Here is a 101534-nt window from a genome sequence, read left to right on the forward strand (position 1 = left end):
TAAAAATGTAAGTTTGACTCTATTAATGGGTCTATAGATTAGATATTAATATATAATAGCTAGATCTTCTGTCTTCAATCCTAGACAAGTATTTGTTCACTGATCATCTCATTTGATAAGTTCAGAGGAAAAGAATTGTGTCAACTCATCACTGAATGCAATTCCTGTGAAGCGTCCTTATGCCTAAGAGCAAGTGAGGTAGGCAATCTTTGTTTATTGAACAGATTGATGGAGTAACATTTTGGAAAAATTATAGGAGTAAGCAGATGGGAAATGGGCAAAAAGCCACACGGGTAAGAAAAATCACGAGTTTTCATCATGTAACTGTGAAATACAAAGGAAAATTCTTTGGGGAACCCCATGGGTCACTTGATTCAACAACAGTGATTTATTTTCTATTGAGCAAGGGTTCTAAATTTTGGGAGTACGGGGAGTTTTATGACATATGGCTCTCAGCACCAGCTGTGACAGAAAAAAAGGCAGGGTGGGGGGAGGCTGTTGATAGAATAATTCTGACCAAGATAATGAGATCCTTAGCTGGCTGCCTCTAATAGCCTCACAGGAAATTTTAGAATGGAAGTCAGCCAACGAGCCCATCTTCATTTGCCCTTTCCTTTGAGCTGGCACAAACAGTAGACACTTATTTATTTCTCTGAAAAATTAATTCCTTTAAAAAAAATTTAATGGAGTCCTTTCCCATGATAGTCCAGCCTATATTTCAAACTAGATAAAAGCTTCAAAATAATGTTCCATCTTGCTGGCTTATTCCATCTCATCCTTGGCCCCATTGTGTCATCCTGTTATGTCATGACTACTGAAGGTGGAGAGACCGATCATACGAGAGCCACTGGAGATGGGAGTGCAGGAGGGAAAACAGCCCCCGGGGAGCTCTGTCTCCATATAGAGAAGGGTCTCATACAGCAGGCGAAGGGTAAGCAATACAAGCTACAGATGCTTCCCAACTAGGAGTGCTATAGACTGAATCTTTGTGTGCCCCCCCACCAAATTTCATAGGTTAAAATCCTAACCCCCAGCATAATGATATCAGAAGGCAGCTGGCACATTTGGGAAATGAATAGGTCATGTGGTCCAGATCCTCAAGAATGGGATTAGTGCCCTTATAAAAGAGGCCAAGAAAACTCCCTCACCCCTTCTGCCATATACAATTATGGGGAAAAGATAGTCTTCAGTGAGAAATCAGGCTCTCTCCAGGCACTCAATCTGCCTATGATCTTGAACTTCCAGCCTCCAGAACTTTGAGAACTAAATGTTTGTTGCTGGGCTGCCTGGGTGGCTTAGTGGGTTAAAGCCTCTGCCTTCAGCTCTAGTCATGATCCCAGGGTCCTGGAATCGAGTCCCGCATTGGGTTCTCTGCTCAGCGGGGAACCTACTTCCCCCCCTTCTCTCTCTGCCTGCCTCTCTGCCTACTTGTGATCTCTGTCAAATAAATAAATTGAAAATCTTTAAATGTTTGTTGTTTATAAGCCATCCAGTTTATAGTATTCTGTGACAGCAGCCCAGTGGACTGGTGTCCAAAGGAATATGGTGTAACCAGATCTGTGCTTCAAAAAATCACTCAGGTGACAACATGGAGGACAGATTAGAAGAGAAAGACTATGGACTTTGTTATATCACTTGGAAAATTCTCTAAAAGGGCTGAGGGGAGAAATGCTGAGAACCTGAACTAAGTGGCTCTGGGGATAGAGAGGAAAAAACAGATCAGCACACTTAGTCATCAGGTCCTGTTCATTTTCTCTCTGAAATCTCTCCACCAAACTAATCAAATATCCCAGTAATGTCCTTTAGAGCATTTTGTTTTCCTGCAGTAGGAGACGCGGTTCAGGATCACGAATGGTGTTTGGTTGTTATGTCTCTTTAGTCACTTTTAATCTGGAACAGCTCATCAGCTTTTCATTATCTTTCATGACACTGACATTTTTTTTTAAGTACAGGTCAGTTCTTTTATAGACTGTTTCTTAACTTGGGTTTGTCTGATGTTTTCTCGTGATTAGATTCAGGTTATGCATTTCCAGCTGGAATACCACATAAGCAATGTCATGTCCTTCACGGGGTCACATCTGGAGGCCACATGAGGTCTGGCTGCTCCTCATTGGTTATGTTGATCTTGATCACCCGGTCTGGTTTCTCCACTGTGTAGTTACTATTTCCCCCTTTGTGGCCAATAAGCAATGTGGGGAGATATGGTAAAACCATACAAGTGTTCTGCTCTTCAGCAAACTTTCCTCCCCAGACTGAACATTCTCTGATGATCCTTGTCCAAATCAATATTTACTAGGATGACTACAAAGTGGTGATTCTTCCAGCCTCCATTTTTAGCTGGACGTATTACTGTCAGAAATGAGGGCCCCCTATCCAGTCTAGTTGTTGTGATTTTGTGACTAAATTCTCCTTGTAGCAGTCTGTGGGATTTCCAAGAAGTGTCCTTAAAGGTGAGGTGGGGTGGGCAGGTGTTCATCTTCACCCCGCTTCCTGCACCTCTAGGTTGAAGGTCCATCTGCCAGGTTAGACCACTTTGGACCTTGCAAATGAAATCTTCAGTTAAAGGATACCAGAGCAGAAATCTTGTGTCCCTGTTGACACCATGAAGCTTCTACACCAGCATTAGGCGGTCTACATTCAGACTTGCACCTTGTTGAAGCCAGTGTTTTGGGGTTCTCTGTTATAGATGAACAAAAATTTCTGGCTATATACATACATAGTAGTTGAATCCTTGAGAAAGCATGGGCAGTTTTTTTAAGAAGAACATGGTGTAAGAAGAGAGAAGACTCTAGGGGCACTTGGGTGGCTTAGCTAAGTGTTTGACTCTTGATCTCAGCTTGGATCTTGATCCCAAGATCCTGAGTTCAGGCCCCATGTGGAACTTACAAGAAGAAGGAGGAGGAGGAGGAGGGGAAGGGGAGGGGGAGGGGGAGGAAGAAGAGGGCCCTGGGGAACACTGCAAATTACTGGGTAGAAGAGTAGCAGCTGTGAATCTGTGAAAAATCACGCACCAGGACAGAGTAGTGCCTCCAAAATCAAGGAAAGAAAGAGTTTGTAGGGAGAATGGAATGAGCAGTTCAAATATCGTAAGAACGCCAAAGTAAGTGAAGAGCCTCCATTGAATTGGCCATAAGAAATCTTTGGTCAGGGGCACCGGGGTGGCTCAGTGGGTTAAAGCCTCTGCCTTCAGCTCAGGTCATGATCCCAGGGTCCTGGGATTGAGCCCCACATCAGGCTCTCTGCTCAGCAGGGAACCTGCTTCCCTACCTCTCTCTCTCTCTCTCTCTCTCTCTGCCTGCTTGTGATCTCTGTCTTTCAAATAAATAAATAAAAATCTTAAAAAAAAAAAGTCTTTGGTCACCCACCAAAAGGAATTTTACTGAAATGGAGGGGGAAAACCTAGACTGTACGAAGATGAAATATGGGCATTACAATCATTTAGTTGACTCTTCTGTAAAGCTTCCCAGAAAAGAAAAGGAATAGGATCAGGCTGTAACAAACCCTCAAACTAATATACTGAAGACAGAGATAAATTGTCTTGATTACCCTGGTCTCCAGCAATTCATGCACACTTGGCACATTATAAGCAGTAAATAAATACTAGCTGAATGCAAACTACACAGAAAAAGTCTCTTCCTTTAGAGACCTTTGAGAGTAGGATGCATGGTGGAGGGTTCTTTTTTTTTTTTTAAGGATATATATTTTTTCAGGTTTGTTATATTAGGCATACAGCTCTGTGAGTTTTGACAAACATACACTGTCAGTCACATATTAACCACAACGAATTTCAAAAGTTCCCTTATGTCCCCTTTCTCTTACTGCCAGTTTTTGGCAACCACTGATCTAATTTCTATCTCCATAAACTGACTTTTTAAGAATATCGTGTAAGGGAATCCAATAGGAGCTTTTGCGTCTGGATTATTTCATTTAGTATAATGCTTTTGAGATTCATCTATGTTTTTGCATGTACTAGTGGTTTATTCCCCACATTCTTACCAACACTTGTTATCTCTTATCTCTTTGATGATATCCTAACTAACAGGTATGAGATAACATACTGTGGTTTTGATTTGCCTTTCCCAGATGGATAGTAAAGTTGAGCACCTTTTCATGTACCCACTGGCCATTTGTGCACCCTCTTTGGAAAATCTACTATTTGGTTCCTCTGCCAGGAACCAGATTTTTAAATTTTTAAGTTTGATTGTTCGGTTTGTTTATTATTTTGGTTTGGTTGTTGTTGTACTTATTGTTTATGTTGTTTGTTATTGAGTTGTATGAGTTCTTTATGTATACTTGTGATGTTAACCCCTTATAAGATATATGATTTGAAAATAGTTTTCCCATTCAGTAGGTTGCCTTTTCATTTTGTTAATTATTTCTTTTGTCATGCAGAAGGTTTTTAGTTTGATGTAGTCTCATTTGTTAATTTTTGCTTTTGTTGCTTGTGCAAATTTTTGTGTCCTATCCAAAAAATTGTTGCCAAGACCAACATTAAGGAGCTGGCCCCACATGTTTTCTTCTAGAAGTTTTATGGTTTCAGGTTTTGTGTTTTAGTCTTTAATCCATTCTGAGTTAATTTTTGCGTGTTGTGTAAGATAGGGGGTCCTATTTCATTCCTCTGAATGTGATTATTCAGTTTTCCCAACACCATTTATTGAAAAGACTATCCTTTCCCCATTGAGTATTTTTGACTCCCTTGTCAAGGGGACAAGCTGACTGAATATGCACAAGTTTATTTCTAGGCTCTCGGTTCTGTTCCACTGACCTATGAGGCTATTTTTCTGCCAGTACTGTTTTCATTACCACAGGTTTATAATACACTTAGAATCAGGAGGTATAATGTCTTTATACTTTATTCTTATTATTTAGCTTTATTCTTCTTTCTTGAGATCGCCTTAGCATTCAGGGTATTTTGTGGTTTCATACAAATTTTGGGATTGTTTCTAATATTTCTGTGGAAAATACCATTTGAATTTTGATAGGGATTGCATTGAATCAGCAGATGGTTTTGGGTAGTATGGACATTTTAACAATATTAATTCTTCACACCCATGGACATGAGATAATTTTCCATTTATTTGTGGCTTCTTCCATTTCTGTCATCAAAGTCTTATAGTTTTCAGTGTATGTATCTCCTACCTCTGTGGTTAAATTTATCTCCAAATGTTTCATTGTTTGATGCAATTGTAAATGGGATTGTTTTCTTTATTTCTTTTTCAGATATTTCATTGTTAGTATAGAAGAAGTGCAACTAATTTCTGTATGTCCCTTTTGTATCCTACAACTTTACTGAATTCATTGATTAGTTATAACAATTTTTGGGTGGAGTCTTTAGGATTTTCTACATATAAGATACCATCTACAAACAAGACGGTTGTACTTTTTCCTTTCTAAATTGGATACCTTTTATTTCTTTTGCTTGCCTTATTGCTCTGGTTAATACTATGTTAAATAGGAATTGTGACAAGAGTGGGCACCCTTGTCTTGTTGCTGATCTTAAAGGAAAATCCTCCCAATCTTTCACTGTTGAGTATGATGCTAACTGTGGGCTTGTCATATATGGCCTTTATTATGTTGAGGTATGTTCCTTCCATACCCAATCTGTTGAGAGTTTTCATTATGAAAGGTTGTTGTATTTTGTCAAATGTTTTATCTGGAACTGCTGGGATGGTCATAATTTTTTCTTTCATTCTCTTGATGTGGCGGTATATCATATTTAGTGACTTGCATATGTTGAACCATTCTGGCAGTGTCTGTCCTATTCGTGCTTCTAGAAAAGTACCTTAATAGGACAAAAACCTACAATCATGAAAAGGACCTCAGATATAGTTCCTACCCCTTAGGAAAGGCTGTACCTTAATTGTTTACCAAGTGCATAACTTCAGTCATCTTTCAATGGTTTCCAGGAGGAAGATTTTTCAAAAATGAATAAGAAAATTGCCTGTTTTAAAGGAGCTTACAGTCTAGAAAGGAAACAAATTCATTATCACAATATATAGCATATTATAGGACTCAAAGTTATATATAGGAACAGTGAAGAAAGCAACTGATTCCAGCTTGACATACTGCTCATCAGAAGATACAGGGTTTGGGGCACCTGGGTGGCTCAGTGGGTTGAGCCGCTGCCTTCGGCTCAGGTCGTGATCTCGGGGTCCTGGGATCGAGCCCCGCATCGGGCTCTCTGCTTGGCGGGGAGCCTGCTTCCCCCTCTCTCTCTGTCTGCCTCTCTGCCTCTTGTGATCTCTCTGTCAAATAAATAAAATCTTAAAAAAAAAAAAGAAGAAGAAGAAGAAGATACAGGGTTTAAGTTGACCCTTGGCAGATGATTGGAATCTCAACCAGGAAAAGGACATTCTAGACTAAGAAAACAGAAAGCAAAAAAGTCAAGATTCAGAAGTTCTAAAGTACAAGATTTATTCTTGAAACATTTCTTGTTTCATGTGGCAGTGGGATAGGGTTTTAGAGATAAGGGTGTGAGGCAATAGGGCTGCCGAGGTGGGTTGGGGGGGGCCTTCTTGTGGAAAGCAGAATAAGACAGCAAGCAAGATGGATTTTTTTCTGTACACACTGGGAAGCTACTGCAGGTTCTGAAGAAGCAAGTAAATAATAAGTCAGTTTTGAAAGGATTTGACTAGAGGCCAAGGGTAGAGGGAAGAGTTTAGAGACAGGGATGGGTTAGACGATTTTGCCATGTGATACCTAAAGAGTCTGTATGGGCTGTGGTTCTAGGAAGGGAAAGAGGAGGATGAACGCAAGAGCCATTTCACAGGGCAATGAAGGGAAAGTGTCCTGAAAATGTGATTACCATAAGATTCCTCTCTTTGCAAAATATTACCATAAACCAGCCTTTGCAGACATAAGCCACAGAGTAACTCCTACTGCTATTGGTATGACTTTTCCCCAATGCCAATCAGAGTAGCATTCTGCTAACTATGGTCACAGCAGTCCATGATCATCAAAAGTCACTAATCCTTAAAATATCCAACTAATAGCTACCATTTATTAAGTGCCTACTATGTGTCAGTCACTGCACGAGTGTTTCATGTATTTTCCTGCAAATATTTATGTCAACCCAATAAGGAATAATTTTCTCATTTGTCAGATATGGAAAATGAAGCCCGTTGAAGGGAAGTAAATTGCCAGGCGTGTCTCAAGACTTCCCATGTCCAAGGCGCTTAGCCCATGGAGATTAAGATAAAAATGCTGCAAATCCTTTGAACCTTTACTAAAACATCTGCCTTTTTCAGAATAGCTAAATTTCTACTATCTTTTTTTTTTAATTAAAAAATATCCTCCTTCTACCTAAGCTCTTGGGTTTTTTTTTTAATTAATAGACATCCAAATACATTGCAAATACTCCTAAAGAAATAATTTTCAGCATTAGATCTTTCACTTGATCTCCTGACTTCATTCCACAGTCATATATTAGATGATACCCCTTAATTGCCTCTACCTGCCAAAACTGGATCCTTTGCATCTCAGATTCATTGTTTTAAATGATTATTTGCCGTCAATGGGGGGAGCTGGCTAGTAGACAACAGGTCAGTTTCAAAACATACTGCCATTTTTCTCTGCCTCACGGTGTTCAGAAAATTATTTTTTTTCCAATTTATTTATTTTCAGAAAAACAGTATTCATTATTTTTTCACCACACCCAGTGCTCCATGCAAGCCGTGCCCTCTATAATACCCACCACCTGGTACCCCAACCTCCCCCCCGCCCCCGCCACTTCAAACCCCTCAGATTGTTTTTCAGAGTCCATAGTCTCTCATGGTTCACCTCCCCTTCCAATTTACCCAAAAGCACATACCCTCCCCAATGTCCATAACCTTACCCCCCTTCTCCCAACCCCCCTCCCCCCAGCAACCCACAGTTTGTTTCGTGAGATTAAGAGTCACTTATGGTTTGTCTCCCCAGAAAATTATTTGAATCATTTATTGCACTTTGTCTTTATTTTATTGTAATAGTGTAAAATATAAAATAACAGTGTTACTAATAGGAATGAGAAGCATTGGTCTTACAAACTTAAGACAACCGTGACTGTCAGAAAGAACCAAACTTCAAGTTCCCTAAATGCTTTCTAAACTTTAACTGGTTAATTTCTATTCAGTTGTGATGGAAAAATACAAAATCAAGAATACGAGTAAAATGCTAGAACCACATTATGAAAGATTATATCTAAGAAGTTCTACATATAACTATGAATATAAATTGTATGTCTCTCTATAGATAGACACATGGATATAGTTATAGATGTAGATACACACAATTTATATTTATACTCTGGGATAAAAATCCTTCCTTCAAACATGTATTTCTATTGTTTAGCTTTTACATATTTAATTTTAATTCACATTTCCACAAACGCATGTGCGAAAAGGAGACTTATTCGCCTCTCTACATTCAGAGTTTTCCAACGTAGAGGTCTTATTTAAATAACCTCTTACTTCTTCCCAAAATCTACCTTAATGAATCCTTTGGGTCTAAACAGAAAGCTAATGCTGCTGTCCTTCTATATTTATCTCTCACTGTCCTTCTACGTTATCTCTCACTTTTCTTCTCTGTTCTGTACTACAGCCCTCGGCCCCTCAGCTCTTTTCTCTCCATAATCCCAGCCTCGCTCTCTCTTAAAATGTTACCTAAGTATCTAGATTATTTTTCTTCCTCAAATGAACCTAAATGCCTCCAAGCAAAGAGATTAGGAATATAGTCACACAAAGAAGGACTGATTTGAAATAAAAATAACTCATGTGTTGGCAGGTGCCCCTCTGTTTCTCAGTATTTTATTACATGTGGGTTATTTCTTGCTCATACTCTGTAAACCATAAGAACTATTAAAATTCCTTTGCTTGGCATGGTTCTGAGAATCCTGTTATAAGCACCAAATGTGATCTTGCCGAACAAAATTTAATGAATCGTGAACGCAGAGGACCTAAATTCCAATCTCATGGTTGCCCTTTGTACAATAATAAACATAGCAAATAGCAAATCTTGCTCATTTTGGAGATGAACAATAGAGAGGAAAGCAAATCTAAATTCACAAAAAGTTAAAGAGCTGCTTTGCTATACTACCTTTGTATACCAAGAATAATTTGAACGCCAAGGCTAAGGAAGGTTTTCTAAGTTAGAAGCCCTATCTTTTTCAATATTTTATTTATTTATTTGACAGAGAGAGAGATCACAAGTAGGCAGAGAGAGAGAGAGGAGGAAGGAGGCTCCCTGCGGAGCAGAAAATGGGATGTGGGGCTCCATCCCAGGACCCTGAAATCATGACCTAAGCCAAAGGCAGAGGCTTAACCCACTGAGCCAGCCAGGCACCCATTTACCTACTTCAGAGATAACAAACCTTTGGGTAGTTAACAGGATCTATTTACATATAAATAGCAAATGCACTTATCTCCTTAAAAAACATTTCTTCTTTTAAGTAGACTAACGTAGTAACCCCCCCAAACACAGAACCACAATCTCATCTAGGGGATTGATTTGCTCCCTTTAGATAGCACGGACAGTTACTCCTTCCAAGAATGGTTTCATTAGAGATTTACATTTTATTTTAATCTCCATAATTAGGGCTATATCCCTGACAAAGTTAGAGTTAGAAAAAGATACACTGGTATTACAGTTAAAATAGCCTATGAGAGGGTGCCTGGGTGGCTCATTCTGTTAAGCGTCTTCCTTTCTGCTAAGATCCTGATCTCAGGGTCCTCGGAAGGAGCCCCGTATCTAGCTCCTTGCTCAGCAAGGAGCCTGCTTTTCCCTCTCACCAGTGCTCCCGTTCTCTCTCGCTCTTTCTCTCTCTCTCTCTCTCTCTCGCTCTCAAATAAATAAGTAAAATAATAAGATCTTAAAAAAAAACAAAAAAAAATAAAATAAAATAGTATGTGTGATTTCAACTGTGAGGGACCACTCTAACATTGTTTTAGGCTGTGGCAACCTCAATTCATCACTCTTAGTTTAGTACAAAAAATGAAGTTGTAGTTTGTTTCTATCATAAAGTGTATGGGTTTTGGAGGTAAAGAAACCATTTGAGATTATATAGAGGAGTTTATATTAAGAATTTGTGGATTTTGAAATAGTTCACTGGTACCGCCTCCCCAAAAAACCATTAGGTATAAAGTAAAGGAAAAACAAAATGTGATGCAAACCCCACAAGATTTAGAGTATAAAAACCTTAGTGTTTATCTGGCATATATATGACTTTGGACACATCCTGTAACCTCTCTGGGGCTGTTTTCCAGCTACAGAATAATACTACAGTACTAACCTCAGCATATTATTTTGAGTATTAAATTCGATCACATGTGAGAAAAATGTTTTGTAAACTATTCAATGCTTGATTAAAAATGGAAAAACACTTAATTTGCATTTTATTGCTTTTGAAATAGAACTGTTCCTGTCTTGGCCTGAGAGAAAATTTTCCTCTAACACTTGGCATCTTTTGAAAAGCTAATAATAAACTCTTCTACCAGTAGTTGACTCGTAATTATTTCATACATTTGTGAAAGGAAGGAAACATGATACAAAGTAGTGACTTTAGATAAACTGTCAAAACATCCTTACAACAGTGACAAGTTTTTGGTCAGGAAAACATTCCCGTGTAGATGCAACGTGGAGTTTAAAGCGGTTTTTGTTTTTGTTTTTTATTTTTTAAGATTTTCTTTATTTATTTGACAGAGAGACAGCAAAAGAGAGCACAAGCATGGGAAGTGGGAGAGGGAGAACCAGGCTCCTTGCAGAGCAGGGAGCCCAATGCGGGGCTGGATCCCAGGACCCTGGGATCATGACCTGAGCCGAAGGCAGACACTTAAGGACTGAGCCCCCTGGGCGCCCCTTAAAGTGGTTTTTCTTTTCTTTTCTTTTCTTTTAAGATTATTTATTTATTTATTTGACAGAGAGAGAGATTACAAGTAGGCAGAGAGGCAGGCAGAGAGAGAGAGGAGGAAGCAGGCTCCCTGCTGAGCAGAGAGCCCAATGCGGGACTCGATCTCAGGACCCTGAGATCATGACCTGAGCCGAAGGCAGCGGCTTAACCCACTGAGCCACCCAGGCGCCCTAAAGTGGTTTTTCACTACAACATCAACAACAGCTCATAACTATATTGTTAAAAATGAGATATGCATTGTACTTAGTTGAATATGAACTAAAGTTTTACAAAGCTAGTGGAGTAGTAGCATCCTGAGATGTGATAAGAAAGAACTGAAGAGGGGACGCAAGGGAGGCTCAATGGGTTAAGCGTCTGCCATCAGCTCAGGTCATGATTCCAGGTCCTGGGATGGAGCCCCGCAGGGGGTCCGCAATCATCATGGCAACATCAGGGCTTCCTTGCTCAGTGGGGAGCTTCCTTTCCTCTCTGCCCCTCCCCCCTGCTTAGGCTCACACTCTCTCTCCCTCTCTCTCTCTCTAGCAAAAATAAATAAATAAAACCTTAAAAAAAAAAAAGAACTGAAGAGAATTGTCTCGTCGTCCTCAATATTTTTCACATTTGTACATGAATGAAAATGAAAATAAGTGACTATTGACTGATTCCAGATGGTGATAGGTAGTACCACCAACAATTGGTTATTGTTAGCCCGACTCTAAGCACTGAACGGTGAAAAACAAGGAAGAGGAAAAGGAAATATGTAATAACAAAATAGGGCTCAGAAATTCAGAAATTTCACCCAGGTGGAAATGCCAATCATTTCTTCCCTGTCAAAATCTCTTCAGGTAGCCTGCTGCCTGTAGCCTGTGAGGGTGTTCTTTCGGGAATAAGGACCCTGCGCTACTAACTAGCTCTCCCACCAGCTAGCTGGTCCAGGAGCAAAGACACCAGGCTCAAACTGGGTCCATTCTCGAAGACATGGAGGCAGAATTGGATGTTCTTGGCAAAGAAGAAGCAAGGTCATGAAGAGTCATTGCCAAAACTGGCAATATGGCAACCCAAAGTCATGCACTAGCCAGTGTGAGGAGGGCAGAGAAACTAAAATCCTTACAGAGAAGCAGAATAACCAGTCGGCAGAGAGAAAAATGGATCAGATGTGAAACAAGGACAAGGAGAGATTAAGAAACCAAGCAGCCAGTAGGAGAGAGGGAAAGAAAGAGAATGAGAGAGAATCTGTCTGACCATGCATACTTTCTTCAGCTGGGTTCTGTATAATGTCTTAAAATAAATCTCCTTTCCTGTACTTGTGCTGGCTTCAGTGTGTTTGGTTCCTCAGAACCGGGGGATATTTTGGTAAGACATTCACTGATTGGACTAGAGCCAAAAGTATAAAAGTAAACAAGAAAGACATCTGAACAAACTGCATTTCCAAAACGTATACTAAAGCTCATGTGAAACTAAAAGTCTTCATGCTTATTTAATTTTGTGTAACAGCTTTATTGAGATGTAATTGACATCTCTGATACTATAACATTCACCCTTCTCTAAATGACCGTTTACTTAGAGTTTTTTTCAATTCCGTCAGGCTTCCAGATCGAGTGTCCAAGCCTACAAGTAGCCTTAATAACAAAGACAGAAAGACGAGTACATGCAGACACACTCTGGCAATGAAATGTGACAGTTGACAGCCTAGCAGCAAAGGAGAAACAGAAAAACTATAAATAGGAGAACAATAATTCCAAGGGGGAAAGAGAGAGCAATCTGGGGCCGTGTAGAGTGTTTTCCTTAGGCTCTTTTAGTTCCGAGGAACAGCTCAAGTTACATCTAATATTGGGGGAAGGAGTTATAAGGAATGAAGAAAACAGGGATCTCAGCCCCACAGGGCCTCGTGGGAACCACTGAGGGCCAGATCACCAAGCCTCTGGAAGAGTAGGCTCTGTCACCGAGCCAAACCTTGGGAAGACTGAAACCAAGACACCACGAAGAATCCAAGGTTACCCCAGGACTTCAGCATCAGGAGCCTGCACATCATCACCTCGGTGATTGGTTATTTATGTGACTCAGCTGTCCCCACGGGCTGTGGCCGTCCATATCTAACTGGCTTCCTCATCCTCTCTCTGGAATGTGTAAATGGCCAGTTCTTGACCTGTTTCAACCTGCAGACACATTTTGTTTGGCCGGCATGATGCCTCCACATTGTTGAGAATTCCAGTCTTTGGGTGGGACATGAACTTGGAAGTCTTCAGAATCTTGACTAGGCCCCATTACCTTCGCCACACCCTCTTTTCTCAGCCACGGAGCCTGCTGGACTGCTGAAGGTACCTGAGTTTGTGACTCCTGCTCGCTCTCTCTTTTCCACCGCCCAGCATCCTCGTACCATTGTGTCTGGTTCCTCATAACTTTTGCTTTTTCTCCCCCATCAGCTTTCTCTAATATATATGCCTTCAGCTCCCACTGCTAACTAGCAGTTCCCAGTTCAAATTCCCTACAGGGAGAATCTGGATCACGTTGCCCATTCTTGGCTACCTTCTCCCACTGGTTCATATTGTAGAATTCTGGCCAGACTGGAGCATGTTTCCTTTAAGACAGGTGTCCGTTCTGTCAGCAGCTGGGGCTGGGGGAGCTCCAAGGCCTGCACCGAACAGAGCACAGCTGTCTGGGGCCAACGGCTCAATCGGGTCCATGAGCTGCGTAGCTAGTTACCTTGAGAAGGGACCGAGGGCAAGGTGGCTACCACACTTGTCTAGTGCAGTGGGTCAAAATGACATGACTCTGCAAGTTTAAAAACAAAACAAAACAAAAACAAAAACTGAGAGAATCAGCCTCCCTCTAGCCTCCCCCAAGTAAGTACAGTCCATGATGCTAGCACGGAGTCTTCAAGAAAGGGTTAAATCATGTTCGCTTTCCTCTATTTAAAAAGCAGCGACATGAACAGTATACTTTGGAAGAATTTTCGTTGAAAACTAGAAAAGAAAAATAGTGGAAGTTATTTAATACATACTCGGATATTTGAGAAACTTTGGATATCTAAAAAAAAATCTCATTTTCCTTTGAAATAGGAATTAATTAGTCTTAGAAAGTTGTTAAGAACAGAAGCCCTGGAAGTTTTCTAATCCTGACTCTGATACTTCCCAGCTAGCAAATCCTTGAGCAATTCAGTGCCTCCATTTCTTCATCTATAAAATGAGGGTAATAATAATACCTATCTCACAGGGTTGTCAGATTAATGAAACAATCAAAACAAAACAAAATAAAACCTTAGAACATGTACTTGGTGCATAGAGAGGGCTAAAAAGTATTATTGTTGCTTTTGTTATTATATAAATAAGCAGTCTGTGTTATGATGTCATGAGTCCAATTTTTATAATAGTTGAGAATGGCTGAGGTTTTCTTCTTTGTACGTATATATTCTCTTCTCTGTGATATTTAATTCTAGCTCCGTCACACAAATTATGTATCACACGTCCATATGAAACAAATTGCTTTGATCGGATCAGATTGCTGTACCATTAGCAATAGTGTTTTGTTTGGGGAGATCTGAGCTTATTTTAATGCTAGTGCTGGCTTGTCTGTTCATTCGCTTCCCTTCGCCTAGACTGAAAGGCAGCCCATACACGGCAATCTTCAGAGCAGGCTCCAATACAGACAGTTGTCTATTTGAAAGTAAACACCTTTGAAACACAACAAAGGCTATAGCTGATGCCAGAGCATTTATCCAAAGACAGTCTCTTTGGAGTCTCTGGCCAGGGCTAGGATGACTTCCTGCCTGGAAACAGGACAGGAAAGTGCTGGAAGGGGTGCATGCCAGAAGGGCTGGGGCCTGAAAGCATTAGGGCTCCCTTAGTGAAGCCATTAAAGGCAGATAGGGAGCTTTAGAAAACAGATCAGTGCTGTCCCGCCTTTGACCCATTAAATTCTAAACCTCTGAGCAGGGCGGGGGAAGGAAGAGAGCAAACAGTTACATTTTTTAAAGCTCCCCCAATGTTTATAATAGGTAGCCAGGGTTGAGAACCCTACCATTCGCAGGCTGTGCTCTGTTCGGTGCAGGCCTTGGAGCTCCCCCAGCCCCAGCTGCTGACAGAACGGACACCTGTCTTAAAGGAAACATGCTCCAGTCTGGCCAGAATTCTACAATATGAACCAGTGGGAGAAGGTAGCCAAGAATGGGCAACGTGATCCAGATTCTCCCTGTAGGGAATTTGAACTGGGAACTGCTAGTTAGCAGTGGGAGCTGAAGGCATATATATTAGAGAAAGCTGATGGGGGAGAAAAAGCAAAAGTTATGAGGAACCAGACACAATGGTACGCGGGCTTTCTCTAATTTGCTTCTGCCACTGGCGGGGCCTCCTCGGAAGAGAGGCTTCCGGGAAAGATCCGGGTTGGGGGGGTTGATGAAGAAGAGAGGACATTGCCCACCAAGCTCTCCTCCTAGCAGCCGCCTCAGGACTTGGCCAGGGCTTTGCCTCTGCTCAGCACTTTGCAGAAACCAAGTGGGAAGAGAAAAGAAGATTATGATTAGCGCTGCCTGCCCTCACAGAGCTCTCAAAACAGTTGGGGATTCCCTATTAGCCCATGAGAAATGGCGGCAGAACCGTGAGGAATTACCCTGCAGCCAGGATTGAAAGGACACACTCCGAGAGTTCCACCAAGGGGGGATGGGGAAGGTGGACATGGAGGAGACGGGGCCTGCTAAGGATGTGAGAGAGAGGGGCACAAACGGAGCGTGATGAAGGCGGTTGAGAGAGCAGTGAACCGAATGAGCAGGGTCACAGCAAAGGCCTGGGGTGTCCCAGTGACATATACATATATGTATGTTCTCCACCCCCATACCTTTACAGAGAGTCTTTGCACCCTACTTTTTTACTCAACAATGTATCTTGGAGAAACGCCATATCAGTACCTACAAAGGCCCATTGTTCTCTTTAATGGATGGGCAATACTCAACCGCATAGAGACACCCTACATTACTTAAATGATCTATTGATGTACCTTACGTTGTTTCCAATATTATGCTCCTACCAACAAATTTGCATTGATTATCTGAGTCCTAGATTATTTCATACGTATTGTGAATTATCCATAGGATAAAGTCCTAAAAGTAGAATCGTTGGGTCAAAGAATATGACTAATTTTCTGTATTGATATCTATTGTCCACTTCTCCCCCAAAGTGATCACATAAATTAATAGTCTGTCAACAATGGATGAATGTCTGTTTTCCAGCATCCTCTTTTTTTTTTTAATATTTTATTTATTTATTTGCCAGACAGAGATCACAAGTAGGCAGAGAGAGAGGAAGGGAAGAAGACTCCCTGCTGAGCAGAGCGCCCGATGCGGGGCTCGATCCCAGAACCCTGGGATCATGACCTGAGAGAAGGCAGAGGCTTTAACCCACTGAGCCACCCAGGCACCCCTCCAGCATCCTCTTTGACAAAGTCTATTTTTAAACATTTTGGTCTTTGTAAATCTGCAAGTGAAAAATGCTATCTCGTTTTCATTTTAACCTTACATATTTTATTATGAGGTTGAGTATCTGCTTATGTTTAATACTCACTTGTCTTTCCTTCCCTAGAACTATTTGTTCATATTTGTTGCCGTTTTTCTATTAGATTGTTAACCTATTGATTGGTATATACATTTTACATTTTATGGAAACTAGCTTCTTTTCTTCCATATGTATTTGCAACTTTTTTCTAGATTGCTATTTAACCTTTCATTTCATTTATGTGTTTCTTTTTTTGCTTTCGTGTTTATTTTTGCCAAGAACATGACAACTTTGAGTCTTCTTTTTTAATCCTCTGTATATTGCTAAGTCTTAAAGTTTGTTCCTTTTTACTATTCCGTGATGGGAGAAAAATGAGCAGACCATTTATAAGCAAGGAAGTACAAGTGGCTAATAATAAGCACATAAAAATTTCATCCTCATAAACAACAAAAAAATACAAATTGGTTTCATTTTTTACTCAAGCAAATTAGCAAAGATAATTAGAGTGAAACCAGCATTGCTATACTGTGTTGGCAGGAGTGCAAATTAGTTCAGTACTTTTGGAAAGCAAATTCTCAGTAAGTAGCAAGAACTTTAAATTTTTGAAAACTCTTTATTCAGTAATGGCACACCTAGAAATTTATCCTATGGCTGTACCATCAAGATAGACAAAGATTCATGTTTGAGATGTACTTCTACCCCACACTATTTTAGCAGGGGAAGAATGGAAAGCAATTCATAAGTTGTTGTCCTGCAAGTAAATCACAGTGCAGCTATACCAACGAAGGCCACACAGCTACCAAATTAAAGCTCAAAGCTATTAATGATGCAGGAAAATTCTCATACTCTTATACTAAAGATGGGATACAAGTTTGCTTAGACTGTGAGATAACAACTCCGTTACAATAAATGAAAAATCAAAGAGAAATGTCAAAGCAGTGGTTACTTGTGTTTAGAGAAATTATGCATGAAAATTTTCTCCTTTTTACTCTTCTGTGATTTCTCAAATTTTATGTGCATGTATCATATAGTATGATAAAAATCAAAATCAAAATAAGCACACATCAAAGGAATGTAAACCTATTTCTAGGATTTTTTCTTTCTCCTTGTGCTTCCACAGTGGCCACACAGGCCTTTATTTATTTATTGGTCTTTCACATTGGGATTATTGTATTACCCCATCTTGCTGCCTCTGGTCTCCCCCAATACTCTGTTAGGTTGCTGGAAACCACTGTCATTACTCAAGACCCCGCAACGTCTTCTTACTCCCTACCACGTGATGTTATATCACTCATAGTGCATCAGCCTTCCATAATCTGGCCCCACTCTGCTTAAATCATCCAAGTGGATTTCCTGCTGCTCTCCAGGGACATCCTGCACCCTAGAGGGGTCTTGTCACTGGGACACGCCAGGCCTTTTCCGTGACTCTGCTCACTCTGTACACTGTTCTCATAACCACCTTCGTCGTGCTCCCTTTGTGCCCCTCTCTCGCACATCCTGATGTGAGATCTCCATCTCCTCCATGTCCATCTTCACGCCCCACCCTTGGTGGAACTCTCAGAGTATGTATATATATGTATATATATGTCCAGACTCGTTTTGGATTGATATGTAAGGTACTAATAATAGTTGCCTGGGGGGAGGGTGCTGGAGAGGTGGGACAGAGGTTTTTACCTCTAGAAAACGTTCACTCTATCCTTTTGTTCCTCTTGAATTTTGTATCGTACATCTGCAATGGGAAAATGTAACTCTTAAGTGTGTGATGACGGCTTTCCTACACTGTGTGAAATCAAGGTTCAAAAGGGCAGCTGCTTGGATTCTCTCCCAGTTATGATCTGGATACAGCTGCATCAGTCAGCGTTCTCCCCTGGACTGTCAACCCAAGATGACAGGGCCTGTGTAGGTTGACCTCCCCCATTGAATCACCAGCATCTAGCCCAGATGGGAGGGGCTTAATAAATACATCTCAGATAACTACCAGGGTTTTAACTTAATAGAAAAATGGGAGGAGCCACAGGGAGAAACAGATTAATGTGAAAGGAAGACTCAGAGACAAAAGCATGTAGGAGCGAAAAGAAGGTTCCTTGCAAAAATGTTGCAAGGAAATCAGACTTCAGGACTGGCCCGGAGCCAGGCTGCTCCTTCCGCATCAGCACTGAGCAGTGTTAGAGCCGGCTGGGGGAGATGCAGCTGGAGAGGCGGGCTGGGCAAGTTGCCATGGGCCCAGGACACCACGTAAAGAAATGAGAAGAGCAGTTAGAAAGAAATGGAGAGCCCAAACATGCTGTTCAGACTATTTTGGCTTCAAGAGACAGAGATCTAAACCAAAGAGGGAGTTTATTGGCTGGAGTAACTGGAAAGTCCAGAGATTCAACAATATCATCAGGATATTCTTTCTCTTTCCCCACCTCCACACCCACTTTTCTGTGCTGGCTTCTCTCTCTTGCAGACTCTTTCCACATGCTGGTTTTCTGGCAACTCCAGCTTTACAACGAACAAACAAGTGGTCCCAGCAGTTCCTAATAATTCCAGCAAAAACCTTAGAATGGATTCTCACTGGACAGCTTAGGTCACATGCCCATCCCCAAATTAGTCACTGTCTGAAACATTAGTAGGCCAGGCAAAAGTCATATGATCACCCCTAGGAGTGGTGGTGGTGAATACCACTCTAATCTTATAACCCAAGATCGAGGGGAGTAGTCAGGATGCCATTTTCAGATACAAAGATGCTGAACAGGTAAAAGCAATAATAGCACCCCACTCTAACCAAAAACAAAAGATCAGGGGTGCCTGGGTGGCTCAGTGGGTTAAAGCCTCTGTCTTCAGCTCAGGTCATGATCCCAGGGTCCTGGGATCGAGCCCCACATTGGGTTCTCTGCTCAGCGGGGAACCTGCTTCCCCCCTTCTCTCTCTGCCTGCCTCTCTGACTACTTGTGATCTCTGTCAAATAAATAAATAAAACCTTTAAAAAAAAAGATCAATTGAAGATTGTTCCTTTCTTTAAAAATAAAAATTGGAAAGGATTTTTGGAAGGAGAAAATGTTAAGATACTAGGCAAAGCGGGGGCGGTCATGGAAGCAAACTCTGGAGAAATGGGAAGGGTTGGCATTCAGATGGAAAGACTGATGGTGGAAAGTAACTGTGAATTAGTAGAGCTAATCCAGCCCCCTCACTCCTCTTATGTGGGCCTCCTCTGCCCAAGCCACATACATAAAATTGGGACCTCTTATAGGACCATTCAAATTCAACCTGAACATATTCAATAACAGATAGTTTATGATTTCAGAAATTAGTTTTATCATCTGGGTTTGCTTCTCTAAAATGTCTGTGTGTCAGTGAGCTGGACCCCAGTTCTCAGGTGGTCTTCTGGATTAACAAACCTTCAGGCTACTCCTCTCATCAGATGATCCTTGACGTGTTGGATAACATATTCCTGCCCCAGTAGTCTCTCTTTTGGCCAAGCACAACCAGTTCAGGTGACATGGTTTCCAGATTTTTCTAGAGCCTAATTATCTTTCTCTGGATTCATGCTGGTTTATATGCATCTGTCTTTAAAATATGCTTAGATGTAAGCCAGCAGATGAGGCCTTACCACTGCTGAGTTCAGTAGGGCCATTGCCTCCCTTTATCTGGACACTATGTTTTGCTAATGCAATTGAAGATTTCATTGGCTTTTTTTTTTTTTTTTTTTTTTTAACAACCATATCACAACTCAGTCCTGTTGAGCTTGTTACCAACAAAATCCCCAGGTCTTTTTTTCTTATGAACGGCTGCCAAGTCAGGCTTTTTGTAATTATGCGAGTAGTACTTTTCTGAGCCAACAGAATGGAACTTCCTAGTTTTTTTTTCTTTTAAATCTTTCTTTATTGTTTCTTTCAAGCTCCATCCTGTTACTTGCTCTGCCAAAGGCTCTTTCTGAGCCTTTAGAACCAGGTGGTATAAGGCCTGTAGACCTTGCTGCAAAAGAAGGAAACCCTCTGGTATTCTATTTACCCAACTGGTTTTTGGTTTATGCATGGGCCAGGACTCATGCCTATTCCTGAATAATCTGGTTTCTGTTCCTTGCTAATGCCTTGGTCGTATGTTACACCACGAATAATTGGGCAGCCTTGCTAGCCTACAGTGGCTGGGCATGTGCCTACACATGTGTATCAGATGATAAGCTTTGACCCGTGGTTTCTTTTCAGGTCAGTTACTGCCAAACTTTGTCCCCACTTTAGTTTCATGCCTGCTGTTCCAGATGAGCAGACACTGGTGCCAGTAAAGCCATTCCACCGCTCTCCCATGACCAATGAAAAGATATCAGCCAGGATAGGTCCAGAGGCATTTGGAATTGGTCACATCTGGCCTGTGCTTTACACCAGAGTTGTCGGAACTCTAACTCATCATCACGTAGCCGAACAGTCTGATGAGCCTTTGACCCAAGTCCCAGATTCTAGATGTCCCCCACCCCACATCCTGACTGGAACTAAAGGCCTCCGTACTTCAGCTGTGTCACCTAGGATCTTGACTCCCTGAGGATTCCCTCTTCTGGTTCACAGAAGACCCTTTTCATGGGGTTATGCATATGCTTTCAGAACTCAGAAGGGCCTCTCTGATCTAAGATTTGCATACCCCATTACTGCTTTAAGATGCTCGTCCCCAGAAACTTCTCCTACACATTGCCCTAGTCCCTTGGACTAGACCCTTGGCATACAGACACACTACAAAGTGAACTAAAATTCACCTTGTCGTTCTGATTCAATGATTTTAACTGCTGACCTCTCCCTGATTGGATCTGGCTCCTTTGCTTCAGTTCGTCTCTGCTGTTTTTCTCGGCCCCCATGCTGCTCTCCTATTAGCTTGAGCCTGCTTCTGTACCAAGAGGTCCTAGGCGGTTGAGGCTCTGGGAAAGTGCCAATCATGATCATTAAAGAAAATGTGCATCTGGGACACTGAGGTTGTGGTCAAAAGTGGAGACTCTTCCCTGACCCAGAGAAGGAAGGTAGGTTATGCCAGGTGTAGGCCGTTATGCTAACAATCCTTGCATCCTGTCTCCCGTAATACATGCATTGAAGGCACCTGGAAAGAAGGACCAAGGTCTGAGACTCTCACTAGATAGTAGGACCCATATCTCAAATATTTGAAAGGTCTACCTGTTTGACAGGATTTATTTCTCAGTTTTTTCCCACAAATCTCTACAATAGCTCACTGTCAGATTGTGTCAACAGCAATAAAAATATAATATATTAGCCCTTCTTCCTCCCATATTCTGTGTCCCAGAAGAAGAAATGCTGTCTTGAAGAGCAAGGCTGAAATAAAACCATCAGCGGTGTTCTCTTCACCTTTCCAAACTCGATTCGTGAGATGCCCTTTAGAAGCAGTATTTTAAAAAGAGGAACCAGATGTTTTCCTAAGGGGAAATTTCTGACACCCTCTCTAAAAAAATAAGGCGCTGGAATTGAAAGATCATACACTCAGGATTTTCCAGGTTATGATCATAGTAAAGTAACGGGTGACATCACTTACAGGAGAGAGTTTTCATGAATGGATGCAGTAAACTGTGTATGAGAAGTAATTACTAAATCTAACAGGAAATTTCTATAAGAATTCCTAGATACTGAAGTACTCTTCCTTGCCAATCCAAAATTAGGAGATCAGAAAGAGAAAACAATTTTTCTTGTTATTTGTTAGCCAATCTAAGATTGAAAAACCAAGCCTGTATGTGTGGGAATATTTTTATAGCAAAATAGAAAGTACCTGGAAGGCAATCCAAATAAAATCATCTAAAAAGAAGGATCCTGACATATCTGCTAAGGAACTATTCATTAGAATGTTTAGACCAGATCCAAGAATGTTAATCCACTGGCTCCTGTGTTGATTATTTTGGGACAGAACACAGATTTCAAAAAGAAGAAAACATAAGATAGCATTCAAAGAAACTGCCAGTTCTATAATTTGAAGATATTAACAAACGTACTCAGCATTTCTTTCATCAAAGAAAATAAAAAAACTTTGTATTTAATACAGACCGTCTAAAGTGCTTAAGACATTATCATTTATTTTAGAATAAAAAGTATGAAGAACCATAAGGGGTAAGGTATTGGAAGAGGGAAGAAAGGAATGAATTCAAGAGCTCCTATGGGAAAGTAAGTAAGATTGGCTCTTCCTCTGAGACAGGAGGAAAGGTAGAGACAAAGAAGCAGAGAGAGATGACATAGGGAAAGGGAAGATGAAGAGGCTGTTGCTTGCAAAAGGCCTGATTGTTTCCAGCAAAGCAGAATGGGTGGGAAGCTTTTTTGTTTCCCTCACTAGACCATAAGATCTGTCAGGGCGGGGATTGAGTCTGTATTGTTTACTGGGAATGCCCATCGCCTAGTGTAGCAGGTGGTATATTATTGATTCTCAATTAGTATTTGTTGAATCAAATGAATGAAAGAATTGTGGACATTAGGAATTTAGAAGAACAGGAAATGCTGGGAATGGCTACGTTAGAAATCAGTAAGAAATGAATAATGGGGTTATAAATTTGAGGTTAGCTGGTATGCAATGTTCAGAAGCAAGAATGGAAAAGCAGGCAGATTGGAAATTGGTGTGACTGAGAAAGTGGGATGGAAAAGGAGTAAGAGGGTTCAGTATACAAGCAAAGATGATGGAAAACAGGCTGGAAATGAGGCTCAAAGACGAAAACCTATTGGAAGCAGCAATAGACTGTCAAGGTCATGTGATTAGAAGTACTTCTGAGGGTGTTAGGCAATGAGCCCCTTTAAAAACACCAGGGTAGCATGTAACTTTGTCACAGGCTAAGCAAGCTTCCAACTCAAATTTTTACTCTCAATTCTGTGACTGTTCAGACGTGGACTATGTCTGATTTGTTATCTCTTGTCACCTGATATGTTTTGTTTTATTTTTTTTTAAGATTTTTATTTATTTATTTGACAGAGAGAGATCACAAGTAGGCAGAGAGGCAGGCAGAGAGAGAGAGAGGAGGAAGCAGGCTCCCTGCTGAGCGGAGAGCCCGATGTGGGGCTCCATCCCAGGACCCTGGGATCATGACCTAAGCCGAAGGCAGAGGCTTTAACCCACTGAGCCACCCAGGCGCCCCCGATATGTTTTTTTTTTTAATTTAAATTCAATTTAAGTAACATATGGTGTATTACTAGTTTCAGAGATAGAATTTAGAGATTTATCAGTTGCATAGAACACCAAGTGCTCATTCCATTAAGTGCCCTCCTTAATGTCTATCCCCTGGGCACCTCATCCCCCCACCCACCTCCTCTCAGTTATCCTCAGTTAGTTTCCTAGAGTTAAGAGTCTCTTGTGGTTTTTTTCCCTCTCCATCTTGTTTTATTTTTCCTTCCCATTCCCTATGTTCATCAGTTTTGTTTCTTAAATTCCACATGAAGGAAATCAATGTCTCTCTCTGACTTATTTCACTTAGCATAATCCACCCTAGTCCCATCCATGTATCATTGCAAATGGCAAAATTTCATTCTTTTGGATGGCCAAGGAATATCCCATTGTATATAAATGCCACATCATCTTTAGCCATTCAGTTGTCAATGGACATTGGTCACCTGATATGTTAATCAAATGAACAAAAAAAGGAGGAAAGAAGAAAGGAAATCAAAGACATGATTTACATGTCGTGTCTGTTAAAATTATGAGCTATTCTAGTCCTTTCTGGGGTGGCAGGGAGAGCAGAGAGAAGGCCCTGAAGGTCTGGGTCACACTTCAAGAGTACAAGGTGATGGGGAGCTGCCTGCCCACCCTGAAGGTCGCACTCTGCCCCTCTACTGGGTGTGAATCTTTGCACCTAATCATGTGGTCACCGAGTTCTGCTTCTGGAACTTTTCATCTCAGCTAAAGAAGATGAAGTCTTCAGGGGAAATTGTTGACTGTGGACAGGTGTTGGAGAAATCTCCCTTGTGGGTAAAGAGTGTTGGCATCCGGCTGTGCTATGACTCCCACAGGGTCTCCCACATCACTGGCCAGGAGCTGATCATGGCAGGCACTGTCATCCTTTGCTGTGAGTTGTGGGCACTGGCACGGCACCAGGCCCACTCTATCCAGATCACAAAGATGAAGGAGACTGCAGCCAGCAAGTACCGCCGACTGGCCATCAGATAGTTCCAGGACTCCAAGATCAAGATCCTGCTGCTTTGCTGGGTCCTGCATGACCAGCACAAGCCACGCTTCACCACCAAGAGACCCAACACTTTCTTTTGGATGCAGAGCCTCCCTGTCCCCAGGTCGGCCCAAATAAACCCTGTGGGAAAACCAGGGTAGTAGAAAAAAATAAAATAAAATAAAATATTTTTTAAATTATAAGCTATCCTAATTTTTTTCTGTGTGTCAAAGTGTATAAACATTTGGATATGCATGTATAATACTCACAAATTCACCATTATAAACATCTGCAGATATTTCTGCAGTATTGGGGTTGATAACAAAGATTGGATAATCCAACGGTTAGTTATGTTCTAACTTCTGTGCTATAGGATTGAGCCGAGATCTGGTAAATACCGGGCTTGGGGATGCAGGAGACAGGCTAGAGATTTGAAGCTGCTGAGGGCAGAAAAGTAGAACCAAATTCCTGGGTACAAGCATCTTGTCCAGAGGGTAGTTACTGAAAAGAAAGGGCATAGAGGTGACACGGTTTGACCAGAATCAGAGACCATGGAACTGGTCAGGTCAAACAGGGACAAATTAGCAGATGCTATATAGGAAGTCAGAATCAAGAATGACTGTGTGTTTTTCTTCTTTGGAAAACCCCAAAATCAAACCCTTTGCTTAGACTCTTTAGTTTGAAGTTTTCTGTCTTTGATAGCAAACATACTTTCTTTTTTAGGATTTTCTATTTAAAAGATGAAGCTTTTTTTTTTCCCAAAGATTTTATTTATTTATTTGAGAGAGAGACAGTGAGAGAGAGCATGAAAGAGGAGAAGGTCAGAGAGAGAAGCAGACTCCCCGTGGAGCTGGGAACCCGATGCGGGACTTGATCCCGGGACTTCAGGATCATGACCTGAGCCGAAGGCAGTCGTCCAACCAACTGAGCCACCCAGGCGTCCCTAAAAGATGAAGCTTTTGAGTTAATTTTCTTATCACTTCTTACTGAAATGTCATTTTATAAGGTTCTTTCTATTTCATTTGTTTTAAAATTTTTATGACATTATGAAAATACATATAGTCATATATTCTGTTTCTCAGGCTGGAAATTCTTCACTTGTGAAAAATCAGTGCAAAGGTATATTAGAAGCCAAATTAAAACAGTGCTCATTGTTAGATCAGAGTGAGATGGGCGTGGGCTTTGGAAGGAGAAGAGAAGGAAAGGAACTTTCTCCTCCAGACTTCCTACATAAGTCTTCCAAATGTAGTATTTCAGGAGAATCCATTGTTCATTTTAAAGAAGAAAAAAAACCTCTATACTTTCTTTTCTATTGGGTCTAGAAATCAGTAAAATACTAAGGTGGAAACAAAAGAAATACCTCTTGGTGATTGACCATCTACTTGAGTCACCCGTCCTTGAATTTGATGGTGCTGCAGATCTGTACGTCTGAAAATAGAATGTCTCAAGTATTATTGCTAAGTCCTCGAATGCTTGCTCCCAAATTATTTCTCTTCTATTCAACTGAAATGCAGAGATCGTTTAAAAGAGCTCCTGTGATGTACGGAACCAGCATTGTACAAAATCTGAATTGGGCACCCTCCTCTTCTCGGTAAAAATAAATTGTAATACAATTTTAGCATGTCGGAATCTTTATTTAAACAAAACCATCTCAAAATGACAGCCCTGTAGTAATTATTCAGTTTTCCCTTCATGTCCTTGAGATACATTGTTTGAAAGTTTTGATTTTATCACAGGATATAAAACCCCTAGAAACAAATTGAAATTGAATACATAACACTAACCCTGAGACTTCAGATGTATTTCTCCCTTGCTTACTTACTCAACTATTTTAAAATCTTACTCTCTTTGATCACTGATAGGAATGTTGGCCTGGCACAGTCATTTTAGCTCCAAAGTTGTGATGGTTTTTTGTTTTTTTTTTTGTTTGTTTGTTTTAAAACTCCCGAGTATGAATTTCAGCAAGGTAACAAATTCTTCCCTCAAGCCCCAAATATCAGTTGATGTATTCAAGGTACTACATGTCATCTCTTGTCCACTTTTTTACATCACACAGACTTATAATTAGTCATTTTGGATTCTGACCACATTTGCCAGGAAATAACTGTTTAAGTGTGTTTTCTAACACATTTCTGATGGGATTCCCCTGGCAAAGGTAGATGGGATTTTTAAAATTGGAACCATACTAGACACAGAATTGGTTTTTTTGGTAATTGCTGATGAGTTTCCTGGCTAGCATACATGGGACTAAAGTGACAGTACTATTGAACAGAATGGATGGCCAAAAAAGGGCGGTGGAGTTGGGGGGGGGAGAGGATGGCACCTGCAAAAACAGACTGTCCACTGCCAGCAGGGGTTAATTTGTGCTTAGTTGTCTTTCCTACTATTTTCTCTCTGCTTAAATGTTTTGTATCTTCTTACTGCTTCAGTGCTAGACTGCCAAAAATATTAAACACAATTTGAAACACTTAAATACCACTGAATCCAATATCCACTCATCTTAAAATAACACTATTGATAATAGCTCATTTTTACTGAGCGGTTACTAAGTGCCATGTGCAAAATATTTTTATATTACTTCATCTAATTTTCACAGAAACTCTAAAGAGTTACTTTCAGGGGCACCTGGGTGGCTCAGTGGGTTAAAGCCTCTGCCTTCAGCTCAGTTCATGATCCCAGGGTCCTGGGATCGAGCCCCGCATCAGGCTCTCTGTTCAGCGGGGAACCTTCTTCCTCCTCTCTCTCTGCCTGCCTCTCTGCCTACTTGTGATCTCTGTCTGGCAAATAAATAAACAAAATCTTTAAAAAAAAAAGTTATTTTCATTATCTTCATTTTTATAAAGGTGAGGAAACAGGCATATAGGGACCTTGATTTATGAACATTCATCTCCTTGTATTAATAATTTTAGACTTTCTACTGGAATAGCTCTGAGAATCCAAATACACACACGTATTTTTTTTTTTACCCACTGAATATTAACACTTACAGGTATAATCAGAATAAAGGACAGTCATAAGACAGGTTCTAGTATTTTTCAAGTTTTAAGAGTACTTCAGTAATTCTGCTTCTAGGTATATACTCCAGAGAAATTCTCCCATATGTGCAAAAAGACACATATAAGGGGCACCTGGGTGGCCCCAGTGGGTTAAGCCTCTGCTTTCGGCTCAGGTCATGATCCCAGGGTCCTGGGATCGAACCCCGCATCGGGCTCTCTGCTCAACAGGGAGCCTGCTTCCCTCTCTCTCTCTCTGCCTGCCTCTCTGCCTACTTGTGATTTCTCTCTGTCAAATAAATAAATAAAATCTTTTTTAAAAAAGACACATATAAGAAAACTCATTTATATGGAAGTTTAAGTAAATAAACTAGATTTCCATGTATCAACATGGGTAGATCACAAAACAATGTTAAGTAGGAAAAAAGAAGGGAGGCTGCTGTAGAATGACATATTTGATACAATATCATTTATGTAAGAATGTTATTTAGTAAAAACTGTGTTTAGAACATAAAACAACAGAATATGTTATTGGGGAATATGCACTTAATGTCATAAAAGGATGTGAACCAGAAAGGTAAAACTTTTAGGATAGCAGTTACTTGGGGAGGAGAGAAATGGGACTGGGGCTGGGGGAGGTCCAAAGGAGGTTTCAACTCTATAATGTTTCGTTTCTTTTGCTTAAAAAAATACTACAAGTAAGAAAAATGTTAATATTTGTTCTTTCAGGTGCTACATGGGTTTGTTCCCTCACTCTCTGAAAGTTTGTATTTTAAGAAATATAAATGGGTCTATTCACACTGATAAGGGGCAGAAATCACTATATTCAGTATAATCTCCATAAATTTGGGGTGCGAATGTTTTGAAGCGGATTTAACTAGATGCCCAATTTATCCATTAAATAACATAGAATGTCTGGCATCGAGTCTTGTAAATTCAGTGCAATCTCCAAAATAAACTAGTTGTAAAATGTATTTCTCAGTAATTTAATTTAAGTGAATTTCTTTATGTGGTTTTATGTTATCTACAAACCACAGTCAGCCAGGCTCCCCCTCCCCCGACTCTAGCAATATTATCAAGGCCAACAGTAAAAAGAATTGTCTGGAGACTGTTACAGGCCACATACTTCTAGCCAAAGACTCCTTTTCATGGGTCATCATTATTATCTGGACTGCACGTACTCAAATCTGATTCCCTGACCTGCCCCCCTCCTCTCCCTTTCTTCGTGTCCAACAGTACAGGATTTCATTATGAAGGTAAACACTCCTGCACACTACCTAATTAGGCTATGCAGTTTCTCCCATCCAAGTACTAACCAGGCCCGACCCTGCTTAGCTTCCGAGATCAGACGAGATCGGGCGCGTTCAGGGTGGTATGGCCGTAGACGGCTATGCAGTTTCTGTAGTGAGTGCTCCTCATTGCATTATTTGGCATAAGTTTCGGGGTCATATCTAAAAATATTGCAGCTTGAAAATTAATCTAACCTTTTGTTCATTTCCTTTTGTTTGAATCTTTCCACTTTCTAGATAATGAGGTAATTTAAGAATGCTAAATCCAGCATTACTTAAAATGTTACTCATTTTGTTAATACTACATTTTGAAGTGAGGAAATAATTCGTTGTGTACATTTTAAAATAATCCCTTTCAGCTATGTAATCAGGACCAGTTTGTTTGTGGGCCTGTGTTCAGACACATTTTGCTTATACCTGCCTTGTTTCAAAAAGAATGACATGAGTTACAGATACATACAACATAGTACCAGAGAAATAAATCTGAAAGTGAAGAAATGGAAATAATCACTCTTGATTTAAGTAAAGTACATTTTGTTCAGTCTTACATAGAGGCCAGAAGGAGGCCACATGATACAGCTCTAAACTTCCTCATACCAAGAGAAATACTGTCAGTTCCACAATTAGGTATCCAGAAGACAAAACAAATTGGGATAATAAACAAGGGGAAAAGGGAAACACAACTATACCAGGTGCTAAAATCAAAGAAAAATATTTTCCAGATACAGTCAGAGAGAATAAATATAGCAACAATCTTCACGGACCTTTCTTATAAATCCCTTATTTACTTATAACACCAAAGTAAATTCATTAAGGAAATCTGAGAGGAGGGAGTCATGGCATGAGACTGGAGACTAGGAGGATAGGTAGGGGGTGGGCTAGACACAATCCAAGGGCTAAAGGGCTGCAACTCTTGGTTTTGACATGAGACTCATTACCAGGCTGATGATTTAATGTGTCTAACCCCGCACCCTTGGAGAGTGAAAGGGGTACCATCAATATTTAAGCCTCCACAACATGTATGAGCCAGGATTTTTCTGAGCAAACTGGGACATATGGTCATTAAGTCCTTGCTCATCACCCACTGACATCCTGCTTCCAGGGCAACCCACTACTGTGGACCTAGTCAGCCAAACTCACCCTGTCCAACCAGCAGTAAGTCTAACCAGCTCTAGTTTTAGGGGGCTCTGGGGATTTCTAGCGCAGGTGACCAACTCAGGGTAGGTTACCTCCCGAAACAAATAGGAAATGTAATTAAGAAAGACTGGAATAAGCGAAGGGTAATGGTGACTTGAGGACCCAGTCTCCACCAAGAGAAGGTTAAAGGAGATATCACTTCTGATAATGGGTGGGAGGGAGAATGAACTAGAGTATAGGTAACTGAATGGGTCCCATGAAGAGGAATGAGATACCCTCCTTCCAAAGGAGCCCGATGAGAGATCCTGTGGAAGAAAACTGCTTGAAGTTGGGATACTATCATAACGGCTGGGGCACTTAAGCTGTAGTTCTTAAATGTGTAATATGAACTACCCGGAGAGTTTGTTTAAAATTAGATTCCAGGACCCCAACCTCACAGATGATGCTTCTGGAAATGGAACCCAAGAATCTATTCTAGGAGGTGTTCCAGGTGATGCTGACAATGATGGTTCTAGCCTGTACTGAGAAATACCACTCTAAAGGTTGATTAATAGCCCTTTGGGGAGTCTAATCTTCCCACAAGAAAACGTACCTTGGGCTGACTTGGGGGAGGATATGGTGCCATTTCCCCTGTGGAAGGTGGTGAGTGAGAGATGGAGCAGGGAGAAGAGAGGCATCAGAGCAACTCCGCTTTCAGCCACGTGAAGGAATTTTCCATTGAGGAGCCTAGATTTCTCAGTTTGGAAGGGAAAGGTCCTTTCCTTTCCGGATCCCCTAAATGGTCCTAATCATTATGATCCCCTCTATGCTCAGATCCCTGAGCAGGGATGCAGATGACCCCATTTAAAAAATCCTAGCTGGATTAACTCCCACTCTAGCCAGCTTCCCTTTACATAGTAATAACCACTGATATTTACTGATGGTTTACTACATGCCAAGCTTGAGAACTGTATCTTCTTTTATTTATTGAATCCTGAGAACACCCCAGTGGGGTAGGTACTATTTTTCCTTCCTATTTTATGACGGGTTATGTTGAGGAGGGCCACTGTGTCCACAAGGCACTGTGCACAGTGTGATCTATGTCTTTGATATCCCTTATGGTCACACAGGGCAAAACCCTCATGTCTTACACACTGGGCCCAACACTGTGGGGCACAGGGGCTCTCAATAATTTTCCCAAGGTCCCACAGCTAGAACCCAAGCTCTGAGAACTCATACATGAGAAAAATGAGGGACTTGTATAAAAAGAAATGTCTATACCTGCCGGGTAGGGAACTGAACCAACTTGAGATCAGTACACTTATTCACACAGTGACAGGTCAAAGTGAAAATCAGGAAGTGGCACATTCCAGTGAATCAACTGTGACAACTGAAGATATCCCAAATCTTCCTGGATGAGGTCCCAAGATTGCCTCCCCAAGCCATATTAAATGATGGAGGAGAACAAAGCCCCCAAGCTCCCATTTCCGCTTGCATTTTTTTTCCCCCAGTGAAACAACCTTTAGGCCAAGCTTCTTGCCTCCGATGTCCTGTCTTACAACATTTTGTTTCTATGACCCTTTTGGCCTTTGTATTAGAATGGTTTTCTATGAGTCTGTTTCCCTGTCAAGTTTACAAGCTTCTTGAAGGCAATAACAATGCTTTACCACATTTGCCTCTCTTAATGCCCAAGGAAGACCCCTTTGCTCTCTCCCTTATGTATTTGGCTTTAAGCTAGCCACCTTCAAAATCTAGTGGGAAAGACCTACAAACAATAACGATGCACTTTACATAGAAAATTTTGGAGGTATGCACAGAGAAGATGATTTTAACCTAGCCCACAAGGATCAGCAAAGGTCATTAGATTGAGCCAGGCAGAGAAGGAGAGAGGGAATTCTAGGCAGAGGAAGCAGCATGTACAAAGAAAAGTAAATGCTCATGTGTAAGAGAGAGGGAGGAGAGAAAGGGAAAAAGAAAAAAAGATTTGCAGTATTGTAAGTAGTTTAATGAGGCTGAAAATTTCACTTTGTGACACCAGTGGAGGGGGCTTATGGTTGGGGTAGAGAAAGAGTATGAACTGTAGAGCCAGACTACCTTGCCTGTGTGGTCCAAATCCCAGCTATGCCACTTACCAACTATTTAACTTTGGGCAAATTACTTACCCTCTCAAGCCTTGGATCCTAATTTGTTAATGGGATAAAAATAGTACCGATCTTGGGGTGCTTGGGTGGCTCAGTCAGTTAAGCATCTGCCTTTAGCTCAGGTCATAATCCCAGGGTCCTGACTCCCTGCTCAGCAGGGAGTCTGCTTCTCACTCTCCCACTTCCTCCGTTTGTGTGCTCTCTCTCTCTCTCGCTCTCTCTCTGTCAAATAACTAGGTAATCTTTTTTTTAAAAAATAGTACCTATCTTTTGGGACTCCTACAATAATTAAATGGCTTAATACTTATAAAGCACTTAGAACAGTGCCTGCCAGGTAACATGTATTCAGTAAAGAGTAGCTGCATTTTTAGTCCATTTCCTGCCTTTATTCTAAGCAAGTCTTACCAATTCTGCCTCCAACACAAATACCAAAACCATTCTTTTCTGTCTCTGCCTTAGTCTGAAGAACTATGATTTCTTTCCTGGATTCTTGAAGTAGCCTCAAAACTAATCCCCTTCTTCCACTCTTGTTCTGCCACAATCTGATCCCCAGAGCAACCAGAGTGATCCTTTCCAGAGATAAATAAGGTGTCACTCCACTTAAAAATTTGTTATCTAGCCACACATCATACCAATCATTTAGAATTCTCTTTATCATGATCTCAGAATGTCTTAAATAATCTGGCTTCCTCATACCTCTGTAACTCCATGTGGTATATTCCCTCTTACTATGCTTCAGCCTCTAGCTAACTTGAACTTGGGAAGTTTGTCTTGCAAGGGCATTTGCTGTTCCCTCTACCTTCCCCACCCCTTAACTTGTTTGCCTTCTTCTTGTCTTGTAGAACCCAGCTCAAATGTCAGAGGAGGTAGACTTTAGTTTGAGACTTTTAGTTTGAGGTAGATTTTAGTTTGAGACCTTAGTATAAACTAAGGTAATGTTCTCCCAGGTTTCTGTATGTCATGAAGGTAAATTTACTTCATTTGTTGTTTTTTTCTGCCTTTTCCAACTGTGCCACCCCACTCCCCCACACCATAAGCGCTATGAGACTGGATACAAGGGCTGTCTTTTTCATTGTTGTATTCCCAGTTTCTGGGAAACTCTAACCCCTTCCTCCTCATACACACACACACACATACTAAGGCATTCAATTAATATTTATTGAATTGATTCTGAATGAATTAGAAGAGAGTAGGAAAAGAAAGGAGAATGCTGCCAAAAATCAAGGCACCTGGGGCCAATTATGATCTTCCAGTAATCTGGTGAGAAATGATGAGGCCCTAGCAGTGGTTTTCAACCGTGGCTATGCATTAGAATCACGAGAGGGTGTTTTTGTTTTCTGTTGGTTTTTTGTTGTTGTTTGTTTGCTTTAAATCTTGAATCCTCAGATTCTGACTTAATTGATGGAGGCATCCCAGGCATCAGGATTTTTTTCAAAGCTCCTCAGGGGATCCTGATGTGCAAAGTGGAAATCACTGCCCTAAAGGCAGGAGGACGGGGATATAGAAGAGAGAGTACAGGGATATTTAACAGAACTTAAGGTTGATTATGAATTGAAGTGACTGAACCAGGGGTACTTGGGAAGAATCCTAGATTTCTGGCTTGGGCCTGGGTGAATGACAGACACAAGTTTTGAGGGAAAGAGAAATTGTGTCTTGGGCAGGCTGAGTTTGATGTACCTGTGGGAATCCAAGTGGAGATGTTCAACAGATATTTGCTGTTGTTGTTTTTAATAGATCTATGTTGCCTCAGTGAAGAGTAGGAAATCCCTCTAGTTTTCAAGAGGACAGCAGGAAAAGGAATCTCTGGAAAAGATGACAATTGTACAGAGTACAAGACCCGTTTCCACTTTGCATAGCCTCTTTCCTCAAAACCTCCTTCCAAGCCAATGTCCCATCTGTTCTGCAATGTTCAACATGTTGAAATATTCTTAAGGATTATATTATGTATGAACAAGTTCCATAAATCCATTTAACTTATACTATTTTTGTACTATTGGTACAAAGTACCCCATTTATTAAATTGTAGGCAGCTTTCAAATAGGATTTTTTTTTTTTAAGATTTTAATTTGACAGAGAGATCACAAGTAGGCAGAGAGGCAGGCAGAGAGAGAGGAGGAGGAAGCAGGCTCCCCGCTGAGCAGAGAGCCCGAAGTGGGGCTTGATCCCAGGACCCTGGGATCATGAACTGAGAGAAGGCAGAGGCTTTAACCCACTGAGCCACCGAGGTGCCCCTCAAGTAGGATTTAAAGGAGTGCATAGCAGCTTTAACATTTCCAATAAATGAAAATAAACATACCCATAATGATTTCCTTTAAGATTTGTGGACAAAAAAGCAAAAAACAAAAACAAAAACAAAACAACTTGGACCTAAACTGCTTAGCTTGTTTAGTTTTCTAATTGGTAAACATTTACTGGGTTACCAAAGATACCAAGTACTGTCTTCCAGACCATGGCTCCTTGGTTTGTTTCTAATTTAAATTAGACAGACGCTCTAAAACAAGGATTGATAGGATGATATATTTAGTTAAGTAACAGATGGCAAATGGACATTCTGTCCAGCATCCATCACATTCCGTTTCTCAGTATTCCAGGGAAGAGTGACTCTAAATCTTGAAATCAACTATGAAGGAATTAACCCAGTCTGCACTGAATGTTTATTCCACTGAAAAGAACTGATACTAAACCAGACGCAGGTTAAAAAATTCAAAGGGGAGGTATGACTGGCTTAAAGGATAAGAGGGGCTGGAACACATAAAGCTGGATTCAAGTAATTCAGAATGTATCAGTAAGTACTAAAGTATGAATTCTGAATACTTAAGCGACTTTGTGAAAGTAAGCGATGCGGGGGAAGAGAAGAGGCGAGGGGCAGATACTCTCTGCACGCACACACAGGGTGTTAAACGTTGGTGAAGCGCTGCTGCTAGCAGCCCCTGCAGAAGAATGGGGTCTCTTAAAACTAAGAACGAAAGGGTGGGAGCGCCGTCACCCTGGGGGAAGACAATTCCACGCGGAGAGGAGAAGAATTCGCAGCAACATCCCGGCTTTGCCCTTCCTGGGGTTGCCACCCTAACAGGTGAACCGTGAGAACACAAAGAAACGAGTCATAAATGGTGTGCGGGATGCCAAGAGCCAGAGTCCTCAAGTCCAGCATCTACCACCACGTCCGGAGCAGCTCCGGCCACCCCACCCATCCTCGGAGGCTACACCTGCTCCACAGCCCCGCCCGCTCGGGGCGAAGTGCTGCTTGCCGAGGGGCAGAAAGGGCGGCTGACTTGACCGCGTAAGTGACGAGCGGGGCGCCGTCCGCCCAGCCACCCGATCGCGGGCGGGACACACCAGGACCCGCCAGGCCGAACGTGCGCGAGCGAACGACGGCGTCCCAGAGCCGCCCGCGGCGGCCCCGCTGGGCGTGACGCCATGACGCACGGCACGCGGGCGGCGCGCCGGGGCGGGGCGGGGCGGGGTGGGCCGGGGGCGGGAGGAAGGAGTGGGAGGAGGAGGCGGAGACAGCGGGGGCTGAAGGAGGGGGAGAATGGCAGTTGGGGCGCTGGTTCCCGGGAACAGCCGTCAAGACAGAACTGCGGAGGAGGAGTTCGGGAAAGCGGCGGTCGGGACCCCTCCTCTGCGTTCCCCCCGCCCCAGCTGAGAGGCGTCTCGGCGGGTCTGAGGAGCCCTCCTCCGTACTTCCTTCGGCTTCTGCCGCCGCCGCTGAGAGATGGGCCTCCTCACCCGCACTCCGGCACCCGCCGCCGCTCTGAGGAGTTGAAGGTACGGTCGGCGCGGGTGGAGGTTGCGCCTGGGTGCGGGAGGACAGGGGCGGCTCCCGTTTCCGACTCGAGGCGCTCCGGCACGGCCGCTGCCCCTCGCGCCCCTCCCCGGGACGGAAATGGATTCAGAAATCCCACGGGAAAGGCGCCCCCTCTCGGGCCGGGCCCCGGGGTAGGGGCCGGGGCGGGGGTCGGTCCTGGTCCTGGGGGTCAGGCCGCTGGCTGGTCCACAGCCGGACCCGGCGCTGGCGCCCTCCTGGGCCGCGCAGGCTGAGCCTGAGCGTGGGATCCGCCCCGAGCTCTGCCCTCCCGGCCGGGGCAGTCTGTGGAGTCGGCGGCCAACCCAGCAGTGTTGTGACGGGCCGAGGCGGCGCTCCCCGGCAGCACTTCCCGGGCCGCCGAAGCAGCCGACACCGAGGGCGGCCGCCGCGCGGAGGCGGCGGGGGTGGAGCGCATTCCTGATGGGTGAAATCGGTTCTAACGGGACCGATTCCTGGGCCTCGCTGCAAATTCAGACCTGGGGCGAGAGCCCCCAACCCCTGCTGCAGGGGGCTCTGGGGAATGGGTGGCATGCACCCGGGAAGATTCTTCGGGGAGAACTGCCATCCCCTTCAAAAGCAGAAATTAAACAGACGAAAAATGGTGTTGCTTTAGTTAAAGGGTGCTTTAATAGGGGTCTACCCAGGATCGTCTCTCTTGCTAACCCCTCAGGGTGTTCCTAGCCTTCACCCAGCAAGAAATGCCACGATTTTTAATTTCGTTTTCCCTGTCATTTGGGTTTCCCTCTCTCGTTGCTCTTCCTCCCCATTGCCATTAATGGGAAAAAGAAAAAGAAGTTTAGGGTTCATTAGCCCCGCGACAAGGGCAATAAATAAAAGAGGGGAGAGAGGGGCGCCAAGGCTATATATGGGAGAAAAAAAGGTCTTAATTTTTTCCCATTGGTCCTTAAAGGTGGAAATACGCGAACGATGCTTTATTCTGGTTAATGTTTACTATTCAGAACGTTGCAGAATGTTCTGTTGGGTTTACGTTGGAAAAGACAATGTTTCCGTGCTGCTATTTTCAAACCCAGGTGTTGACTAGAAATGCTAGTTTTAAATGTTAGTAAACAGTGGAGGCGTAAAGCAATCTTTCCCCATGGTTGCCTTAAAATGTTTGTGATCTTTTCGTTCCGTTCTACTTTTTTTTCTTTTTGTAAGAACATGGCTGTCTTATTCATTTTTTATTATTTTAACCTAGATTCCTTGACTCTTGGTTACACGAAGTATGACGGTATGCCTTGTTTTCATTTTCAGTTTTGCCATTAACCATCTTAATAGGCAGCCTTCCAGGTCTGTTTATAATTCAAGCCATTACCGTATTTGCCTTTTTATGCTTCCTTAACACCCAACTGACTGGACTGAATTAAAATGTAAATACTTCTCTCTGTGTCGAAAATGGCGATGATCTATTGTTAACTCTTATTTTCAAATGTTCTTTTCTTGCTATTTGGAATTCCATGGTAAAGATTTGGAATTAAGTCTTGGGACTTAATTACATTATGCAACAACAACAACAGCAAAAAGCCCTTTTTCTTTGCTTAGTATTCTTTTTTATTGTATACAATATACCAAGTTTAAATTTCATGCCTCCATGGAAACTATTTTAATGTCACCACAAGGTGTCTTTCTGAGGGGGAAAAAATTACACTTGGCAACTAATGTTAAAATATTTTTTCAAGATTGTTGACTTCCAGGAGGAGTCCAGTAAGATTAACTTTTTAAAAACTGCCGTGTGTTTTAAGAGTTGAAACACAACCCAAGTCTCCAGATAGCGGCTACTTAAAATATTGTTGTTTCACTTTGGGGAGGGCCTCAGTTGATCATTAGCTTAAATAAAGAACAGTCCATTTTACTATCTAACCAGTGTTGAAATTTCTTTTTAAAATTTTCATGGCGGGGCGCCTGGGTGGCTCAGTGGGTTGGGCCGCTGCCTTCGGCTCAGGTCATGATCTCAGGGTCCTGGGATCGAGTCCCGCATCGGGCTCTCTGCCCGGCAGGGAGCCTGCTTCCTCCTCTCTCTCTCTGCCTGCCTCTCTGCCTACTTGTGATCTCTCTCTGTCAAATAAATAAATAAAATCTTTAAAAAAAAAAATAAAATAAATAAAATTTTCATGGTGATTTGTAGAATTTGGGGTGCCTTTTTACTTGACTAAATGAAACCATATTTTTTTCTACCTAATGTATGGAAGGTACTAGGTTCGTATCTGTTTTTAAAGATACCTCAGTATCTTAGTTGCAAATAAACGTATTTCATAAATTTGAAGTAGGGAAGGCCATAAAGTAATATTTTTCCAGTTGTGAATGTAAGACCCTTGGAGCCCCCTTTCTTTAGTGAGATCAGATTGAAAGATACTATTTGTTCTCATAGGGTTATTAGATAGAATTAAATATAGGTAATTTGAAGCAAACTTTTTTAGCATGTGAAAGACTCTCTTGTGTATTATGGCAGGTTCTGATTTTAGCCTTAAACATTTAGGTTTATCACAGAAATGCTTTGGTTTGTAATCATCTCCCACTCTCCCAGCTTTGTTTTGCTTTTTTAATCTGAAGGGCACTGAGGATTGAAAAATGTAGTTTTCTGAATTTATCAAGGAGGGAGGGGGGAGGACAAATAGTTGAGATAACATGTAAAAAGACCCTGGTCTAGTGCTGAGCACAGAGTAAGGGGGGGAGCAGATAAATTTTGTTATGTTTACATCTGAATTGTCTCCTTATATTCTCTCTTCAGGTTATGAAGGAAATTTTAGGGAATTGTTATTTGTTTTCCTGATGCTACTAACAAGTGACAATCGATTGTCAAATGCAGACTGATTTTGCACTAAGCTTTATGCTCTTTTGTTTGAGGCCCATATGAAAAATAGGCCATTTGGGGTTGAAGACCAAAGAAAAGTTGAATTTGTCAACTTATATTTAATTGCATTGTATTTGGTATGTTAGCACTAGTAGTTTAGTGATTGAAAGGACCCATGATCCTGTATGAATTACTTTCATTTAAAGATTTTTGATTTGACTCCTTTTTAGCAAAATGCTGATTTGATTATTTATGGAAAATAGCTCTATTTTCCTTAGGCATTTTTTCCCCCAATGAGTAATTATTATTTTCTTTAGCTTTTAAAAAAAAAATGTCATAATAGTTTTTTGTTTGCTCGTAGAAGATGCATAACGTTGAAACAACTATGTATGTAACCACACCTGCACAGCAATAGACCGAGGGATAATAATTCCTTTGCTCACCACATCTGTATTTCAGATGGTGGTAGACTTAAACCAAAAAAGGCAGGGAGATCACTTTGGGTGTTTGAAACTTGGGTACTTCATTTGTTTCTCAATAGCTATCATATGTCAGTAATACTTTCTCTATTAAAGTGGGAAAAATTACCACCTTTTGATAAAGTAGGTTTGTTTTTCTTGCTTTCTTTGTAGCTGTCAATAAACTTGAGCATTTAGTTTATCGGTAATAGTTTCTTGAAAGCAATGTCATTAGCCTTAAAAACATACATATTCTTGACCTATTGATGTTACCTAGTATTTTATTTTGAAAATCATTTGCTAGATAAAATACCACTAGTTAATTCATTTTAGAAGTCCTATTTGGAAAAGTTTTCTTATGTGAACGCCTCAGTGGGACAAAACTAATGAGTTGTTTTAGCTCTCAAGTAAATTTGTGCTTTTAATTATGAAGTAAAATCCTACAGAAATCACCCAAGTTTTAAACCCAAAAGAAACTTCAAATCTCAGTCTTGGGTCCAAAAAACAGGAGTTGGCTGCCTAAAATTATGTACACTTTACATTTTCAACCTCTTTCCTTCTTTGTAGACCCCTGAAAGTATAAATAACCCTGCTGTAATATGATTAGCAGGCAGGTTGCCAGTTGAAGAGACAGTCTGGGAGAGGTGAGCCATAAAGAGGGAGCAAACTAGTTAGAGGGAGGCATCAAGAAACTGGAAGAAGCTGTTGGAATGTGATAGTATTAGGCTTCCAGATAAACATTATATAGCATGTATTACAAAAATAGACAGCCATTAGTGTGAGTCTTTATGCTTTATATTCTGTCATTTCTAAGTCAAGTATTGGCATTTGCTCCCCCATATGGTGAAGTATTCTAAAATTAAATTATCCTTATGCATTGTCACAAATGTGATAATATATGTGAAATGTGCATTAGAAGTGTAGGAGATAATTTAAAAATTATGGCAGGGACCATTCTCTTTGTTCACTGTTAAGGTCTCAGCATTTAGCATAAAGCTTAACAATAATAGATGTTGAATAAATATGTGCTAACTGAGTATGTGTAATGTAAGGTATCTATTTCATAACTCTCTACAGCAGGGCTGTCATTATTAATGAAGTCTAATGTGAGTCATAAGTAATTAAAGATTTTTCTATTAGCTAAATTAAAAGTAAAAAGAAGCAGATGAAACTAATTTTCGTAATATATTTTATTTAACCTAGTGTATCCAAAATATTACCATTTCAGCATATATTGAGTGACTTTACATTCTTTTATTCATACTAAGTTTTTGATCCAGTACATATTTATACTGAACAGCATACATCTAGGGGCATTTTGCATGAAATGTTTGTTCCTTTCCACAGAAGTTCTATTAAATTAGATTCATTAGATATTTAACCATAGACTCCTAGGAAATATCAACCAAAAGACCAATTTGAAAAATCACTAATCAGGAGACAGAGGGCATCTCTTAAATTAATTACAGAGATACAAAGAGTGAAATGACAAGGTTACAAACCTGGAATTGCTCTAGTTATGTTCAGGTGCATCTACTCGAATACTCATTTACTTTTTTCTTGGAATGTGGCACCAACTTGATTTGGCTGTGGAACTTACCCTAGTGACACTAGTGTTCTAATTTAACCTCTCTATTTTATAAGTGAGAGAACTATAGTGTAGAGCTACTCAGTCCAATGTATCATCACTAGACACATGAGGCTATTTAAGTTTAAATTAGTTAACATTTAAAAAATTTTAAAATCCAGTTCCTCAGTTGTACCAGTTATGTTTCAGATACTCTGTAGCCATATGCGACTACTGGCTACCATATTGGACAGTGCAGGTCTAGAATATTTCTGTCATTTCAGGAAGTGCTGTTGGATTGTGCTGGTCTAAAGATTTATCCACAAAGCTAATGTGGTAGAGCCAAAGTTTCAAACCACTTTCTCTTATCTTCCCAAACTGAAATTTCATTAATCACCTGGTTTCTGAATGATCACATAAGTCTTTTTGTTTACAAATCTTCATTTGCTTCTCACAGATAAATTTCAAATTTTCATGGCATTCAAAACTTTCCACAAGCTAACCTTATTCTCTCACCATTGGGGCGGGGGGAGGACCTCAACATTGAAGCCAGTTGATCTTTTGGTAAATATGTTAATAAAACATCCTTAGTTTCACCCCCGTGACTTTTCATAGGCCTTTTATCTCTGCCTGGAATAACCTTTTCCATTTTCCCTACTTATCTAAGGTCCTCTTCTTTCAAGGTCTGACTCCTATCTTATCTCCACAAATCATTCCAGGTTGGTGATTCTAAGTTAACTACTAAAAATTTTTCTGAGATATTATTAACAGGTTCCAGACATGAATGGGAACATAACTTTTGAAGACCACCAATCTACTACGTGGTGCCACAAGTTTTTGCTAAGGACATTAGTAAAGTATATTATGTTTATGTAAAAAGCCAAAGGATAGTCATTCGTAATAAAAATTTTGTTTTGTTTTGTTTTTTTAAATGGTATTGCTTGCCATAAGGAGACATCTGTTTGATTTGGCTATGTGTAACTGCTTACCAGGTAACCTGATTTGGATGAAAGAATTAGTCGTTGTGCTATACATAATCTATCTTGTGATGATAGGCTTTTCTAAATGGTTGTTTTATTTCCCCCTTTCACACCCACTGATCAGTCCCTAGCTCTCTTTCTGAAGGACTTTATTTCACTATTTTAAGAATGCCTATTTAAGAAGTGTTGGTTATTCATATAAACAAAAACTGCAGGATAGATTAGTTTAGGCAGTATTTATGTAGATCAGAGATTTAAAATCTGGTGCTGCAGTGGACCTACTCACCTTTCCAGATTCTTCCTATTACAGTAGCATTTTGTATTGATTTATTCATTGTAACTGATTCCGGTGTGGGCAGTAACAGGACCTTCATATGCAGTAGTCTCATGGGAACTTCTTTCTTTTGTTTTTATACTTAGATTTGCTATGACAAGTTACCAATGGGAAAAAAAAATCTCTTGTCTGAGTTCAGGATTCAAAATACACTTTCAAAAATATACTTTAATACTAATCCAGTGAAATAGATGATAGCACATTTTCCCTTATTTGATAGGGAAAAAGAGTGAAGCACAGTCATTCTGGGAGAGTTGTAAAGCCAAGAAAAGGCTTATATCCTGACTTTCAGTTCAACTTAGTAATTCTGGATCAGTCACATATGTGCTTCCGTATTTGGTCTCAGAAGACGACTACCAAAAAGGCAAAGATTATACTCATTCCACTGGATTTACAAAAGAGTATACTAACATTTTAGAGAATTTGGAGATTTTTTAAAACAAAATTATCTCAGAAAAATCTAAATTATCCACTTTTAACTCTAAAGTATGCTGTATATTAAAACTGTGCATTTGTAATTGGAATTTTAGTCTTTTTTTTAAAAAAAGATTTTATTTATTTATTAGAGAATGAGAGCAAGTAAGCATGAAGGGGAAGGTCAGAGGGAGAAGCAGACCCCCTGCTCAGCAGGAAGCCTCAGGACTCATCCAGGGACTCAAAGTTTATGAACTGAGCTGAAGGCAGTCGCTCAACCAACAGAGCCAGCCAGACACCCTGAATTTTAGTCTTTTAGAATTAAGGGACCTTTGACATCATCTGGTTCAGTCATTTCAACTTGTAAATAAGGAAACTGAAATTCAAAAAAGTAGATAGATGTGGCTAAGATTTCAGATGAGGTTAGTATTACCCTTTTGTTAATCTGTAGCAATAAATATTTTAACCAGTTCAAAAAATTTTTGGCAACTAGATCTCTTTTTTAAAACCTATTTAAAAACCTTTGAATGTCTCTAGGCATTCCATCATGTGTGGCATTTTGAACGTTTCTGAGTACTCTGTCATGCCCAGGATTTTGTTTTATGCTTTCCTATTTACCTGTTGGTTTGTCCTTCTGAACAAAGAGGGCCTGGCATGAGGCAGCCAAAATGTTTCTAATCTTTCTCTTTTTGGAAAAATGGAATGAATAATGCTTTTGCTTTCTGCATCAGCTTTCTTTTTGTAATAGATTAAGTAAATAGTAGTTTTAATGAGTATTATTAAAACCACAAAGTACCATTCTGCTCTACATCCCAATCAAGATAGGCTTCAGGAGGTGAATGTGGCAGGTATATGTTTGTGAAGCTGTTTAACAACCCTCTTTGGAGAGGGTTATGGAGGTTGGAGAGGTTATGGAATATGGGTATGCTCTGAACTTTGTTTCTTTTTCTGTGGAATTGTAGAAACTATTTAAAGGACAGAGCTCAAAATAGTATATTTGAATCATTCTTAAAAACTTGCTGGGTAGGGCGCCTGGGTGGCTCAGTGGGTTAAGCCTCTGCCTTCGACCCAGGTCATGATCTCAGGGTCCTGGGATCGAGTCCCACATCGGGCTCTCTGCTTGGCAGGGAGTCTGCTTCCTCCTCTCTCTCTCTCTCTCTCTCTCTCTGCCTGCCTCTCTGCCTGCTTGGTCTCTCTCTGTCAAGTAAATAAATAAAATCTTTAAAAAATAAAAACTTGCTGGAAACTGTACTTGCCTATGCTAATGATCTGTTTGAATTACCCTCACCTCATACAGTTATACGTAGTTGAATCAAAATTTTTAATCCATTTTTTAAAAGATTTTATTTATTTATTTAACAGAGAGAGAGAGAGATCACAAGTAGAGAGGCAGGCAGAGAGAGAGAGGAAAGCAGGCTCTCCGCTGAGCAGAGAGCCTGATGCGGGGGCTTGATCCCAGGATCCTGGGATCATGACCTGAGCCAAAGGGAGAGGCTTTAACCCACTGAGGCACCCAAGCACCCCTAATCCATTTGTAATATTGGAAAGACCACGGGACGCTTGGGTGGCTCAGTCAGTTAAGTGTCTGCCTTTGGCTCAGGTCATGATCCGAGTCCTAGGATAGATCCCGCATTGGGCTCCCTGCATGGGCTGCTTGCTTAGCAGGGTATTTGCTTCTCCAGCTGCCTGGTGGGCTTGTGCATGTGCGCGTGTGCTCTCTTTCTCTCTCTCTCTGACAAATAAATAAAATCTTTAAAATATATGCAAGACCACTTGAGGTAGGTTTGTAGCTGTATAAACATAAGACTAAAAACATTTATATTTGCCTTAGAGAAATTAATGTACTATAATGATGTATTCCAAACTTCCACATGACTAATTTTTCTGATTCCATTAGAAAAGCCCTCTCAGAACCAGCAGTTTGTTTTATTACTACCCTTAAATATGATAATCTTTCCAACAGTTTTATCCAGTAGGTGGTTTAGTTAGATTTGTGCCATCTTCTTAAATATTTTTAATAGTTTGGCTAGTATTTGTAAAGTAGTTAAAAGTGCCATACCCTATTCTGCATTCTTTGTATATTTTATTTCGCTTAATCCTAATAATAATCTGGTGGGCTGGAGGTATTATTATTATTACTCCTATTTTGTAGTTGAAAAAACTGTATTAGTAATTTAACTCAGTGTCCCATAGCATAGTAAGTGTCAGAGGCTGAGCTTGAACCCAGACTTGTGAATCCAAAGTCCATGCCTTAGTTTCTGGATAAAAAGTTCTTGTCATTACCCCACATATGTATAGTATTTAAAAATCCCTGCCCCCCCACCCCCAAGCTACTCTAAATTTTTTACGTCATTTTATTTCCCCCCACTAAGGTAGGTTAAGATAATTGTATCTGAAACAGAGAACCCCAAAATCTCACGGTAGAGCACAGTAAAACTTGATTTCTCACACAGAGAACCATGTAGATGAATCCAGTATCCACATTCCTTCCATCTTATGACTCAGTTGCCCCTGTGGCCTGCTTGGAGGAGTCACCACTAGAATTACTACATTCAACAAGCCAGTGATGGAAGAGTGAGAGCTCAAAGGATATGTGAAAGGATGATTTAGGGACCAGTCCTGGAAGGAGCATACATCATTGCATTGGTCAGGACTAGATCCGTGGCTGCATGTAGCAGCAAGTGGAATGGAAAATGTGGTCCTCCTATGTGCTAGGGAGAAAAATGAAACAGGTGAGTACATAACCTCATTACTGCTACAGTTGTGTATTCCCTGTTTTACAGATGGTACAGAGAGGTGGTTACTGAACCAAAGCCACAAAACCACTTGGTAGCAATAAATAGAATCCAGATTTCCTTAGAGCTGCATATAATATGCTCATGTTTCTGAGGAGACGTTCAAATAATTGAAAGGCATTTAGAAATAATGAATAATGTTTTTCTGAAAATAAATAAATTGAAAAAAAAATAAACCCTATTCACCTAATAAACTGAAATATTTTCAAGTTTAAAAAAAATAAAATAAGGGGCGCCTGGGTGGCTCAGTGGGTTAAGCCACTGCCTTCGGCTCAGGTCATAATCTCAGGGTCCTGGGATCGAGTCCTGCGTCGGGCTCTCTGCTCAGCAGGGAGCCTGCTTCCCTCTCTCTCTCTCTGCCTGCCTCTCCATCTACTTGTGATTTCTCTCTGTCAAATAAATAAATAAAATCTTAAAAAAAAAAATAAAATATGTATATTTTATTTATGTAAATTATACTTCAATAAAGTTGATTTAAAAAAAAAAAAAAGAAAGGCATTTAGATTGTATTTCTAGCACCACTGCTGATTCTTTCTTATTGGACAGCAAATATTTTACCTCTGTGTCCATTACATTTTAAAAAGAGATACTGTCATTGATTTACTTTATGAGGAATGATAAAAACACATTTTCCAGTGGTAATTGCCATTTTAAGTGAAGAAGATACAGTAGCATTATAATACCTTTATATACATATTAATAATCAGTTGCCCTTTTAGTTTACAATATTAATTTAGTTTACAATATTAATTCATTATTTGTATAATTTTATATAAAACATGGGATAGATTATTTTAGGCCATATACATGCCTTGTGTTTATTCTTTCATTATGAACCTGAGACATTTCTTTTAGGGATGAGAGTTGTTTTTTAACCTTCCCCAAAACTTTTTTTTTTTTTTTTTAGTGTTCTAAGATTCATTGTTTATGTACCACACCCAGTGCTCCATGCAATATGTGCTCTCCTTAGTACCCAGATCACCTAAGCCCCCACCCCCTCCCTTCCAAAACCCTCAGCGTGTTTTTCAGTGTTCACAGTCTCTCACGATTTGTTTCCCGTTTCCCCCAACTCACTCCTCCTCTCCTCTCCCAAGGTCCTCTGTGTTATTCCTTATGCTCCACAAGTAAGTGAAACCATAATAATTGACTCTCTCTGCTTGACTCATGTTACTCAGCATAATCTCCTCTAGTCCCATCTAAACTGATGCAAAAGTCGGGTATTCATCCTTTCTGATGCCTGAGTAATATTCCATTGTATTCATGGACCACATATTCTTTACCCACTCGTCTGTTGAAGGGCATCTTGGCTTTTTCCACAGTTTGGCTATTGTGGACATTGCTGCTATGAACACTGGGGTCACATGACCCTTCTTTTCACTACATCTGTATCTTTGGGATAAATACCCAGTAGTGCAATTGCCGGGTCATAGGGTAGTTCTATTTTTAATTTCCTAAGGAATATCCACACTGTTTTCCAAAGTGACTGCACCAACTTGCATTCCCACCAACAGTGTAAGAGGGTTCCCCTTTCTCCACATCTTCTCCAATACTTGTTTATTGTCTTGTTGTCCACAATGTCTTGTTGATTTTGGCCATTCTAACTGGTGTAAGGTGGTATCTCAACATGGTCTTGATTTGAAGCTCCCTGATGGCTAATGATGGAGAACATTTTTTCATGTGTTCACTAGCCATTTGTGTGTCTTCTTTAGAGAAGTGTCTATTCATGTCTTCCGCCCATTTTTTGACGTGATTATCTGTTTTGTATGCATTGAGTTTGAGGAGTTCTTTATAGATCCTGGATATCAGCCCTTTGTCTGTAGTGTCATTTGTGAATATTTTCTCCCATTCCGTGGGTTGCCTCCTTGTTTTGTTGACTATTTCCTTTGCTGTGCAGAAGCTTTTAATCTTGATGAAGTCCCAAAAGTTCATTTTCGCTTGTTTCCTTTGCCTTTGGAGACATGTCTTGAAAGAAGTTGCTATTAACCTTCTCCAAAACTTAACTCTTTTGGAAAGAACTGCAGCTTCAAACCTTAACGGGATACAAGTGCATTCTAACTGAGTTAACAATTAGTGTAGATAAGAATATCATTCTGATATGAATTGCCGAGAGCAGAAAATTTACAGAAACTGATGTTAACATCTACTGGCAAATTAAATTCCAATAACTCAGCGGTAGCTGTTAACCTTTTGTTTAGACTCCTTGGAGAATCTCTTGAAAGTTATGGATTCTGTCCATAGAATGTACAGTTATGCACTATTTAGTATACCATTTTAGAGATTTCATGGATTTTTTTTGAAGCTTATCCATGTATTAGCTGTTATTTTTAAGCATTTTTATTCTTCTCCAAAAATGTATTGTGGTGCCTATTACATTTTTACTTTAACACACATAGTGTGAAGAGATGTTTAATATTTCAGAGTTTTTATAAGAGTGTGCCTCAGTATTATTTGGGCAGCAAGAACTAGGCCCAGAACCTGCACTGCTCTGATAGCTGAATTTGGCAGCTATATATTGGGGATAGATTTATTAGAGGAAAATATGGCATTTTCAAATTTGACGTTGGCAAAATGAATGCCATAACTTAAAAAAAAAAAACTTTAGACATTTAAATAATCTTTTTGAGTAACAGCAAACATTGTTATAATGAACTTTAGAAGTTTACCTTTGTTAAGAGAAAGCCATATATGAAAATCCAAGAAAATTAAATGCCTCAGACTTCTCTCTTAATGAGATGTTTCAGATTTACAAAAGCACCATTTACTTTGGGCCAAAATCAGCTTATGTATGGACACATTATTATTATTATTATTATTATTATTTTTAGAGATTTTATTCATTTATTTGACAGAGATCACAAGTAGGCGGAGAAATCAGGCAGAGAGAGAGGAAGAAGCAGGCTCCCCGCTGAGCAGAGAGCCAGATGCAGGACTTGATCCCAGGACCCTGGGACCATGACCTGCGCCGAAGGCAGAGGCTTTAACCCACTCAGCCACCCAGGCACCCTGGACACATTATTTTTAATACATCACTTCCAGTTGTGGTTCGATCAAAAGATGGCTTATGGTAATTCTGGTTTTTTGTTTTATTGGGTTTTTTTTTTAAAATTCTGGTTTTTGGTAGTCAGTTACTACATTACAATGTACCTAGCCATGTTTAAATTTGATAGGTTGTTATTTGCAGCTCTCCCTGTAGGAGATCGTATGGAAAGATAGATAGTTCTTTTCTCACTGCCTTAGGAGCCTTTATTTAACACTAGAGGAAGGGTAGAACCAAAGATATAAGTCAGGTTTTGAAGATTTTCCCCACTATTTATTTACCAGTATGGGTTCCTGAAATTATGCACAGTGATCTAAATGAATGTTCTCTATGCTATGTTGTATGGTCAAATAACCAGTGATTCCTTTTTGTATAACTTAAATTGGGTGCCTGGGTGGCTCAGTGGGTTAAGCCGCTGCCTTCGGCTCAGGTCATGATCTCAGGGTCCTGGGATCGAGTCCCGCATCGGGCTCTCTGCTCAGCAGGGAGCTTGCTTCCTCCTCTCTCTCTCTCTGCCTACTTGTGATCTCTCTCTGTCAAATAAATAAATAAAATATTAAAAAAAAATTGTCAGCTGTTTATGGTGTCAGAAAATCATTGTTACAATGAAAAGCAGAGTTGCTGTCAGGGTATATGTAGTTTTTTAAAAGAAAGCTTTAAAATGGATTTTGATAAGTATTTATTTACTTTATGGGACTACCATAATGTCCAAATGTAAAATCAATTTTTCTTTCAAAATTATGCATATGATAAAAGGGCATCACTTTATTATAATGTAGATCCTGGCAAAATCACCCATATTATTGTTTGGGGAAGACATAGTCTGAAATGTCTTTGTTCAGTTTTTTAGATGCACTGGAATGAAAATTCCACAGAACAGAGGCCTTGCCTATTTCTATCTTGGTATTGTATATATACCACCTAGGAGAATGTCTGGCACACAATAGACATTGGACATATTTATTGAAAGACTAAATGAATTAATGCTTACACAGGTTACTTACAGTAAAAAGTCAAAAAGTTTAATAAATTCAGGTATTCCTTGAATCCATTGCAGTTGCAAGTATTATAAATACAAGAACACCTTTTAAAGATCAGTTTTTAAAAGCTGTACAGTATGCATTTATATTTTAGAGATAATGTATACTTAATGTTAGGCTAAGATTTCTTATGACAACATCATATACGGGTTGAACAATACTGTATCTCAGAACCTAGTTGAAGATATACTTTGGAAAACTGCCAGATGTTTTAAAAATAAAAAAAGTTTATACAGCTTTACTCTTGAGCAAAAGACCATGCAGCACAGGGCAGCTGGAAATCAGGTAGAAAGTCAGAGTCTTACTGATTTAAGGTGTCAAGGAATGAAGTTTGAGAGTGCCAGAATTGCTGGAAATTGACGAATTCCAGAAAGGAGGGAGTTATAGTAGGATAGCCTTAAAATCTATGACTAACCCCCCCACCCCAAGACTTAGGTGACCCCTGAATTGTGAATGGAAGATATTGCTGAGCTCAATGGAAAACAACAGCTGTAAGACTGAAAATGCTGACTAGAGATATTGCAGCTATCCTCAGCAGGGAGACAGAATTTGGTTTTTGATTCCCACTAAATTAAAGGGTCTTGGTAAACATGTTCTTAAGACCCATGCTAAAAAAAGTGTAAACCAAGCATCCACAAGTCCAACTTGATTAGCCATTGGTTTAACTGCCAGGTATAATACAAATCCTCATTCTTCAGGAGATCATAAGAGACTCCTAAAGTCTCTACAACATATCTTCCACAATATCCAGTTTATAATACACAGTTACTAGAATCAGGAAAATATGACTTTATGCCAACATCATCTACCCCAAATGGTAGCAGACGCTAATATTAGCAGGATTAGCAGACTTTAAAAAAGCAACTGTAGTATTTTCAATGACTTAAAGGGAGAAGCATGATAATGACTGAACAGATGGGTAATGTCAGTGGAGAAGTGGAAACTATAAAAAGGAATAGACATTCTAGGACTAGAAAGTCCAATGTCTGAGATGAAAATTTCACTGAATGGATTTAACAACAGATTGGGGATGCCAGAGGTAGAATTGGTGAACTTGAAGATAAGTAAAAATTTGTCAATCTAAGGAATGCAGAAGCATTACAAAAAATGAACAGAGCCTCGATGGCCAATGGGACAGTATTAAACTGTCTAACATATGAATGGCAGAAGGAGAGATGAAACAGATCGGATAAAGGGGCGCCTGGGCTCTGTGGGTTAAGCTTCTGCCTTCAGCTCAGGTCATGATCTCAGGGTCCTGGGATCTAGCTCTGCATTGGGCTCTCTGCTCTTCAGGGAGCCTGCTTCACCCTCTCCCTCTGCCTGCCTCTCTGCCTACTTGTGATCTCTCTCTCTCTTGCTCTGTCAAATAACTAAAAATAAAAAACTTTAAAAAAAAAATTGGAAGAAGTAATTGCCATCACTTACTCAGATTAAAACCAATTTCAAATCCAAGAAGTTAAGTGAATCCCAAGCAGGATAAACACAGGGAAAACCACATCTAGGCACATCTTAAACTACTGAATATCACAGGTTGAAAGAAAATATGGAATGTAGCCAAAGGGTAGAGGGCGAGGAGACACATTAGGAACATAGGAATTAAAATATCAAAAAAGAATGACTTAACCAGGAATGATGAAGGTTAGAAGACAATGGAATGACCTGTTTAAAGTTCTAAAAGGATAAAGCTGTCAACCTGGAATTCTGAATTCAGCAAAAATATCCATAAAACATGAAGGTGAAATAGGGACATTTTTCAGATAAACAAAAGTTGAGAGAATTCGTTGCAGGGAGGCCTGCATACCAAGAAATGCTATAGGATGCTCTTCAGACTGAAAGGAAATAACCTCAGGTGAAACTTGAATCCTCAAGAAGGAATGATTACCAAAAAAATGGTAGTTGTATTGGTAAATAGATTCCATCCTCTGAGAAGATTTTGTAAGCATATGAAACAAAGAATTTACAAAGAAACAAAGAAGAACTTGATAGATGTGACTAAATAAAAATTTTAAACACCTTCAAAGTGTTCCACAATTAAAGGGCAAATGTTAGGAAGTAAATATTGTATGTTTAAAATCAAAGAGCATTAAGGTTCCAGTGTAAAAATGGAAAAAAAAAAATCATGGTCCATTTGAACCAATAAACCATTGAAGAAATAAAGAAGATTGTTGAATTTGTTTAATAATCAAATAAATGGAAATTGAAGTGCTTTTTTGTCACTCTGAAAATGCTATTTAAAAAACATGGGATATTAGTAAGAATTCAGGATCTAAGCACCTTTCTGACTGGTGGGAGTACAGATTGGAACAAAACAGTTTGGTAGTTTATTTCAAGAGCTTATTTTAGAAGTCCATACCATCTAGATAGCAAAAATTCATACTAAGATGTAGCTTATTAAATAGGTGGGAGTTGTGGATGAGAAAGGTAACTGGCTAGCCATTTAGAAAACATCAAATTTTGATCTCACTTATTCCTAACATTTAAAATGAATTGAAATGAATGAAAGATTTAAGCCAGAAGATAAGCTGTAGAAGTACCAAAAGAAGCATGAGAGCATTTTAAAAATACACTCTTGGAATAAGCCAAGACTTGTCCGAGACAGGTATAGAAGCCAAAAGTCATAAAGAGAAAGATATGTGAATTTGAAATACCTGCATTGGAAAATTGCCATAAAATCAAGTATAATTTTTAAAAAAAATTTTTGACAGATAAAAGCAAGTGTTTTTTAATATAAATAAGTTTTACACTTTAGTAAGGAAAAGTCCAATATTGGGATATGAGCATATGGTTAGGCCATACATAGCAAGTGAAATACAAATGACTTGTAAACACGTGAGAAATACTGTAGATATCTTGCCCACCAAAGCAAATGTCTCTCTTTGTCTGCCGGTCTCACATATAATAGCAAATACATAGCCACTGAAATGAATAAGTATTTTATTCCTCATCTTCTCCCAACTTCACAACATAAGTGTATATTGCTGAAGTTTAATAGCCTATTACACTTTTTAATACAGAATACAACATCAAAAATAGAAAGTCTTGTTTATCTTCTTTCTTGATTCTTTCACTTGATTATAAGATAGCTCAGGCTTCACTAGTAACCAAAATCAGCTATAGAAACTCTGGTGGGGATCTCTGTGCCTATTTCCTCCTCACTTGTAGTGAGTATACACCTTTAATAAATGAATGTAATAAATAAATGAATAAAGAAATAAGTAACATGTAGTTTCCAACCAAATGAAAACATTCATAGCAAATAAACAAGCATAGCAAATAAGCCTAGACCAATGTGTGTATAGTGATAAGACTAATGCGTGTGCAGTGATAAAGATTAACGTAGAGCAACAAGTTGTAAATATTTTGAGTCATGCAGAATATTGCAAAAACATGTTTACGACGTGCGTGTGTGTTTTGATGTATAAGCATGAGAAAAAAACAAGGGATGTAATGTGTTTATGAAGGAGACTTAGCACAGTACATAAAGAGGCATCAGGTTGGATGTTACCAACGCCCCGATAGTCTCGTTGCCGACCACTCGCTGGTTCTCAGTCACAACTTCTGTGGTGACCTCTATGTCTAGATTGTGAGGCGACGTCTCCTTCATCGTGACAACTTGATGAGCTGCCAAACCACGACGGTGCGGACCTCGTCCCAATAAAGATCAAGTGAGTTATATCTTAAAAATCTCTCTTCATTCTTATAAGCCACGACCTCCTGGCTGGACGCAGGGGCTTGCTCATGATATCACTTAAAAACAAGAAAATGACTTTATACTTAGCTGTTCTCTTCAACAGTGCTAATAAATGTTGTTCCATGCTAATAAATGTTATTCCTTCTTTACATGCAGGTTTTTAGAGGTGTAGAACATCTGGGTGTCAGACATCTAAAAAAATTGAAATTAGAAGTTGTAGGTACTTTTTATTCTTATACTTAGTATTTAGACCATCAACACAAAATTTTTGGATTTTCTCTGTGTTTTAACTTTTTCGAGAAGTAACAGAAAAACCTAATTTTAGCTGAATAACAAGCAAAAACAGATCAAGAGTATAAAGGAATTTTCTCTCGGGAAGTGATTTATTGTCTGTAAACATTTTTGCACAGCCCTCTACTTTCCAGAATACCTTCTCATTAGTTTAAATAATTTGGCATGTGGGTAGCTATTAGATGCTATTGAAGTGTTTATGATTAGGAGATGTTTTTTAGGAGAAATCCTAAATCTTTTTTTTTTTTTAAAGATTTTATTTATTTATTTGACAGACAGATCACAAGTAGGCAGAAAGGCAGGCAGAGAGAGAAGAGGAAGCCAGCTCCCCACTGAGCAGAGAGTGAGATGCGGGGCTTGATCCCAGGACCCTGAGATCACAATCTGAGCCAAAGGCAGAGGCCCTAACCCATTGAGCCACTCAGGCGCCCCCTAAATCTATAATTCTTGAAGTGACATAGTGTCAAGATACTTAACATGTTTTATTTCTCCTGAAGCACTCTTGGGATAAAGTCTCTTATTTTTTCACAATGTAAAAAGCTGGATATAGTAAGATTGTATCCCTTGATAAGGATGGTACATTGATAGCAAACTAGAAGTAAAGATATGGATAGAATCCTCAGTTCCTCATTTCCACTTATGTATATTTTGCATCATAATTTATTTAGCCAAAATTTATTAGGCATCTGCTGTAAGTTACACATTGTGTTAGGCACTAGGGATACAAAGCTTGTGTTAATTTCATTTCAGCTAACATTTAGTATAATGCCAGATTCTGTTAGGTACTTCCAGCACTGGTCAACCTCACTTTATTTGCCTCACATCTGTTTGAAGTGAGTGGCATCATTCATATTTTGTAGTGGAGATCACAGACACGGTATTATACTTTATATATGGATTATATAACTAAAAGTAGCTAAACCAGGTCTTGACTCCCAAATTCTCTTTTATACATCCAGTACTGGATTTTTTTTTTTTTTTAATTTGCCCCTCCAGATCCACTCTTAACCCATTTGTGCCTTGCTCTGTGTCCCAGAGGGAGTTGACTTCTAAGAGCTGCCTCATTTGGGCTCATTTGTTGGATTTAGCCAGTGTGAGGCATGGGCTGGATATTGGAGAGCCACAGAGAGAAGCTGGGTATTACTCTTCCAATTACTCTAGCACAGCTTCTCTTCAGTAATTGTTCCTCCTGCCTCTTCATTCCAAAGGGTGGCAGTGGGTTCCTGAGTGCTTTGCCATTCCTGTTTGGTTCCTTTAACCCTGCCCACACTTTCTTCAATGTGCCCTTCAGTTATCTCTTTGAGAGTGCTTTGTGTTTTGCTAGGACCCTGACTGATACATACAGCTTTTCTTAAACAATGGGCTACTATTTGTATGGATTTGAACCTTTTTCCTATTCTTGTCTATCCTGTGTTTATAAATTGAGTATTTAAAATCTGGTACGTATTTTCATTTAAAAGAATATTTTAGGGGCGCGTGGGTGGCTCAGTGGGTTAAGCCTCTGCCGTTGGCTCAGGTTGTGATCTCAGGGTCCTGGGATCCAGCCTGGCATCAGGCTCTCTGCTCAGCAGGGAGCTTGCTTCCCCCTCTCTCTGCCTGCTGCTCTGCCTACTTGTGATCTCTCTCTCTCTCAAATAAATAAAAATCTCTCAAATAAAAATCTTTTAAAAAACGATATTTTAATTGTTGATTAGATGCTTCAGGTGGAATGCTCAATTTCTGTAATGTTTACAAATATAAAAAATAGTGTGGTTTCAAATTAGATGTATTTTACAAGTCAGTACAAAGTTATCAGCACTTTTACTAAATCTTAATTCTACAGAGTTTTGACACATGTTGGTAGAAATACCTTTGTTTTTGAATATTCCTATTTCATAATCCCTCACGTATTCTCAAGAGGTAGAAAAAAAAGTAGGGGCGCCTGTGGGGGGCTCAGTCAGTTAAGCATCTGATGATTTTGGCTCAGGTCATGATCTCAGGGTTTTGAGACTGAGTCCGCATGTTGGGCTCTGCATTGGGCTTTTGAAGGCTGCTTTTTTTTTTTTTTTCCAATTTATTTATTTTCAGAAAAACATTATTCATTATTTTTTTACCGCACCCAGTGCTCCATGCAAGCCGTGCCCTCTATAATACCCACCACCTGGTACCCCAACCTCCCACCCCCCCGCCACTTCAAACCTTTAAGATTCTTTCTCTCCTCTCCCTCTGCTCCTCCCCAGCCCCCCCACAAAAAGTAGAAAAAGGTAAGAATCAAGAGACCTTGACTTTAAAGGGGTATGGACCCTGAACTAGAGAAGGTTAGATGAGGAGGTATGGATCTCTGTCCTTCTCCATACCAGTCTTAGGTTCTGTTCTTCAGCTGAAAACCATTAAAAAAAAAAAAAAAGATCAAAAGTGGGGCCCCTCTGCCAGCAATAAAACTAATTCCCCAACCATTCTTTTTAAACATTTTATTTATTTGTGAGAGAGAAAGAGCAAGCACAGGTACAAGCAGGGGGAGCAGCAGGCAGAGGGAGAAGCAGGCTCTCTGCTGAGCAAGGAGCCCAATGCAGGATTCAATCCCAGGACCCTGGGATCATGACCTGAGCTGAAGGCAGATGCTTAACCGACTGAGCCACTGAGGTGTCTGTCTCCAGCCATTTTCTTTAGGAGCATGAGTGTGTAGCAGCAATTGGTAGTCTTGGTTACTTGTTGGAGTTATGCTATAGTGAGAACAAGGGAAAGGAGAGACCTTTCTCACAGTTTAATTAACAGGTGACTAGAATTCCTTGTGACATTGGTGTAACAATAATTATGATTGTAGATACTTAGTTGAAAATGCATACTTTAGGATCTATTTCTGTTTTATTATTCTTTTCTGTTTCAGTAACTAAACTCTTCTAGTGTCTTTAATTAAAGATCCCTGCTTTTATTTTGGGTATTCCACTAAGCCAATAACCATATGGAGCCCAACTTGAGTTATCTTTTCCCCCTCACTATTTTATGTTATCAGTGCGTTACAGCCTGACAAATCCTTGTGCTAGTACATCAATTTAAAGAGCTTCCAAGATTGGGGATTTTTAGGAGTTGGGGGTATTTCAGATTATGTTATTAGTACATTTACTGCCTTTCATCATCTGCTCCTGCTCTGAAGTTGTGTGAACTATTCTATTACACCATGCAAATGTTTGATTTTATATATAATCTATTCTGTATTTAATACAGTAGACCTGATATTTCTCTTTGTAGACCTAGTATGAACTAACTGGACTATTAAAAAAAAAAAATAGAACAGGGGTGCCTGGGTGACTCAGTGGGTTAAAGCCTCTGCCTTCAGCTCAGGTCAGGATCCCAGGGTCCTGAGATCAAGCCCTGCATTGGGCTCTCTGCTCAGCGGGGAGCCTCCTTCCCTTCCTCTCTCTCTGCCCACTTGTGATCTCTGTCAAATAAATAAATAAATAAAATCTTAAAAAAAGAAAAAAAAGAACACATATGTGCTTAGGAAGTATGACAGTGAACGAACAGACTGATATTTTCTTCTGGTTATGGAATAGTATCATCACTTCAATGACATTGTGTCACTTTAAGAAATACTCATTTGGCTTGCATGGAGCACTGGGTGTGGTGAAAAAATAATGAATACTGTTTTTCTGAAAATAAATAAATTGGAAAAAAAAAGAAATACTCATTTGGCATTTGTTCATGATGTTTCTGTTTATGACACCATCTTGGCTCTGTTAAAGAAATCGCAAATATTCAAGTTCTACCTTAACCTTATTAAAAATTTAAAGATAATCAGAAAAAAGGGGACAAAATGAAGCCATCGGAATTTTAAAAGTTGTGTACGGGGTGCCTGGGTGGCTCAGTGGGTAAGCCTCTGCCTTCGGCTGAGGTCATGATCTCAGGGTCCTGGGATTGAGCCCCACAGCAAGCTCTCTGCTCAGCAGGGAGCCTGCTTCCCCCACTCTCTGCCTGCCTCTCTGCCTACTTGTGATACTCTCTATCAAATAAAATCTTTAAAAAAAAAAGTTGAGTACAGTTTGGTTAGGAGGAGAGAAAGAACGTGACATTTCAGACAGGAGGAATGGTTTGAGTGAGACATGGAGTTTAAGGATAGTTAAGATGAGCCCCAGATGATGTATAAGATGTAATTGTCTTTTATTTTCTGAGGTAATTTTTGATGTCTTGATAGTGACTAGAGAAGTTTTCATGAAGACAGCTGCAAGCAGATAATGGTACTGAGGCCGAGGTATCAGAACACCTTAATTTCCCTTAACCCTATCCTTTACTTACCTTGCAGTATTTACTCTCTGAACTTCAGTTTTCCTGTCAAATAAGTTTAATAAAACTTTTCTTTCGAGCAGTGAGGCTTGGATTAAGACACAGATAAAAAGGACTTTTAAACTCTATAATGGTATTATTATATACAACATAATTTCCCTTCTTTTTCCAACCTGCAAACCAGCCATTTGTTTTAGAACTCAAGTAATATTTTTGTCTTAATGGTGTGTACATTTGAGAGGCAGAACATAATGCAGAATCATATAGTTGATAGTTACTTCAAAAAAAATTGAGTTCAAAAAGAATAGTACTATATTAAATGATGCAAATAATAGGTTTTTATTTTTCACTGGATAATGAAGTCAGCTTTTTCTAAAAATAAGTTCCTGAATCACTGAAGTTTTTTTTTAAATTTCACACATTTTGTTATCTTTACAAATTGGCAGAAGTTCTGTAGTACTTTTTTATTTTCCTTAGTGGTTTAGGGTGTAGTCTTAAAAATCCCAAGTTAGCCAAAGTTCCCTTGATTGAGGCATTCCCAGTATTCAGTTACATGCTTATAGACACTTCTATGGATTATTTCTGCAGAAAAATAGTCATTAAAGTATGTGGATCTTTAAATAAGTCTCATCATCTCTATGCCATAGGTTAAGGGGTACTTCACCATAATCCTTTTGACTGATGATGACTAATAAACTGAGTTGTTTGTTGTTGTTGTTGTTTGATTATTTATTTATGTATTTATTTGACAGAGCAAGTGTGCAAGCAGGGGGAGCTGCAGAGGAGAGGGAGAAGCTGGGGCTGGATCCAAGGGGCTGGATTCCAGTACCTTGGGATCACAGCCTGAACTGAAGGCACACCCTTAACTGACTGAGCCATGCAGGTGCCCCTTGAGTTGTCGTTTTGTTTTTGTTTTGGTTTGGTTTTTTTTGAGTTGTTGTTTTTAATAGAACTTTTATTTTTTGTACCTGACGTAATGAAAAACAAGGAACTTTGTTTCAGAGGCAAAGCCCATGGAGTTTTGTTTTTTAAGTGAGTGTTTTAAGTCTCCTTAGTTTAGTGGTTCTTAATCAGAGTGTGCCACTAAATTATTGACCTAAATATAAAACACACAAACTCTGGACCCCATCCTTATTATTATTGGTTAGCTTTAGGGAAAAATAATTGTTACTGCTTGTGGGGTTCAGTTAGTTGTTTTTTTTGTTTTTTGTTTTTTTTTAACTCTGCAGGAGGCAGAAAGTCAGTATTAGATTGCACTAAACCACAGTGAGATAACCTCATCACATCAGTCAGAATGGCTAAAATTAACCAGTCAGGAAACAACAGGTGTGGGCGAGGATGCAGAGAAAGGGGAACCCTACTACATTGTTTTTGCGAATGCAAGCTGATGCAGCCACTCTGGAAAATGGTTTGGGGGTTCCTTAAAAAGTTGAAAATAGAGCTACCCTATGACCCAGCAATTGCACTGCTGGGTATTTACCCTAAAGATACAAACGTAGTGTCTGAAGGGGCATGTGCATCTGAGTGTTATAGCAGCAATGTTTGTAATAGCTGGACTGTGGAAAGAGCATACATGTCCATCAAAAGCTGAGTGGATAAAGAAGATGTGGTGTGTGTATATACACAATGGAATACTATGCACCCATCAAAAAATAAAATCTTGCCATTTGCAACAACATGGATGGAACTAGAGGGTATTATGCTAAGCAAAATAAGTCAATCAGAGAAAGGCAATTATCATATCATCTTTCTGATACAAGGAATTTGAGAGGCAGGGCAGGAGGTCTGAGGGGAAGGGAGGGCAAAATGAAACAAAATGGGACCGGGGAGGGGAACGAACCATGAGAGACTCTTAACCTCAGGAAACAAACTGAGGGTTGCTGAAGAGGAGGAGGAGGGAGGCATAGGGTGGCTGGGTGATGGACATTGGGGAGGGTATGTGCTTTGTTGAGTGCTGAGAATTGTGTTAAGACTGGTGATTCATAGACCTGTAGCCCTGAAACAAATAATACTTCTATATTAATTTAAAAAAATACTAGATTGTACTTCCCTTAGTAACTATTGTCAGTGATTTCTTAATGTTTTTCCAAAAATTGTGTAAGTATATGTAAGTCTGTGTGGATATATTTTTTCCACAAATGCATTGCTCATATTATATACACTATTTTGAAGTTATTTACTTAGCATTATGTAGAGAGTGCTTTCCATATCATTGCACATAAATCATGGCTGGTTCATTTATTTTTATCAATCCCCTGTTAGATACATAAGTTATTTTCAGGTTTTGTGTGTGGTTTTTTTTGGTTTTTGGTTTTTTTTGTGGGGGGGTCTTGTTTTGTTTGTTTCTATCAACTAGGCTACGGTGAATTTCCTTGCACATTATCTTTGCACACCTGTGTCCTTCCATTTTCTGAAGGATAAGTTTTACATGTGGGATTGCTGGTCAAAGAATACTTCCATTTTGACGTTTCATAATAAGGCTAAATTGGTTTCCCCAAATTGTGCTGATTTGCACTCCTCCCAACAGTATATGAGTTTGTTTTTGTTTTTGTTTTTTTTTAAGATTTTATTATTTATTTGACAGACAGTGAGAAAGGGAACACAAGCAGGGGGAATGGGAGAGGGAGAAGCAGGCTTCCCACTGAGCAGGGAGCCCCATGTGGGGTTTGATCCAAGGACCCTGGGATCATGACCTGAGCTGAAGGCTGACACTTAACAACTAAGCCACCCAGGTGCCCCAGTATATGAGACGTTAACAGTACACGCTTACCAACTTTTTACAACCTTTGTCAATCTAATGTGCACAAAGAGGATATCTAATGTTTGAATTTTTGCTTCTTTAGTTTTGGTTATTATTAAAAACTGTGTTCAATCTTTCTAATTTTTATAATTCTTCAGACATCCTCCTTGTGTCTTTGTTATCAGGTTGTACATCTTTTTCTCATTAATGGTAAAAGCTGTTTGTATGGTAGGGAAATTTTTTCATTGTTATACACATTTTTCTAATTTATCACTGTCTTTCTGCATTATAATATTTTTTACCATGTAGAAATATTCAAGTTTTAGTATTCAGATTTGTTTATTTTTCCTTTGAGCCATATTTGTGTATTTGCGTAATGTTTTAAGGATTTCCTAAATAGGATGAACACATGTTCTAATTTGCTCACTATCCTAGTTTAAATATTAAGAGTACTTCTAACAGCACCTGAATGGCTCAGTTGGTTGAACATCCAACTCTTTTATTGGCTCAGGTCATGATCTGAGGGTTGTGGGATCAAGCCCCATGTCTGGCTCTGGCTCTCCCTGTTACCCACCACCTCTGTACATTTCTCCCCCTGCCTCGCCCCAGCTCAAACTAATAAATCTTAAAAACAAAAAACAAACAAAAAAACCCTACAGGGTTCTCTTTTGGGGGAAAAAAATTACATGTCTGTCAAGTGTCTTAAAATGTATATATATTTTTAAATATTTTATTTATTTATTTGATAGAGAGAGATCACAAGTAGGCAGAGAGGCAGGCAGGCAGAGAGAGAGGGAAGCAGGCTCCCCGCTGAGCAGAGAGCCCGATTCGGGACTCGATCCCAGGACCCTGAGATCATGACCTGAGCCGAAAGCAGCGGCTTAACCCACTGAGCCACCCAGGTGCCCCTTAAAATGTATATTTTGAAAAATTTCCCAGGTGGATACTGATAAGTACCATTGGTTTACTATTTTAAGTGACAGATTCTGATGATAAGTTCCCCAAAGTTGATTACCTCTGTAGTTCTCTTCTGTGAGAAATATATTTCACTGTGGAGTACAGAAGACATTTTGAAATGCAAATTAAAATAAAAACATGGAAGAAAATAACGCAGAAAATTTTAGTAAAACCTACCATTACACCCCATATTTTCCGCAGAATTTGCAGAGAATGCTGCATATAATGAGAAAATATAAACTGATGGACAAGAATAATGTTTGCCTGAGTGAAATGTTTTTCTAGATTTTGTGTTGGGAAATCAATATGACTTTCAAAGGATATGTGTAGATACCAGCTCAGGAAGCTTTTTTTTTTTTAACTCTATGATATAACAATCATTCAGTAAAGTGTATAAACATGAGTTTGTAGGTCATTGTAGTAGTTACTACTACATATGTCAGACTACTACATATGTCAAAGTTCCCTTTGTGCCTCCGCACAAAAGGTATCTATACTCCTGATTTCAGTCATCGTAGATTAGTTCTACCTGGTTTTAAGCTTTCTTTAAATAGAATTATACATACAGTATGCCATCTTTTGTGTGAGACACATTCTTATTTTGTGTAAAGCAGTATTTTGTTCATTTTCATTCATTTCTAATATGCTAGAAAGTGAATATAATTCTATAGTTGGAAGAAGTGTGGGTTGCATCTAGTATTTTGGCTTGTTAATATGCTGCTATTAATATGCTGCTATTAATATTGTTATGTATCTCTTGATGCATGTAGGCATTCATTTCCCTTGTGCAGTTATTTCTGGTAGTGTAATTGGGTAATAAAGTGTCTATATGTTCAAGTTTGGTAGATACCATTAAACAGTTATCCAAAGTAGTTACGCCATTTTACACTCCCACCAGCAATCCACATCTTCGGTAATACTTGGAAATGTCAGTCTGAATTTAAGCCATTCTGCTAGATGTGTATCTCATTGTGGCTTTAATCTGTATCTCCCTGATGACAGATGTTGTTGAGCACTTTTTCATATCCTTTTGTTAAATGCCTGTTAAATCCCTTGCCCATTTTCTTTTTGTCTGTTTTGTCTTAATATGTAAGTGTTATCCACACTCTGGGTACTTGGTCCTTTATTAGTTATAAGTGGCAACTGTCTTGTCCCACTCTCTTGAATACCATCTCTTGAGTTTATTGTATTCCAATTTGTCAGTCTTTTCTTTTATGGTTAGTACTTTTGTATGTTTAAGAAGTCTTTTCACAGAAATATTCTCTGTTGACTTCTAGAAGCTTTATGATTTTACTTTTCATACTTAGATCTGCGAACCAAATGGAATTGATTTTTATGCACCTGGTGAGCTATAGGTTAAGTTCCTCTTCTCAGATGGTAACCAGTAAAACAATAGTATGTTTTGTTTTTGAAAAGGCTATTGTTGCCTTTGACGTAACTCTAGTATCCACATATACTTGGGACCTTTTCTGGACTGTGTTGTGCTCCATTGGTCTTTGTATCCAGCATTGTGATGTACCACAATGTTGTCTTAATTCCTGCAACTTTCTAAGTTTCTAATTTTCTGCATTTGGCAGGGTAAGAGCACACACACACTTCACTTTTCTTCAAGATTGTATAAGCTATACTTAGTAATCCTTTGTGTCTACATGTATATTTTATAGTCAGTTAAACTCTGAAAAGCAGTGGGGAATCATTGAAGTCTCAGTGAAAATGGTCAAAGATTTTTATGAGATTTTAATAATGGTAAGGTCAGCTCAAATCTAGTTTTTTTATTAAGATTAAAGAATATACTTGTTTTAGTGCTAACTATATATTCTTACATTCTCATGTAGACTACTCAGTAAATTAAATTGGTGTTATTGAAAAAACCCTAATGACTAAAGAACATACTACTGGTTTGAAGTTTCGTAGTAAGGTTGTAAGTTTATTTAAAAATCATGCACACTAAGAATATAAATAAAATTTTCTTGGTGTTATGTTTTGTTTTTCAGACCATCTATGATAACAGTCTTCTGTAAGTCAAGCTTTTTCAAGAATTCGCTGAAGGAACCAAGTAGGATTCTCTTACATCATGACTTAATCTGAATGCAAGAACAAGAAATAGGTTTCATTTCTAAATATAATGAAGGGCTGTGTGTAAACACAGACCCTGAGTCAATTCTAATGAACATTTTAGACATGAGTTTACATCGGCAAATGGGTTCAGATCGTGATCTTCAGTCTTCTGCTTCATCTGTGAGCTTGCCTTCAGTGAAAAAGGCACCCAAAAAAAGAAGAATTTCAATAGGCTCTCTGTTTCGGAGAAAAAAGGATAACAAACGTAAATCCAGGGAGCTAAATGGCGGGGTGGATGGAATTGCAAGCATTGAAAGTATACATTCTGAAATGTGTACTGATAAGAACTCCATTTTCTCTACAAATACCTCCTCTGACAATGGATTAACTTCTATCAGCAAACAAATTGGAGACTTTATAGAGTGCCCTTTGTGCCTTCTGCGGCATTCTAAGGACAGATTTCCTGAGATCATGACTTGTCATCATAGATCTTGTGTGGATTGCTTACGACAATATCTAAGGATAGAAATTTCTGAAAGTAGAGTTAATATCAGTTGCCCAGAATGTACTGAACGGTTTAATCCCCATGATATTCGCTTGATATTAAGTGATGATGTCTTGATGGAAAAATATGAAGAATTTATGCTTAGACGGTGGCTTGTTGCAGATCCTGATTGTAGGTGGTGTCCAGCTCCAGACTGTGGGTAAGATTTTGTTTGGTTTTTCTTGAGTTAGTATTTTTTTCTGTGGATAAAATAAGAGTTAGCTGTTCCTCAAAAGAGAAATCTTAACACGTCAGGTGTGATTCGTTATTCAGTAGACAAATGTACATAGAGGGCATACCATGTGCCAGGCTCAATGTTAGATGCAAATAGCAGGAATATTATCTTACTCATTTTTATATTGTGTCTCATCGCATACTCATTTGAACATTTCTGGAAGAAAGGGATAAGTTGGTAGAGTACAGGGTCTGGGTTGTGTGCAAAATTGATTATCCCTCTAATTTGGAAAATTGTTATTTTAGTGTAGCAGATGAAATGATCGGGGGTTTTGTTTGGTTTTGGTTGTATAAACTCAAATGACCCTTTCAGAAGACACCTTAATGTGTGCACAATGTCATGTGTTCATGTTGGTATGACGTAAGTATTGCTAATATAAAGATTTAAAATATTTTTTCTTATACATTTGATTATGTTAACAGTATCTTCTGTTTATAGAGCATTTCCTATGTAGGGTTGTCAGAACTATGAATAAATAGTCTTATGCTTTTCAAGAATAACAAAGGCTGTAAACATTGGATGTTATCATTAGTAAACTAGAGATTATGTATAAGTAAGAGTTGGGGGAAAACCCAGAGCTTTCAATATTATCTGGGTATAATCAGAAATAAGGGTAGAATGTGAGTTCAGTTTCTCAGATGAAGTTTCAGTATTCATCATCTGAATCAAATCTATTATTAAAAGCTTGTTGCGTAGCAACTTTTCAGATTGCATCTAGCCTATATCTCATTCCAAATGAGAAAATTAATAGTATGTTACCAGCCTTTGCAAATCCCAACCAGTTTTCCCAGGTATAACTAAACTTTTTAACTGTCTACCAGGGATTTCAGTGGAAATAACATATTAAAAATATTACTGATTATTTGACATTTTATGAATTCATTAGTTGTGTGAAGTACTTAGAAATATAATTCATTATCACATTTGAACGGTGCTCTCCTCTAATGCAGGGAGCTTGTACTAGAATATAAATAATAAAATAATATTATAAAGATACTTTCTAAACTGAGCCAAGGTTGACTGTGCTTACAGGTGTATGATAGAAGCAAACTCTGGGAGCCCTGAAGAGATAAACTCTCAAGAAAAAGATTGGAAGAAATCTTGATAATGAACAGTACCTTTAAAAATAACTTGAGCAGGAGACAGTATCCGGTCAAAAGAACAGCTTGCATACAGTTGTATCACTCTTGGTCCCGTGGACCTCTGCACAACATTGTCACTGGTGCAAGCGTGCATTCATTAGATTTCAACTTGGACAACAAATTTTATGTTAACACACTTTTTGCAAATCATTATAGCAAATACTCCTTCAAGAGTTCAAATAGTGAGGAATATACCTATATGCTGTGTTTTGTCTGGAGAAAGAGTGTGGTTTTCTGTCTCTCATGGAACTCCAGGGTAAAAAGTACTTCCCAAGTTCTTCAAGCATTTAATGGTTTGGTTGCCTTTTTTTTTTTTTTTAAAGATTCATTTATTTATTTGTCAGAGAGAGAGCGTGCACACAAGCAGGGGGACAGTAGGCAGAGGGAGAAGCAGGCTCCCCACTGATCAAGGATCCCGATATGGGACTCAATTCCAGGTTCCTGGAATCATGATGTGAGCCAAAGGCAGATGCCTAACTAACTGAGCTACCCAAGCATCCCCATTTAATAGTTTTAAAAGAAAAAGTTTGAAAATGATGGCATGAATTAAAAGGCTTAAGTGTCAGAAGCTATGGCCCCAAGAGATTGAGGCAGTAAATCCTGGGCACAAATTTTTTGGCCACTAAATAGATATATTCTCTTGAGCTGAGTTGATTGATCATGTGTTCCTAATGGATATCAATTGTATTAACTTAATAGAACACAATAGATACAGCTGACACAGATTCTTATTTAGATAAGAATTTGATTTTAGGGGAAACATGCTAAACCAACTGAGAAAGGATTGATTTTTTTCAACATACAGAATTGTGAAAGTAGCTGTTTGAGGGGGGGAAAATACGATTATCTCCACACATAACACACCAAAGCAAAATCAAAACAGATTATAAAGGAAAGTTTTATAAATAAAAGGGAAAATTTTAAATTAAAAGAAAATATAAGTGGAAGATTAGCTCACCAGCTGCCATGTTATTATTAAAATTGAATACACATTTACCCTGTAACTTAGAAGATTCACTCCTAGTGAAATACCTTGAAGAAATTCTTGTATGCCAGGAGACATCTAGTTAGGAGACATGTTTAAGAATGTTCATTAAAAAAGGGAACTGTTTTCAAAAAAAAAAAAAAAAAAAAGAATGTTCATAATAGGCACACCTAGGTGGTACATCGCAACTCTTGGTTTCAGCTCAGGTAGTGATCTCAAGGTGGTAAGATCAGGGCCTGCCTCCACTCTGCACTTAGCAGGGAGTCTGCTTGAGATTCTCCCTCTGCCCCTCCGCCTCATGCACTTTCTAAAATAAATAAATCTTAAAAAAAAAAAAAGAATGTTCATGATAGCAAACAAGAAAAAAAGTGTTCGTTAACAGTAAAATGGATGAATATATTTAGTTTCATGGTTACCTATTAAGAGGAGGTTGTGAACTTGAAGGAGCAATCAAGAGGCTTCTAAAGCCACTGATAAATGTGGTAAAACCATAGGTTCTGACTTGCCAGAGATAGTTCGGTTTTGCTCGCATTACTCTTCTCAAGTGTTTTAGTTTGGGTTGTTAATTATATGATCACCTTACTGATACTTTTCTTAGTTTGCGTGGTAGATACGGGGTATTTATTTTTATTTATAAATCCTTTTTGTATGGGTGACATTTTTCAGTAAAATTTAAAGATGTTTCATAAGCTCATACTTTGTGTTATTTTTGCCCACTTTCTTCTTACTGAGACTTCATTGTCAGAGAGTAAAATGGCTTAGGGGCATGTAGGTGATTCAGTTGGTTAAGTGTCTAACTCTTGATTTTGGCTAAAGTCATAATCTCAAAGGTGTGGAATTGAGCCCTGCATTGGGCTCAGGTTCAGTCTGCTTGTCTGTTTCCCTCTGCTCCTCCCCCAGCTCGCTCTCTCTCTTTCTCTCAAATAAATGAATAAAATCTTTAAAAAAAAAAAAAAGCAAAATAGCTTAATATTTTAAATATTTTGGAGAAGATAAATGTTAAGTGTAAAATATAAAATAATAGAAACAGCTACTTTAATAAATTCTGTTATTATGAACACAACTACTTGATTGCTATGTAAGTTTAACAAAGAATTAGCCTTGGTTAATTTGACTATAAATTAACTCTTGGTTTCGTGGTTGTCAATAGTCTTACCCTCAAAGGGCAAAGAAAACATGTCAGCATTACTTCGTAATGTATTGTCATTTATATTTGATTTATGTTGTCTCTAGATTAAGAGCATATTTTATATACTTGATTACATTGTAGGTTTTATGATTGCATTACATAGAAACTGTCATCCAGTAGCAGAAAATTTATATATGTACTTTGAGAATGGAATGCTACGTAAGCCTTGATTAAAGGTTTCAGTTTTACTTACCATGAGCATTTAGATCTGATTTTAAATGTCTGTCCTATCATGTTGTTATAAGGCTTGGGGTAGACCTCTAATTTTATGACTAACATAATTCCTGGCACACAGCAAGTTTTTTGTAGCTCTTATTTATAATTACTTGTGTCCATTTCTTTTTTTTTTTTTTTAAAGATTTTATTTATTTATTTGACAGAGAGAAATCACAAGTAGGCAGAGAGGCAGGCAGAGAGAGAGGGGGAAGCAGGCTCCCTGCTGAGCAGAGAGCCCGATGCGGGACTCGGTCCCAGGACTCTAAGATCATGACCCAAGCCGAAGGCAGCGGCTTAACCCACTGAGCCACCCAGGCGCCCCACTTGTGTCCATTTCTTAAGTTACGCCTTAATTTTTAAAAATCAGACAGTTACTCATATATTTAAAGTACCTGTGTGCCAGGTACTTGGAAACTTAATAATGAATAAAAGACAAAAATCCCTCCCCCCTGGAACTTATTAAAATCTTTGGATCCACAGAGAGACATATTTTATTTAGAATCCATTTATTATTTAAATCTGGCATAAAGAATACTGGTAAATAAATGCCTGATTATCTGTCAGTGAGTAAAGGAAATACTTAACTAGCTAGAACCGTTGACATGTATATAGTATTTAACCCCTTCTATTGTACAACACACTTGAAAGACTTTTTTCTAGAAATGCTGTATGTAAAATTGTGAATTTTTTTGCATATGATATTTATTAATCTGACCATTTTCTGTATCTGACATTAATTTTACTTAAACATGTAGTTTAACATACTTTGAGAAATATTGCCCTTAGCTTAGAGGAGAAAGAAAAGCTGACCTGGTTTCTATTTGAGATCCCTCAGGTTTTCTGACCTAATATTCTTTCTACTCTTATGAGGGCCAGGACAAATTGAACTTGTTTTAAAAGACAGTATTTCAGAAAAGTCCTCTTGAGAAGGAGCCAAACCTGTGTGCTTTGATTTAACCAGGATGAAGTTTGCAAAACTGCTGCTATAACATGCAGTCTACACAGGCTCAGAAAAGAATCTGGCCATGACTAGGGAGATGTGTTGGGGCAAGGTGAGGGGCACATAGGAAGGAATGCATAGAACTTGTCTTGAGTAAAAATACCTGATTACCTTCTGCCCAGGTAGCCTAGTTTATACATTGCAGGCAGACAGCAAAAAGTTGGCATTTTAGTGTTTGTCATCACGTGTTTCAGTTGGCCACCCTTCTACCAGCACACATTATCCCATGTGAGTGTTACCTCATGTGAGTGCTTCTGACTTTGCTGGGGAGCTTTGAATATACAAGAACATTTATAATACAAGAATATAGTTAATGATTTAATAATGTCTGTGAGCCTTTCAAGGGCAAAAAAGAAAAAAGTATTTGATTTTTCTTTGTAATTGCTGGTTTAGACATGCTCAATAAAGTGTTGTTGAATGAATCAATCTGACTGTATGCCACTAATATAAATCATACATCATAGGAGCTATCAATAAGCCATTTTATTTTACTTTTTTTTCCAATAAGCCATTTTAAAGCAATGTGATCAACTGTAATCAGGTTTGTGTAGTGTCAAACTGGCTGACATTTAAATGATTTTGAATAATAATTTATTCTGGTGGAGGATACTATTCATAATGGATTTAAAAAATGGTATCGGGGGCGCCTGAGTGGCTCAGTGGGTGAAAGCCTCTGCCTTCGGCTTAGGTCATGATCCCAGGGTCCTGGGATCAAGCCCCACTTCGGGCTCTCTGCTCAGCGGGGAGCCTGCTTCCTCCTCTCTCTCTGCCTGCCTCTCTGTCTACTTGTGAACTCTGAGTGTCAAATAAATAAATAAAATATTTTTTTTTAAAATGGTATCGGCTTAGGAACTAAACAATATATATTTTTAAATTCCAGTTAATCTTCATATAGCTCTTATTTCCACCCTACAAAGAAAGGTTTTAGCCATAACTTGACCATCTTTTGACATGCTGAAAGTGCTTTTGTAGGCTGACCTTTTAGAAATTTTATACAGAGAACAGATGTAACTTGTGATTTTCTCCAGAGGAAACAAATACATGTGACTTAGGAAACAGCAGGTTTTGTGTATAGGAAGCCATAATGAGTATAAACTGTGTTTCAGTGGAAGTTGTAATTGATAACTAATGACAGATTGTATCTGTTAGAATAGACATTCATAAAAGTATTCTAAGACTTTGAGCTTAGAGTTTAAAAATTCCTTGAGCTGAGAGTTTGCTCTTTTTAATTTATTCTTCCTAACCATAAAATTGGTCTAGATATATTTTAATGCTCTGCAATTCAGTATATACTGCTGCTACACCAATCATTGTTAAATGATACTGAAATTTTTGGTGGTTTTAAGGGAATCAATAAAAAATAACATACCCTCAAACCCTCAGTCAGAACCAAGTGGATATGTAGGAGACATGTCAGCTCTACTAAAGAATGTGGCTTTAGTTATGCAGCCGGAATGGCTTGCACCCTTGAATTAGACTGACTTCTCCAAATAGACTGGACAGTTCTTGACAATTCCCCTGTAGCATGTAGTGGAAAGCACAACAGAAGGCATCCTCTAGAGGAAGCAGCTCATGAAAGAGGGAACCGGGAGATGAGCCTCACTTTATCTAGACCTTCTCCCAAACATTTTAAACAAGTCACTCCTCTATCGAGTAATGTAACTTCTAGCAAGTAGAAACATAAACCTGTTGATTTTGATGCAAAACTTGACTTTCCCCTCTAACTGGATCAAACAGTATTTGTGATTATATTTTCTTTGTTCTCTAAAGGTTTTGTTAAAGCTTTACTTTTGGGGGGCAGGGGTCTTTGATGCCTGGATAATCTTTCTTCATTCTTTTTCCTCATTTTTTAATTAAAATTTTTGTTGTGGAGTATTATGTTTATCTTAGGATTAGATTTTGTTTTAGGTATAGTTTGTTCTTATTACTTGTTCCTTGATAAGGAATTTAGTATAGACACAATACAGTACCCTAGCTGTTATCCCTACTTGCTCTGTTATCAATGATGTAATTTGTAGAACTCTAGTACTGTGAGACTCTCCCAGGAAATAGACGCCATGGTGAAATAAATTCTGGAAATAGTGCACACTATATACTGATCACTGGCATGTTAAAAATTCTTTTAGCGGGGTGCCTGGGTGGCTCAGTGGGTTAAGCCTCTCCCTTCGGCTCAGGTCATGATCTCAAGGTCCTGGGATCAAGCCCCACATCTGGCTCTCTGCTCGGCAGGGAGCCTGCTTCCTCTCTCTCTCTCTGCTTACTTGTGATCTCTCTCTGTCAAATAAATAAATAAAATCTTTTTAAATAAATTCTTTTAGCAAATCCTGTAGTTAAAAAAGAAAAAAATGAAAAAGTGCTTTAATTTTGCTTAGCATTTTTCTAACTTGACCACTGAGTACTTCCTTAGTATAGACCTCCTGTTGCCACTCCAGTGAACAGAAAATATTTCTGGAAAGACTGTCCTATTTCAGTTCCTGTTTCTCTTTTCCCCACTTTCTTCTTGTCCCTCCACTCTGCTAAATAGGAAGATTTAAACATTTTTAAGTAAAGATAGACATGGAAGAATAGAGATGGAAAGTAAGACTTGAGTTAAATAATCATAGAAGGACAAGGAGCCATCTTTTAAACCAAGATTTGGATACTGTTCAAGCCAAAGATCTTAGGTTAACTAGTATTGCTCAGTTATCCCTGACATTCTGCTGAGGGTGTTCCTTTCCCATATAACACTTAATGCACCAGAACAGAGATACTCCTGACATTTTTCTTTAAAGGAAGCATTTTTTTTTAAGATTTTATTTATTTATTTGACAGAGATCACAAGTAGGCAGAGAGGCAGGCAGAGAGAGAGAGGAAGGGAAGCACGCTTCCTGCTGAGCAGAGAGCCCCATGCGGGGCTCCATCTCAGGACCTTGGGACCATGACCCAGGCCGCAGAGGCTTTAACCCACTGAGCCACCCAGGCGCCCCAAAGGAAGCATTTTATATTTAATTTAGTTTTACCATTTGCTTCCATTGTAATTTGACAGCTGTTTTCCAATGGAAAATAAGTTTGACTCCCACACAATGAAAATCATCAAGAGGCCTAACATTCTGTTTTCAATATGTGAATGCTAGTTACATTTAATTCTTGCTATATTATAAAATATGCCTATCAAAGTTATTATTAAGATTGAATGTTTATGAAAATTTACATAGTAAGCACTCAATAACTGTTAATAAGAAAAAACTGATAGACTCTCAACTTTTAGTTATCAAAATATACATTCATGAAAAATAGTTAGGATTATTAAAGATAAACCTGTTTTTCTTTATAACTTGTACAGATTGAATGGGACTTGAATGTTTAATTCTGGGATAGGATCTCTCAGCTTTTCCTTTAAAAAGGAGATACTAGGAAGTAGCATAAACAAGTTTGAGGTACTTTATCTCTGATATTTGAGTACATAATGATGATGTCCCATGAATGAATTCTCTTTCCCTTTCCCTCATTCTTTCCACAACACACAGTTTTATTTAAAGATCACAGTCTTTTTTTTTTAAGATTTTATTTATTTATTTCACAGAGAGATTAGATTACAAGTAGGCAGAGCAGCAGACAGAGAGAGGGGGAAGCAGGCTCCCCGCTGAGCAGAGAGCCCGACGCGGGGCTCCATCCCAGGACCCTGGGATCATGACCTGAGCTGAAGGCAGAGGCTTAACTCACTGAGCCACCCAGGTACCCCTAAATATCACAACTCTTTTTTATTATGATATCCTAATTTCTGAGATGCATCAGACCTACATTTATTTTCAACAAATGCCAAATGACCAGACAAATAGTACTTCTCCAGGGCCAATTTCAAATATCATAATTAAGATGTGATGAATTTATGGGATACAAAAGTAAATGTAAAATTTTATTTTAAAAAATAATCAAATGTTAAATACTTGACATCATGCAGAAATGCTAGTCTACTTTTCAACTCTTTAGTTTGCTCCAGATAATTATACTGCATATATTTTAAAAATCTAAATAGGTATTCACTGTTTATAAACAGTTATTCTCAACAAGTTTAAGTCACTGTAGGGAATTTTTATCTTAAAGCAACTTATAATGCTGTTTTGAAGTTTGATTATTGAGATTAAAATGTTTTGAGACCTCAGTTTTCACACCATACCCTTTCATGTTTTCATGAATTACACACCAGATGTGGAAATTATCTTGTCATGAAAGTTTAAAATAGCAAAGCTGACATTCTGCTTTTAATTCTTTTTAAGATTCTAGACCTTCTTTAAGAATTCCCTAATAGGGCTTTTTCTTAAAAGACCCATAGCTTGGGTGCCTGGGTAGCTCAGTCGTTGGGCATATGCCTTAGGCTCAGGTCATGATCCCAAAGTCCTGGGATTAAGCCCCACATTGAGCTCCCTGCTTCGTGGGAAGCCTCCTTATCCTCTCCCACTTCCCCTGCTTGTGTTCCCTCTCTTGTTGTGTCTCCGTCTGTCAAATAAAAATCTTTAAAAAAAAAAAAAAGACTCATAGCTTAAATCATTGATTAAAAATTAAGTCAGTTCTTAAGTTTTGTTTAGTGATATGGTGGTATACTGAACAACCTATAAAGGTTAGAATTATATAACCGGGTGCCTGGGTGGCTCAGTTGGTTAAGCTTCTGCCTTCAGCTCAGGTCATGATCTCAGGGACCTGGGATAGAGCCCTGCATCGGGCTCCCAGGTTGGTGAAGAGCCTGTTTCCCCCTCTTCCTTTGCCTGTCTCTCTGCCTACTTGTGATCTCTCTCTCTCTCTGCCAAATAAATGAAATCTTTTTTAAAAAAAGAATTATGATATAACCTATTTCTGTTAATCTGCCTTGTGTATTTTTATATTTATTTACTCAGAAAGACTATATTATTCCTAAATTTAGTTCTGGCACTCCAGTGTTCATATTAACTACAAATCTATATCCCTGTTTTAATGAATTGAAAGTTAAGTTTATATCTAAACTTGGCTTTCACAGGTCTCACTAATAATTACTTTATTTTATTCTTAAACACAATGTGCATTCATACTTCAGTTCTCCAGTAAAATTTCACCAGATGAAGCAGTAAGATTTTTTATTCTGTATCTAGAATGCCTGCCAATGTTTGTTTTGTTTTGTTTTGTTTTGTTTTTAAGAATTATTTCAGAGAGTGAAAGAGCACAGGGGGGAGGGACAGAGGGAGGGGAGAGAGTCTCAAGCAGACTCCACACTGAGCCCAGAGACCAGCAAGCCCAACACAGGGCTTGATCTCCCAACTCTGAGATCATGATGTGAGCCAAAACCAAGCGTCAGACACTTAACCAACTGCTCCATCCAGGCGCCTTCCATACATTATTTCTATTGATATAGAAAGGATAATAACTGTGGGTCACATGGTCATTAATCAAGTACAGATGCAGAGGTACTGGAACTGTCATTGAAATGGGGAATTGCTTGTTTGGCATTCTAAAGATCAAGGCTAAAGCTAAAGTTGACTTTGGCTGAATGCTGAAGTATTTGAATCCTGTTTTATGTTTTGGTAAGACTTAGTTGTAGGGAGGTTATGTGATTTAATGAGACTATACAGATAATAAGTGGTGGAAGTGGTATTTTGACCAGGTAACCTAAACTTTTCTGCCTTATATATTGTGACTGACCTTAACAAACAGTTGGTCTTAGCGTCATCGTCCCTTGCACACACACAGATTTCCCCATGTCCCTCTCCTTCCCTCCTTCCTTCAAGAAAAGCTAGGATAGAAAAGAGTTACAGAAGAGAGCATCATTTCCTTTTCAGTGAAATTACTATTTTAAAGACTGCTTAGCATTATAATTTGATAGAAAATAAAGTGTTGAGTCTTTGAGGACTTTTTTCTTTTTATGAGTAACTGCAATGAACTACTTTCCCTCAGGAAAAGTAAACTTGGCTAAATTACCCCATGTTGATAAATAAGTTGTCTTTAATTTAATCATGCTTGGACACATTTATGATTATGTTGGTAACTGGAGAATCGGTCTATCAAAAATAAAATGGAATTTAAGATGTAAAATTTAAGTTTAAAAAGTAAGATAACTAAGGGAGCAACAGGTCCCAAAAGTGGAGGAACTTCCTGACTCTTAAAATTTTATGATTTTACACATTATCTGGAAATTTGCCTGGGTGGCTCAGTGGGTTAAGCCGCTGCCTTCGGCTCAGGTCATGATCTCAGGGTCCTGGGATCGAGTCCCGCATCGGGCTCTCTGCTCGGCGGGGAGCCTGCTTCCTCCTCTCTCTCTGCCTGCCTCTCTGCCTGCTTGTGATCTCGCTCTGTCAAATAAATAAATAAAATCTTTAAAAAAAAAAAATCAGTTACAGTTACTATTTAAATTTTATTGCCAATAACAAGAGGAACCCTGAAAACTCCCTTAAATTTCCAGCCCAAAGGAAATATTTGCTATTTTAAAAAGCTCTTATACATAGATAAGACTTGTTTGTCTTTCAAAGAGAACCAGAACACCAGACATTTTTTATTTTAAGTTTTATTGAGATAATTGTAGATTCATGTGTAGTTATTAGAAATAATAAAGAGAAATCCTGATCCCAGGGGTGCCTGGGTGGCTCAGTGGGTTAAGCCTCTGCCTTCGGTTCAGGTCGTGATCTTAGGGTCCTGAGATCAAGCCCCACATCGGACTCTCTTCTCAGTGGGGAGGCAGCTTCCCCCCTCTCTCTTCCTGACTCTCTGTCTACTTGTGATCTCTGTCAAATAAATAAATAAAATCTAAAAAAAAAAAAAAGAAGAAGAAATCCCGTTCCTTCAGTTTGTCCCAGTGGTACCGTTCTTCAGTGCTATAAAGCAACATCACAAAACAAAACAGCAACAAAAAACATCACAAGCAGGATATTGGCATTGATATAATCTACCAATCTTATTTAAATTTCCCCAGTTTACTTGTGTGTGCATGTATATTTAGTTATATGCCATTTTATCACCTTACATAAGTGTATTCACCACCATGGGGTGGTGAATATACCATGGTGTTATATACCATGGTGGTGAACCTACTGTTCTTTTATAAATCCTCTGTCGCCTTCCCAACCCCATCCCTAATCCCTGGCCACCTCTAATCTGTTTCTATTTCTAAAATTTTGTCATCTCAAAAATGGTCTATAAATGGAATCATAGAGTATATAACTTTTAAATTGACTTTTTTCACTCAGCATAATTCCTTAGAGACTTATCAGAGTGAAGTGTATTGGTAGTTTCTTTTTGTTGTTGAGTAGTATTCCATGTATATGCACCATAGTTTAACCATTCACCTAGTGAAAAAGACATCTAGACTATTTCTGATTTTTGGCTATTACAAAAAAAAGCTGCTACAAGCATTTGTGTACATGTTTGTACATAAGTTTTCATTACTCTGGGATAAATGTCCAAGTGTGCCCAAAATTTAAGTAAGAAATTATTGAAGTGCCAAAATACTAATACAGAGAATAGGTTTCAGGGCTAGTCATGAGTCTACTGTTGTCAGTTTTTTAATCTGAAGTGAAAAAATAAATTTTCTAATTGGGAAAATCGAGTTCATGTATTTTTTGGAGGAGATTGGCACCAAAGAGCACTTTTACTATGCATTTTAGAAACATTAATGTAAGAATTTATGCATAAATACAAGATAGTCACAAAATTTATGAATTATCAGAGTTTGCCATTAACTGATAGGTGTAGCTGATTTAGTCATCGCATTTTTAAATAGGTGATATTTTAATTTTCTGATTTTAAAAGTAGCAGGTAATTATAAAAATCAGAAATATGTAAGTGTATAAAGAAGAGAACTAGAACCTCTAGTATCAGTAAAACTACTGTTAAGATTTTTGGTATATTTCCTTCTAGTGTTTTCTGTGTGCATACAATACTAATTTAATATAATTTTTATAAAATTGGAATTATGCTAACTATACAGTTTGGCATCTTAGATAAAATTGAAAGTTAAAAGTTAAATATTGAACTTTAAAAATGTTTTTAGCCATTTATATGTATTCATTTGTGAATTGTTCATTTTTTCCCCATTTTTATGTTGATGAGATAGTGTTAGGGTTTATGACTTAATTTGCTTATGTATATATAAATAGAAAACTTTTTCAGTTGGATAATTGTTTTACTTAGTATCTCTTCTTTTATTTCCCATTTTAAGTCATTTTTCTTATTCTTTGAAGATATGCTGTGATAGCATTTGGATGTGCTAGCTGTCCAAAATTAACTTGTGGGCGAGAAGGCTGTGGAACAGAGTTTTGCTACCACTGTAAACAAATCTGGCACCCCAATCAGACCTGTGATGCTGCTCGGCAAGAGAGAGCCCAGAGTTTACGTCTGAGAACTATACGTTCTTCATCCATTAGTTATAGTCAGGAGTCTGGAGCAGCAGGTATTTATGTCTAACTTTTTCTAATAAAATATTTGACACGAACAGCACTATAGTTATCTTAATAAAAAATGCAGTATTCAAATAGTTCTTGTTATTACCTTTCCTCCCTTCAGTTTTCAGAAATGTTCTTTGTGTTGTTAGTATTTCTGTTCCAAAAGCACTCATTCCTTACTGTGGGAAAAATGGTATTGAGGTTGGGAAGATTTTATTGTAAAAAGAGAAAAAAGGAAGTGCTGTGGTGATGTATATAACTGATAACTGAGGATGGTCTGAAACTGTTGTTCATAAAAGTATATTATGCAAAGCTTAGCAAAGATGTTTAAAAATCATCTTTTATTTACAGATGTGTCATCTAATTCCAGGATCAAGGATTCAAAATCATACTTTATGGGACACTAAGAATTTTGTGTCTTTGGCTAGGAAAAATTACCTGGGGATCTATTTGAATAATGTATCCATCTCCTAAATCTCAAAAATTAAGAAAAATTATGATCCTCTTAATGTTCTTCAGATAAAAATTGAAAAAATAAATATTTCCCATTTATAGAATGTCATTGTTTATTGAACTTTCAGTCATTTTTAGAAAAATATTTTTCTCACTGATTATAAACTGGAAAAACTTGGAAAATACAGAAATTTGTCAAAATAATTTACATTCCTACTAGCACTGTGTTGAGATAGTCATGTACTTTATGCTGTTAAAGTCAAATTTAAAATTAAACTTTAATTTCAACATTTAATACTTTATACAGTGTACACAGATTTTCATGGTTGTTTGCTCATTGGCTTGTTTCTCTTTCCTTTCCTGAAGATTTGGGGTGGAATTCAAAGGTATTAATAATAATTTATGGGTATGGGTCCAGAAGTAATTCAAAGGAGACCTGATAAACCTAAACTGTATCCTCTAGGGTCAGCTGTAGACATGGAGTGATCCACTTGAAAATGATCTCTCTCTTCTCTGTGTGTGGACATGGGTATTTATTGATTGGTTACAGGACGTACATACTGAGTTAAGAGCCTGGACTTTGGAATCAGTCTGTCTAGATTTGAATCCTAGCTTTTCCACTCATTCTGTGTGACCCAATCAAGTTTTCTCATCTGTAAAATGAAGACAGTAATAATACTTATATCTTTAAGGTTTAAACATTTCCTGACACAAAGTAGATGCTCTAGCTGTTTGAGGTAGAGAAACTAGAGAAACCAGTCACCTGCTAGAGATTTGCGTTTGTTAATTTTAAAATAAACATCATGATTTAGTCATACAAATGAATGTTGATCTTTTTTACTGTAGTCACTGTGAAAGATTTTATGGTTATTTCAGCAGTGCTACGCTGGAATGCTTTATTGTTCATAACCTTTAGATCCCAGTACAGCCACTTAAATTACCTTCTTAATTTCAGTTTGATTTCTGGAAGTAATGAGAAGTTCTTTTGGAACTAAGTCTAACAACTAGAATAACCAAGTTGAATCACTGGTTTGGGGTGGATCCAAACTAAGATGTGACTATATGATCATAAGAGTGATTTTTTTTTTTATATTAAGTAGTTTTGAAAATAATTTGAAAGAAAAACTTCCCAAGTGATTTGAGCCAAATAGTAGCATTGTTGGAACAAATATAACCTCCCAAGGTGATTATTTTAAAAACTTCTTTTGGAGTTTTTCCATGTTCAGAAACCTTATAATTCTGAAAATTTAAAGTACCTGCATTTTTACCTCCAGTGCTCTTAAAAAATCAAAGCTCTCAGGATAAATGTTCATGTGATAGTTTCTTTTGACAAATCTATAAAAAACTTGAACTTAGCTACTCATTGACTTGTGGGGGAGAAAAAAGAGGAAAGGGCACTGCCATCTAAAATGGTTTTATTAATTCCATTATTCCAGATATCTTGATTTTTTTTTTTGTCTCCTGTTACCATGATACATTGAAAAATTGGCTGCACTTTTAATAATTGCTTGACATAATGATAATTAATTGGCTCTTTCTGATCAGCCAGCTGAAGATAAATACGTATGCTTAATCATCTGGTACCTTAAGTAATTTGTATTATGATAAAATTATCTTTAAACTGTAACAGTATTATATCTACATAAGACACTTGATTATAGCTACAAGGGAGTTTATGCACTTGGAGTTAACATTTTACATGAATTATATATTTTTCATTTTTTTACTATATTTCTCCCTTTATTAAAAATATATTTAATTGGCTTTCGAACCTCATCTGTGTCTCCTACTGCTACCACCCCAAGAGATAACCACTTTTAACACTTTGTTTTAAGTCCTTATAGGTAATCTGGTGGAGGTAGGAAAGTTCTTTGAACAAATTTTGAAAACTGTATATTGTTTTGTAACCTGTTGTGTTTATTTCCCCCTGACATGACAATAACCCACATTTTAACAGTAAATAGAAATGTAATGATTAAAAAAAAAAAAACTTTGCCAAATGTACCTTAAATAGAAATGGGAAGCTTTTTTTTTTTTTTTTTCCCCCAATATAAAGCTGCTGTGGCTTAATTGATGTTCAGGGAAGGGGGCATCAGTTGACCAGCCAATCAATAAAACAACTCTATTTAGGAGTTTTGCATTTGAGAATATTTTGAGAGAGATACATAATGTGCACAGTAAATTCCTAATTTAAGAGACAAAGACAAAACAGCCTTTTGTATGGATATATAATTACACAGTAGAAACATGCAGATACAAATCTATAAAGAGACATCAAAAATAAATTGCTATGGCATTCGTTTCTAACATATAATCTTAGCATATTGAAAGGCTGTTTTGTGTTTTAGAACCATAAAAATGGGGATGTCACCTTTCATTTTGTTCTGAAGATTGCATTTATTACAGCGAAAGTCAAATCTTCTTACTCCCACCACTAATTAAGATAGTTACTAGTTGAGGAAACTCTGAAATGAGGAAGTTTATCAATTAATATGCCACTGAAGCAGATAGTTTTAGCATTTCTTTAATTTGATGTACAGGCATTATAAATGCTGTAAAAGCCAGCTTTTTAAAATTCATGCTCCAATGTTAAAAAATTTTTCATGCAGACTTTTATGTTCTTTGGATCATTTAAATTGTGACATGAATATTTTTAATTTTTATATTCTAGTATTTATTATTTGTCTTGGTCGGGCTGCATAGAGTTATCAGTTTGCTCAAAATTGTTTGAAATTGTTAAAATACTAATTATGAGTATTGACCAGTTCTTAAGTTAAAAAACAGCTTTGGCCCTAAAAGAAGCACTAAAGAAACCTGAATTCACTGATAAAGCACAGGTAAATTTGACCATAAAACTTTTAGAAAGGAAAATATAATATAGTTTAATGCTTATCATGTAAGAAAATGGAACAAGTACTTGAATTCAGCAGCTAGTACTACACATACCTTTTCTTAACTGTGTGTAATTGGAAAATATAGCTGGCTACTAATAATAGTAAAATAATTTACTGGTTGCTATTAAGTAGATGCCAAGGTTCAAAGTAGTTGTATAATATAACTCTTACTTTATGTCAGTGATTCCAAAAGTTATTGATTTTAACTTTAACCATTTGATTTTTTTTTATTGTTAGTCTCCATTCTTTTTTTTTTTCCAATTTATTTATTTTCAGAAAAAACATTATTCATTATTTTTTCACCACACCCAGTGCTCCATGCAAGCCGTGCCCTCTATAATACCCACCACCTGGTACCCCAACCTCCCACCCCCCCCGCCACTTCATACTTGGATGGGAAACCATTTGATTTTAACTTGGCACCTTTGTGCCTTATAACCATAGTTTTTGACAGGGATACAGCAACAGCATTTGAATAAATGACTTTTAAAAAGACAGAGATAACTTCTGTAGTACAAAGAATATCTACACTTTAATAAAGCAGAGATGGTTAGAAAAATTCTAGAATATGAAGTGCCACTCAGAGAAGACAAAAGTGGGGTAGGAACAAATACAAACTTTATGAAGTTTGTAGTTTGCTTAGGGCTGTCCTTGGTTCTCCTTTTTCTTTTTATTATTTTGTTGCTCTTTGTTCTCATTGTTCTATTGTGTTTGAAAATGTTTACAGTTTGAAAATTTAATGTAAAACATGTTCCTTTTCTCAGGAAGAAAAATACTTTTAAAAAAGTTAAATAGATACTCTCTGTAGCATTTCTTTTGAAAAAATAGTTTATGTACTAAAAAAAGCTGGCTAAAGCTATCAGTTAACAAACTATATATGTTGAGATTTTTTGGCATTGCTATAGTTATCTATTAGAAATTGTTATTTTTGGACCAGTTTTATGTAATAAGCAGGTCTCTCTGTTTTCCTAATAGCTGATGATATAAAGCCATGTCCACGATGTGCTGCTTATATAATAAAGATGAATGATGGGAGCTGTAATCACATGACATGTGCTGTCTGTGGTTGTGAGTTTTGTTGGTTATGTATGAAAGAAATCTCAGATTTACATTATCTAAGGTAAGTTTATAGACGGAGCCATTTAATTTATGTCCTACCATCCTAAATGTGCCCAATCTTGTCTGATATTGGAAGCTAAGCAGGGTTGGCCTGGTTAGTAGTTGGAGAGGGAGGGAGAAAGAGCTATTTATATCTAAATATTTTATATTGTAAGATAATTGGGAGACAGTATTATCTTAGGAATTTTTAAACTTGATGCTTATACTAAGAGGAATGTGTTTTATTCTAGTTGCATACATCAGGTAATGTGAGACATAAATTCATGATGTATCTTTGAGTGGAAAAAACTTTTTTAAACAAAAATAAAATTTTTATTTTATTTTAAAAAATTTAAAAGGAGCCAAATAATTGTGCTAGCCACTTGGGATTAATTAGTCAAAAATAAGAAGCATTAGATGTCTTCTTTTTTTGTTTGTTTTGTTAAACTAAAAGCTAGTATTTTATATCCCCATGTAATTACGCTAGGTTATAACTATTTCCATTTAATTTTCTTAAATATAAATTCCCTCATTTAGTCCACAAAGTGAGTTTGATATAATCAGATAATTGTATGCCTAAAAATAAGGCATTTTTTTTGCATTAATGTTTTGCATTAATTTACTCTCAGAAACTAACCTAAGATTTTCAAGATAATGACTAGGGATAAATACTTAACCTGAATTCTGGTTGTCAGTTTCCTTTGAAAATAACTGATGGTCATTCTTATATTGATTTTTTTTTTTTTTGGCTTTTTAGTGAACTCAGAATTTTAAAAAACCTCATTTCTGTGTATGAGAATTCTTTTAAAGACATTGTTTTAATGTATTATAAGTCATTTGCTGATACTATGTTTTATAGCAGTTACAGTTACAATTTTTTCCCTTAGTCCATCAGGATGTACTTTTTGGGGGAAGAAACCTTGGAGCCGGAAGAAGAAGATATTGTGGCAGCTTGGAACACTTGTTGGTGCTCCTGTAGGAATTGCTTTAATAGCTGGCATTGCTATCCCTGCAATGATTATTGGCATTCCTGTGTATGTGGGCCGTAAGGTAAAATGCTTAATTCTGTATTAGTTCATTATCTTATTCTAAACCTTCAGGTTTAAGACTGATGATCTTAGGGGTTTGTTTTGTTTTGTTTTGTCTTGAAAGATCATTTTTCGTATCTCAGTATAAAACTATTTTATTTTTTCATAAGATAATAAATTTTCAGTGTTTGGCAAACTTGTATGTACCCATAAAAAGTAGAGTTGCTTTTTTTTTTTTTTTGACAGAGATCACAAGTAGGCAGAGAGAGAGAAGAAAGCAGGCTCCCCGTGGAGCAGAGAGCCAGATGTGGGACTTGATCCCAGGACCCTGGGATCATGACCTGAGCTGAAGGCAGAGGCTTTAATCCACTGAGCCACCCACGTGCCCCAAAAGTAGAGTTGCTTTAAAATTACTTGAATCTGGGGTGCCTGGGTGGCTTAGTGGCTTAAGCCTCTGCCTTTGGCTCAGGTCATAATCTTGGGGTCCTGGAATCAAGCCCACATCAGGCTCTCTGTTCAGCGGGGAGCCCCCCCTCTATCTCTCTGCTGCTGCTCTGCCTACTTGTGATCTCTCTCTGTCAAATCAATAAATAAAATCTTTAAAAAATAAAATAAAATTACTTGAATCTGAAAACTTCCATACATTTCCTAACTTTAAAGTATTGAAGGACACCTGCTATTTTTCTCATGGATATATCCTTTTAAAGTTAAGTCTATAACAATTTAATAACTAAATAACACATGCCCTAACGGCAAAGAATAATTAGCCAGTTCCTGAATTATTTTGAACTTCGGTTCAAAGGTTTTATTTTCTTAGATTACTGCTATTTGTAAATACGCTGTTCTGTAGATTATAACTGTCTTGTGTAAGTCCAGACACCAGTAATTACCACTGGCCTATGAGTGATGAATTATACTTCATTAGCCAGGCAATAATTCTTTTTTGAAAGGTTAAAGGGATAATTTATAAGTGGCTAAGAAGTCTGCTGCTGTCTAAATTAATGGAATCTCAGAATTGAGAAGGTACTTTAGAAATTATCTAAAGGGTGGCTGGGTGGTTCAGTTGGTTGGGCCTCCAACTCTTAGTTTTGGTTCAGGTCATGATCTCATGAGTCTTCAGAGCCAGCAGCAGACTCCAAACTCAGTGGGGAATCTGCTCGATTCCCTCCCTCTGCCTCTCCCCCAACTCACACCGTGCACTCTCTCACTCTGTCTAAAATAAATCTTCAAAAAAAAGGAAAGAAACTGTCTAATCATAACCTTGCACTCAAGCAGGATAAAGAATAGGAATTAAAAGAAATAACATGTGGTGAACCCTTACTGTGGGGTAGTTGTTTTAATTTGACTCATTTTAACCTTAAAGAAATTTATGTATTTTGAATATTGAGGTTTGGGAAAGTTTATGTAGTTTAAGTTACACAGAAAGAAACAGAGCTAGGATTTAAACCTAGATACACACATTCTTTTTTTTTTTTTTTTTCCAATTTATTTATTTTCAGAAAAACAGTATTCATTGATACACACATTCTTTATGTAAGATCCCTGATCGGTTTCTCTAGCCATTTGGGCACTTCAGTGTTGGGGACATCACCAACTCCTGCAGTGGCCCATTCTGTTGCCAGCTGTCTGTAGTTGTTAGGTTGAGTCAGAATCTGTTTTCCTTTCAAATGTTTCGTTAAATTCTGGTTATGACTTTTGGAATTAAACTCAAGAGGAGGCTGATCCTCTTCCATATTCAAAATATGTTGAATATTTTTAAATATTCAACATATATTACTTTAAAATCAGAAAAATCACAATATATACTATTTTTGAAAAATTACCAAAGATAAATAAACATGGATACTTATGAGCCAAATTTTTATTTCAGAAGGTTTTAATTAATTAAATTTGTTTAACGTCCCCAACATAGTAGCTGATTATTTAACCTTTTATGTAGTTATCCAAAGCAAGGCTTTGCTAAAAACAAAACTGTTTATTCAGATACCTAGAAGTAGAAGAGAAGAAGAGACTGTTGTACTGCACACACCTACAAATAATTTATAGAGGAGAGATTATTTACCTCATTGTTCATGTCTTGGGAGCAGTTAAAAGGTTAAAAGTCTCCTTTTTTCAGACATATACCCAGAGGGTTGCCAGTTGATAAATTAGTTTTCCATTGAAACAATGTTCTCTATGGTGTTTAGGGTTACAGACCAGCCCAGGAAAACCTGTTAAGCTGATAAAGTACCTAAAAGCTTAGTCTTTATTTATAGTAACAAATAGAAATATTGCATGAAACAGTAGAGCAGAAAAAAATTAAGCTGAACCAGGAATAGAATGTTGTGATCACTGTAATTAAAGATTGGTGCTTAAGGATGCAAAATTTTCTGAAGATTCCTGTCTAGTCTGTCAGTTTTTTAGCTCTGGCTTTTCTCTGCTTCATTCCTGAGTTTTTCAGGAATGCTAATGAGGAGAGGAGCAAGAATTAGCTGCAGTGCTGAAAGATAATGAAAGATGCCTTGGGAGGCCCTGCCATCTCTGCCTGTGAAGACTCTTGAGGGAGGTAGAGAGGCTCATTCCCTAGGGATGTATAGTCAATGCTGGCAGGACACTGACTAGGAAAGATGAATGCTTCTTGTCCCATGCATGCTTCACCTTTCTTTCCACCCTAGTTTTGTCACTGTTTCATATATGCCACAAGACTCATTGTACTTTATAGCCTTCAAGATAACCACATAATAATAATAATAATTTTATTAAACCTCACCTGTAACACTGTTCATAAGTCAAGTATTTATTTTAGAGACTACCTGTACAGTTTTGAGGGCTGTTTTGAATATGTCTTGAAACAGAAGGGAAATGTACTAACAATGAGACCAAAGATACTGGACTGTTTCTTGAAGTTGATCTGTTTCACAAGCCACTTTCAATGTGGTATTAAATTCTGTTTATTAACACCTCTACTATACAAAGTTGCTAAGTAGATCTAGTTCCTATCCTCTGGCCGCATTCTTCTCTTTTATTCCCTCTTAGTACCTTTGACTTTGAGCTATAAATGAGACCCCAGGATTCTGAGTCACTTGATGATAATTTTCTTTATAAAAAGGGATCCAAGAAAAAATTAACTTATTTATGATGTTTGCTTATTAGTACCGCTTGTTACGGTCTATTAAAAAAAAAAAAAAGTGTGGCAGTCTCCTCTAGAAGCCAACTTTTACCATTTTGGGATGTTTGCTTATTTACTTATTTATTTTAATGATTTTATTTAGCTGAGAGAGACAGAAAGTACAGACGGGGAGGAGAAGGGAGCATAGAGGGGAAAAGAGGGAGGAGCAGGTTCCCCACGGAGCAACGAGCCCAGTGCAGGTCTCAAACCCAGGACCCAGAGACCATGACCTGAGCCAAAGGGAGAGGCTTAACCGACTGAGCCACCCAGGTACCATAAGGGATGCTTATTTAGAAAGAAACCTGTGGAATGCTAAATTTCTTAGAAGTATTAGTCAAACATCCAGTCCATAACTATGTTAAAAATAATACTTTTTTTTTTAAGATTTTATTTATTTGTCAGAGAGAGAGGGAGAACACAAGCAGGCAAAGTGGCAGGCAGAGGCAGAGAGAGAAGCAGGCTTCCCACTGAGCAAGGAGCCTGATGTGGGACTCGAGCCCAGGACCCTGGGATCATGACCTGAGCCGAACGCACCGGCTTAACCAACTGAGCCACCCAGGCATCCCTAAAAATAATATTCTTAATTCCTTCTTTGCTCAAAACATGATTTTATTATTCCTGAATAAAATTATACATCTACTCAAAACTGTTTTTTAAAATCAAACACAAAGTAAAATCTATTAAATCACTGTCTTACTTAAGCAGATTATTAATAAGGACTAAATTATGGGTAAAAATATGGTTTAAGAACAATAAAACAAGATCTTGAATTAGGACACGCGAATGAAATAAAAAATCACTTTACTAGCAACTGTAGGTCTGTTTCATTTAAATTAAATATGTAATGTGTTTTTTCCTTAAACCCCCACCCCATTTTTATTTTTAATTCAAGATTCACAATCGATATGAAGGCAAAGACGTTTCAAAGCACAAACGGAATTTGGCTATAACAGGTGGTGTGACATTGTCTGTAATAGTATCTCCAGTTGTAGCTGCAGTAACTGTAGGTAAGAAAATGCTTAAAAATCCTGATCACCTCAGATTTTGTAGAATTTAAGTTTTGTGGAAGGATTTAAGACAGATCATTATATTGTGGACGATAAGAGAGTTACTTTTTTATTTATTTAAGTACAGTTTAAGCGGAGTCTACAGAAAGCCTCTCATTGAGTAACTATATTGGTTAAAAGCACTATAGACTGAAGAACCTAGGGTTAGGATAATTGGTAAATTCTTACTGACTGATACCCACCCTCACCTCATATGGTTTAGAGGCGTGGGACTTAAAAACAAAAAGGTTTTCATCTTTTTTTCTCATGTGTGTCACCGGAAAGTTTAGAAGTTTTGAATTTGTTTGTGCCCCTTAACAGGTAAATACTTTGGGCAAGGGTTAGAGAACAGTGGCACTTTTCTCCTATACAGTTTCTTTTGAAAAGGCTTTCTGAGAATTCATGTTTCTGTGATTTATTTTTTAACTTATAATGACTAATTTAATTCCTCTTTAGGTATTGGTGTTCCTATTATGTTAGCCTATGTCTATGGCGTTGTTCCAATCTCTCTCTGTCGAAGTGGAGGTTGTGGAGTCTCAGCAGGCAACGGAAAAGGAGTTAGGATTGAATTTGATGACGAAAATGATATAAATGTTGGTGGAACTAACACAGCTGTAGGTAAGTTTTTTAAGCAAAGGAAGAAGATAAACTTACTAATAGTTTAAGTTGGAGAAATAGATAACATGCAAATTAGAATTTCCATTGCCCGCCTTTTGCTAGGCCTAATAGCATTCATCCCGATGTACATCAGTGAAATGAGCTGCCCGGGAAAGGTGAATGGATGAAAGAGGGTGAAAGAGTTCTGGATAATCTGCACTAGAAATGTAATGTTTTAGAAACATCCAGACTTTCATCCTCAGTTTTGCCTTAAACGATACAAATTGGTAAGAACAAGATACGAAGAGAAAGGTAGTTCATAAAAGAAGAAATACAGATGGCCAGTGATTAGAGAGTATCTTTAACCCAGGGTTAGTCAGAGAAATATGAATTAGAACAATACCTGTAGGATGAAAAGGCCCTCATAAAAATTTATTATAGAAATTTGTCTTTAGGAAGTAATCAGGCAGATGTGCAAAGATAATGACCACTTTCTTACCTCCCATTCTCTCTTGAACCCACTCTAATCAGTTTTGGTCCCTGCCACTCTAAGGTTTTATCTCTACCACACCACCAAAGCAGAGCCGTGAGTGACCTCCATCTTACCAGATATAATGGTCAACTCTTGATTTTCATTTTAATGTAACAATTCAATGAAAAGAAAAAAATAATAATACAACAGTTCACCTGACATAGTAGACCATGCCCTCCTTCTTGAAACATTTTCTTGTCTTTCATCTGAGAAACCATTTCTCATCCCATTGTATTTCCTAGCCATTTGTTCTCAGTCTTCATCTATACTCATTCCCTGGGTCATCTCTTAATATGGGTTGTATTAAATAATATGTAGACTGACCACTCATAAATTTGTATCTAGGCTAGAACTTTCCTCTGCACTTCAGTTGGTACATCTAACTCTCCTCGTAAATCTACACTTAAATGTCTGACAAGAATTTCAAGTTGTCTGTAACCAAACTCTTCACTCTAAAACCTGTTCTCTCCAGTCATCATCCTTACCTCATCAGATAGCCTCTCCATTCTAACTGTTGGTTGGACCAAAAACCTTCACTTACAGTGATTCCTCCTTTTCTCTTCTTAGCTTCCATCTGATCTGACAGCTAATTCTGGTGCTTCCTTTAGTATTTAGCCATAATCCAACCATTTCTCACCCTCTCCACTGTTCCGTTAGTTCAAGCTATTGTCCTTTTTCTTGCACTATTGTAATAGGCTCTTTAGATGATCCATCAACTTCTCATCTACTGCTTACTATTCCACAGTGTATGTAGTGATACTTCTTCTTCTTCTTTTTTTTTTTTTTTAAAGATTCATTTATTTCTTTGAAAGAGAAAGACACAATGAGAGAGGGAACACAAGCAGGGGAGAGGGACAGGGAGAAGCAGGCCCTCCACTGAGCGGGGAGCCTGATGCGGGGCTTGATCCCAGGACCCAGGGATCATGATCTGAGCTAAAGGCAGATGCTTAATGACTGAGCCACCCAGGCGCCCCTGTAGTGATACTTCTGAAACATAAATCAGATCGGTTCTTATGCGCAGAACACTCCTTGTGCTTCCAGCTGTACTGAAGGAAAACCCACAATCCTTATCTTAGCCCATACTGCCCCACATGATCTGTCCTGGGCTGCATCTCTCTCATCTCTTTTTACTCTCCTATTTAATACCATCCCTCTGTGATGTTTTGAGGACGCCAAGTACACTTCACTTCTAGGCTTTTAAACTTGCAGTTCCCTCTGCCTGGAACAGTCTTCCTTCTGATAATTTTATGGAATACGGTGGTATCAGATCTTGTAATAGCTTGCAATAGTAGACAGTTGGATCTGAAAAACATACCTAGAAATCAACTTTTGGCTCATTTTATTGACTTGAAGAATAATAAGCTCTTTAAATGAAACCCTTATTGAAAACTCACATATTTTCCTCCAGAGTCAGCTAAATCTTCCAGCTGTCAGATTTTTTAAAGAATTCCTAAATCTTGAAGTGGTGACCACTTTTTTTGAGAATTTCAAGCCAATTTATTTTAGATTGAAGGTAAAAAGTTTGATTCCTTAAAAGCACTTATCACAGTCGGTAATAACTTGTTTCTTTGTTTACTTGGTTTCTTAGGGGTGAAGGCTATACCTGTATTCTTCGTTACTGTATTTTTAAAACCTGGAATATAGGGACGCCTGGGTGGCTCAGTGGGTTAAGCATCTGCCTTTGGCTCAGGCCATGATCCTAGGGTCCTGGGATTGAGGCCTGCATCGGGCTCCTGCTCAGCAGGGAACCTATTTCTTCCTCTGCCTGAGGCTTTCCTTGCTTGAGCTCTCTCTCTCTCTGACAAATAAATAAAATACAATCTTTAAAAAAAGAAAAAACCTGGAACATAGTAGGCACTTGATTTCATCATCTTTATTTAGCATATAAAAATCCTAATACCTTTACTCTTTTTTTTTTTTTTTAAAGATTTTATTTATTTATTTGACAGAAATCGCAAGTAGACGGAGGGGCAGGCAGAGAGAGAGAGAGGGAAGCAGGCTCCCTGCTGAGCAGAGAGCCTGATGCGGGACTCGATCCCAGGACCCTGAGATCATGACCTGAGCCGAAGGCAGCGGCTTAACCCACTGAGCCACCCAGGCGCCCCTAATACCTTTACTCTTAATAAAAGGAGGAAACCATTTCTCTCCTCCCTATTTCTTCTTGGTCCTCATTTCTTTTCTTCTTAATATGAATATAGTTGACACACAATGTTACCTTAATTTCAGTTTTTAACATATGATTCAGCAAGTTTCTACATTATGATATGTTCACCACAAGTGTAGCTACCATCTCACCATACAATGCTATTACAGTAAAAAATGTTGTGACCATTTAATACCAAGAGCCAGTCCCTAATCCAATATTACACTCAGAGATAGTTCCTTTCCTCTTACCCCATAGTTATGTGTTCCTGGTTCCAGATGTCTTTTCTGTTCCTGTGTATGTTGTATAATAAAATGTCCTATCTGAAATCATGGAGGAATTCAAGAATTAATAATCTTTCTTGTTTAATTTCTTTGAAATATTTGCATTTAGACACAACTTCAGTAGCAGAAGCAAGACACAACCCTAGCATAGGGGAGGGAAGTGTTGGTGGTCTGACTGGCAGTTTGAGTGCAAGTGGAAGTCACATGGATCGCATAGGAGCCATTCGAGACAACCTGAGCGAGACGGCTAGTACCATGGCCCTAGCTGGAGCCAGTATTACAGGGAGTCTGTCAGGAAGCGCCATGGTAAACTGTTTTAACAGGTAAGAAAAATGTGCTCTGTTTTCTTTTTGCCTTCTGTTAACTACAAATTATTAGATGAGAATTTTGAAGATTATTATAATTGTGTAATCATTATAATTACATACAGTCCTGTATCAGGGCTGAAAACAGTAATGTTAGCAATGAAATTTAGTGGTAAACAGTGAAATTTTTACTTGTTTGAATTTTCTGTTGTAGTATTTTATACCCATGGTGTGTCTAAGACATGGCATTCTGCTAATTTCTTCACTGCATTTGTCAGATTTGATGTTATGCATCAGTGCTGGAGCTGCTTTCGTGTACGTGGTAAAGGCAGTGGTGAAGTCTGGAACCTCACCTCTGGAGGTGGCCACAGCTAGATGTTAGAAAAGGGGACACTGGCTGAGGCCTGGGGGGAGCAGGTGGAGTCAGGATGTGTGGCAGTGCGTGAGCTGAGGCCAGGGTAGTCCAGTCCTCCGGAAACCTTGTATGTGTTAGCACTTACTTCGTTCTCACCAAGTCTCGTACCAGCAGCCATATCAATAAATAGAAGAAATTAAAGCATTTTTGTCTTCCTTTGTTTCTTCTCTAATTCTCTATTCTTTATTTCTGTTTATTAGCTTTGTTGTTGTTTTTAAACATAGGAGAGTGTGCATGAATTAAAAGATAAGTTGGTTATATTTATCTTATTTTTAGGTAGTTTACTTTTATTTATTATTTGTTTTTAGGTAGCTTGTTTTGATGCTTTTTTTTTTGCTTTTATGCTTTTAAACACAAATTCTCTTATAGTAGTGTTTATTATCTTTTTTAAAGAATTGGGTATTAAATTTAGAGGGTCAGTTTTAATATGTAGAGGCTTGGGATGTTTTGATCCACTCATCTGTCATGTACACTGGTTTTTAATATATTCACATTTTGTTTCACACTCAGACATGGCTAGCATATTTAATTAAAATCTTTTATGTCCTTTTTGTGTTACTCTTACTACCTTATTTGGCAGACAGCTAATTTTTCCTATTTTATTTGGATGGCTGGCACTATTCAGCTTGCTGCAGTAGAATTTGAATAATCAAATAAAATGAAATTTTAAAAATGCTAATAGTTGTTTCTAAAATAGTTTCTTGTTACTAGGGGTGTTAACTGAATTATATAACTGCTATATATTATAGTAGTCTGATATTATATGTAATTTCAGTTTTTATCTGCTCCCTGCTCTTTAAGGTTGGAAGTACAAGCAGATGTACAGAAAGAACGGTACAGTCTAAGTGGAGAATCTGGCACAGTCAGCTTGGGAACAGTTAGTGATAATGCCAGCACCAAAGCAATGGCAGGATCTATTCTGAATTCCTACATCCCATTGGACAAGTAAGGAAAGAACTGTTAAACAGTTCTAAGTATTTTTTTAATTTATTTATTTATTTTTTGTTGTTGTTGTTTTTAAGATTTTATTTATTTATTTTAGAGGGAGAAAGAGAATCCCAAGCTGACTCCGCACTTAGCACAGAGCCCCATCACAGGACTTGATCCCAAGACCCTGAGATCATGACCTGAGACAAAATCAAGAGTTGGACAGTTAACTGACTGAGCCACTGAGGTGCTCCTTAAAATTAATTTTAAAATAATTATTACTATCATTAAGCAAAATTATAATAAATAATGGTTACCAACTATTAGGTTCTCCAGGAAAAAAAAATGATGAGATGTCTAGAGTAGGCAAATTCAGAGACAGGAAGTAGATTAGTGGTTACCACGGACTGGGGGCAGGAAAGGGTGGCAGCAGACTGCTAGTGGATATAGGGTTTCTTTTGGGAATGATGAAAATGTTCTGCAGTTAGTTGGTAGTGACAGTTGCACAACTCTGAATATACTATTAAAAACCATAGGATTGTGCACTTTAAACAGGTGAATTTTGTGATATATATATATTTCAATAAAGCTGTTCTGGAAAAAAGAAATGGAGAGGGAAACATAGTACCTGGAACATAAGCAATCAGTGTAGCTACTTCTGTTTTTTTTTTTAATTGAAACATTATTATAAATACTGTCCTTAGGGTGCCTGGGTGGCTCAGTCAGTTAAGCATCTGCCTTTGGCTCAGGTCATGATCCCGGGTCCTGGAATTGAGCCTTTTAGGCTCCCTGCTAAGTGGGGAGCCTACTTCTCCTTCTCCCTCTGCTGCTCCCCCTGCGTGTGTGCGCGCGTGCTCGCTCATGTGCTCTGTCAAATAAATAAAATCTTTAAAAAGTCCTCTTATTTCAAGTAATATTTTAATAGAGCATATCCTGCATTGATTTGTTTTGATAGTTTTTATGTAGTCATTGAATTTTTCACACAGAAGTCCCTCTCCCTTTGCTTTTATGTCAATAAAAAAGGAAGTTAGAAATGTATTTATATTTGTTACTCTTATGTTCCAGAGAAGGCAACAGTATGGAGGTGCAAGTAGACATTGAATCAAAGCCATCCAAATTCAGGCACAACAGTGGAAGCAGCAGTGTGGAGGATGGCAGTGCCACCCGAAGTCATGCTGGTGCTTCATCCAGCGGCTTGCCTGAAGGTAAATCTGGTGCCACCAAGTGGTCCAAAGAAGCAACAGCAGGGAAGAAAGCAAAAGGTGGTAAATTGAGGAAAAAGAGTAACATGAAGATAAACGAGACCAGAGAGGACATGGATGCACAGTTGCTGGAACAACAAAGCACGAACTCAAGTGAATTTGAGGCTCCATCCCTCAGTGACAGTATGCCATCTGTAGCAGATTCCCACTCCAGTCATTTTTCTGAATTTAGTTGTTCTGACCTAGAAAGCATGAAAACTTCTTGTAGTCATGGTTCCAATGATTATCATGCCCGCTTTGCTACTGTTAACATTCTTCCTGAGGTAGAAAACGATCGTCTGGAAAATTCCCCACATCAGTGTAGCATTTCTTTGCTTACCAAAACTGCTTCATGTTCAGAAGTTCCACAGTTGAATCATATTGCTGAAGAACATGGTAACAATGGAGTAAAACCCAGTGTTGATTTATATTTTGGTGATGCGCTAAAAGAAACAAATAACAACCACTCACATCAGACAATGGAATTAAAAGTTGCAATTCAGACTGAAATTTAGGCCTATAAATGCTGCAGATTAATTACCACTGAACAACCTTGTTGGGAGCTGGTTGAACTACATGTCACTACTTTAAGTTTCAAGTTACCAGCAAATGCCCGGTTACATAATCTAATGCAGATACATTTTTTATGTTGAGCAGAGCATTGTGTTTCATGTGGATCTTAATTACCAAACTATGAAATGAAGGCTTTAAAAGTGATTATTGTAAGGACAATAGTTCTTAAGAGAAGTATGTTTTGTGTGTTTGCCACAAAACATTGCTTGAAGCACATACTTGTGTATTTAGATAGGACTTTGGCTTAATTTATAATCAATATAAAATACTAATACAGTTAGAAACATTCTTATGAAGAAAACTTGAGGCTTAGGGGTAAGTGGTTAGTGACATTTTATTGAAACCACTAAGGGATATTGTTTAAAGAACCTTGTAGGTTACTCTCAGTATATGATACTCTTTGTAACATTTCTGTTCATAACTGGGCATAAATTTCATTTTTTTCTTCATATGCAATGTGGAATTGTAAAGCTTAATGCAGCCCATTTGCTACCATTTGGATACTTAGACACTTTGAGCAAGATTGTGGCAGTTTTTGCACAACTTTGAAATAGAAATACCTGGTACTCTATATATCTTGTATATTGTTGATGCCATCTTAGAAGCAAAATGTAAAGGTAGGTAATTAAGTGTACTGACAGCACCAAATAAGATACATAAAACTACAAAATGAAATTCCATTAGTTTGTAAGTATTATAAAAAAAAAAAAGTCACCTTCCACCAAGGGGAAGTTTGCACCCCATTGATTCTTGGTGCCTTTGGAATAGATTGGATTTTAAGGGCCTAGTTGTTTGAGGATTTTGCTGTATTGTTTTCCATTAGTCCTCTCTAGCCACCTTGGATTATATAGACAAATACAAGATAGATAAACATAAATATGAATAATAATAACAATGCTGAAAAAGTATTAGCCTACCAAAGACACACTCAGGCTTTAGTGAATACATAACCTCAGTTTTAACACACGCGTATCTTCTCCAATCATGAAATCAAAGCACGGTGCAGAGTTTGTACCAAGTGCTAAGGAGGGATCCACGTATGGCTGGCTTTATTTTCCTTTGCTTTTGTTTATGGAAGGTGTTCAGCTGACATAAACAGAAGTCGACCCAAATAACTGCCTATACTGTTAATTTCCTGTATAATTCACTTAAATAAACAGGTTAACCTCAAAGATAGCATTTGAAATGTTCCATCTTCTGTGTTTCTGTTAAGTATTACCATTATGGTGCTACTGAGCGTTTTCTTTTGATAAAAAGAAAAATGCCGTGGGCTGCAGTCTTCTTCCACCACTTTTTCTCACCAGGTCCATTAATATGCTTATAACACTAGTGCCAGTTATTTTATTTGATAATGCTTATTATGGAATTTGTATATTTGTTTGCATTCCAGTTTTGTTCAATAGTGAGTGTGTAAACTGCATACATTAAATAAATGTAAATACTAATGTATTGCTGCCTTATGGTTTGTGTGCAGGTATTTTTATAAGAATAAGAATTCTCATTTGTCACATGGTAGTTACTTAACAAATATTGCAAGCCATTGAGATAATTCTGTATACTGGTCTCAGCCCAAAAGGAAGCATTTGCTGAACTTCCTCAGCAAACAGTGTTGACACACAGTGAATCCTTTCTTCATGTTTAATACCTGCCTTTCTTCCAGAAATAAGCTGCTTTATTCATCAACATATTTTACTTTTTAAAGTAAATTGGTTGGAAAGTAAATAGATCTATCATTTAATTGTGAAGAGATAAATACTATAAAGGCTCATCATAACAGAAAAATAAAAAGATCTTAAAAGACTATTCTAAGAGATTCTACTCTAGCAACATTAGATCATGAAACTAGAGCTGTTTAAATTTAAGCTAGTAATTGTAATTAAATGCTTTCTATCCTCATAGCCTCTATAAAATGGTGATTTTTCTCATTTCCTGTTACATAGTACTTAATGAAATAATATGTATGAATATGTGGACTGCTTCTTGACATTTCTGTAAAAGGCCAAAGATTAAATGGAAAGCTAAATGATTCTCAGAGGAATCCAGCAGAAGGTTAGTGCAGTCAGTTTACCCATTCCTCTTCTGGTTGTACCCTCAACCAGTACCACCCCAGTGTCACTTGAAAAAATGGTCTAAAGCTTTCAGCTGGCTTCAGAAGTTCCTTCATCTCCCAGGAGTCATTCAAACTTGAATTAATTTAGGGCCAAGCCAAATTCCCCCAGAGCTCAACTCTAGGACTAGACTAAAACAAGAGAATACTCCAGGGTTCAAGACAGGCCTTAACTCCCCAAAATCTTTGAAAGTCCCTTTGTACTTTGTTTTCTTTAAGGTCTATGAGGGGGAAAAAATCACGAGGTTGTGAGAGAGAATACAAAGATTAAAATGGCATACCCTACTGTTCATTATATTGACCACCATTTTAACTGCATTCTCTTGAATGTACAAATTCATATCTCCAGAGCATTGGATTCGTTGGCTTCTACATTAAATTAACACAATCCTTCACTCTTATTTTCACCAAAAATTGGGTTAATTTGTAAATATGTAAGACTTCCCATAGCATATTGTCTAGTTAAATACAACTTTGATCACCAAAGGATAAATGCATGTTGGAAACCATCATAGCTATTAATTCCTATGTGAACAAAATACCTAAACTCCTATTCTTCTGATCATTTTGCCTTTCTAATCAGAGTCTTCAGGATTCTCAGGGCTATGTTTTATGTGGTTCCTTTTTATGGACTTGTTTCATTTCTTCCCCTTATTAAATATGAGATACCACTGCTAACAGCCAATGTTTACATACTGGTCAGTTTTGAATGCTCAAAGAGTATTTTAAACTTGGGGAGAGTCACAGTGTTTTGGTAGCCTTCATTTAATAGATAAATAGTGAAAGGGAGTTTGCAGTTTTTAAATTTAGTTCAAATTTAATCACTGTACTTCATATGCCAATCAGAATTTTTGTCATTTCTGCCAATTTATTCATTGAACAAAGTAACAGTGGATTTGGGGATACATAGCATTGTATCAGACACCCTGGCTTCAATGGACTTATAGTTGGGGGAGAGAGGCATAAAAAACACATACACATAGCTTAAAATGATGTCAGATGATGGGTACCAAGAAAAATACAGCGTGTGGAATAAAGTGACTGGAGTATTGGGTAGTGCTATTTCATATAGAGCAAATCACAGAGAGGTCTCTATCCTAGATGACATTAATGTAAAGATCTAAAAGAAATGAGAGAGGAACTGGGTAGACTTACCAAATGGATGAACATTGCAGAAAGAGATCTTCTCCCAGGTCAGTTAACAGCCTATTTAGACACCTGTCTTGGAATTTGATAACTAGTAAGACAAATCTGCCTCCTTGTTTTTCTTGGGAGAATGTCTTGACTGTTCTTCACACTTTATATTTTCATAACCATTTCGGAGTAACCTTGTTGAATTCTACCAGTTTGTGTTGGGATAGTACTGAGTCTGTAATTATCCTTTTATTGAGAGCTTTCATGTTTTTTACTAATTTTATTCCCGGGTACTTGGTACTTTTTGGATGCCATTTTCTTTTTGTTACTAATAGTATATAGAAATACAACTAATTTTCATGTAATGATTTCATGTCTTAGGGAATATTATTTCCCTTTTAATTCCAGGAGTTTCGCTTCTTTGAGATTTCTGTGTACACAGTAATCATCTGTGAATAATGTATATTTTATTTAACACTTTTACAGTGCTTTGAAGTGTCCAACACTTTCTGTGTACTTTCAAAATATTAACCTATTTATTCTTCAGAACTCTGTGAAGAAGGTATTCATTATCCCATTTTATAAATGAAACAGAGGCAAAGAGTTAAGTCCTTTGTCCAGAGTTGCATGGCTGGTAAGTGGCAAAGCCAGGATTAAGACTGTTTTGTTTCTTCCTCTTCGAGCTTTTGATCATGTATTTCTTTTTCTGGCCCATTTGCAGTGGCTGGGACTTCAAGTGTAAAGTGCTAAACAGCAGTGGTGATAGGGGCATTGTTTACTTGTTAAACAAGTAAACCTTTCAGTGTTTCAGCTGTTAAGTGTGATATTTGTGCAGATATATTTGTAGATGCTCTTTATCAAATTTATCAAATTATCTTCTAACTCTTCGTTTGCCAAGAGTTTTTAAAACCTCAGGAAATACGTTGAATTTTATTGGGTGCTATTGAGGAGGTATATCTGTCACATAATTGTGATTTATTCCTTTCATGTAATTATGCAATGTGAATATGATTTATTCCTTTAACCAGGGTTAATATGGTTATGGTTAAAATAAGAATTTGATTTTTCAAATATTAAACCAACCTCCTTGGATAAACTCCAGTATCAGCGCATAAGATTGGAATTACATCTTTTATGAATGCTTAGTAGAAATTGCTGTTAAGGCTGTGTGGGCCTTCTGAATTGTTTTTTAATATTACAGAAAGCCAGGTTTTCAGAGTTGAGAAGCAGTTCATCTTCGTGGATATAATATGAGCAGTAAGGAATGACAGCCCGTTTCCCTCTGTAAGAGTTTCCTAATCCTAGAACGTGTAAATTCTCCTAGGTCTGTGGTGACAACATAGTTTTCCTCTTACTGTTTTTCTTTTTCTGTTCAGCGTTTTGCCTAATAATTGGAACACCTATTTCTACTACCTTTTATCCAGCATAGAGGGGGTTTAAACTTAGATTTTACATGCCATGTGCACCAGGTGCCTCCAAATTCAGAATTCAGGATACTGGGAAAAAGAGATCTTAGAAAGAAGCTTAAGGCTCTTAGGGCAAGGACCTTGTCTTTTCTTTCTGTAATATGTACCAATATGTATATACCAAGAAGAGATTGAGGATGTCTTTGCTATGATGGGACAGAATAACTGAGCCACAGGAATAAGAATGCTTGTGGACTCAGGCCTCAGATTTGGTGCCTAGTCTCTTCATTACACTGCGCACTAGAATAAGCTGTTTGAAACAAGACAGTGACTAAAACAGTCCCTTTTGATAAGGTTTAATGCCACATATGTTAGGTCATAAATATTGTAGAATGTGTGACAGCCACCGGCACATCATTTTTCAGAGTTGATTTAGCCAAGGCATTTTAATTTTGGTTTTGGGGGCTTTTGGTTGCATGTTCATTTCAAGGAAATGTGGTACCTTAAGCTAGTAAAGAAATTTGCTTTAGAGAGAGAACATGCAAACATGTTTAGAGATAATTACTATTGACAGTTTATAAATAGAATACAAACAAAAGAATTTACTCCCTTTCCCCCTTTTTCCCTTTCTATCCCTTTTTTCTATGCTCCACCTTTTCTTAGACCCTCCTTCCCACCTTAACTTCCTCCATAACCGATGTACATATGCTAGCATAGTCTTCTCCGTGTTACTTAGTGACACATGGTGCATATATACATGAATCATTTTCTCAATTTTCTCAGTATCTTACAGAAATTAATCCAAGTCAAGCGGTATAGCTCCAAATCATTCTTTTTAATGACTGCATATGATGGGCATTCTCTTCATGTCACTTTTGTGTTTTTTTCCCCCACAAAACAGTGCAGGAAACATCCTCATATATAAGTCCTATTTTCTGGTAGTTTTCATTACAGGAAATAGTTTCACGGATATCAAATGGCTAGGTTGCAAAGTATATATAGTTTTAAATTGAATAAGGTTATCAGATTGCCTTTTGAAAAAGGCTGTCAACATTTAGAGTTCCACTAATAATACATGAGTCCCCTTTCCTCTGCATCCAGCCAAGAGTAAATATTAGAGCTGTACCGTTTCTACAAGACTGATATAAATTAATATGTATCACCTGATTTTGTATTTATGTATCCCTGACCATTAGTGAATTTGTACATCTTTTTGTGTGGTTTTCTTTTTTAGAGGAGGAGGGGAATTGGTTGGTATTTGATTTGCTGTTTTCTAAACGGAGTATTACATCTTTTGCTTATTTTGCAGGGAGGATTCTTCTTGTGCGGTTTGAAAGAGATCTTTATTGTAGCTATTATATATTACAACTATTACATTTTTTAAGGTTTATTTTTTAGAAAGAGGGACAGGCTGGAGAGACAGAGGGTGAGGGAGAGAGAATCCCAAGGACTCCATGCTGAGCCTGACGCAGGATTCAGCCTCAGGACCCTGAGATCACTACCTGTGCCAAAACCAATGCTTAACCAACTTTGCCACCCAGGTGCCCCATTTGGTAGCTATTATCATAGCTATGCATTGTAGATATCATAGTAATGTGCTGCCGAAGCGAGCACAGTTATTACTAGTTTTTTCTTACATTTTTGTTCAAATCCATTATTTGACCATTGACTTTATTAATTTGTTCTGCATTTTATTCTAAACTTTATTTGAAATATTTTTAGACTATAAAGTTGCAAAGATAGTTCAGAAGCTTCCCGAATACACCACACACACACACACACACACACACACACACACACACATACTCTCACACATTTTGCTATATGAAAACTGTTGTCAAATGTATCTGATTTTATATTTCAGACCTTCTAGTCCTAGTTAAGGTCTGTTTTGTTCCTAAATTATACTTACAGTCTTGTAGGTTTCTTGTGAGATTTTTATTTAATTTTTTATATTTGCCTTAATCAGTCTTGAATTTGTTTACTACAATGTAGAGGTCCAATCTTACTTCTTCCATATGGTAAGCTGTTTGTGATGGTACATTATTTTAAAAATAATCTATCATTTCCCACTGATCTGAATGCTGCCCTTATACTGGAATTTCTAGATTTCTGTCAGAAAGCCCACTGGGATTTTTATTGTGATTCCATTGAATCTACAGTAGATCTATTTGGGGGAAATTGGCATTTTAACAATAATGAGCCTTCTGATCCATGAATATGGTGTATGTATAAATGCATACATTTATTGGGTTTTTTAATTTCATAAGTGCTTTATAGTTTTCAGTATACAGATACTTTTTAAAATCTCAATTTCTGATTATATATAGAAATAAAAAAATACTGATTTTTTTAGATCTTGAGTCCTAGAAACTTGTCATTTATTAACTCTTAATAGATTCTTAGTAAATCTAGAAGATTTTTCTGCATAGACAATCATGTTTCTGAAAATACTTTGATTTCCTTCTTTCCAATCTGGATGCCTTTAAGAACTTTTGGAGTGGGGGCTCCTTTTGTACTGACTTTGGTTTTGATACAATCTTAAATAGAGGTGATAAAAGAGACAACCTTACCTTGTTTCCAATCATGGCGTGTAAGTATATAGTCTTTTATCCTCATTTTTTATTCCTTCTGCTAAATTCTTGACAAGCTTAAAGTGGTTGCCATTTTGGCAACCCCAGAGTTTGCCACTAAGTTATTATTTGAGTTGGGTGGTTTGTTTTTTTTTTTCCCTTCGGTTTTTAAAGTTGAGATATAGTTCACATATTGTAAAATTCGCCCTTTTTAAAGTGTAAAATTCAGTAATTGCTAATATATTTACAAGGTTATGCAACCATAACCATTACCTAATACTAGAACATCTTCATCACCCCAAAAAGAAACCCTCTATCCATTATCATTAATTCCCATTCCCCTGCCTTCTCAACCCCTGGCAACCACTTACAGCTATTTTCTGTCTGAATAGGTTTGTCTATTCTGGGCATTTTATATAAGAAGAGTCATATAATATGTGTTTTTTTGTGTGTGTGTATGACTTCTTTCACTTACCAGTTTTCAAGGTTCATCTGTGGAGTAGTGTATATCAGTACTTCACGCTTTTTATGGTTCAATAGTATTCTGTTCTATGAATATACCATTTTTATTTATTCATCATTTGATAGGCATTTGGGTTGTTCCCACAGTTTTGGCTATCATAAATGAGGTTGCTATTTGTGAACAGGACATTGTATGAACGTATGTTTTCAATTTTATTGGGTATAATGCTAGGAACAGAATTGCTGGGTCATATGGTAACACTGT

The 101534-nt window shown here is 38.1% G+C and overlaps 1 protein-coding gene and 1 pseudogene across 2 annotated transcripts; both read left to right on the forward strand.

The window, feature by feature from the left end:
* Positions 1 to 23986: 23986 nt before the first annotated feature.
* Positions 23987 to 24612, forward strand: LOC122905312 (annotated as a pseudogene).
* A 10867-nt stretch (positions 24613 to 35479) lies between these two features.
* RNF19A (ring finger protein 19A, RBR E3 ubiquitin protein ligase) lies at positions 35480 to 95036 on the forward strand. 2 transcript variants are annotated; one of them, XM_044245207.1, is made up of 11 exons: positions 35480 to 35758; positions 52795 to 52879; positions 63148 to 63915; positions 76703 to 76911; positions 81226 to 81370; positions 82236 to 82398; positions 86417 to 86531; positions 87027 to 87188; positions 90236 to 90449; positions 91648 to 91791; positions 92839 to 95036. In XM_044245207.1, the coding sequence occupies exons 3-11, from the start codon at positions 63242 to 63244 to the stop codon at positions 93527 to 93529; spliced, it is 2517 nt and encodes an 838-aa protein (XP_044101142.1). In that variant the 5' UTR covers positions 35480 to 35758; positions 52795 to 52879; positions 63148 to 63241; the 3' UTR covers positions 93530 to 95036. The 2 variants fall into 2 exon arrangements, with proteins under 2 accessions (XP_044101142.1, XP_044101140.1); XM_044245205.1 differs by lacking the exon at positions 52795 to 52879.
* Positions 95037 to 101534: the final 6498 nt, after the last annotated feature.

This window comes from Neovison vison, chromosome 4 (assembly GCF_020171115.1).
Source record: "Neovison vison isolate M4711 chromosome 4, ASM_NN_V1, whole genome shotgun sequence".
NCBI classification, from domain to species: domain Eukaryota; kingdom Metazoa; phylum Chordata; class Mammalia; order Carnivora; family Mustelidae; genus Neogale; species Neogale vison.

Coding starts and splice junctions, on each gene's coding strand:
- RNF19A (XM_044245207.1), top strand. CDS start 63,242: ATGCAAGAACAAGAAATAGGTTTCATTTCTAAATATAATGAAGGGCTG. Junction 76,912..81,225: donor TCAGGAGTCTGGAGCAGCAG/GTATTTATGTCT, acceptor TTTTCCTAATAG/CTGATGATATAAAGCCATGT. Junction 91,792..92,838: donor TCCTACATCCCATTGGACAA/GTAAGGAAAGAA, acceptor CTTATGTTCCAG/AGAAGGCAACAGTATGGAGG.